Here is a 144,179-nt window from a genome sequence, read left to right as displayed (position 1 = left end):
TTAGTGAGACACAGCAGTTCCATTTTGTAGGTGTTCAGATAGATAGTAAGCTGTTGTGGAAAGCCCACATTCAGTATCTTGTTCAAAGAGTTAATGCTGCCATAGTTTGCTTATTTTCATTCGCTTATGTTGTATGGTATTATATTTTGGGTTAACTCTTCCTATTCTAAAAAGATATTTTTGGCTTAGAAACGTGTGGTTCGGGCAATAAGTAGTGCAAGTTCACGAACCTCTTGTCGACCCCTGTTCACGAGTCTGGGTATTTTGTCATTGGCCTCTCAATATATATATTTGTTACTGTCATTTCTTGTTAACAATATTAGCTTATTCCTTAAAGTAAGCAGCTTTCACTCGGTTAATACTCGGCAGAAATCAAAGCTGCATTTGGATCGGACTTCCTTAAGTCTTGTGCAGACAGGTGTGCAATATACTGATACATCCATTTTCAGTAAGCTACCACTCGAATTCAAAAATCTTAGCAGTAATCCACGCGCTTTCAAATCGAAAGTGAAGAGTTTCCTCATGGGTGACTCCTTCTATTTTGTCGAGGAGTTCCTTGAAAAATTAAGCTTGCTTTTGTTCTATGACTGCGTTTACTTACACTTATGGACTGACTTTTTTAGGGTTCATGAGCATTTATTTTTATCTGTTATTACTTTTCAGTTGTAATTTCATGTACTGACACGTTCCATGGCCTTGGAGATTTGCTCCTCAATTTGGGCCTACAGAACTTGACGTGTAAATAAATAAATAAATAAATTCACAAGATATCTCAGTACTTAACAGTGACATGTTGGACAATTGCCGTATCAGAGAAAGGAAAAAAGCTCTTAAGGTCGCCTTGGGTCTGAAGTAATTACAGACGTATAAATTTCCCGCCGAATAGTTGGCACTGCGGTGGAAATCTGTCTTGATATTGTTTTTAAAAACTACTAGTACATTCTCTTGATATTATTAACACAAGAAACAGCAAATACGGAGCGAGAGAAATACAACCGTGTTCCCACTGACATATAGAGTCCTGATAATGCGTAGACTCGATAAAAACACAGAATGACAGTGCCCAGTAACGAGAAATGTTTAAGTCCGTCAGAATCGAAGTGAAAGTGTAGTACTGCTAGGGTTGGTTGCCGTATCGTAAGAGAAAAACCAGACTTTTATACTACGAATATGGATGTCCATTGTAGTAAAAAAACAGGAACTGGCAGAAAATAAGGAAAGATACACTAGTTTTTTTAAATGAAATCGCCCTTTCTTGCTGCGACTTAATTTATTTTTCCCAGACACTTTTAGCCTTTTTCCTGCTCTAAGGCATCTTCAGTGGACTAGTTTGCTGTCATCTGCGTTGCCTCTCATCTGGTCTGGAGGTCGCACTATCCCTTCATTTGGGAAACATCAGCACAATTTGGTATTCCGAACTTTTTCACACTTTTCACCATGGTCCTCCTTTTTTGTGGTGTACTATTGTTTTTTGAAACTAGATATAACTAGTTGTTCGAACACCGTGATTTTACCAGCGTAAATATTGTGGCTCATTACGTATCTCCTACTTTGTGGTTTTAAGGGAAGATAGTAGCAACATCAGTAAAAGCAGGAGAGCGTCTATGAAGTTAGAAAAATAGTTGCGAGGTACTGGAATACGTAGAGATGTGAGGGCGCGTCATTAGTCTTGCCTGGTGGCTCAGTTGATGAGAGCCCGGCCTGTTAAAGCAAGCTACCGGCTTCGAGCTCCGGTCCCGAACATAAATTTAATCTGCCAGGAAGTCCATAAGCAGGAGAGTTAATTCTATGAAGAGAAAAATATGCTTAAAACTATAAATTTCTGACATAACTGTCGGTATTATATCTGCATGTAGATGCATGCTCCGTAAGTCGCTTTATGGGACGTGGTGTAGCACTTACAACCTACGTCATCCAATCATTTGCTGGATGTATTCCAATCTTTGTCTTTCTCTACAGTTTTTGAGCTCTACAGCTCCCTCTAGTACCATGGAAGTCAGTCCCTGATGTCTTAACAGATGTCCTATCATCCTGTCCCTTCTCCTTATTAGTGTTTTCCACATATTCCTTTCCTCTCCGATTCTGCGCAGAACATCCTCATTCCTTACCTTATCAGTCCACCTAATTTTCAAAATTCGTCTGTAGCGCCACATCGCAAATGCTTCGATTCTCTTCTGTTCCGGTTTTCCCACAGTCCATGTTTCACTACCATACTATGCTGTACTCCAGACGTAAATTCTCAGAATTTTTTTTCCTTAAATGAAGGCCGATATTTGACATTAGTAGACTTCTCTTGGCCAGGAATGCCCTTTTCGCCATTGCTAGTCTGCTTTTGATGTCCTCCTTGCTCCGTCAGTCATTGGTTATTTTACTGCCTAGGTAGCAGAATTCCTACTTCGTGACCATCAATCCTGATCTTAAATTTCTCGCTGTTCTCATTTCTACTACTTCTCATTACCTTGATCTTTCTTCGATTTACTCTCTGTCTATACACTGTACTCATTAGACTGTTCATTCCGTTCAGCAGATCATGTAATTCTGCTCCACTTTCACTCAGGATAGCAAAACGTATCACTGATATCGTTGCACCTTGAATTTTAATTCCAGTCCTGAGCCTTTACTATATTTCCATCATTGCTTCCTCGATGTACAGATTGAACAGTAGGGGTGAAAGGCTATCCTTGTCTTTCACCCTTTTTAATACGAGCACTTCGTTCTTGGTCGCCCACTGTTATTATTTCCTCTTTGCTGTTGTACATATTGTATATGGCACTTCTCTCCCTATAGCCTCCGTAGGCGCCCTAATTTCTCTTATATTCGTGGTCCTTACAAGAAATGTTCTTTGGCAGCAGCAGAATATTTCTGCAGTCAGCTGCAAATGCTTGTTTTCTAGATTTTCTCAATACTGTTCGATGAAAGAACATTGTCTTCTCCAAGAATTCCCACTTGTGTACACGGAGAATCTCCGTAATACTCGCGTGTTGTTCTAAGCTACTGGTAACGAGTTTAGCAGCCTGCCTTTGAATTCCATATCCTCCTTAAATTCGATCTGGTGGGAACGCCAAACAGGTGTTCTACACGTGATCTCTTTCACAGACGAACCACACATTCCTAAAATTCTCCCAATAACACGAAGTCGACTATCCCCCTTCCATTTCACACCGCTTTATGAAGTTACATCTAGATATTTAATTGATTAGACTGTGTTACGCAGTACACTACAAATGAAAGAAATATGTTATCCAATCGCTCACCCAAAGCGGAAAATCCGATTCGAGTTCCAGTGATACACAAATTTTTTGTTGTCACCAATACATCGTGCCGCTGGAATCTCCCACAATCCGCAGTTGGAAATACATTTCAGCTGTCGACCGCAGCAGTGTCTGTTCTTTCAGACATGCATTCATGTCTGAAGGACATTGCACAGTACATAGTAAAAATACAGGAGCTACAGTATAGTGTAACCCTACAAATGCTGTATTCGAACATTAACGGGACTGTTTCTGTTACTCTTCTGTATTAACTTACACTTTTCTTCATTTAGAGCTAACTGCCATCTATCACAGCAACTAGAAATTTTGCCTCAGTCATCTTCTATCCTCGTACAGTTATTTAACGGTGGCCCTTTCGTACACTACAGCATCAGCAGCAAACAGCCGCAGATGGCTGCTCACTCTCTCCGTCAGATCATTTTGTGTATGCACGTTTGTGGCACTCCTGACGATACACTTGTCTCTGATGAATACTTGTGTCGTGGACAATGTACAGGGCTATTACAAATGATTGAAGCGATTTCATAAATTCACTGTAGCTCCACGACACACTACAGATGCGTAGAAAAACTCATAAAGTTCTGTTCGGCTGAAGCCGCACTTCAGGTTTCTGCCGACAGAGCGCTCGGGAGAGCAGTGAGACAAAATGGCGGCAGGAGCCGAGAAAGCGTATGTCGTGCTTGAAATGCACTCACATCAGTCAGTCATAACAGTGCAACGACACTTCAGGACGAAGTTAAACAAAGATCCAGCAACTGCTAACTCCATTCGGCGGTGGTAAGCGCAGTTTAAAGCTTCTGGATGCCTCTGTAAGGGGAAATCAACGGGTCGGCCTGCAGTGAGCGAAGAAACGGTTGAACGCGTGCTGGCAAGTTTCACGCGTAGCCCACGGAAGTCGACGAATAAAGCAAGCAGGGAGCTAAACGTACCACAGCCGACGGTTTGGAAAATCTTACGGAAAAGGCTAAAGCAGAAGCCTTACCGTTTACAATTGCTACAAGCCCTGACACCCGATGACAAAGTCAAACGCTTTGAATTTTCGGCGCGGTTGCAACAGCTCATGGAAGAGGATGCGTTCAGTGCGAAACTTGTTTTCAGTGATGAAGCAACATTTTTTCTTAATGGTGAAGACACAATGTGCGAATCTGGGCGGTAGAGAATCCTCACGCATTCGTGCAGCAAATTCGCAATTCACCAAAAGTTAATGCGTTTTGTGCAATCTCACGGTTTAAAGTTTATGTCCCCTTTTTCTTCTGCGAAAAGAACGTTACAGGACACATGTATCTGGACATGCTGGAAAATTGGCTCGTGCCACAACTGTAGACCGACAGCGCCGACTTCATCTTTCAACAGGATGGTGCTCCACCACACTTCCATCAATGATGTTCGGCATTTCTTAAACAGGAGATTGGAAAACCGATGGATCGGTCGTGGTGGAGATCATGATCAGCAATTCATGTCATGGCTTCCACGCTCTCTCGACTTAATACCATGCGATTTGTTTCTGTGGGGTTATGTGAAAGATTCAGTGTTTAAACCTCCTCTACCAAGAAACGTGCCAGAACTGCAAGCTCGCATCAACGATGCTTTCGAACTCATTGATGGGGACATGCTGCACCGAGTGTGGGAGGAACTTGATTATTGGCTTGATGTCTGCCGAATCACTAGAGGGGCACATATCGAACATTTGTGAATGCCTAAAAAAACTTTTTGTGTTTTTGTATGTGTGTGCAAAGCACTGTGAAAATATCTCAAATAATAAAGTTATTTTAGAGCTGTGAAATCGCTTCAATCATTTGTAATAACCCTGTACTTCTTTCTTTTCTTTCTTTTGCTACTGCCTTTATCCCGCATTGTGCGCAGGGTCAGCAGTGTTAAGTATGGAATTGGCATGGTTCATTTTAAGGGGTGGCCGGATGGCCTTCCTGCCACCACCACATACCCCCCGGGATGGAAGTAGTGTACCTCGGCTGTCTGCGTTTAGTGGAAATCGTGGAAGAGTGTGAATGTGTTTAAGATGTCTGCGAGTCGTGTAACTGAGGCGGGACGGGGGGACAAGCCCAGAATTCACCTAGTAGGATGTGGAAAATCGCCTAAAAACCACATCCAGGCTTGCCGGCACACCGGCCGACGTCGTTAATCCGCCGGGAGGATTCGATCCGGGGCCGGCGCACCTACCTGAGTCCAGGAAGCAGTGCTTTAGCGCTCTCGGCTACCCTGGCAGGTTCGTGGACAACGTACTGGCTTCTATTATTTAAGAGGTCTTCGAGCCACTCACATATCCAGGAATCTATTCCGTATACCTGTACCTTCACTAACAGTTTTTAGGCGGGCACCGCATTAAATGCATTCCGGAAATCTAGGAATATGGAGTCTGCCCGTTTCCTTTGATCCAGGGTTCGCCGTGGTATCATTTGAGGGAAGGGAAGGTTGAGTGATGCTACAGTGGGCAATGGTTTAGCAGTTACAGAAATAGGAGAGACATGTGGGAACAGCACCAAGTGGCGATGGAAGATCGTCATTCTCAGTAAAGGGCCGTTGGTGTGACAGTACTTGCTATATTTCTGAACTAGATCACTGTAAAATTATCAAGCAAATGTGGGAAGTACCAGGTTCATTCATGAGATCAGCGACAAACTGGAAATTTCTTTGGATTTCTCGTAAACAGTTGGTGCTGATGTCTTACTACAACCTATGGATGTTGTTAGGATGTGGATCAATCTTACATGTTATTGGACGGAGCACTGTTTTCCTGCGTTTATGTGGATGGGTACGAAAAGAAAAGGATGGAGGAGGATGAAACAAGTTGGCAGCACTTGGTTTACCCCTGTCAGAAGGCACCAGAACTTAGGTCTCCTGTTTGATGTACAGAGAATCAGTAGCAGATTCCTAAGTTCTCATTAGATTTGACTATGCGGAAATTCAAGAGCGAAGATATTGTTGCAAAATATGGCAATCATGAACTGTCCCCACCATATCTCGTCCCTAGTAACCTAAAAATGATGCCGCTGACGGTTCCTTCCATGGGCGAGTACTGAACTGGTTTACCTGTAGATACAGCTCCACCACATCAGCACGATTTTCTGACCTTGGCTACATTTATGGGTAAGAAAAACCGTGGCTAATTTCGTGTTTCTATACTCTCACACACCACGTCATGAGGCAAAGCTAACCTAAATTTTGTATGTAATAATGTTGTGTGAATAGGTATTGTAGTCAAGCATGATTTTCAAAAAACACAATGATAGCTATAAAATCGAATTAGAAACTTCTACGATGCTGATTGTCTGACAGGGACCGAAGCAGCCGAGGCACCAGCAAGAGCAACGGTAGTGGCACGTGGACGGAACGACGTAAATCAGATGTGAATAGCGTACAGCTTAACAGTACTTTCAAAGCACGCTTTGGTTTATTTTTCCATCTCACTTTACTGTGGACAGCATGGACATTTTGGATTCGTTAGGTTTTTCATTGCACAGTTCCAGAAAATTCTGTGCTAAATGAAATTGCATCCGATCCACATACATGGTAAGTCAGGTACACCATCTCAAACATTTTCTGAATTGAGATGTCGTAATTCGGTTTTCACTTACATGAGTTGTGAGAAAGTCGCCACTAAATGACTTATAGTCTTTTCCATAGTTATATCAGTCACAAAGATTTCGGCATCAGCTTCGATTTTTGAAATAGACCTATAGTAATTTCTGTTGCCAGTACCGTATTTAAGAATGTAACCCGTAGTTTCGGAGAAATTACAGTATTTATAACGTAGAAATTATGTGATTTGAGAATGAAACCTATTGCTGTCTTGTAGTGAGTTCGATGAATTCATACCCAGCTAAATAAATACGTCACGCCAGATAATGAGGAAATAGGGTGTTCCACCGCCGCGATACTGGTACAACGTGGCGCAGAGAAAATATAACTTTCATTTTTCCTGTGTCTTTCACGTGTATCGAGTGCTGGTAAGTTGAAAAAAATAAATGTCCTTTACAAAAACTAACAAGGAAATATCATCAACGTAACATCATATTTTAAGGTGAAAAACCGTACACTTGCAAGATATCAGCCCAGCAATCGATCTCGCGTGATAATTTGTTCCATAATTGAGATAGCACGCAGCTGTGACCTGAATGTTCAGCTTGCAAACTTCGCGCGCACCGGTTGTTTGTCAGTCGCTCCGCCCCAGTGCAGGCGCTTAATGCCCGAGACCAAAGTACTGTGCACTGGCGTGTGTAAGAGTCTTTCTTTCACGATGTCGGTGAACCAAGCCAGAGTGCGGAACCTGCAGGAGGGTACAGAAAGATAGTCACACTGCAACGTTTAAATCTCAAAGAAAGAGAGATCCTAAACACTGTCACTGTTGAGCATTATTATACGCGGCTATTTGACTAAATTTTGTACATGACAAACGAAAGTGTTCGGGGCTTTCTTTGGGCTGTTATTTATTTCTTTCAGTTTCGTTGTAGCAATCATAGACAACTTCACGAATCAGACTAATCAAGAAGTGCTAGATATAAAGCAAGATAGTGGACGGAGGTTCGACGCTTCTTCACGTGACGATGACAATGACGATATAGATAATGTGGCTGCCGTTTCACCACAGTCACGTTCATTGAACAGCTTCTTTGATACAACGGGGCAGGGATGTAAACACGGGGAAGTAAGTTATAATGATGCCTGCTGTGAAGATGTAATATAATCGGATACCAGTTTTCCACTGTAACAGAGGGGTATATGACATAAACTATCGCCTTTCGGGAAGTGGAAGGAGGGGAAATCCGTCATACCAAAGAATATCCAGTGAAATATTTTAATGATATTAGTAACGTGCTTTGTTAACTGTGTCACAGTGAGAGGTTTCTAATGTGAAGTTGGTGGTAGAGACCTGTTTGCTTTGAACATTTTTATATATAGCTATTCACAAATGCATCATAAATGTCATTAGACAAATAGCTTAGCACTATTTAACTAACGCCATTGTGAGTTATTTTCATTGGAGTGTAAAGCTGACGTTGTTTAACGGTTAATTTGTAAATCGAAAATCATTGGCTCCATTTCACAATAACTCTTCAGTTGTTTATGGTTATAAATTCAACTGAAGAATTATTATCAAATGAATGATTTTCTATTTACTATTTAAAAATGTCGATCAAGCTGAAGACTACCTCAACTCCTGCATATATATATATATATATATATATATATATATATATATATATATATATATATGAGGCGATTGTAGAATACCAATACGAGAATACTGTTAAAATAATACTGAATGTAAGTGCTCATGAAGCTGACATATTACGAACGCTATTCTTGTAGAATAACGTAAGTTCTCGAACAAGATTGCCAGAAACGTTGGGCAGATGTGACCCCTCCCCCTCTTCCCTCGCCTTCAAAATCTCGCGAATAGCAGGGCTCTGGTTGTCATTCCGCTGTGGAGTAATTGGCGCACAAGCATTAGGTAGCACCACGTGAAATTTATAACCTGTGCATTCAGAAAGTCATAATAACATACTTCCACAATTATGCTCCAAATTATCGCCAGGGGTTGATTACTGGGGGCTGATATCTTGCAAGTGTGCTTTTTTTCTCTCGAAATATGAGCTCAGATTAGTGATGTTTCCTTGCAAGGGAAACTAGATATTTTCCTTTCTTACGGGGAACGCAGAAGGAATGCGAAGAGAATAGTTGCGTTGTACGCACAAAGATATCCCTACAGATGATATCCAACAAGAATGACAGTGCAGCGAATGTGCAAAATATTGTTAGTCTAAGGGCGCTGAAACATTACGGAGCGAAGCGACGAGGCAAAATGTTTTTCTTCATTTGTTGCTCATGACTCACACGTTAGGTCGTGACAAATTGTGAATGGCTCTGTTCTAGTATGTTAAACACAAACTCACAAAGTTACCGGTTTATTTACATTTACATTTCATGTGTTCTCTTTACAAATACGAGTGCGTGCTGAAAAGTAACGCGTCCGAATTTTTTATTCTGTTCTCAGTGTTAGTTGAGGTATTAAAAAGTCATCCACATTACTCGGTCGACTTCTCCTCTTCGGTGACGCCAAGTTTCAACAATCTGCCGCTAGAGGCCTTCGAATTATTGCGTGTTACATAGCTATGCGTAACATAACTATATCGGTGTTTGAGAAAACAGCGTCCTGTAACCGAGTTTATAACCGCAGAAAACGTGCCTCTAATTGAAATCCATCGAAAAATCAAATCAGTCCACGATAATGATTGCACCGACATCAGTAATGAGCGTTGTTGTTGGGTTGATAACGGTAACGGTTGTGGTAAGCTCATCGTGGGTGACAGAGCTCGAAGTGGATGACCATGTACGGCAACCAACAAGACTCATGAGAATCGAGTTGTAGAACTCAGTCGGCCGGAGTGGCCGAGCGGTTCTAGGCGCTAAAGTCTGAAACTGCGCGACCGCTACGGTCGCAGGTTCGAATCCTGCCTCGGGAATGGATGTGTGTGATGTCCTTAGGTTTAAGTAGTTCTAAGTTCTACGGGACTGATGACCTCAGAAGTTAAGTCCCATTGTGCTCAGAGCCATTTGAACCTTTTTTTTTTTTATATCATCAGAGAAAATCGTTGGATAACACAGACACAACTCTCAGGTAAGTATGGCATATCACGATAAGGTGTACAGGTCATCGTTACAGAACTGCCATACAGAAATGCCTCGAATGCTGTGTGTACCTCGAATGCTCACTCCTGACATGAAACAGAGGTGACTGGATATCTGTCAACGATTTCTTTTGCGTTTTGAGCTTGAGCATGATGAGATCCTCAACAGCATTGTGACAGGTGATGATAGCCGGATTTGCCATTTTCACCTCAAAAAAAGGAGAGCGTCTGTTTCCAATGCTTAAAGAACATCTCCGAGAACTTTACTTTGACGGTATTGAACTGGTGCAAGCAGAGATGGGGTTATGGCTCCATCAACAAAGTAAAAAATTCTACGGTGACGGTATCAACAAACAGGTCTCTTCTTGGGAGAAATGTGTTCCTGGCCATGATGACTATGTTGAGAAATAAATATGTAGACATGAAGAACAAAGATGTAGAATGTTAACAACATTTGTTTCACTTAAAAAGCCTTTACAGTTTCGCATAAAAATTCGGAGGCACTACTTTTCAGCACACCCACATATGTATTGTGGTGTCACCGCCAGACACCACACTTGCTAGGTGGTAGCTAGCACTCGCCCCAGTTGTACAGCCGACTTAGCCAAAGATGGATCACTGACAACTACGCTCTCATTTGCCGAGACGATAGTTAGCATAGCCTTCAGCTACGTCATTTGCTACGACCTAGCAAGGCGCCATAGCATTTGATATTGAGATTATAACATGTACCGTCAAGGGCGATGTACACCAATTGTGGATTAAACTTAAGTATTATATCAACTACGTACTTTATTTGCCACTATTAATTCCCTTAACTGTTCCAGACCTCACGCCAGTCAGCGTGTAATTAAACGCGTGCATTTCGGTCTCCTCTAGCAACACAGTGTTGGCTCTTCTGCCAACACTTCATGTATAGTACGTTTATTTTGGGTAGTTTAAAAACTGTGCACTATAGCAGTTGTTTGTAGTCCTGCAGTACTCTCAGTAATAGAGTAAGGGGTCTGCGAATGACCGCTTCCGTATCACTGCTCGTCAGTGATCTCCAACGCCTGCTGGACAGTGATGTGGAAATAACCTGTAGACCACGTTGTTTTAGCGGATTCCACCTCAGCAGAGGTCGCCACTGCACATACACTATGTGATCGAAAGTATCTGGACACCCCCAAAATCTCATGTTTTTCATATTAGGTGCACTGTGCTGCCACCTACTGCCAGGTACTCCATATCAGCGACCTTAGGAGACATTAGAAATCGTCAGAGAGCAGAATGGGATGCTTCGTAGAACTCACGGACTTCGAACGTGGTCAAGTGATGGGGTGTGACTGATGTCATACGTCCTAAACATCCCTATGGACACTGTTTCCGATGTGATAGTGAAGAGGAAACATGAAGGAGCACGTACAGCACAAAAGGTCATCTGTTGACTTACAGAAGCCGCCGACAGTTGATTGTGTAATAGGCAGACATGTATCCGGACCATCACACAGGAATTCCAAACTTCATCATGATCCACTGTAAGTACTATGACAGTTAGGCTGAAGGTGAGAAAACTTGGATTTCATGGTCGAGCGGCTGCTCATAAGCCACACATCACGCCGATAAATGCCAAACGGTACCTCGCTTGGTGTAAGGAGCGTAATCATTTGACGATTGATCAGTGGAAAAACGTGTGGAGTGACGAATCACTGTACACAATGTGTCGATCCGATGGCAGGGTGTGGGTATGGCGAATGCCGATGAACGTCATCTGACAGCGTGTGTAGTGCCAACAGTAAAATTTGGAGGCGGTGGTGTTATGGTGTGGTCGTGTTTTTCATGGAAGGGGCTTGCACCCCTTGTTATGCGTGGCACTATCACACCACAGGCCTTGATGTTTTAAGCACCTTCTTGCTTCGCACTGTTGAAGAGCAATTCGGGGATGGCGACTGGATCTTTCAACACGTTAGATCACCTGTTCATAATGCATGGCCTGTGGCGGACTGGTTACACGACAATAAGATCCCTGTAATGGACTGACCTGCACAGAGTCCTGATCTGAATCCTATCATTCCCCAAGAAACCTTCCATCACCTGATTGAACGCATACATGCCAGAGTGGAAGCTGTCATCAAGGCTAGGGGCGGGCCAACACCATATTGAATTCCAGCATTACCGGTGGAGGGCGCCATGAACCTGTAAGTCATTTTCAGCTAGGTGTCCGGATACTTTTGATCAAAGAGTGTAGGTGTCATGAGGAATCCCTCTGATGGACGAGTGTTTGTTAAGTCGAGAGTGCAGTGGACAACACCAGTCCCAGAACAGTTACGATTCACCGTCGAGCATTCCACGGTATAGTGCCCCTGAACTTGGCAGAGCACTCTCGCGCAGCAAAGAAACAAGGAGAGGGTGCTGCAACTATGCCTCTTCATACAATGACAACTTTAGACGGCGTCTCCTATGATGACACGATATTTGAATTAGATTAGATTAGTTCAACATTATTCTTTCATTGCCGAGACATAGGCGATTCTTTAACAGGAATGACAAACACTGCAAAAGCATAAGATCAGTTCCGACTGAACTGTCACAGGTTTCGGTTTTGGGACCAGTGCTGTATTCGATTTACACAAACGACAAACCGAAGTAGGGTGTAAGGAGAAATAGCTCTATATGGAAACGTTGTGCTATTCAAGCGTTGCCACAACGTAATTTTATTGTAAGGCCTGAGACGTTTGGAGAAAATCAGAATTTGAAAATAAATTTGGAATGTGAAAATAAAAGCTAAAGAAAGCCAAGAAATTATGTTCACTTTTAAGCTGAAGCACCCAAAGTACGAACTCACAATTGGCAACACGAACTGGAAAAATGGTTGAAATGGCTAAGCACTATGGGACTTAACATCTGAGGTCATCAGTCACGTAGACTTAGAACTACTTAAACCTAAATAACCTAAGGACATGTCACACATCCATGCCCGAGGCAGGATTCGAACCTGCGACTGTAGCAGCAGCGCAGTTCCAGGCTGAAACGCCTAGAACCACTCGACCATAGCGGCCGGCCACGAACTGGAGTTGGTGCGACTCTGGAAAATGTATATATTTATTATACTAAATGAGACAATGACGCAGAGGTTGCACATAATTAGTGTGGTCACATATATTATCAACTGCAGCCCCTCTTGAAAAATGATAGACCATCGAAAGGCTCAGAAATGACCGTCGGGTGTGATGATACACCCGATCAACCTTTATGATTGAAAGTGTGGTCAGTGGAGTCTGAGTGTAATTGAAAACGTGTCCACACTCCTCTATAAAAAAAGTATTTCGAATTCTCACCAACGCTCCTCGCCATTCTATCAGAACACATAAAGGGAACACTCAAGGCAACTACCACAATATTCAACAAAAACCCATTACATTTTATGTCAAAACAAATTTTCGTTACAATCCCAAACATTCATTAAGACAAGAATCCTGAACTTCTCTTCATAAAAGATTCAACATGATCCAAACGCAACACTACAAGTACAAGCACATATGTAAAGAGTATACAAACAGAGGCACTGGACAAAAATAGGGATACACCAAAATCACATTACTGTGAGCAATACGTTGTAAGAAACCTATTTGAATTCAAAAACGGCTTCCAGTCGCCTTAGAATCTAAAAATAAGGCCCTGTATGGTTTTAAAGAGAATCGTATACCATTCTTCCTGCAAAACAGTGGCAAACTCAGGAAACGATAATGGAGATGGACAGCGATCACACACCCTACTTTCCAAAGTAAAGAACAACAAAAATATTGTGAGCTGGTGACTGTTATGGTCATTGGAGATGCAGCAATTGATCCTCGTGCTCCAAAAATCAGCACTGAACGATGTAAGCAGTGTGAAGAAGTGCCCTGTCGTCTTCAAGCAGATCACCATTGGGGAACAAAAATCCTACACCTGGAAGGACATAATTAGCCAAAATGGTCGCATAATCCATGGCAGTAATGTGACCTACTTTTCCGGACTGGGAAGGAGTGCCTGGTCCCCGGCACGAATCCGCCCGGCAGACTTGTGTCGAGATCCGGTAAGCCGGCCAGTATTTGGATGGCTTTTAGGCGGTTTTCCATCTGCCTCGGCGAATGCGGGCTGGTTCCCCTTATTCCGCGTCAGCTACACTATATCGGCGATTGCTGCGCAAACAAGTTCTCCATGTACGCGTACACCACCATTACTCTACCACGCAAACATAGGGGTACACTCGTCCGGTGTGAGACGTTCCCTGGGAAGGGGGGGAGGGGGGGGGGGTTCCACCGGCGCAATAACCCTGAAAGACTGGTTCGCTGTGTGGTGAAGGAGATGTGAAGTAGACTGCGATAGTCGTCGTGGGGTTGTGGACCACTGCGGCTGCGGCGGGGACGGAGCCTCTCCGTCCTTTCTAGGCCCACGGTTAACATACAATACAATGTGACCTCACAGTGTAACTGTGAGCCACAAGGAATACCACGATATAGTTGACCAAATCATCACCGAACGTCCGTCTTGTTCCACTCTTAGGACGTAAACTTGGCCATTAGTTGGAAAAAATCTGCAACAAAAATCATCCAACCAAATCACTCTTTCCCATTACTCCACACTCCAAATTTTAAGGCTTCGGCAACACGCTCGCCTGAAGTGCATATGCATAAATGATGAATGGTTTTGGAATTCCAGATCTTCGTGCAATTTACAGCTTGTGGATCTCACTTCGTGTTGTTTTGTTGCTGACACGGTTCACGAGTGTGACACTCAGTTCTGCAGCGACTTTTGCGGCTGTCGTTCTCTTATTTTTCGTTACAACCCTCTTCAGTGATGGTTTGTGACGGTCGCTCATTGCACCCATTCGGCCGCGTAGTGATTTGGCCGATGATGTTTTTCTGTTTTCCCTATACGCGGTATAAATCTTAGATACGGTGCCTCTGGTAACACCAAACACTTCAGCCACCTTCTACGTCTACATATACATCTATATCGTTGGCCTGCAAGTCACACTTACATGCCTAGCAAAGATTTCATCAAACGACCTTCACACTAATTACCTATTATTCCACCTTCGAATGGCGAGCCGAAAAAATGACCACTTATATATTTCTGAGCGAGCTTCGACTTCTCTTGTTTTATTATGATGATCGTTTCTCTTTTTGTAGGTCGGCATCGGTAAAATATTTTCGCATTAGGAGGAGAAAGTTGGTGACTGAAATTTCGTGAGAAGATCCCGTCGCAACGAGAAATGCCTTTGTTTTAATGATGTCCATCCAAAAACCTGTATCATGTCTGTGACACTCTTTCCCTTATTTCTCGATAACACAAAACGTGATGCCCTTCTCTGAACTTTCTCGATGTACGCCGATAATTCTATCTGGTAAAGATACCATACAACCTAGCAGTACTCCAAAAGACGTCCTCCGTTAGTCTCATCTGATACAGATTACAAAAAATGGTTCAAATGGCTCTGAGCACTATGGGACTTAACATCCATAGTCATCAGTCCCCTAGAACTTAGAACTACTTAAACCTAACTAACCTAAGGACAGCACAGAACACCCAGTCATCACGAGGCAAAGAAAATCCCTGACCCCGCCGGGAATCGAACCCCGGAACCCGGGCGTGGGAAGCGAGAACGCTACCGCATAACCACGAGCTGCGGACAACAGATTACACAAGGCACAGCAGTATTCCAGAAGAGGGCGGACAAGGCTAGTGTAGGCAGTCTCTTTAGTAGATCCGTTGCATATTCTAAGATTTCTGCCAATAGAACGCTGTCTTTGGTACCCATCCCTCACAACATTTTGTGTTTCTTCTTTCCAATTTAAGTTTCTTCTAATTGTAACTCCTAGGTATTTAGTAGAATTTACGGCCTTTATATTTGCTTGATTTACTGTCTAACGCAAGTTTAACGGATTCGTCTGAGCATTCGTGTGGATTTAGAGTCAATTGTCAATTTTCGTACCATAATGTATCTTATCTAAATCGTTTTGCAGTTGTTTCTGATCTTGTGATGACTTTACTAGATGATAAACGGTATCGTACGCAAACAAATTAAGACGGCAGCTCAGATTGTCTCCTAAATCCTTTATATAGATAAGGAACAGCAAATGGACTTTAACACCACCTTGAGGAACGCCACAAATCACTTATGTTTTACTCCATGACTTTCCGTCGTTTACAGGATGAGATTTTCATTCTGTAGCAGTTACTACGAACTGTGTTCTCTCTCTGACACGAAATCACGATTCCAGTGGCATAACTGAGACGATATTCCATAAACACACAATCTGATTACAAGCCACTTGTGAGGTACAGTGTTAAAAGCCTTCTGGAAATCTGGAGATACAGAATCGATTTTAAATCCCTTGTCAATAGCACTTAATACTTCGTGTGAGGAAAGAGCTAGTTGTTTTTCACAAGAACGATGTTTTCTAAATCTTTCTTGACTGTGTGTGAACAGAACGTCCTCTTCGCAGTAATTCATAATGTTCGAACGCAATGTATGCTCCAAAAGCCATCTGCATACCGAAGTTAATGATAAGGGTCTGTAATTTAGTCGATTATTACTATTGCCTTTTTGAATACTGGTGTGAACTGTTCAGCATTCTAGTCTTTGGGTACGCGTGTTTCGCGAGCGAACTGTTGTACATGATTGTTAAGTATGGAGACATTGTATCAGCATACTCTGAAAGGAACCTAATTGGTATGCAATCTGTACCGGAAGACTTGCTTTTATTAAGTGATTTAAGTTGATTCCCTACTCCGAGGATATATACATCTCAGTTGCTCATGTCGGCAGTTTTTCTCAATTCGATTTCTGGTGTATTTACTTCGTCTTCTTTAGTGAAGGACTTTCGAAAATATGTCTTTACTAACTCTGCTCTGATTTAATAGCACTGTCGTCGATAATATTTCCATTGGTATAGCGCAGAGAAGGCATTTATTGTGTCTTGGCACTAGCATGCTTTATATACGACCAGAATCTCGTTGTATTTTCTGCGGGATTTAAGACGAAGTTTCGTTGTGAAAACTATTATAAGCATCCTGCACTGAAGTACGCGCTAAATTTCCAGCTCCTATAAAAGGTCGTCAGTCTTGGGGATTTTGCGTTCATTTAATTTTACCGTGCTTTTTCGTTGTTTCTGCAACAGTGTTCTGACCTGTTTTGTACGCCATGGGGGATAATTTCCGTCGTTTGTTAATTTATTTGGTATAAATCTCTCAATTGCTGTCGATACTATTTCTCTGAATTCAAGTCACATCTGCTCAGCACTTATATTGTTAATTTAAAAGGAGTGTAGTTTGTCTCTCTGGAAGGCATCAAGCGACTTCTTATCCTTTTTTTGTATACATGTATTTTTCTTTTAGTTTTGGTGGGTTTGGGAATTATAATATTCGGTCTCGCTACGAAAACCCTATGTTCACTAATCCCTGTATAAGTTTTGATGCTCGTTATTAGCTCAGCATTATTTGTTGCTAAGAGGTTACAGACGCACCCACCATACGTTCACAAATAATTTGTCCACATTCTAATTCAATTAGCTCCGATATATGGCACTGCCAACTACTCAGAAAACTGTTCTGACCACGTCTGACAGATGCAACGTATTGAGGACACTGCACAGGTGCTGATAGTGGTCAATAATATAACTAACTGCAGGTTTGGCTAGCATTTGTGTTCAAGTACGCATTTCTCGTGGTGTTTCCATATTTTTTCAACCCTAGTTTGTTCAGTAACACACATTTTTCTTGCAGTACAGCCCGACCTGCCAGGTTTCCTGTTGGCTTTTTTCCGAACCTCAGTTACAGAAGTGACTTCCCTAAAAGAGGTATACACACGATAGACAAGTCCGTTCACAGAGACATGTCTCCGTTCTGTCTGTTTAATGAAATGTAAGACCAGCAGAGCCCTAAAGCTGACTGACCTCTTCCCAGCGACTCCAATCTGTAATTCTGGCCGCGTTCGTCCGTGACTTCTTCTCACTGACCCCAACGTCTGGAGGACGTCTTTTCTTGTAACTAGTAGACTCTAGTCTGTCAGTCCTAGAGTTTTGTCTGTGTTACTTCTTCAACACCTCCTGTCCATGACATGACGTGATGCCGATGATGTCCTCATAGCCTTATCGATTGCCCTGGTGCGTTGTTTTTCGGTTACTCTTCAGTGACTAAATGGAGAGGGTAGGCAGCTCGTCCGTATATGGTCTCAAAATATGTCCTAAGTCCTTCACTGGCTTAGCATGAAGCAGTGTGTCCCTCACCACGAACCTTCTCTCTTTCTCTACCGCAGCTCCTGTCTCAATGCTCACCTCTTTTTTGTCTAACGGCGTTTCTTCATCATTTCTGTCACGCTACTTGTTTGCTCATGCCAAACTCTGTCTTAATTTTACTTCAGTGTTGCTTCCAGGACTTTATTTTTTGTTCTGCGCAACAGATTGTTTGTCATTGGTGTACGACAGTTTAGCCTAAATACAACAGTGCCGATATGACGCAACCGGGTTCAGTTTTTTGTGTTATGAAAGAAAATGGAGTCACTAGAAAGACTAGGACTACGGCTTGCAGGAAGATCAATAATAGTCTTCCCTCTAGTGTCACAGACCACTTGTTCTTCAAATTTTGTATTTGTCCTTCATCTCAGAATGACGCAAACAGGTTCACTTGTTTGTGATGGATAAAGTAGGATTACGGCTTGCAAGATGATTGATAAAAGTTTTTGCTATATTTTCTCAGACCTTGTACTTCGTCTCAGAATGGTAAATGGTGTTCGGGACAACATTACGCCGTACTATAGCGTGACGCTCAAGAGAGAGCGAACAGGTGTTGGAAATGGGGCAACCACGTTCAGCCACCACACGCAACTCTCGTTCGCTTTGCTTCTGATGACACGGCAGCTACGGGACAACGATGTAACGGAAAATATCTTCCTAGGAACGCGAATGTAAACAGCTGATGTTTATTGGTAGATGTCATAGTGCGATTCTTACGTAAATGCGGTGTCTGTCACATGTTCGCCCATACCGGAGAACAGAAGACTCCGTAATTGTATCGCGTAGACGACAGTAGTGGCTGTCCTTGCTTTTACCAGTACTAGCTTATTGTGAGTCTTCTAATATGAATCTCGCGACCCATTTCATGGACTTAACGTGTAACATACGTTAACACTGCATAAATTGTCAAGAATGTATCTATGCTTTGTACGTGACTTGGGAAAAGAATAGCAAAGGAAAGATAATTCAATGTCTGTTCGATGTCCAGATCACTATATTGTTGCAGCATGTGCAAAGATATCGAAGAAGTATCATCAATCTGTGCAGACGTCCCTGCACCAGCGACTGAAAACTTATATTGCAGCAGGCGGTGGACATGTAGTAAACTCGGTGACACAAACTGAATTCCAAGAAAGCGTTTATGAACACATTCTTTTGTAATGTCCTTTTTGTTGCTCTTATTTATGTAAGTTTGGAATGTAAGTGTGGAAAGCAAAGGTAGTTCACTGTAGAGACACTGTACAGGTAATTGGAGACAATTGTGATGAGTACTTGTGCAGTGTAATGTTGCGACTATTCAAATGCAAAAAGCCAACGCACATTTTGATCAACAGAACATACGACGTATTTAACGTAGCAGGATAAAGTAGAAGATCGAGTAAACACGGTAAAATCGCAAAATGCTTAGTATTTTCCTCATTAAACAAGCAATGTTTTACGAGATTGAGTGTAGAAAGTGAGACGGTAACTGCCCGTCGTCGTTAACTTTGAATGACGACAATTTCTTTGTTATATTTATTTTCCTGATGACAGTCTGCTTTTGCTGTGTCCACTCGTGATGAGACAATCTACTTGTTATACTCCCGCCATGCAAGGGAAAGTGCAGATATGACACTGAAAATCACGAGGTCAAATGTCAGCAGAATGTGCTGAGAACGAAAACACGTTGTACTTGTCACATTCTTGCCGAAGAAAATAAGTTGAAAAAGGAGGAAAAGGAAGTGGAAAGAACCGAAAGGATCTAAAAGTTAAAATAACTATATTTTTCCAACAATAAAGAAATTGCACTGGATGTATGGGTCATTAATCACTCATGAAATGCAAGTGATTGCAGAGGCGTTAAAAAAGTGGATAAAAAGCTAGAAACGAACAACCTAATCAAAAATTAGGCATCGAGGATTTATTGAAGGGTAGAGATGTGTATTAGATTAAATCAGCGATTACACAGACCTAAAAGAAAGGGTAAATTATTTAAAGAACGTATTACCTAATGACTGCTTACTTAGTTCCCTAAGACCTGTAAACAGTGTCTTCTTAGGCAGTCGATGACATTGTAATGGTACTTGAATTACGTAACCATTGCGGCACCTCACCTCAACCTCTCGATACCAGTAATATTCTACTGTGTTTCTAAGACCTGTAAACAGTGTCTTCTTAGGCAGTCGATGACATTGTAATGGTACTTGAATTATGTAACCATTGCGGCACCTCACCTCAACCGCTCGATACCAGCAATATTCAACTGTGTTTCTGTAGAATAGTTAACACTTTTTTGTGACAACATTCAGATTTGATTTCATTAATGTAGAGGTACTATGATAAATCGATATATTTATATTGTAATGATATTATTCTTATGTGTATTCTTTCTTTTGTCACTATGATCTTCGTCGTACTTGTAACTCTGATTTTTGGGCGCGTAAGCGGTTATTAGAAAGAGTCGTCTTGGTCGTCATGTTGAAAAGACGCAAAATTGTAGTCAGTTGATAAAATGTGAACTTTAACAGTCAGGAAGATATTTTCAAGTATGATTTATATTGTGAAGTGATGTTTTGTGAGTTACGTGGTATTGCAACAAAAGTAATAAAAAAAGTGTAACATAAATTCGGAGTGCTGATTACTTTTTTACATCACCATTGTGCTAACTTGCAAAAGTTTAATCTTCAAGAATGGTTTATGAAACACATCTATAAAAGTTTTGAATATCGCAGAATAACATGAAGGCCTCTTTGCACCCGAGCTTGGAATCATCACGACCTAGATTTTCGACGATTGAGCCATGAGTTCACAACGACACCAGCGTGGGAAACACAAAAAGATGAGTGCCTAGTTTATCCATTATTTCATGAAATGACTTTATTAACTGTGCTCTAATGACACCTGCCACATAATATAACGTTGTTGTTGCCCGAAAATGCAATATTTAGTAGCGTGTGCAACACCACAATCATAATTAATTTTTGACCTTTGTTGTGGTAGGGTTGTTAGAACATTCATCTTCTGAAATTTTCTCGTTTCTTTTTCTTAACCTTATATAAACGTGCGACATTTTTCTAGAGACGTTTTGCAGAGGAGTTTGCTGAATAACTCTGTAGAATTTCCGTTCTGCATGGAGACGGAATACGTGGACCACAAAGCGTCTCTTTGAGCTTCAGCAAAATACGCAGTTATCAAGCGATGAGGAACGGTGATAAGCTCAAATTCGAGATGACTGAGCTAAATTTACCGTCCAGCAATGCAGATTCGATTTTTCCTTGATTTCCTTTAATTTTCCTTGGCTTTCTACGTTCCTATTATAAATGTCTGAAAACTGTCACCCATCGTCTGTTTACATACGTCTTGATGTTATGAATAAAAGGAAGATACAGATGGTTACTGGGACCTATCTGTCTCGATGTTTCATACCTGTTTCATACCTAGTGCCAGCTTCTATAGAGTGGCCAATTACTCCTTGTCTGGAAAACTAGCTGTTTATATTACATTGTCACGAAGGGTCCAAAAAACTATCCCGGAATGTTCTAGTTTGGTCGTGCTGCAGCAGTTAAGTATTCCTTCTCCGGTCGTTCTCAGCATGATTCGCGGAACCTGTCTCGTTTCCTTTTTACTTGCTCCGATGCACTGCGTGCATTAAGCAATGGTCGTCTCTAACAGTTGTTGTTTGTGACTTTCGACTACTGTTCAATAACATTCAGTAAATCCATATTCGTGGAATTAAATTTTCGGACATAGAATTTGCAATATTACGCTGTGACTGAGTAGCTTCTGTCGCCCTCATGGTTGGTCATACCACAGATTCCAACATACGTTCCATATCTATTGAACCAATATTATCTTCATTCGTATCGAACTAAACAGTACTGCTGAACATCGAGGATTCGTGGGGTGCCAGTACTTGAAAGATACTGCTTCTTCAGTCACTTCTCTTGTTTAAACATTAGCACATTAGCAGTGGTCCGTTTCCTCTTCATATGGTGATAGACAGATGTTCGAGACACAACTGTTTTCACAAAATGGGCAAATATAACTTGCAGTATCCCGTTACTTATATAAGCAGAACAGTTAAAGCCGGAGAGGCCATCAGCAAAGGCTGAAGTGAACAAACTCATAGCTAATTGACGGATTTCTACGGAAGAAGTAAATACAAGGAAACAAACGATAAGATTGAAAACGTATACAATACCTCGTTCACTGAAATGTGTACAACCTGGAAAGTTATCTTTTGTTTTCAGACATTCCTTTCGTTTGGTTCCGACTTCAATCAGTATTTTTAATGATGAATCCGACAGTTCACGTTTCAGTTGTAAGTAGATCTGTGGTAGTTGGCAGTTGCGAATCAACGCGTCACATCCCAAATGTCTCAAATGGCTCTGAGCACTATGGGACTTAACATCTGAGGTCATCAGTCCCCTAGAACTTAGAACTACTTAAACATAACTAACCTAAGGACATCACAAACATCCATGCCAGAGTCAGGGTTCGAACCTGCGACGTAGCGGTCGCGCGGCTCCAGACTGAAGGGCCTAGAACCACTCGGCTCGTAACATCCCATCCACATCAAATCTTTTGATGGCGTCTTAGAAGGCGAGCCCGTCATAGGTCACGCCCTCTGACACAGTCGAAACTTGGCAGATAGTGGAAGGATGAAAATGAAGGGGCACTTGTTTTTGGTTAGGGACCAGCAATCTATAGCTTCCGAAGAAATGAGTGACTTCATCAGGCTACTTGCGTGACATAAAACCAAGTGCATAGGTTGCGCAGAGGCTAAAGAGCACAGTTTCTAAATTTTTCGCTCAGTGTTCAAACCGATTCTAACGTTTATTTTCATTTGTTGCCGCGGAAGTATGTGTTATCAACATTTTTTGTCACTTCATGGCAAAAGAAATAAAGATTTCAGATTGTATTATGATAAAATCTTAACAACTAACTCGGCTTGACACCTTCCAGGAAACTGATACTAACTGTTTTCGTTTGTCTCCAAGAAGTTAGCGACAAATTTGGTCCTCGAATCCAACAACACATAAACCAGTTAATGGAAAGACATCAGAATGTGCATACGACAAACACAAAAAGTGAAAATTTCACAAAAGATACCATCAGTTTCCCAAGAAAGTACTGCGACCTTACTTAAAAACTGAGATGTTCACGTACATCATTGACTCGTGAGGTGGGTAAAATGATCGATCCCGACGGGTTGTTTGTCGATGAAATCGGAGTACCGACATGTTCACGCCTTGATCCACAATGCTGGTTTCGAGAAAATGTTTCCACAACGGTGGCTTACCAGTATATTATCGCCGGCTCGCGAATTTATTTTCCTAACAATATCTATACAAAAAAATGTACTGTTCTATACGTGCCTTTGCAAGTTACTCGTGGTGTTCCAAACTTTCATGTTTTGAGTGTTTTTATGAGTCCACTAGTTCTCTAGAAGTTACAAAAGTAAAATCCAAAACGAGAACTGGAACGCTAGAATTTTTATATTTTAAATTTTCGGTTACTGTTGTCCGAACAGCCCTTGGAAGGCCCAACGGGGCCGACCTGCCTCCGTGTCGTCGTCAGCCCACAGGCGTCACTGGACGCGGATAGGAAGGGGCATGTGGTCAGCACACTGCTCTCCCGGCCGTATGTCAGTTTACGATACCGGAGCCGCTACTTCTCAATCAAGTAGCTCCTCAGCTTGCCTCACAAGAGCTGAGTGCACCCCACTTGCCAACAGCGTTCGGCAGACCGGATGGTCACCCACCCAAGTGCTAGCCCCGCCCGACAGCGCTTAACGTCGGTGATCTCATGGGAACCGGTGTTACCACTGCTACAAGGCCGTTGACTTCAGTTACGGTTAATTATACAAAATTATATAAGATTTGTGATGCAACAATCTATTTTCGATAAGATCTGAGACGACTATTTCTTTTGTCAAAAATTGCTCTGTATTGTACATCACATAAATATTGATGTGACTTTATGCTGCGACAACAAAAGAAAGACGAAACAATGCTCCATTTGACTCCAGAGCGCATAATTTCAGAACTCTGTCCTTGGTCACTGCGCTACCAGCTCATTCGGTCTTACGATGAGCGAGTGGACGGACGATGTCGCATAGAAAGTTTGACCGAAGTTACCTTGAAAATTACTGAGTTTTGGCACCTGAGCCGAAACAACTATCCCGTTATTATTTTCACCCTTCTTTCACAACACTAAGTTTTTATTGTTCCAGAGAGCGACCTATAGGTTGTTCTCCTTGTTAATATGACACTAAACTATGCAAGTCATTGCCGCCATCCACGCAGCGTGTGGATGCCAGGATCAGCGCTTAGCCGAGAATCGAAGTCGCAATAAAGAAGGAGCCTTACGACAACAAGTGACGGGGGTCCGGGGCACTATCGGTGAACGAAAGCCGGAACTGTTATAGAATAACGCATACTCCGAAATAGTTGCAAAATTAGGGTCCAGTTCCAGAAAACGAGTCAGTTGTTGTATCTGTAAGCTGACGTAACTATAGCTCCAAAAATGAAAAGTGCTCCGCTGGATCTATTTTTTTTGTTGTTGTCGATACTTCTTGCACTCTAACTAGTTTGGTCTTGGTTCAAATGGCTCTGAGCTCTACGCGACTTAACTTCTGAGGTCATCAGTCGCCTAGAACTTAGAACTAATTAAACCTGACTAACCTAAGGACATCACACATATCCATGCCCGAGGCATGATTTGAACCTGCGACCGTAGCGGTCGCTCGGCTCCAGACTGTAGCGCCTAGAACGGCACGGCCACTCCGGCCGGCTAGTTTGGTGTATTCGAGTTCTTGTCCCTTATGGAGACAGGGTGTTTTCAGTGATATACCAGACGAGATAGTATTGGGGAAGAGGGGGTCGTAATTTGGAGTATTCGGCGGGGATTTCCAGTTATGTGTCTTGCAACGAATGGGTATCCTCGCGAAACAGAATAGAGGTGTGGGACGTATTGATGGTTTAATTCTTTGGACAGGCGTACCATAAAAAAAAATTGAAAGCCTAGTGTATTTGATTACGTAAACATTCTAAAACAAAATAAAAAAAAGAAAGGATGCACCACGTAGGCTATATGCAACTGCAGACCAGTGTCACCGCGTTTGAGCTGGTCAGTCCTGTTTCCTGCATCAGCTGAACAACGACTAAGAAGGGCTACCACTCCTCTGCCAGGGAGGATTAGGGAGAACGTCTCCCACGCCACTGTAACATATTCCCCACAGTTACGCACCTATAAACGATAAATTCCCAGCACAGAATTGACAATGATGCTGTATTGTAAATGAAAAACAAGGCCAGCTCTACTTCTAATGATTCAAAAATGTATGTAATGTTGCCTAATCCTGTTGACAATGAGAAAAACGAATGGTCACATATAATGATGTATGTCATGTTGCATAATTCTGCAGACAGTTCGGAACGAATGTGATAAACGGAACCAGTGATCCGATGGCACCACAGATGTTGCAAACAGAAAATTTTATAGTCCCTCAGGACAGGTTTTGTGAAATTTTTCCAGAGGGATGGGAAGTGTTGCGAAATGCACTATGAGCCGGCCGGAGTGGCCGAGCGGTTCTAGGCGCTACAGTCTAGAACCGTGCAACCGCTACGGTCGCTGGTTCGAATCCTGCCTCTGGCATGGATGTTTGTGATGTCCTTAGGTTAGTTAGGTTTAAGTAGTTCTAAGTTCCAGGGGATTGATGACCTCAGAAGTTAAGTCCCATAATGCTCAGAGGCATTTGAACCAAGCCAAATGCACTATGAACGGATGTATACGGCACTAAATTCAAAGTTGTAAGCAAGAGGCTGCTTGAGAAGACGACGGAGGAGTTGACACAATCGGGTATTCAAACAGCGACAGATTGGTGACGGTCGGTGCAAATTCTATGTACAAATGGAAACAGCCTCTGATAAGCCAGCGTGTGAATGAGGTCCCGTATAGCAGCTCGTGACACTGACACAAGTGCCTCGTGAGTTTCCCATACATGGTAATGGACACTCCTCGTTGGTGATGCGCGTCAGAAGGAATGTTCTAGAAACTCGACTAGCGTTATAAAAAGGGGACTCGCCCCAAGCAAAAGAGGGAGCACACTTGCTAGTCGTCTGGGACGCTACCCCTGTGCCGGGCGCCTCCACGCCGAGAACTTAGAACAGGTAGAGTCTCGTCGGTGTCGAGATAACACTGAGAAGATGGTCTCAGGTCCGCGAAATAGAAGGCAGCTGACAGTTAGTTACGTGAAGACGTATATCGTTATATTGTGCATTGAACAGAAGAAGCTCAAGTCAGTAGTAGCAGAAGTGAACTTCCAATTAACTTTATTAGTCTGAGTTTGATTAGACCTGAGTTTCCTTTCATTGGACATCGAGGTCTGTGCCCCTGAACACCCTCTTTAGCTTGCACATTCTTTACAGGGCCGAGTTCAGCAAGCTGCCTACGCGAAATCTGCCCACCGATTACATCTCACTCCCTCTCGGGACACGACATGCTGGCTGCAATTTGGCGCGTTTCGTTGCTTAGAAGGGAAAAAGCTTACTGACCGGAAATTAATCTCTCAGAAGGAAAGGAGGGGCGAAATAAAACCTCTCGTTTTGTGAGGTGATGTGACTTTTATTTCAGTGATTATAAAATGAAGTGAAACGAACAGTGACGTTAGCAGTACGACCACACTGTTGGTGTCAGTATGACGTTGCAGTACCTGCGGCCTGAAATGAAAAAATGGTTCAAATGGCTCTGAGTACTATGGGACTTAACATCTGAGGTCATCAGTCCCCTAGAACTTAGAACTGCTTAAACCTAACTAACCTAAGGACAGCACACACATCCATGCCCGAGGCAGGATTCGAACCTGTGACCGTAGCAGCAGCGCGGTTCCAGACTGAAGCGCCTAGAACCGCTCGGCCACAGCGGCCGGCAGCCTGAAATGACGCAGAGCCAGTTTAGGGCAGCAATATACAGAACTTCAAGCCACGGCTCTATTTTATTCTGCAATTCGTAATCATTGCTTTCTCATGAAATTACTGTTGCGATATAGTTGTAGTTTTCCGGTGAAAAATGGCATTAGTAAACAGTCTTTCCTACATCAGTTTAGTTAAACTGGTGCTCCACAGAGTTAGAATCTCTCGTTGGCAATTACGTGTACGGCCTCCGAGTAGGACGTGGGTCTAGCAACGTTGAAATATATTCCTACATTGTTGAAGTGGATGTTACAGTTAGACTAATTCCCCGAAACTGCCAACTTGTACCACGCAGAATGATTTTACTGCAACGGTAAACAGCTGATCTTCTGCAATATTTTCTTCCTTGTTCTACTATGCGACCAACTCATCTGAAGAGAATAATAGTGACATTTAACAGAAGGCGTTAACATCCTCTGGCTATGAAAGTGGCGTTTACCACCAGTTTTAGCCGTTTACAATCGTTGTTGCTAAACGCCAGTAAATGAAGTAATAGAAAGATATTTTTGCTCTGAAGTAGCGTCTCCACCAGTTAATTTGGTTTTAATGTGATCTATCAATTACTGGAGACATCCGATATGTCTGATAAACAAAGTAAGAGCCTACGGAATATCAGACCAGGTGTGTGGCTGGATTGAAGAGTTTTTAGCAAACAGAACACAGCATGTTCTTCACAATGGAGAGACGTCTACAGACGTTAAACTAATCTCTGGCGTGCCACAGGGGAGTGTTATGGGACCATTGCTTTTCAGAATATATATAAATGACCTAGTAGATAATGTCGGAAGTTCCATGCGGCTTTTAGTGGATGATGCTGTAGTATACAGAGAAGTTGCAGCTTTAGAAAATTGCAGCGAAATGCAGGAAGCGGATAGGCACTTGGTGCAGGGAGTGGAAACTGACCCTTAACATAGACAAATGTAATGTATTACGTATACATACAAAAAAGGGTCCTTTATTATATGATTATATGATAGCAGAACAAACACCGGTAGCAGTTACTTCTGTGAAATATCTAGGAGTATCCGAACAGAACGATTTGGAGTGGAATGATCATATGAAATTAATTGTTGGAAAGGCGGGTGCCAGGTTGAGATTCATTGGGAGAGTCCTTAGAAAATGTAGTCCATCAACAAAGGAGGTGGCTTACAAAACACTCGTTCGACCTATACTTGAGTATTGCTCATCAGCGTGGGATCCGTACCAGGTCGGGTTGACAGAGGAGATAGAGAAGATCCAAAGAAGAACGGTGCGTTGCGTCACAGGGTTATTTGGTAAGCGTGATAGCGTTACGGAGATGTTTAGCAAACTCGAGTGGCAGACTTTACAAGAGAGGCGCTCTGCATCGCATTGTAGCTTGCTGTCCAAGTTTCGAGAGGGTGCGTTTCTCGATGAGGTATCGAATATATTGCTTCCCCTACTTATACCTCCCGAGGAGATCACGAATGTAAAATTAGGTTCGAACGCGCACGGAGGTTTCCCGGCAATCGTTCTTCCCGCGAACCATACGCGACTGGAACAGGAAAGGGAGGAAATGACAGTGGCACGTAAAGTGCCCTCCGCCACACACCGTTGGTTGGCTTGCGGAGTATAAATGTAGATGTAGATGTAGATATTAACTTGAAAAGTATCTCCTAGACATAGAAGGAACTAAATAGTTACTCGTTACCATCCCACTGCCGTAGAAGTCGAAGCCATTTGTAACGAATTAAATAGTTACCGTTTTTGGGCAACTGCTTCTAGAAATGACCAGGAAGCATTAAATGCTTCCATCAGGCAAGCACATAGCAAGAACAGAAAAAGAAGTTAATAGCGATAATGGCACTAATAATCGAAATATTTGATAACTTCACACTCTGCAACGGTATTTCTCGAGCTAAGAAATTTCTTGAAGTACCGAAAGCATCAAAATGGCTTCGAATCGAGACTATGATGGCTAAAAGTGTCTTTGCATCCCGCTAACGTGAGACTAGCATGATTTCCGTTTCAGAAGCCTGCTGATAATTAACCAGTAAATGGAGAATCGAATTTTTTTCACCGTGTCTAATTTGCAAGAAAAGCGCGTTGTACATTATGACACAATCATAAAAATAGCACATGTGGGCTTCCGTGGTCTGGTAGATAGGTCCTGCTTTCTTAATTGTGAGGTATGTGTTCGATTCCCACTTCCGACGCATGTTTTAAAGACACACGGACAGACTCCTTCATCTCTAACAATGCCAGATGAAGAACGTGAGGTTACACCCTAATTCAGAATCCACATTATAAATATCATATCCCTTCGCTACCACCTGGAGCAGAGCCGAATTAGGTTGAGCCATAGCAAAGCGGAAAGTTGCGACAGACAAAAACTCTAAAACTCTGTCACCAGTGAGCTTCCTTACACAAGGAACTTTATTTTATTTAATGAGTCAATGCTCAAATAAGGTCACAGGGTTCTTACTTTATCTGACCTGGAGACTTTGAAAAATTTGGTGCTCGACTAGGATTCGAACATGGATCTCCTCTTTCGCGGTATCTGGCCCATACAGGACGATATAGTTCGATCATTTCGTTTTTTTCCCCAAGGCAGCTAACTCCTTTAGATCTGCACGAAAGGAACATATGTGGGTTCGAATGTTCATGGTTTCATTTCAGGTAGCGTATGAACACTGAACTTCTAGTGTTAAATAATCTTCGTTCTTAATGATTCTCCATGTGTTGTCAACAGCACCGATAGGGTGGCATTGTTTCGTGTCAAACAAGCACATATCTCACTGATGGTGAGCATACAATGCGTGAACAGAAACCAACGGCAGTAAGGGCCGGGTTCGATTCCCGGTCACGCAAAAAGCTGTATCCTCATTTCAGAATCAAACACCTGGCTGCTCGTGAAAAAATTCTGTGTCTAATATCTGATTCTACTTAGTTAACAATCCGATCACGTGCTGGGTTCGAGTCCGCATCACAAAACCTTACACCACTACAATTCGTTTTTAACAGGTTCAAACGTCGTTATCTGAAACTATATTAAACATTTTTCGTGGGTAATTAATAGTGAGATTAGGGTGTTGACAGGGTTCCAGGCAGGGTATAAAAATTTTCAAGTTCAAGTTTGCTAACTTACATTGGTGAAAATTTCGATATTTTACAACTGCTTATGCCTAATCACGAATGGCGGACGATGATGTGATCGGGTCTTTGTCAGGCACGAAAGCTTTTGTTTGTTCCAATAGCTATAGATACTTGGTTTCACTCCAGATCCAAAACAGAAAAGTTCGTCATATTGCTTAGAGTTAATAAATGAGCACAAACAATTGTCAATTATGAGTACAGAGAATAATTGTGACACGATATACAATTTCGAGGTTTCCAGAGAGCGCTTGCCGCTGTTAATGGCGTTACTTTTAACTAGTTAATTCAACATCTTGTCTACGACCAACGACTGGCATCAGGAACGACGTTTGACAGGAAAACGTTTTAAAGAGCTAAAATACCTCAAATTGTGATATAACTTTAAAATTACAGATATTGTCTCAATATCACTTGTTAATAAAAATATTTAATTTTGTCTATAGACCCCTGGAATGACTTACTTGATGGAGTTAGTTTACTTAAATTGTAATGCGTGTGGTACTGATTTTGAAATGTCACTTACCATAATAAAATTGAGTTTAGAAGTGATAAGGACTATCTCATCTCTAATGACGTGTTTCCTAGTAACTGAGATATTGTGGTGTTGATTTACATCTGGACTGATTCCATTAAAGAACGGAGTTCTCTAGTGATCTCTTGTGGTATGCATTTTTAACAGTCGATGACTGTACTAAAGAGCTTAGAGGACCTGCAAGACAGTTATGTTATGTGGGATGCATCCAAAGCAAGTGAAACGCAATTCATACAATCCGGATACTTTTGGGTGTGATAGTTTTCTTTTTTCTTAGAGCGTACATGGTATAAAATCTGTGGTTTACCCGACCAATTGCTACCAACCGCAAGCGATGTGATCGAAGGCAGTCGATGCTGTGATGTGGCATGCAGTTATTTAGGGGCAGTATGGCAACAACCAAATCGCTGCTCTTTGATTACGCAGTTTTAAAATTTCATATAAAACAATTTAAGAGGTTAAAACAGGTGGTTGTGTTTACGTCCACATGATGATATGTGTCCAAGGTGTCCTAGGTGACGAGACGATGTGGGAACTTTATGCAGTGATACTGGTTGCAAGCAGGACAAGGGAGTCGGATATGGAAATAAGTGTCGTTCCATTATCTGGAGAGCTTAAACTTGATGGAACAGATGTCTATCCTGCACTAGGAAGGGTGAAGGTGGGGTAGATGACGATTTTATATGCCTGGGTGATATTTCGTGGAATTCAATACCCAGATTTGGCCGGTTAGAAGCTTTAGTGATTTTACTCGACTCTCCTCGACTGTCACTGAAAGATATTTAGTGTTATATTTAGATGGAATTGATGGTTATGAATTGGCAAGTAAAGATCTTTGATGCAGAATGCTCAGGTAGTATTTGTCATAATTATTGCCTTAATTATTGCAAAATTGATGGAAAGGTAACTATGGTTACTGCTGGAGGTGAAGTTCTCGATTTGAATTTAGAAGGATCGTTCAGTTGTAAGGACTCAGTAGCGGATTTACACATTTGCCGCCAGTAGGCTATTTTTTCGCTGCCCCTACTGACCTCTTGAATTTGACACTCTACTTCACAGTCGTATTAATTACAATTCTTTTCTAATTCAAATTGCAACTTGGCGATTTGTGCACTGTCATCCTCATTACGCCACCTTTCTGCCATAATTATTGTGAACTGGGGATCGATGTGTCAGTTCCTAGATTAGAATTGGTGAATTTTGGACAAAGAACTGTCCAATGAGCTAATAACAGCTCAATCGTGTACTGCTAATAAGGCGGAGTAAGGTATGCCTTAATACACAATAATTTACCCTCAGTAAACGTAATTAAATAACTTTTCTTGCGCTCTCTTACAGTTTAAAAACAATATATTAAATTATGTGGCAATATCCAAGCTGACGATGACGATGAAATTCAATTAAATTAAATAAGTTATCAAGGTCCTACAATACCTTTTTGTACGACTTTCTATTAGCAAAAACTTCAGTTATATTGTAGTATGAAATCTTCTTCATTAGTTCTGACTCAATTCACAAAAGAGCTAAGGATTTTAACTTTTCTTGGCTTAAGGCAGATTTTAGATAATTTTTCACCCATTTTAAGAAACCAAAGCTTCTCTCACCCAAGCAATTTGTTACTAGTGTTCATAGAGCCATGAGTTGTTACGAGAGTTTGCCGGAGCAAGTCTTATCTCAGCGTGTACTCGTATACGTGGGTGCGACGAGATTGCTTTTTGAACGCTAAAGATTTGCGATTTACTACGACGCACTGAGCTTGTAAGAAGTAAATCAGTAACTTCAAATAGGATATCATGTAGAATCCAGATAGTGAAAGATTCGAAAGTGTCTTAAACTGAATATTTTCAATGAAAGAGTGGACATTGTCCAAAGTTAGAAACTATTATTGATGGACCGATATAGAGACTAAACTTTGAAACCGAATTGGGAGAAAAGAATTAACTTTCGTTAAAATTAGTTAATGGACTCTGGAACTTGCATAATATCTTGGACTAAAGTATACGTCATTAATTCCACCTACATAGGAAAAGCTACTTCTTACGGCAATGTTAGGATGTGAAAATAATGCAATAGACCAGCATTCAGTGTTATTACTGCGTTAATAACTTCTTTCAATCCATTCAATATTGTGTACTCAGTAAATAATTATCTGTGCGACGACATTGATTGTCCAAGGAACGCGGCGTGCATAAGTACTCTTCGCCGCATTAAGAAATTACCACTCTGTTATGAACTATTAGGCTCAAGTAAACTGAAAAACGTTAGTGCAAATATTGGTGTTGTGTACGTACTGAAGCTATGACTAATATCGGAATAGTAACTGATATATCCCTATGTGTAGCTGTGTTTAAATACACCGAGGGGACGTAATTGCTTGACCTGATCGAGACAAATAATACGCACTAGGTGGGATTTCAGCGCATCCCAAATGGATTTTTTATATAACGTAAATATATACAGCTCTACCGCTAGTTAGCCAGACTGCGACGTTACAGCCTGCAGTTGAATGGCAGCATGGTGAGTGGTTGTTGATTGTTACACAAGAAGGATGGTTAGTCACAAAGGACGCAGTTAGGTGGATGTAACTGATTTGAAGTACGTACGAGGAGAACATGTTTCCATACACTGTAGTAGGCTTTTCGATGTGTAGGGAGAAGATGAAAGAGGGACGGCGTTTGATGTTTTGTTGGAATAGGAGGTGAACTAGGTGCAAGAGCTGACTATCGACATAAGTTAGGAGAGAGCTCACACTGTTTGCCACCTTGTGTTATAAACCGTTCAAGATGCTTGTCGGTGCATTTTCAGAGGATGGATTCATGGACCTTGTCGAAGACTTGAGGTCAGTCTAATGGGACTGTGGGAAGAAGTTACAGTGTGAGGTTTGTTGGGTTTTAGGAAGAGTAGAATCTCTCTGTCCGCCTACCACACCGGGTACACGGCTGATCACCATTCCAATGTCATGTATTAGCCACGAACACCATGCTTGCGTCTGCCGAAGGCGGACCTATGGGCCGCACAAATGAGGTTCTCTGCACTCTCTGAGTCCGTCCCCTTTTTGCTGGAGGCGTATTAGACTTGTTATTTCAAAATGCTGAGTTCATCCAACATCCTCAAGCATCGGTTTGACATACTTATTATTTATCTACCTCCATAGTTTGTCTTCTATTTTTCACAGATACGAATTCCTGGATGGCGAAGAAAGCTTCCCATGGACCCATCCTTTATTGTCGGAAGGAGATCCCATACACATTACTTGCCTAGTGTTACTAATACCGTTTCATCTGGAATTTTGTGCAGAATTCTTTTTTTAAATCCTTCTGTAGTACTACGTTTCAAATACTCGTAGACTCTTCCACCCCAGATTTCTTATGTCTGTGTTTCACTTCTATGTAATTTCTGCTTCCTGTAACACACTTCAAAATGTTAAACCACTGAGGACATTTTCTTGAAGTAGGATTTATTCGCCAGCACCAATCTAATTCTGATATTTACCTTGCTTTGGACATCCCTTGAAAACTTGTTTCCTGTTCAAGAGGGTTCTTTTATTTCTTCACGTACGTATCTTCGACAGTTACGATGTTAACGAAGCTACTGTTTGCTAGGCTACCATATCTCAACACTTTCGACTTAGCTTAGTTTATTTTTAATTCGTGCTCATTACAAGGTATGATGAATATTATATACGAAATTTCGTCTGACTCTACTTTCCTTTCTACCAGAAGACCTAAGTCAAATGCGAATCTGAGCGTTGGTATGTACCCCTTATATTTTCACGTGTTTTATATTTTTTATTTTCTTACTTCATTATTTCTTTTGCATACAAGTTCATTGACAGCAGCGATGAGCTGCAAAAATGTTTTGCACTGTCTAAGATATTTCTTAATTTCATGGATTATTTTGAAATTATCTGACTGTACAGAATTTTCTTCCTTTCTTTGTAAATATGAAACAAATCACAGTTCAAATGACGACACCAGGGAGATACAAAGCAAACCTCCTTTGCCTGCTGAAATACGAAACTAACTCGAAAGAACCGGTATATTGGTGAAAGACTGACTGAAGTGATTGTTGTTACGCAATCGAGTTCACAGCACCACTCAGTACTTCAACTGCGGCCTGTTACACTATACGGCCTTGGGAGCTGTGACCTGGAAGGCAGAGGCTAGAATATTAAGCTCGTAAAGAGAAATGACCAATTTTGTAAAAGTTGTCAATTAAGTTAACATTACGCCGAAAAGAATTCAATTAGCGACTATTCTAATTTACGTATTGCAGATTTCACTTTTTCAAATGCATTTTTCGAGAAAAGATAACGTTTCTTAAGCGTCGGTTTTCCCATATTAGAGACGGGTTTGCACAAACTTAAGACGTTTACGTAAGTATTAAATGCAGAATTTAGTTTGTTTTGGTTGTACTTAAATGTAGTAGAGGCCCATCTACTCGGGGAATTAATATTTAAAGTTCTACCTTTTATTTGTTTTAAAAACGAATGAAGTCTGTAGGGCGCTTACGCGATTTTGGGCCTTTTCTTCGGGTGTACAAGGTTAACGTTTTTAACGAAATGTCAAGTGCATTACGTTGCTATATTAGTAGTACATACAATATACTGTATTACTGTCCTATATGACTTTATTGTCTCCTATTATCTGTAGTTAATAATATATTATCGTTAATATTTAGATACATTTCGTAAATACATTTGTTAACAACCGTCAGTGCGAAGAGTTTGAGCTGCTGGAGGAAAGTTGTAACGGTTTCATTGTGGGAAAAGTAGTGGAAATGGGGCTGTGAAAGTAAATGATACTCTTCCATGGTATTGCAAAATATGGTCAAGTGGCAGGAAAACAGTTGAACAGGAAGGGACGATTGTAGTTCTTAATGCTGCGTGGGGTAATGGCAGGGAGGAACTGATGAGATTAATGAGGAAGGATTCTAAGGGCAAGTGGGATGTGATAGCAGAGAACTGGGGTCACAGAAAAACAACAGTATCTGATAGTTTAATGACCGGCATCAAAAATAGATATGCCTTGCTACCTCAGTTAAGGAAGGAAGAAATTTAAATAGTCGTAGGTGTAGTTAATACCCAAGAGACTTTCATCAGGAAACCAGCTGTTTCATAAACAAAAGAAAGTTTTGTTTCTAGGAAGTTTCCATGCGAGAGGTGTGGGCCAGATCTTGTAGGAAAAAATTAGCGGACAGGTATCAGATTCCAAAATTCTCAAGTTTAGTGCATGTTTTAACCTAGAGGATGTAGGATTCTTGTGCAATGGCAGGATTATCTTATGGTAGAGGGTGGAGCAGTAAACAGTATTGATAAAAGTCAGGGCTATATATTGAGAGTTATCTGGTACAAATAGAAAAATAGCTTCTGTGAGGAACCATACAAATGCGGAGTTGGCGCCTTCTTTCATTCAGTATGATTGGCCACAATTGGACAGCCCTTATAAAGAGGATCAACATGGAGTTAGACTAGCTGCTTTGGGTGACTACTGGGTCAGACGTGGGTTTCGTTTTTTTCGATGAAATTGGTAGCTGAGGTTTCACTTGGTATGGCCTGCATCTTAGTAGGAAAGGGAATGGTAAATTATCTGGGTTAATAGCGAAAACCTTAAGGGGAGGCACTGAAACTCATAGGAATATATCTTTTTCAGACTAAGATCAGCGTCCAGTGACACAACACTGGTGGAAATAAGCTTAATGAGAATATCAGACAGTCAGATACTAAAGATGCTGAAATAGTGCAAGGTTCTTATAAAAGTAAAGTGAAACATAATTTTAGTACTTTGCATTAGAATATCAGGAGGTTTAAAAACAAAGTTAATGAGCTTCTTGTTTGTTTGAAAGATTAATAAACTGCAGCTCGAACAGATGAACTATATCTGTCTTAACGCCATGTAGTTACACATATGAAAAAGGTAAATATAGAAGATTATAAGCTTTCAGCACAAGTAAGCAGAAACAACAGGGGAGAAAACGTTGCCATACTTGTTAAAGTTAATCACTGGTTGAAAAATTTGGAAACTAAAATAGTTCTGTTTAGTGCTACATACAGAAGTATGTGCCTGTAAGCTTAAAACTAAATAACGGTATTTTTTTATTGTAACTGTGTACAGGTCCCCAATGGCCCATTTTCAGCTATTTCTGAAAAGTTTGGATTCTTTGTTGAGCTTCCTGTCAAACAGAGGCAAAAAAATTAGTGTATGTGGGGACTTCACAGTAGAGATTCTGAAAAACTCTGATAGTAAGAATGACCTTGAAGTATTACTCATTTCTATGAATTTAACATCAGTAATTGCTTTTCCTAGTCAAAAAATGCAGGAATGCTGTACACTGATCAATAATATTTTCTTAGACCAAGATAAATTTAAGCAAATAAACATATATCCTGTTAAGATGATACATGGCTAGTTACAGTATATGACATAGCTCTATACAGTAAAGCAAAACAGTCCTTCAAAGTGGCGTGTTCAATTAACGATTTAACATATGCAAATATTAGGGAAAGCTTGTAGCAGTTAGAGTGGGATGAGGTATATCAGGAACCTGATTTAAAATACAACTTATTTAATGATGTGTTTGTGAATATATTTGAAAACCGTTTGCCCAAGAAAACAGTTACATATAATTGTAAGAAACGTGGTTTACTAAAGGAATAAAAATATCTTGTAATCAGAGAAGGAAAATATATCTACTACCAAGAAAGATTAATGATGCAGAAACGGTAAAATATTGTAATAACTGTGATAAGATATTAAGGAAAAATCTAGAAGTATGTATATTATATCTGAGATTAGTATCTCTGATAGTAAAATTAAAACAATTTGCAATATTGTTGAAAGGGAAAGAGGGTAACCAAGAGCGCAGAACGACTGTATTACCATCAACCTGAACGAAAGGTTTGTAACGAAAATTCAGAAGATGAAAATATTTTTAACAAGCACTTTTTTAAATATTGAGTAGAAAATAGAATCCAGATGTTTATTAGAAAAGGCAAAGCTATATCTAGAATAATGAAATACCTATGAATTTTGATAAAATTGAAATTCCACTCACCTCTCCTTCTGAAATTAGAAAAATAGTTAACTCACTCAAAAGTAAAAGCTCACAAGGAATTGATGACATTTTCAAGAGAGTACTTAAAGAGTGTTCCCAGCAGATAAGTAGGATTCTCAGCCACATGTGTAACAGATCACTGAAGCAGATCATTTTTCCCAATAGAGTGAAATAACTTCATCCAAAATTCTTGAAAATGTAATGCATTCAAGAACAGCTTCATGTACTTGTAAAAATAAAACACTAACGAAATTTCAGTTTGGTCTCTGTTGGTCCATCATGGACAGGGGTCATAAGGTGGTCAAGTAATTATCAATGAAATTCGCCAACAGACAAGTAATTGAGATGTTATTTTATTTTGTTTTAACTACTAGTTTTGGCATTCCACTATGCTGTCTTCAGGTGCCACATGTATCTCTCAGAAATAAACGATGTTGTCATACAGTGCCATATGTTCATGACATCCAGAAACATATGGCAAAGATAACAAAAAATGTCAATTCGATATTCAGAAATGCTTTCCAACAGAAAATGCTATATATGCTTTCACTGACCAAATATAAAATGCTTTGAATAACGGAAAATCACCCTTTGATATTTTGTGTGATCTCTCAAATGATTTTGTCCATGTAAATCATAGAATTCTTCTAGATAAGCTTAAGTACTGGTACTGTGAAATGAGTGGGAATGTGTACAAATGGTTTAATTCATATTTAACTGGAAGAGTGCAGAAGGCTGAAATAAAGGGTTCACATAACTAAGAAAAATCAGGAGCTTCCACAAACTGGGGAGGTATCAAGAATGGGGGCCCACAGGGTTCGATATTGTGCCCTTTATTGTTCTTAATATATATTAATGACTTGTCACTCTGTATTTACAAGGATGCAAAGATATTCTTTTTCTGATGATATGTGTATAGTAATCACACCAAATACACCAGAATTAGCCGAGAAAAGTGTAAATAATGTTATTCAGGAAATTATTAAGTTGTTCTTTGCAAATGGACTCTCATTAAAATTTAATGAAACGCAATATATACTGTTCTATGTGGTAAATGGCATAACACCATTAATAAAAATGTGTAGCTTATGTGGACATTGCAATTTTTTGGATGTGTAGGTTGATGAGAAATTGAATTAGAAGAAACCGACTAATCATCTACTGAAATGTTTGAGGTAAACTGCTTATGCTATTATGGTTATTGCAAATTTTGCTGATAAACACTTCAGTAAATTAGCTTAGTATGACTGTTTTCATTTACTGCTTTTGTTTGGCAACAAATGTTTGGGTAATCTATCATTAAGCCAAAAGTATTCATAAGTGTGTGATCATAATACTAGCTGGAGCCCACCCAAGATCATCTTGCAGGCGTTTATTAAAGAAACTAGGGATATTCGTAGTAGCTTTACAATATATATATATATATATATATATATATATATATATATATATATATACCCCATCCCAGTTCAAAAAGTAATAGCAGTGTGCATAGCTACAACACTAGGAGATATGCTGATTTTTGCTATTCTATGTTAAATCTACCTATGGCACTCAAAAGGCATGGATAGGGTAAATTATGCTCCCCCAAAAGTCTTTGGTCACTTGCATCAAAACTGTTACAGTTGGCCAACCAGCATTTCAGAAAAATTAAAAATTTCTGAATGACAACTCCTTCGACTCAATAGACGAATTTTTAGATATGAAATGGTAATCACACAAGTTTTTAAAATATAGTTGAATTATGATGTGTAAAGAGACTTTTTTGTTAACTGATCAGTTTCATGTCATTACGATGTGTTGTATTCATGATGTATGGAACAAGTATTAATCTAATCCAATCCGATTAGCATTTCATTTCATTGCTAACCTAGGTATTTAAGTGACTAGTTTTCCATCTGACACAGTATTGAAATTTCTGCATCTTTCCCCATTTTATGATCATATCCTTTTCTCAATTCAGAATCTTCTATATCTTGTTCCCATAGATTTACCTCAACGAACCAGATATTTCATCGGTTCCTAATGCGATGAAACTGTGTATATCAACATTAATTTAGGAAAACTGCACAAAATGTAAGAGTTTCCACTCTCAAGACATCATAACCATTTCTGTTACTATATGATGACTCTCCAACCACAGAGTTCAAGTAGGTATGCAATTTCTTTTTTAATAAGGAACAGTCTTGAGCAATGTTCAAGTTGTTAACTTTCCGATCTTCTGCAGACCTTTATCCCATAGATCTGGCGGTGTTTCTCGTGGTTGCTCTCTGTCTCTTGGATTCTACTTCAATAACGCTTTTGTCCATCGATCATTATTCTTCTGGTGACATGGCTGGCCCATAGCCGTTTTGCAGTGTCTGATCTCTCCAAGATGTCTTTGACGTCAGTAATTTATCTCATGTCTTATGTCCTATTTTTTATACTTCCTTGTAAATCCAAACTTAGGTCTTCCCATGACTCACTAAGCAATTCTAAATGTTCGTCTTGTATATTCATGAAGTGTCCAGGTCTCACAGTTGTAAGACAACACGGATAGCACACACTGATCAAAAACTGCTTTTTCTTCTGTTTTACTGCCGCAAGGTCTTTCTCAGGAAAGCTCACGGCACCTGTAACCTATGTTTGTTATGTCTGTGATGTTCGATTTTTTGATCACATTTCACCATTATATGCACTGTATCCTGGTTGGGTGTAGACAAGCACCGAGATCTCCATGCCATCTTTCTTACCAACGTACACTGTTCCTCAGTTCTCTCCTCGGGTTTAATGCTCTTGTCTGAACAGCTTGGCAGAAACACCCGTTCCCATGCGAGCAAAATCCTTTTTGTCCTATTCCACTGTTCAGCCACTTTCTCAAAGTCCTTCTAAGTAGCAGGAAACCGACGCTAGAATAACTTAGAGAAACAAACAACATCTCCATCTTCAGAAGACAGTTAATCTCATATTTACTAAAGAAACAATAATGATTACCAGTGTCACTATAAACACTCGTTACCTTGTACATCCTTGTTGCCAACTTAATCTTCCTCGTTTCCCATTATTGTTAACTGGTGGTCTCCTTAAATTTTCTTTCTTCAAAATTCGCTATATCAGAAAATATATACTTTTTCACCTACAACTTCTTTATATTTCTGTCATTATTATTATTATTATTATTACTACTACTACTACTACTACTACTATTAGTGGCAGCAGCACCAGGAGTACAAGAACTGCCGGTAGTACCTTTATCAGTTCGTAGTCAGTATTATCACATTGACCCAATAAACACTCCAAACATTTTAAGACTCTTTGCCATATTGAAATTGTTATTTCTTTGGTGCATGTGATGTAAAAATGTACTGTATGTCTATTGAAACCCTGGTCTGCTATAAGAGAGGACATAATGGTCCTAATCTGATCTAGTTAAATAAATAAATATTTGGCATGAAGATACTTAAATTGGGTTCAAACGATTCCTGACATGGCATTGCATTAATTCTTATAAAAAAGATAATTTTATTTCATACATTTCATTCAAAACAACAACACCTACAATAAATACTACAATAAATATATTTACAATAAAAATAACTATGCACGTGTATTTGAAATAGATCTGTTGCAGCAACGCTAACGAAAGTTTCATCTGTCTGCTATGATGACGTGATAATTCTCACATTTAGAAAGACGGTGTAGCATGTAAACAGCTACCACGAATGGTGGGAACTGCTTTTCTAGTGGAACAATACATTTAAAATCATACAATACTGGAAGAAAATAAGAGACGTAGATCCTCTTCAGAAGTGAAGCATATGCTTCCAAAACATTCACTATCACTAAAAAAATTTAAACCCTTTGGACGATGTACTTGTGCACGAAATGCGTTATAGATTCGGTTTACGGTCATTTGAAACTTTTATGGACTTGACAGTCGGAAAGGCGAGGCGCTGCGGTACGAAATGTATTGCACCGCCATTCTCTTTAAATAAACCAAGAAAAAAAACTGATTACAACTAGACCGTGGTCTTCAGGAAAAAGACCTAATTATAATATTTCTCCAAGTAGACCATGGTCTTCGAACCTAAACAGTCAGATCACAGATTGAAAGATGTAGTCCAAAGCGTAGCAACGCTATCTTTGTAGACAGACGTTCCCTATAGCCTTTCGGAATACATATGGGCTATTTTCCTCAAGGGAGTCATAAGATTGGCCAGTTCATGCAGTGAATCCAGGTCGCTGGCACGGCGTGAAGCGGCCGCGAGCTCAGTAGACGCTGGGACAGTTCCTCTGGTCGGTCCGGATGAAGAACGCCCTGGAGACGCCGTGGCGGTCCACGGCAGAGTAGGCGCGCTCCATCACCTCCAGCGTCGGGAAGCGGTCGCGAGTCAGGATCCAAGCGTTACCTGCCGACAGGGGATTTGCCGTTAGCTACACAAACAGTGAACGACTAACTCGCAGGTAGCCTGAGCCCTATTAGCGGACACTAATATGAGGTGTGTACACTTTTCGCCTTTATGAGGGCGTGAAGTTTCCTGAAAACATCTGAAGAGGGGGTCTCTGACGGTCTTTGGAGGACTGGCAGGCCATGCTACCTCAAAAGCAGAAATCAAAGAAGGTAGTGATGGCAGACACTGGTATCTGCAGCGAAGTCGAGGATCTAACTCACTCCAAGGGCATTCCGTTGGATTCAAGCTGGGAATCTGAACAGGGGTAAAATACAGGTAGCGAAAGGTTATCTACAGTTTGTACAGAAAAAAGGGAAGCACTGCTTGAGAAGGAAGGGAGACGGGGCCGAAGCCAATCTCCCATGTTATTCAATCTGTACATGGAGGAGGCAGTAAAGGAAAAGGGAAGGGAAGCACTGGTTGAGAAGGAAGGGAGTCGGGGCCGAAGCCAATCTCTGTACACGGAGGAAGCAGTAAAGGAAACCGAAGAAAAGTGGGAATTAAACTGCTGGTAGAAGAAATAAAAATTTTGAGGTATGCCGATGACATTTTAATTCTGTCACAGACAGCAAAGAACTTGGAAGAGCATTTGAACGGAATGGACAGTGTCTTGAAAGGAGGATATAAGGTGAACATCAACAAAAGCAGAATAAGGATAATGCAACGAAGTAGAATTAAATAAGGTGATACTGACGTAATTAGATTAGGAAATAAGACACTTAAAATAGTAGATGAGTTTTGCTATTTGGGCAACAAAGTAACTGACGATGGCCGAAGTAGAGACAGGACATAAAATGTAGACCGGCAATGTCAAGAAAAGCATTTATAAAGAAGAGAAATTTGTCAACATCGAATGGTACTTAATTGTTAGGAAGTATTCTTTGAAGGATTTTGTCTGGAGTGTAGCCATGTATTGAAATGAGACATGGAAGAGAAACCATTTAGACACGAACAGAGTAGTTCTTGTTTATGTGGTCTTCAGTCCAGAGACTCGTTTGATGCAACTCTCCATGCTACTCTATCCTGTGAAAGCTTCTTCATCTCCTAGTACCTGCTGCAACGTACATCTTTCTGAATATGTTTAGTGTATTCATCTCTTGGTCTCCATCTACGATTTTTACCCTCCATGCTGCCCTCCAATACTAAATTGGTAATCCCTTGATGCCTCAGAATATGTCCTACCAACCGATCCCTTCTTCTAGTCAAGATGTGCCACAAATTTCTCTTCTCCCCAATTCTAGTCAATACCTCCTCATTAGTTATGTGATCTACCCATCTAATCTTCAGCATTCTTCTGTAGCACCACATTTCGGAAGCTTCTAGTCTCTTCTTGTCTAAGCTATTTATCGTCCACGTTTCACTTCCATACAGGGCTACACTCCATACAAATACTTTCAGAAAAAACTTCCTGACACTTAAATCTATACTCGATGTCAAAAAATTTCTCTTCTTCAGAAACGCTTTCCTTGCCATTGCCAGTCTACATTTTATATCCTCTCTACTTCGACCATCATCAGTTACTTCGCTCCCCAAATAGCAAAACTCATTTACTACTTTAAGCGTCTCATTTCCTAATCTACTACCATCAGCATCACCCGATTTAATTCGACTACATTCCATTTTCCTTGTTTTGCTTTTGTTGATGTTCATCTTTTATCCTCCTTTCAAGACACTGCCCATTCCGTTCAGCTGCTCTTCCAGGTCTTTTGCTGTCTCTGACAGAATTACAATGTCATCGGCAAACCTCAAAGTTTTTATTTCTACTCCATGGATTATAATTCCTACTCCGAATATTTGCCGGCCGTTGTGGCCGAGCGGTTCTAGGCGCTTCAGTCCGGAACCGCGCGACTGCTACGGTCTCAGGTTCGAATCCTGCCTCGGGCATGGATGTGTGTGACGTCCTTAGGTTAGTTAGGTTTAAGTATCTTTACGTTCTAGGGGACTGATGACCTCAGAAGTACATCCGAATATTTTCTTTTGTTTCCTTTACTGCTTGCTCAATATACAGATTGAATAACATCGGGGGTAGGCTACAACCCCGTCTCACTCCCTTCCCAACCACTGCCTCCCTTTCATGCCCCTCGACCCTTAGAACTGCCATCTGGTTTCTGTACAAATTGTAAATAGCCTTGCGTTCCCTGTATTTTACCCCTGTCACCTTAAGAATTGGAAAGAGAGTATTCTCATCAACATTGTCAAAAGCTTTCTCTAAGTCTACAAATGCTAGAAACGTAGGTTTGCCTTTCCTTAATCTTTCTTCTAAGATAAGTCGTAGGATTAGTACTGCCTCACGTGTTCCAACATTTCTACGGAATCCAAACTGATCTTCCCCGAGGTCGGCTTCTACCAGTTTTTTTCATTCGTCTGTAAAGAATTCGTGTTAGTATTTTGCAGCCGTGGCTTATTAAACTGATAGTTCGGTAATTTTCACATCTGTCAACACCTGCTTTCTTTGGGATTGGAATTATTATATTCTTCTTGAAGTCTGAGGGTATTTCGCCTGTCTCATACATCTTGCTCACCAGTTGGTAGAGTTTTGTCAAGGCTGGCTCTCCCAAGGCTATCAGTAGTTCTAATGGAATGTTGTCTACTCCCGGGGCCTTGTTTCGGCTTAGGTCTTTTGAAATGTGGTGCTGTAGAACTATGCTGAAGATTAGGTGGATACATAACATAACTAACGAGGAGGTACTGAATAGAATTGGGGAGACAAGATGGTATCGGTTGATAGGACACATTCTAAGACATGTAGGTGATAAGAGTAAAATTATGATGTCAATGTAATGTCATTTTAGTGTGGACGTAACTTTTCTAACACTTAACAAGTGAAATTCTAATCGGGAATATTGTACCTGTAGGGAAATTTATCTGTGGACTAGTGAAGTGTTAGTCGAGAAAATATACGTACTTGATAAACGCTTCGCCATACAGCCCGAACTACTTTTCTTTCAACACGAAAGTCATAAAGTGAATAATTGTAGCCTTCCTACAAAGAAAGCCGTAGACTCTATTCCAATTGGAGGAATGTTGTCCACTTATTATAACGAATGTTCAAGACTTATTTTGGGAAAGACTGGTGTCTCTTTTTCCGCGGGCTTCCCATTCGCTTGACATATCACTTACACCTCAATCTTAGAAGGCTGCAAATAACAGAAAATTATTTTATAATATTAGTGAAAAAGACTTCAGGAGTTCAGAGCAGCGTCAACTGGTTAGTGTCTCGTGTAGCATAACAGTGAAATTTCTAGAAATCACTTAACAGAAGAAGGAGAAAATTTTATATTTAATTTTTGGTTCGATGACAGAAATAAAGCGTGAAGGACGGGCGATGTTTAGAACTAATAACATAGTAGAAGCCTTTAAGGGTCGTTTCAGTATCATGTTGACTATGACAAATACTTACGTATGCTGAAGAGCCCGAAGTTGGTGCACGACCACACGACGGCGAAGCTGTCGTAGTCTGTGTCGAGGATCCAGTACGGCGCCGTGAACGTGACTGCAACAAAGGCAACACGTGTCTCTACACACTCGGCGGCGCATGCGCGACACAATTGGTGTCATGTGACACAGAGCAGATAGCCGAGTTTATTAAGTGCAGTTAGCCTAATTACTCCGAAATTCCTAATATTAATGCAATGCTTATTATTTTTACATACGACCAGGTGAAACATTGTACTGTTATTTTTAGAAGAACCGAGCGAGTGGTTAAGCTCTCTGTATTCACATTCGGAAGAACGGAATTTTAACTCAGCATCTGGTCATCCTAATTTAGGCTTTCCGTCATTTTTTTCTAAATTGCTCCAAGTAAATGCCGGGATGGCACCTTAAAAGGGCAAGGCCGATTTCCTTCCTCATCCTTAAAACATTCCGAATTTGTGCTGCATCTCTATTGATTTTGATGTCGACGGATTGTTAAACCCTAATCTTCCTTCTTTCCTTTTTACTGTTCATAGAATTACAGGTCTTTGGTGATAGTCCGTTTTTGTTGTATGTAAACCTTTTAGTTTACCACTTCCGTAGAAGAAGAAAGAAAAAATTACATCATGGCTTGTCGGGATTGCGTCCGATATCAGATCATTCATTCAAGATATTTAGAGAACGCGACTCGTTGTGATCTACCTGGAAAAATAGTTTGACAGGAAGTATTAGTTTTCTGACGATTTCTTAACAACGCTTGTAAAATGTTTTGTTATAAATGACATCTGTTTATGTCCCCAATGTCCGGCTTTTACAGAAAATAAGTGTTTACCTTTTATGACTTTTGCTTAATCTAGAACAAGTACCGAATAACATCAACATTACAAAAAGTTAATTAATGATCAAAGGCTTGTAGTTAATCAGCTGTTAACATTCTATTGCCTCAAAACTCATCGTTCATAGAGTTTTATCTCTGAGCACGATCATACGTCTTAACGTTTCAAAAATATGTACGCAAATTATTTAATATTCTTACTACTGTTGAAGTTGCTTTCACACATCTTTTGATGCACAAGATTCCATCATTGTAATGAGGAAAACTTTATCTTAAGTACTACACTGAAGGTAAAAACAAACTGAACAGTGCTCAAGAAGGCATCTACAAAATGCATGCTACCACTAGCGACCGCAGCAGCTTCCGGACAGAAGCGCCTAGAACCGCTCGGCCAGCGTGGCCGGCTCTCTCTCTCTCTCTCTCTCTCTCTCTCACACACACTCACACACACACACACACACACACACACAACACGTGCATGCGGGCACGCGCAGTGTAGTCAAGGTGCTGTCACTACGGTGTCTCTGCTGTCACGCGACCACAGACGAGCCACTGGAAATGACGGCGCTCAGTTACGTTAAAGGAGTCCCACTGGACAGGTCACGGATATTACTGTGCAATGGCCGGCACTCGAATCGCACCTACAGTCGTAACGGAAGCAATAAACTAATAGTGACATGAGACGATTTGTTATTAAATAATCCAACCAGGACAAATGCACAGAGAAAAATGTGAGATAACAATTTAACTCTCACTTTTTTTCCTTATTTGGAGCTGTTACTTATTTCTATGGAAATAATATCGAAAGTGAACGATCAACTTCCAACTTCATTCTAGTAATAAACTACGCTGTGTCGCAAAAATAAAGTAAGAAATCATTGTCAGTTTTTCTTTCAGAGATGTAATAGTTCAGGGAAGGCAGCTAACTGAAGCATAGAGCTTTCTGTTAAGCAAAGTTAGCGTCTAGCGTCTAGCGTGTTCCCATACATGGGAACGCACATAGTTTGTTAAGTGTGTGAACTGTGCGATAAATGGCGACAAAACTAAGATGCTTACGTGTTAAGTATAGTGGCCGGTTTCAAACAGAGAAAGAAGTAGATCGGAATTAGCATAATGTCACCCCTGTTGTGCATTTGTTCAACAAAGCTGTGACACATAAAGATGCAAAAGTTTTTAGACAACCGTAGTGTAGAAGATGCAATTGAGTGACCGGAAACCACCATGCAATGAAAGGCGCTTACAAATTCAGCACTATGGAACAAAAAGCACTTTCAATAATAACATACATTAAACAAAAATTAAGCTCCGATCAACTGAATAATTTTAAAATAAAATTAATTCTAATAGCGTTATAACTCGGGGGCAGCAAAATCCTTGATAACAAAAAAGGTGTTACGACAGATAAAAATTTACATTATGCGTGTTAGATCGACGGCAATTTTAAGGAATATCTTCAAATCAGTAATAAACAATAGAATCAGATTATTTCACATAGTATAATAACGCATACACAACGTCCTACGTACCTGGCAGGGATGGAAATCGGACGTTGAGCTTGGAGTCATCCGTGCGGCCCAGGATCCGAACCTCGCCCTCAATCGTTGATCGTATACCAGTTCTGAAAATTTGTTCCATTTAGAAATTTACAGTGATACCTGAGTATTTGCGTTGGCGATTTTATTGAATGTACTTCATCAGTTATAACGTCGCAAGGGTTTAGAGCATATACAGAATCGTACTACTTGATTAAATTACAGCTAGCTGAACGTACAGGTGTGAAACTGTATTTTCACTTTACCCGTTAAGCAAGGACTGCAAGAGACATTTACATAATATACGTGTCACTAGTTTCTTCCGATTTAAATGATAAGGTACTTATGTGATTACATGGTAACATACACATTGTCTCATTTATCGTGACCATCCCAAATAACTTTTCCTCCAGAAGAATGACAAAAATATTCCAGACAAACGTTATTTAGGTACCAGGGGGACATTAACTAGCATAACAGCTTTTTTTGTACCTTTATTCTTTGTGAATATATAATTACTAGTACTGCTTTTTTAACAGCACAGCTCTTTTATTCGATTATCCACTTGCTCTCCTCAAGAACTACTCAAAAACGCACCATAGTGCACCATTCACACAAATGCTAACTTGTATTCTCCACAGACGTTTCTGTCGTTTCCCACAAACGTTTCTATCTTTTCTTTGTTGATGTACACTATATTCAGACAAAACTTGAATTGAAGACGGTCGACAGAATGACATTTTGCTTGTGTTTCTATTTGTTTACTCTCAAGTCCAGCAAGTGGGCTAGCTACGTTACTCCGTGTACCTGCGCTGTCTGCTAGCATAGGACAGTGAAAATCAATTTTGTGTCTCTTTTCTAACAAGGTCATGTTGCGTACATGGCACAATGTGGTAAGGTTTTGAACTGGTCTTGAGGAAAGAAAGTCTTCCTGGCATATTAAATGCAGTGATAACATGAATACATTTACGTACTAAGGAGGCAAATTTCTCATTCCAAAATATGAACCGTACATACATATGCAAGAACATCTTTCTTTTTCGAACTATTTACGAATGAACGTTTTATGAAGTTCACAAGTAAGAAACTCTGTTTAATGTTTTGAATGTCCTCCCCTTGCTTCTAAACACGATGCGTTTTGCATGCTTGGACTCTCTGAAAACTTTACACTTGGTCTAGCGTAATAAATCTAGGAAAAAAATTAAATTTTGAACATTGTGTTTATAAAACTTAAGATTATTTTAAATATTCGCAGAGACCTTGCTGCTCCTTAAAAAAATAATTAATTCAATCATTAGGAAACAAATAAACAACGAGAAGACAAATAAATGCATTTTCCACAGCAACTTGAAATTTATCTTTTGCATTTGCACTATACCGATAGCACAGAACGTAGTTATCTTTGGGTCAGCTTGTAAGGTATTCAGGAACTGATCTTCGAGTTCTGGATGAGCCGATCTCACTGGGACTGCTGGGTCGCGAGTGTGACTAAGCGCCTTTCTGCCCTGGAATGCTTGGAGAAAGAGATTTTTTGGAGTCTGGTGCTGCGTGCTGCTACCTATTGAACGGTGTAGTGGAAAGATGTAGGATTTATTTGTGCAGGAAGAACATACTTGCTATACGACTTTGTTAATCATTCACAGGTAACGGTTGGTTCATGCGTAATTATTTTCTTGATTAACATTGCGAATTTATTGAAATTTTCATGGTCTGAATGTGTGCCTCACTCGTGAGACCGGTCTTTGTGACGACAGTATGTTTCGAGAGTCGGTACAGAATCTGTTTGCTATTAATGCATCCGAATAGTAGAACAGTCAGTTTCATTACATTACCTACCAGCGAACTTTTGCCAGTGTTTTGCAACTTTTATAGAATTTACCTTGTTTGAATTTTCTTAAGTGTTGGAGCTCCGTGTGCCACGTATTTTCACAGCGTTAATATTACACGTACAATTATGATTTTATCATTTTTGAGAGTCAGTTATATGCATTTACATTTCCTTACCAGTACGTCTTATGTTTAGACGGTCTTATGGCGTTTACCTACGATCATTCAGTGCGGAACATACCACTTACCATCAGCATCAGCAATTCGAAAACTAGTGTCAGTTACTGTACCGTGTTCCGTGTTTTTTGCATTACTTTTCAGCAGAAAAAGTACGTGGTGTTGCTGACACAGCAGGCGCAGCTGTAGTGACACATGCTACATAAAGGGTGATTATCTGATGTCTTGTAATTGTGAGCTATTATAATAGACTGGGTCCACATGCTCACAGTAATGCACCTGTCTGTAAGTCACATTGCTTTACATCAGAGGCGTCCAAGAATTGTACTTCATCTCCAGTGATTTCACTGTCGGCTGATGGTTCATCATTGATCTTACTTCCTTATTTGTATAAAGAAAGATCAGTTTCCCGGTTATACTCGTAAACATCTTCATAGGATGGAGGTGAAGCTACTGCTCCGCTACTGAAAGTGGTGTAAAACCATGATAAAGGACGGGGTGAGGATTACGTAGCGGGGGCTGGAGAGGGGGGTGGGGGAGGGGGAGCAGGGAGGAGGATGGGTGAGGATAGAGGAATCGAAAGCCAAATTTTACCATTGACGTTCTTCTCTAGGCACCAGGAATGTACAGAGCTTTCTCCGCTTTCATTGGTTACAGTGTTGAACCTGAATGAAGTATGTGCATATTCTTCTACTCATAAATAATATAAATGGTGCTCTAGTTTTCGAAATTGATGAATATTTTAAAAATGCACAAATAACGAATGAGAGACGACAAATGGTGAATGATGCCCTGGAGAACCATTGTTGTACAGGATATCGAACAAAATGCTGCAAACTCAAGGGTCTGTGTATTGCATTTGGTTTGTTTGCATTGCTGAAGGCCAACGAGATGCTTTCATTATAATGACATAGGATGGGGAGCAATGCAGTAGCTCACTGGTGAAGAGAATTGTAATCGAAATTACATAGTGACCTGTTACCGTAAACTATTTTGGATATAACTGAACCATATTCTTATAAGACCGATACCTGTGTACTGTAAATCCAAGGGAACTGCTTGCCGAAGCTACCGAAGGGATAAAAGTAACCGTAGAAAACAGGTCGTAGAAATGTCACTGCCACCCCCAATTCTACCATTAGTGCATCACAGTCATCATCATCATCATCATCATCATCATCATCATCATTATAATCACTACCGCCGCCACTACCACCATCACCATCACCACCGCCATCAGCATCTTATCTCTCATTTTACAATCTTATTTAGAGTAGTTTGCATTTGACGGCTAGGGGACTGAGCTGCCTCCGCCAGCAAAATACCAGTGGCAACACACTTTTGTACTGTCAGCTGCCACTGCGTTGCCGCTTCCTTTGCACAAATCGCTGTGCCTGATAATTCTCAATTCAGAAACTTTTCCGGACGTGAAAATTCTGCCGATTCTAAGAGTCGTTTAACTCTGGCGCTAATTCAAATTAATAATATATTTTTACATGTGTGTAGAGTAAAAACACTGTTAAGTTCTATACCACATGCAAATTTCAGAACTTTTTATTTGATTATTGTAAGAGGTACTTCTCACAAATTAAATATTGATAAAAAAGCAAAATCCTCCGTTCAACCATGCAGCAAACACAATGCTATAGGCAATTCTGGAAAGGTCCACTTCCGAGCCATGCACGGTATTTTGTTAATGAGCTAAAAAATATATTTCAGGCGTTCAGTGGCATTCTGAATATGACGTGATAAGTTTGAAGTTGTTCCCAGACGGGAAACTTTCACCCGTATCAAAACTGATAACATTACTTTGGAGCTAATTAAAATTAAGAATATAATTTGACGTGCCTGAAGATACTACAGAGATGTATATTATAAGTGACTTTCACATTTTTACGTCATTTCTTCGGAAGACAGAGTAATTTTCTATTATCGCAGAGAGTGGGGCATCATGACGACTGCCTGTAAACCAGAGCCGTGTTTAGAATCAACATACCCATACCTTGAAACTGTGCCAAGTTCCCCAGCAAGGGATATTTTGCAGCAAGTGATCCGTAAGGATAAGCATTGTAGAGCAGTTTTCTAAAAGAAGCATTTAAGGTTTATTATTTAACTGCATAAAATTCTCCTATATAATTTATGATTTAACGAAATGAAGAGATATGAGAATTTAAATCGCTAAGATGTTCAACATTATTTATTCATATCGCTGTTGTAATGGAGCTGTTCAGTAGACATCGTTTTTCGTCAATAATAGGAGACCCGATACACTATAAATCAGAACACGATCCAAACAGATTGAAACTGCGAATTGTGTAGTTCTATAATTTCGATATAAATGTACAATGTGAAGCATAATGCTGTTATAAGATTGGCCGTTTTTGAGAAGCATAATTATTTTTGTATTTCTCAAATACTTCACAGTTTTGTTCATTTGTGAAGCCGAGTACTTGGATTTAGTACTGTGTTTATACTTATTGTTTTCCATTATTGTTCAAAAAGGTAAAATGAACAGAAGAATGTAGTTATTTTCACTTTCATGAAAGAGTAATTATTTGTGATTCTTTCGTCAAGGATATCGATTACATCCAAAATGTGAACTTATCTTTGTACTGAAACTGTCATGCTGATGTTCTTTTTCTCTTAGAGTGTGTTACGTTTTGGCTCGCGGCAGTTTTAAAGCGGCGCTTATTGTGAGATTAACAGCTGGAAGCTAGTAGATCTTGTTAAGATGTTTGTTAAACTGTGGAAATAGGAAAATGTAAAATAAATTAATTTTCAGAAGAGTAAATACGTTCCTGCTTTATGCTATTACTGAAATGAGGTATGCATAAACCAAACCCGGACACATCTTTGCAGGTTTTGCGTGAAGCAGTCGTTAACCAACGAGTACAGAGCTAAGAAGAAGAAGAACCGACAATGAACGACAAGAAATAAGTTAAGTGCAAAATACGTTTTGCTCTGGTTTTATATTTTATGCTTTAAATAGCTGCAATACGTCAGCAGTTATTGCGTAAAACTGGACCAATTAAGAACACTGCAATTACATTTGGGTATTTTTTATGATTCTAAAGACAGTAGAGGAGTCAGATTATGAACAACTAGATATCTTTTTTTTTTTTAGCAGAGCACGAAGTTGAAAGTCATGTCAATGCAAATATCGTTGCTTAAATTTCAAAAATTATATATCCTTACTACATGGAAACATGTATTTTAGACAAATCTCAGATGAAGAAAAAAATGTTTGAACTTATTGAACCCGGCTACAATACTTAACCGCAATAGCTCGCAAAATAATATAGTTACCTCGTTTCAACAGCTCAAGAAGTAAAACTTTTTCCGGTTTCTAGTCTAGATGAATTATGACAAAAATCGGCTTTTTGTGCCATCGAATTTACTTCAAACTGCTGAATTTTGTTGACCAAACTTATACGTGTCAGCGGTTTTGTCAGCTGAGCGGCCACGCAGATGCCGATTCACCGCTGTGAACCCGAACGGCGGAGCGGCGGGTTTGAGAGCTAAATGGTAACTTGTTTCGTATCATATGGTCCCTATAAAACACAGTCGAATAAGACCATAATGCATACGGGATGTGTCACAATTCACGTTACAGCCTTCTAGAGGTTGTGTAGTGGACTTAGTGGATCATATATTAAGTGGAAACCCATGCCGGGAAATGTCATCCAAAGACGCTACATAGCGTCAAAGTTATAAATGCCCGGGATTGTAAAGCGTGTATAGAATGAGTCTAAAGTTATAAGCCAAAACCGTTCTGATACCCCTGACAGTAGAAAGCATGTGCTGGTACTGTTGTTGAGAAGATGGTAAGGTAGGCAACAGTCAGTGGTGGTAGTATGGACCAAAAACAAGAAAGATTGTCCAATAAATATGCCATCTAAATCGTATAGCTGAGGAGATTTAAGCACTTGTTCATCTTTCCTACTGGGAAAGACATCTCTTCAATTGAGCAAATGCCCACATATCTTAAGGCATGGATTTTAGAGGCTGTGTTTTCTGGACTACCGTTCTCTTTTTTGGTCAGAACAACCTCCTCCCAAAATATGGAAAGCAAAAGGTTCGCTGTAGAAGACATACAGAGGCGTCGGCGTCTATAACTTTGACGCTCTGTAGCGTCGTTGAATTACGTTTACGGACATGGATTCCTGTTCAAAATGAAATGTATTCACTCCCCCCTACAAGTCCCAGAAGACTTTAAAGGGAATTTCCGAACACCGAGTGCATTTGCTGAATTTTTCTGTCTGCATGTGAAAGCTAATTTCTAAAATTACTGTAGTGATTTTTACACTGCTTCCACTGACAGATAGACTGATTGACGGGGAAGATTCGAGTGAGCAGTATTCACATCACAAAAAGTTTCACAACCCCCCGGTTCCCGGAACTCCTAAAATAGACGTTGACTGTGGATATTGTATCACAAACACAGTCCCATTGACTGTTCAGAGAGGTCACTAAACTCTCCCAAAGATGTAAACAACTATGCATGAGCATCGCCTGTCAGACGGAGGGTTTCCGACAGCCGGACAGTTTCAGTCATTCCACCAGGAAGGAGGTACACAGCTCGTGTTGTCTGTAGTTCAACCATGCCTAGCCGGTCAATACCGTGGTTAGATCGCGTGCGCATTGTTACTTTGTGCCAGGAAGGGCTGTCAGCAAGGGAAGTGTCCAAGCGTCTCGGAGTGAACCAAAGGGATGTTGTTCGAACATGTCGATGACATGCCTTGCAGAGGCCGCGCAAGGGCTACAACTGCAGTAGATGACTGCTAGATACACATTATGGCTCGGAGGAACGCTGACAACAACGGCACCATCTTGAATAATGCTTCGCTTTCCGTGCAGCCACAGGACGTCGTGTTACGACTCAAACTGTGTGCAGTATGCTGCATAATACGCAACTTCACTCTCGACGTCCATGGCTAGGTCCATCTTTGCAACCACGACACCATGCAACGCGGTACAGATGGGCCCAACAACATGCCGAATGAACCGCTCAGGATTGGCATCACGTTCTCTTCACGGATAAGTGTCGCATATGCCTTCAACCAGACGATCGTCGGAGACATGTTTGGAGGCAACCTGTAAGGCGGAACGCCTTAGACACAATTTCCAGCGAGTGCAGCAAGGTGGAGGTTCCCTCCTGTTTTGGGGGGAATTGGGGGGGGGGGGGGGCATTATATGGGGCCAACGTACGCCGCTGGTGGTCATGGAAGGTGCCGTATCAGCTGTACGATATGTGAATGCCATCATCCGACCGATAGTGAACCATATCGGCAGGATATTGGCGCGGAATTCGTGGGTCAGATCGAAAAGGGCTGTTCATGGACGACATTACCCACCAGCCACTCTGAGGGATCTACGCCGAATCGCCGTTGAGGAGTGGGACAGTCTGTACCAACAGTGCCTTGATGAACTTGTGGATAATATATCCTCGACGAAAACAGGCATGCATCAATGCAAGAGGACACGCTACTAGGCATTAGAGGTACCGGTGTGTACAGCAATCTGGGCCAGCACCTCTGAAGGTCTCGCTGTACGGTGGTACAACATGCAATGTGTGGTTTTCATAAACAATAAAAAGGGCGGAAATGATGTTTATGTTAATCTCTATTCCAGTTTTCTATACAGGTTCGGAAACACTCGGAACCGAGATGATGAAAACCTTTTTTGGATGTGTGTATATTACCGCTAAGCCAGACAAGTCGTCGGGTGACAGGTACTTAGTGCTACCCATCAAAGCCCGAGTGGGTCGCTAGTACAAAATAATTACGTCTGCGTATTTTACTATAACAAGAGGATTCCCAGTACAATATTAAAACAAATATTTTTAGTTTTTGTGTTGTAGACCCCTGCGCTGCAGCCTAGATACCCTGTGGCCCTGCTGCAGGCAATGTCCCGCCTCTTGAACATAAATGACAGATGCCAACTAATAAAGATCTCACTATAAAGAAAGGCCGCAGCAGAGCTGTACTCTGGGTTAGCTTAGCTTAGGTTGAGCTGGCCAGGTACTGACATGGAGCTGGTCTGCCTGTTGACGATGGCGACGCGGCCCTCGCCGGAGTCGGTGTAGTTGGCGCTGACGCACTTGCCGCCAAACTCGAACAGCGCGAAGTAGCGCTCCGCCTCGTACCACCGGCCCATGTACTGTGGACACAGAGCAGGGGTTTAAACGACGCAGTTCTCCTGTTCGCACCGTTCAAAGAACAAGCTACAAAACAATAATTTTTATGTGAGAAAAGGAGGTATGTTCAGATCAATAGATTTTACAGAACAATTTCAAAAAATAGAACGTAATAAGTCATACGCCGATATTCTATTTCTGAAAGATCCTTTCATTTTCAGTAGTACTTGCTTATGTGAGTAGTTGTGCCTTCTTGACTGTTATATGACGGTTCTAATAATTGATATAAAACACAATGGAAACAAGTGTCATAGAGTCCTTCCTAGATGCAAAGGAGATAATACAAAATTATATGTACAACCCTTGTTCGTTCTGGAGTTTTAAATATTTACAACATGAAAATAATTACATTTCTCGACTAGCTGTACCCGGCTACCCTTGTCTGTGGTTCAGTCTCCTTAAATAGAAAAGAAAGAAAAGATAAACCTCACGTTTCTAACATGTATGGCAACTGGATATTCGTCCCAGTCTCCTTCTCTCCCCTGTCTTTGTCCATCTCCCCCTCCACCTTTCTTTGTCTGTCTCCTCCTTCTTCCCCTCTCTCAGTCCATCACCTCCACCCCACCTTTCCATCCATCTTCTCATCCTTCCCCTCTTTCTCTCCGTAACCTCCTAGTCCTCACTCTCTCAGTTCATCAGCTCCCATCCTTTCTCTGTCCATGTATTCCCGCCATCCTCTCTCCACCTCTTCTAGCCCCTTCTCTCTGACTTTGTGCGTTATTTATTGTTTTTATAAATTCAGATTATGTAGTAGTATTGTAATCACAGACAAATAATCCATGAATACAACTTTCCTGTTTGCTAAGTACGTCTATAACGTGTATGGCAACTGGATATACGTCCCAATCTCCGTCTCTCCCCTGTCTCTCTCCCTCTCCCAACCCCTTGCAGAAGAAAAATTTCAACAATAAAATCTAATAAAATTTAACTATTATACGAGTATATATATATATATATATATATATATATATATATATATATATATGTTTGTTACAGTAACTCGCGTTAAAATTTGAAGAAATTCGGATGGTATCTTTTTATATTTCTCGTAACAATGTTTTCCATTTATATATTACTTATATATATTTATATATTATATGTATTAAAATATGCATATATTAAACAGTTACATGTCTAAAAACTCGCCCGTACTAGAAAATTTTAAACCAGTCGGTCAAGAACTTTCGAAGATGAGCAGTTTTGAACGAACTGCCATTTACATTTTTGTAACTGTTCCACAGATAAGCAAAAGCACGTGATTATTGGAATGCAATGTTGTATCAAAATTTCAAAGCAGTCCGTGAAGAAATTTTGGAGGCTGAAATTTTGACGAAACAAACTACTACGTTTGCACTTATACAGAAACTGTTAATGTTTCTAATCGCAAATCTCCAAAAGTTTTTGACCGAATGCTTTAAAATTTTGACAAACTTTGCATTGGAATACGCGTGTTTTTAATATACTTATTTTTTAATGTAGGTAAAACATATTTTTTTTTATAAGTTTAACAATGGAGAAACGTTCTTAGAAATTTTTTTAAAAATGTACACACATACATTTAATGTGTATTATATGGAACTGAAGTCCGTGATTCTTGACACAGCGTAGTGGAAAGATGTGGGAAACCCGCATCACCTTACTAGGCAAGATCCTAATGGAGGAGGTTTGCCGTTGCCTTCCTCCGACCGTAATGGGGATGAATGATTATGACGAAGACGACACAACAACACCCAGTCATTTCGGGGCAGGTGAAAATCTCTCACTCCGCCGGTAATCGAACCCGGCACCCGTGCTCGGGAGGCGAGAACGCTACCGCGAGAACAAGAGCGGCGTACGTGCATTATATAAAATGCATTAAAGAAATAGGTACGTAAAAGCATGACTGTGTTAGAATACAGCGTTGTGTCAGAATTTCAAAGTAATCGATCAAGAACGTTCGGAGATACTGTACACGATTTTGAACAAACTAACATTTACGTCTTCCTTTATATAGTTTATCGTAAATTATTAACAATCTTTTAATGTTATGTTGCAGTAGGACACCACTAATCTTCAAGCAAAATATTATGACCGTCTGCTTAGTAGCGTCTTGACTCACTTTTCAAACGCAGTACAGCATCGATACAGCGTGACAAGGACTTGAAAAATACTCGATAGGTCTCCGAAGGTAAGTGGTGGTAGACATCTTCGCACACGTCGCGCAGTTCAATTAAATTACGACCTAATAGCTTGCCGGCGCGAAGCCAGCGTCTGATATTGTCCAAGATATGCGCCATCACGTTCAGATTAAGTGAATCTGATGATTAATACATCAATGACACATCTCTATCAGGCTCCTCAAACCACTTTAGCATGCTTCTAGTATTGTGGCACGAACAGTATTCCTGCTGGAATGCCATCGTCATCGGGAAAGACATCAAGCATGAGGGGATGCAAGTGTCCCATAAAAATGTCCACTTAGTCCACATCTGTCACAGTCTCGTACATCATTATCACAGGTCACATGGCAGTCCAGGTGAATACCCGAGATATCATAATACTGACCTCACCAGCTGTGCTTGTGATGCTGTACATGTTTCGAAAAGCCGTTCGCCTGGATGACGCTGTATCCGGACTTGACAATCAATCTGTTGGAATACAAAACAAGATGCAGCCAATCACGCGAAATGTTTCCATTTATCCGCAATCCAGTCTCGATGATCCCCTGCCCAATAATAGTAATTGACAAGCACCTCGAGTTGACGAGCGAACATGTAGGGGTCGTCTAGCTGCGGAGAGCCATGTTCGACAATGTATGCTGACAGTGTGCTCGGAAATAATTGTGCCTGAACCAACATCGTACTCTGCCGTCAGATCGATGTCTACCGTCTTTTACAGAGATGGCAAGCCTCCGACCTCTGCGCTTTGAGATGAAGCGTGGACGTCCAACACCTTGCTGCCTACTCGTGGTTTCACCAGCCTTCAACCATTTTCCATAGATGCTGACGATAGTACCATGCGAACAGCTGGCCACGTTCGCTGTTTCCGAGATGCTCCTTCAAAGACACTGAGCCATAACAATCTGCCTTTTGTCAAATTTGTTTATGCTAGTGTACTTCCTCTCTTGTAGTCGCTATCACCACTACAATCACACCGCACTCGTCTCTGCTCCGTTTATATACTCTCCTCACCGTGTCACGTTCTCTCAACATTAACTGGCTAAACTCGCCATGGGCAGTTTCCGCAATGTTACGGCTCATTGGTGTATGTGGATTTGAGCCGTGTCTGTCTCGTTTCTTATTCGATTTACTGGTGTCAATAAGTTGCTGGCTTGCCTGTCCGTGAGTGGTAGCAGCAGCGCTTCTCTATAAGAGCACTGTTGTACTATCTTTGGAGTGACCGCTAGTAATTCTGCGTCGTCGTGTGTCGGGAGTTCTGTGGGGACAGAGCAGCAGTGAGGTCCGGAGAACCATGACTTGCCCGACTGTTGCCGGCGCACATGACTTCAATGGAGATGACTTCGGTTGTTCGTTCAATCGGTCGTCTCATTGAACGACGTGTATTTGGTCGCCGACCGCTTCCAGGTCCTCTGTGTGTGTCGACTTGCGATCCCTCCTAGTTGTTCCACAGTTACTGGCGTTAGTAATGTTCGAGTTGTTTGCGGTGTTTCGCGGAACCGTGTGTAGCTTGCATGGTTTTGACTGAGCAGTTATTTTACTGCTGTCTGCGTGCTGGATTGAGTCAGTCGGAACCGTGTATAGCTTGCGTGGTTTTGACTGAGCAGTTATTTTACTGCTGTCTGCGTGCTGGATTGAGTCAGTCGGTTGGGACGGAGCAGCCGGGAAGTCTCCGCAGCGAGAGGCCAGGCCGGGACCGCTGGCGGCGTGACGCGCAGTCGGATCGTGAGGTGCTAGCTGCGAGAGCGACAAAATTCGTTGCCCACCGAACCTGCACTCTGAAGTTGACTGATCAGTTAAACTGTTATGAAACCTCAACTATTGTAACATCTCTTCGTTCACTTGTGGGTTGCTGCTCACTGGGCCGTTCTGGCTAGCAGCAACTTGTGTTGGAATCGACGAAATCTTGCAGCCGTCTTCCTATATTGTGAATAATTATTAAACTGACTGTTACTTGCCAGTGAAGTGCACCAGCGGTATTTTCTGCCCTGTGGCCGTTATCGCCCCAGTTACCTGCCCTGGTCGTTATCGTAGTTTTCCGGCAGTGTGCCATTCCTCGTTGTGTTGACGTTGTCCGGCACAGCGTGTAGTTCGATAACCTTTTAAGTTGTTTGGTTCATATTTTGCTTAGAGTGGTTATTGTTCTCTTGGCTGCTTTTAGACGCCAATTTCTGAAGACGTAGTGCTGTTTGTATCCTCGGCCTTGGCTGATATTGTCCATCATTGTGCCATTGGTCGGACAGAAGGGAATTGTTTAAATTGTTGGTCGTTCCTTGGGTCGTCCCTAGTTTGGGTTGCCATCTGATTATTTAACTTCAGCTCTTTGCTGCGTGTGTCAACTCACCTTACATTTGAGATACCTTCTCAGGCCGACCCTTGGAACACTTCTGAGCACCACTTGTTCTGTTTGTTTTAGATTGTGATTTTCATTTCAGTTTGAAGTATTGTGCAAGGCCTTCAGCAGTGTATTAATCCAGTTCTTTTTAAATTTTACATAAAGGCCTTCAGCCATGTTAAATTAAAATTTTGAAGATTGATGTTATTTTTTAAAAAAATTTACTTAAAATTTGTTCTATCTGAAATTGTTTGTGATCCAGGCTCTAAGCCTTAGTTGTTCGATGTGTTACGCGTGGCCTTCAGCCAAAGATTTCCGTGAACCCCTTTTAATAAGGCCTTCCGCCGTGTGTATTCTTGAAAGGAAAATTTTTTATAAGAAGGAAGGGGTTTATTTTAAATTGTTTGTTTGACTTATTGTTCATACCTTCAGCCATTGTTTCAAATTTGTTTGTGGCCTTCAGTCGTCCAATAAGTTAATATTTCTTTAATTAGGGTTTTGGCAATTCTGTTGTAAGTTAAAAATGAAATTTCTTGGTTAAAAATTGTTTATTAATGTGTTTTAATTATAATTGTCCTTCAAACATGTAGTGTAGGCCTTCAGCCGCTAATTGTTTTCAATTGCATGGTTTTTTTATTTTACCTTCTATTTTTAATTACTTTTGATTTGTAAGCCAGGCCTTCAGCGGTTCTCGTTTTTGATGTGGCTTTGGGTCTTCAGCCCAAAAAGCACCTCAAGTTTTCTTTAAGTAGGCCTTCAGCCGTATTGTCTAGTTCTGATCTTTTAAAGCAATGTGTAAATAAGTGGTTCTTAGAAAAATAAAGTTGTGTGTTTGATTGTGCAACTCACAGTAACTGTTTACGGCCCCATCCACAATTGTAACCTTATCCTGTGCGTTCTCTGAGTACCTACCAATCAGGTTCGAGTATCATCAAAGTGATGAGGAGTAGTCGTGAGGTTAAAGACAGGAAATGAATGTAAATCTACAAACAACTCTTAAGATGCTTATACGAAATCTAGAAACAATACTATTCTCTGTAGAGCCAATTAAAATATGTCTGACAGTTGAAGAATTTCATTTTTCTACACCTCATCCTTACCTGGAAAAATGGTTTGAGAAAGCGTTTTTGGTTGGCATTAAATAATTTACGCAGGTTCAAATATACGGTTCAAACACAAAGCAACTGAGAGCGGTGTTTAAGGTTGCGGTGGAAGTGGAGAATAAAACAACTATCTTTTTAACCAGTTGCGTATTGATGAACTCAAAATAAAAATAAATTCACTATTAGTACGACGCGGCGTGAATTTTACAGATATAAGTAACCCTTTGTTCCCCTAGTATGCACAGGGTTTTCCTTCTTTTTCCCCTGTGCATGTGCAGGGCGACACAATAAAACGGGAACTTTTTAAACAGCCAATAAAAATTTTAAAAATGCACCAAGAATATGTTGACAGCGATTGAATCACTAAAATTTGCGCCGGCCTCGGCGGCTGAGCGGTTCTAGGCGGTTCAGTCTGGAACCGCACGACTGCTACGGTTGCAGGTTCGAATCCTGCCTCGGACATGGGTGTGTGTGATGTCCTTAGGTTAGTTAAGTTTAAGTAGTTCTAAGTACTAGGGGACTGATGACCTCACACGTTAAGTCCCATAGTGCTCAGAGCCATTTGAATCTGAGGACTCCACGTTACATGGAGAATAACTCTGTCTGAGATTCCTGACATTAAACCAGTACCTTCGAAAAGTTATAGGTTCGAATTGGGATGCTAAGCCGCAACTGGTAAAAACAACAGCACAAAAAGTTTGCTATTCCGCTGGTGAATGCGCCTGCCTCGTCAGGTGCAAATTCGTCCACTCTAAACGAATTTGCCGCACACTGCATGAGATCTAAAGACTCGTCACCGACTTCCTGAAACTCGCTCCCGCAAATAAGATGTACCACCTGGTTAGACTATTCCACCGACCTTTCGATGGGAGGTAACTGCCTACATAGAGAGAATGGACTCCTCCACATCTGTACTGCAGCCCCTGTCAGGCCTTTGAGCGGCTGCCCGAAAGCTGAAATGAAGGAATAGCTTTCTCTGAGCGGCTGAGGACTGCGAACACTAAACTCAGCCTAAAATGGAGATGAACGTGACTGAAAAAGACCATCGCTGGATGGAACCATAAAAATAGCTAGCCCCCGAACATCACGTAACTTGGTAAGTCAGGAAATATTTGAAAAGACAGCGGGCAGGGACAAGAAGATCCAAATCAGATCTCACAAAAGGAGAACACCCAGTCCGCAGATGCAATCATTACGCTGCCGCAGCTGTCTTTCTCACGTAGGGGTCATGAAAATAAGAGAGGAGGGATCATAGTTCAAACTGAGTCGTATAAATAATATTTGCTCACCCATTACTGCACATGAATAGACTAGAAAACTGACAATACTAGTACAATGTGAAACTTGCTCGCAGATTAAAACTGTGTACCGGGCCGAGACACGAACTCGGGACCTTTGCCTTTTGCGGGCCAGTGATCTACCAACTGAGCTAACGAAGCACGACTCACGCCCCGTCCTCACAGCCTTAATTCCACCAGTACCTCGTCTCCTACCTTCCAAACTCTACAGAAGCTCTCCTGCGAACCTTGCAGAACTAGCACTCCTGGAAGAAAGGATATTGCGGAGACATGGCTTAGCCACAGCCTGGGGGATGTTTCTAGAAATTTTCATTCTACAGCGGAGAGTCTCAGCCCGGCACACAGTTTTAATCTGCCAGGAAGTTTCATATCAGCACACACTCCGCTGTAGAGTGAAAATTTCATACCAGTACAATGCGTCCACCGCCTTGAGGTGTTAAGAGGCTTGCGGAGTATACATGTAGGTGTGGTGTGGTCAAGACGCGTAACACATGTGTTCTTGCCTTAACTGCCCCACTCAGTGCAGTTTCGCGGACCACATGTGCTTCCTTCTTTCCTTTCAATTTGTAATCTGATGCTTGTGACACGAATTAAAAAAGTGTGTTGGTCAGTTTCTCCAAAAGGAAACAAGTTGTTTCACGAGATACCACTGTCGACGCTACTATGAGGTGAGAGAAAATTAAAAGATCTTACTCACCCTGGCCATGTCGAAGCCGGGCACCGTCTGCATGTCTGGACAGGCCCCCAGCGCTGGCACCTGGCCCTCCACGGCTGACAGCATCGCCATCACCACCAGCAAAGGTGCCAACACCCCAAAAGCTCCGCAGCCTCTCATCTGCCAAGAGAGAAAGAGTTAGCCTGTAGGTTCACCGGCTCCTTTGGTAGCGCCGCGTAATGGTGACACTGCAGACACGTCTTGCCGCTGCTCTACAATGTTGCACCGTGAGAGTGAGAAAAAAAGTTAGGAATGCAGAGGTTACATTGATTTTTAAAGGGACAGGATCAGTTATAGGACAATAAATTAAGTCTGAATTTGGTAAGTTATTTACTTGAATGAGATTTTCACTCTGCAGCGGATTGTGCGCTGATATGAAACTACCTGATAGATTAAAACTGTGTGCCGGACCGAGACTCGAACACGGGACCTTCGCCTTCCGCGGACAAATTGAAAATCTGATTGAAAATCTGATTGAAAATCTGATTCTAGAAACATCCCCTAGGCTGTGGCTAAGCCCTGTCTTCACAATATCCTTTCCTCCAGGAGTGCTAGTTCTGCAAGGTTCGCAAAAGAGCTTCTGTGAAGTTTGGAAGGTAGGAGACGAGGTACTGGCAGAACTGAAGCTGTGAAGACGGGTCGTGAGTCGTGCTTGGGTAACTCAGTTGGTAGAGCACTTGCCCGCGAAAGGCAAAGGTCCCGAGTTCGAGTATCGGTCAGGCATAGAGTTTTCATTTGTCAGGAAGCTTCAGTTATTTCCTTGCTCTAAGATCTCGACTCATACTATGCAAAAATGACCGAGAAAAGTCTGCAATGAAATCGGCATAAAGTTTCGTAACGTTGACTGACAGACCGCTCCAACACAATGGACATAAAGCCACCTAAAATACTGAAGCACAAGCCTCTCTAGAAGCCCATTTAATTATGAATGTCCCGCTAACACTACATTTAATTATGAATGTCCCGCGAACACTACATTTAATTATGAATGTCCCGCTAACACTGTAGGGAGGTACCTAATCTACGTGGAAGACTGCTTGGGAAACGCAAAAGTCCTAATCTGTGCCCTTCGCAAATGCTAAATGCCATGGTCCATGAAACGAAATAATTAATCAGGCAACACAAGTTGCACGGGAAATCCCGCAAATTGTGAGCTGCTCAGAAAAAGAGCAGCACTAATGCGACATGCGACACTCACTCAAATCGTGGCAAATGTGAGCCCCAATTGGCGCCAGGGCCAGAAGCAGCAGGACGGCTAGTGCCAGAAACGGCTACCCCACGAGAAGTGTCTAAAATTCTCTTCCTCTAAAACTAGGTCCCGACGTCTTAGATTCAAATGGCTCTGAGCACTATGGGACTTAACTTCTGAGGTCATCAGTCCCCTAGAACTTGGAACTACTCGAACCTAACTAACCTAAGGACATCACACACATCCATGCCCGAGGCAGGATTCGAACCTGCGACCGTAGCGGTCGCGCGGTTTCAGACTCTAGCGCCTAGAACCGCTCGGCCACTCCGGCCGGCGACGAGGTCTTCACAAACTCCACATGGAGGGGAAGACACCCCACCATTACTGCAGCGACCAGCGAGAATTTCGCTTTTTATCTTCGTCACTACATGGGAACCCTGCAGAAATTTCCGATACTTGGCTTACAGAACATATCTTAACATGCAAGAGGTTGGTATCGGCTGCTAACCATGCTACACTCATTGGTAGAGGCCTTCACGCTTAATGACAGTGGCAGGAAGGACTCAGTTGACTGGATAACAAGATGTGAAGGGAAAGGCAAGGAATTTTCTTACGAAGCCCAAGCAGCACCGTGGTAGACTGTGCTTAAATCTGTATACAAGGAGGTGAGTTCATCACGCACAGTTATATTCTAGGGTTATACAGTGGCTTTGTTGGTACCCGTGGTCTAGGGGTAGCGTCTTCGGCCCCGGGTTCGATCCCCGCCACTGCCTAAATTTCGATAAATAATCAGCATTGGCGGCCGAAGACTTCCGGCATAAGAAGTCAGCCTCATTCTGCCAACGGTCTTGTCAAAGAGGGCGAAGGAGCGGATAGAGGTTCAGGACACTCTCTTGTCCTAGGGGTGGGAAATTACCCCTAAAGGCGGAAGAATCAGCAATGATCAACGACATGAGGATGCAGAAGGCAATGGAAACCACTGCACTAAAGACACGTAACGTGTATCCACAGGACATGTGGCCTGTATTTGAAGAAGTGTCATGATGATCTCTTCATTGGCAAAAGATTCCGGAATAGTTCCCCATTCGGATCTCCGGGAGGGGACTGCCAAGGGGGAGGTTACCATGAGAAAAAGATTGAATAATCAACGAAAGGATAACGTTCTACGAGTCGGGGCGTGGAATGTCAGAAGCTTGAACGTGGTAGGGAAACTAGAAAATCTGAAAAGGGAAATGCAAAGGCTCAATCTAGATATAGTAGGGGTCAGTGAAGTGAAGTGGAAGGAAGACAAGGATTTCTGGTCAGATGAGTATCGGGTAATATCAACAGCAGCAGAAAATGGTATACCAGGTGTAGGATTCGTTATGAATAGGAAGGTAGGGCAGAGGGTGTGTTACTGTGAACAGTTCAGTGACCGGGTTGTTCTAATCAGAATCGACAGCAGACCAACACCGACAACGATAATTCAGGTGTACATGCCGACGTCGCAAACTGAAGATGAACAGATAGAGAAAGTGAATGAGGATATTGAAAGGGTAATGCATTATGTAAAGGGGGACTAAAATCTAATAGTCATGGGCGACTGGAATGCAGTTGTAGGGGATGGAGTAAAAGAAAACGTTACAGGAGAATATGGGCTTGGGACAAGGAATGAAAGAGGAGAAAGACTAATTGAGTTCTGTAACAAATTTCAGCTAGTAATAGCGAATACCCTGTTCAAGAATCACAAGAGGAGGAGATTTCAATTAGATTACATCATGGTCAGACACAGATTCCGAAATCAGATACTGGATTGTAAGGTGTACCTAGGAGCAGATATAGACTCAGATCACAATATAGTAGTGAGTAGGCTGAAGTTCAAGACATTAGTCAGGAAGAATCAAAAACGCAAAGAAGTGGGATATGGAAGTACTAAGGAATGGCGAGATACGTTTGAAGTTCTCTAACGCTATAGATACAGCAATAAGGAATAGCGCAGTAGGCAGTGCAGTTGAAGAGGAATGGACATCTCTAAAAAAGGCTATCACAGAAGTTGGGAAGGAAAACATAGATACAAAGAAGGTAGCTGCGAAGAAACCATGGGTAACAGAAGAAATACTTCAGTTGATTGATGAAGGGAGGAAGTACAAACATGTTCCGCGAAAATCAGGAATACAGAAATACAAGTCGCTGAGGAATGAAATAAATAGGCTAGTGCAGGGAAGCTAAGACGAAATGGCTGCAGGAAAAATGTGAAGACATCGAAAGAGATATGCTTGTCGGAAGGATAGACTCAGCATACAGGAAAGTCAAAACAACCTTTGGTGACATTAAGAGCAACGGTGGTGACATTAAGAGTGCAACGGGAATTCCACTGTTAAATGCAGAGGAGAGAGCAGATAGGTGGAAAGAATACATTGAAAGCCTCTATGAGGGTGAAGATTTGTCTGATGTGATAGAAGAAGAAACAGGAGTCGACTTAGAAGAGATAGGGGATCCAGTATTAGAATCGGAATTTAAAAGAGCTTTGGAGGACTTACGGTCAAATAAGGCAGAAGGGATAGATAACATTCCATCAGAATTTCTAAAATCACTGGGGGAAGTGGCAACAAAACGACTATTCACGTTGGTGTGTAGAATATATGAGTCTGGCGATATACCATCTGACTTTCGGAAAAGCATCATCCACACAATTCCGAAGACGGCAAGAGCTGACAAGTGCGAGAATTATCGCAGAATCAGCTTAACAGCTCATGCATCGAAGCTGCTTACAAGAATAATATACAGAAGAGTGGAAAAGAAAATTGAGAATGCGCTAGGTGGCGATCAGTTTGGCCTTAGGAAAAGTAAAGGGTCAAGAGAGGCAATTCTGACGTTACGGCTAATAATGGAAGCAAGGCTAAAGAAAAATCAAGACACTTTCATAGGATTTGTCGACTTGGAAAAAGCGTCCGACAATATAAAATGGTGCAAGCTGTTCGAGATTCTGAAAAAAGTAGGGGTAAGCTATAGGGAGAGACAGGTCATATACAATATGTACTGTACAACAACCAAGAGGGAATACTAAGAGTGGACGATCAAGAACGAAGTGCTCGTATTAAGAAGGGTGTAAGACAAGGCTGTAGCCTTTCGCCCCTACTCTTCAATCTGTACATCGAGGAAGCAATGATGGAAGTAAAAGAAAGGTTCAGGAGTGGAATTAAAATACAAGGTGAAAGGATATCAATGATACGATTTGCTGATGACATTGCTATCCTGAGTGAAAGTGAAGAAGAATTAAATGATCTGCTGAACGGAATGAACAGTCTAATGAGTACACAGTATGGTTTGAGAGTAAATCGGAGAAAGACGAAGGTAATGAGAAGTAGTAGAAATGAGAACAGCGAGAAACTTAACATCAGGATTGATGGTCACGAAGTCAATGAAGTTAAAGAATTCTGCTACCTAGGCAGTAAAATAACCAATGACGGACGGAGCAAGGAGGACATCAAAAGCGGACTCGCTATGGTAAAAAAGGCATTCCGGTCCAAGAGAAGTCTACTAATATCAAATACCGGCCTTAATTTGAGGAAGGAATTTCTGAGGATGTACGTCTGGAGTACAGCATTGTATGGTTGTGAAACATGGACTGTGGGAAAACCGGAACAGAAGAGAATCGAAGCATTTGAGATGTGGTGCTATAGACGAATGTTGAAAATTAGGTAGACTAATAAGGTAAGGAATGAGGAGGTTCTACGCAGAATCGGAGAGGAAAGGAATATGTGGAAAACACTGATAAGGAGAAGGGACAGGACGATAGGACATCTGCTAAGACATGAGGGAATGACTTCCATGGTACTAGAGGGAGCTGTAGAGGGCAAAAACTGTAGAGGACGACAGAGATTGGAATACGTCAAGCAAATAATTGAGGACGTAGGTTGCAAGTGCTACTCTGAGATGATGAGGTTAGCACAGGAAAGGAATTCGTGGCGGGCCGCATCAAACCAGTCAGTAGAAAGATGACAAAAAAAAAACAGTGACTTAGAGGCTTCTAGCCTTCAAAGGAAAAAAGTGTAAAAAGTGTATTGGTCGCCAAATGGTGGAGCAGGGGATAATTACAACCGCTTCCGCGAACTGTGGTGCTCCAGGAACCCACTTCCCTCCCCTAGACTCCTTGTGACTGACCTCCTGTCGTCAAACCAGACCATAGGATGAACACCCGGTTCCGCTTGATCCTTAACAAGGTAATCTGAAGCCTTCTTCTTAAATCAGCAAGCTTTGTACTCTCCTCAAAAGTAATAAAGAAACGAATACAAGAAGAATCAAATATCTCTCAACTATACATCGAGGTGACAAACGTCATGAGCTACCTCCTAAAACAGTATCAGACCTCATTTTGACCAGCGTTGTGTAGCAACTCTGTACGCCGCGGACTCAGGAAATCGTTGGAAGTCCCCTGTAGAAATATTGATCTATGCTGCATCTACACTCGTCATAATTGCGAAAGCGTTGCCGGTGCAGGAATTTGTGCACGAATTGACCTCTCGATTGTCTCATAAATGCTCTTTGGGATTCATGTCGGGTCATCTCGTGGCCATACCATTCGCTCGAACTACCAAGAATGTTCTTCAAACACATCAAGAATAATTGCGGCGCGGTGAAATGGCGCACTTACATCCACAACAATTCTGTCGTTTGGTAACATGAGGTCCAAGAGTGGCTGCAAATGGTCTCCAAGTAGCATAGCCATTTCCAGTCACTGTGTAATAGGCAGACATCTATCCAGACCATCATACAGGAATTCCAAACTGCATCACGATCCACTGCAAGTACTAGGACAGTTAGGCGGGCGCTGCTCATATGACGTGAATCCTGTGGAACACCTTTGGCATGTTTTGGAACGCCGACTCCGTGCCACGCCTCACCGACCGACAACGATACGTGTTCTCAGTGCAGCAATCCGTGAGGAATGGGCTGCCATATCCCAAGAAACATTCCAGCACCTGATTGAATGTACGCCTGCGAGAGTGGAAGAGGGTGGGCCAACACTATACTGAATCCCAGAATACCGATGGAGGGAGCCGCGAACCTGTGAGCCATTTTCAGCCAGATGACCGCATACTTGTGATCACTTAGTGTAGCTACAATAAACATGTGTGTATGGACATATTGCACTTCCCCTTGTGGTGTGCCTCACAACATTGGTAAATTTGATACGAATATTTTCTCTATACGTTTTTCAATGATACATGACATAAGTAATGATAACTATCTAAATATATTTTTATTTTATATGTAAGTGTATATGAAATATATTTTTATTTCATATGTAAGTGTATATGAAATTTCCCCCCATGAACCATGGACCTTGCCGCTGGTGAGGAGGCTTGCGTGCCTCAGCGATACAGATGACTGGAATTCGAGTGTAGGAAAAGGGAGAGAAGGAAACATAGTAGGTGAATATGGATTGGGGGTAAGAAATGAAAGAGGAAGCCGCTTCGCAGAATTTTGCGCAGTGCATAACTTAATCATAGCTAACACTTCAAGAATCATAAAAGAAGGTTGTATACATGGAATAATCCCGGAGATACTAAAAGGTATCAGATAGGTTATATAATGGTAAGACAGAGATTTAGGAACCAGGTTTTAAATTGTAAGACATTTACAGGGGCAGATGTGGACTCTGACCACACTCTAATGGTTATGAACTGCAGATTAAAATTGAAGAAACTGCAAAAAGGAGGGAATTTAAGGAAATGGGACCTGGATAAACTGAAAGAACCAGAGGTTGTGCAGAGTTTAAGGAGGAGCATAAGAGAACAATTGACAGCAGTAGGGGAAAGAAGTGCAGTAGAAGAAGAATGGGTAGCTCTGAGGGATGAAGTAGTGAAGGCAGCAGAGGATCAAGTAGGTAAAAATACGAGGGCTAGTAGAAATCCTTGGGTAACAGAAGAAATATTGAATTTAATTGATGAAAGGAGGAAACATAAAAACGCAGTAAAAAAAGCAGGCAAAAAGGAATACAAACATCTCAAAAATGAGATCGACAGGAAGTGCAAAATGGCTAAGCAGGGATGGCTAGAGGACAAATGTAAGGATGTAAAGGCTTATCTCACTAGGGGTAAGGTAGATACTGCCTACAGGAAAATTAAAGAGACCTTTGGAGAAAAGAGAACCACTTGTATGAATATCAAGAGCTCAGATGGAAACCCAGTCCTAACCAAAGAAGGGAAAGTAGATGTACTTGAGGACAATATTACAGAAATGGAAGAGAATGTAGATGAAGATGAAATGGGAGATACGATACAGCGTGAAGAGTTTGACAGAGCACTGAAAGACCTGAGCCGAAACAAGGCCCCTGGAGTAGATAACATTCCATTAGAACTACTGACGGCCTTGGGAGAGCCAGTCCTGACAAAACTCTACCATCTGGTGAGCAAGATGTATGAGACAGGCGAAGTACCCTCAGACTTCAAGAAGAATATAATAATTCCAATCCCAAAGAAAGCAGGTGTTGACAGATGTGAAAATTACCGAACAATCAGTCACAGCTGCAAAATACTAACGCGAATTCTTTACAGACGAATGGAAAAACTGGTAGAAGCCGACCTCGGGGAAGATCAGTTTGGATTTCGTAGAAATATTGGAACACGTGAGGCAATACTGACCTTACCACTTATCTTAGAAGAAAGATTAAGGAAAGGCAAACCTACGTTTCTAGCATTTGTAGACTTAGAGAAAGCTTTTGACAATGTTGACTGGAATACTCTCTTTCAAATTCTAAAGGTGGCAGGGATAAAATACAGGGAACGCAAGGCTATTTACAATTTGTACAGAAACCAGATGGCAGTTATAATAGTCGAGGGGCATGAAAGGGAAGCAGTGGTTGGGAAGGGAGTGAGACAGGATTGTAGCCTCTCCCCAATGTAAGTCAATCTGTATATTGAGCAAGCAGTAAAGGAAACAAAAGAAAAATTCGGAGTAGGTATTAAAATCCATTGATAAGAAATAAAAACTTTGAGGTTCGCCGATGACATTGTAATTCTGTCAGAGACAGCAAAGGACTTGGAAGAGCAGTTGAACGGAATGGACAGTGTCTTGAAAGGAGGATATAAGACGAAAATAAACAAAAGCAAAACGGGGATAATGGAATGTAGTCGAATTAAGTCGGGTGATGCTGAGGGAATTAGATTAGGAAATGAGACACTTAAAGTAGTAAAGGAGTTTTGCTATTTGAGGAGCAAATTAACTGATGATGGTCGAAGTAGAGAAGATATAAAATGTAGACTGCCAATGGCAAGGAAATCGTTTCTGAAGAAGAGAAATTTGTTAACATCGAGTATAGATTTCAGTGTCAGGAAGTCGTTTCTGAAAGTATTTCTATGGAGTGTAGCCATGTATGGAAGTGAAACATGGACAATAAATAGTTTGGACAGGAAGAGAATAGAAGCTTTCTAAATGTGGTGCTACAGAAGAATGCTGAAGATTAGATGGGTAGATCACATAACTAATGATGAAGTATTGAATAGAATTGGGGAGAAGAGGAGTTTGTGGCACAACTTGACAAGAAGAGGGGACCGGTTGGTAGGACATGTTCTGAGGCATCAAGGGATCACAAATTTAGAATTGGAGGGCAGCGTGGAGGGTAAAAATCGTAGAGGGAGATCAAGAGATGAATACAATAAGCAGATTCAGAAGGATGTAGGTGGCAGTAGGTACTGGGAGATGAAGAAACTTGCACAGGATAGGGTAGCATGGAGAGCTGCATCAAACCAGTCTCAGGACTGAAGATCACAACGACACATATGAAATTTAATGTACTCTACAAATTCTGTGTGAATTCGTACGCAGTTCGTATGTAAAGAAAACTGTGTGGCTCAGTAGGAAAAGTTGATGTTAGAAATGTTAAGTAAGGCAGGTTTTCCCCCTAAAGTTCCCACTTTTCAACGTTTTCCACAGGAAACATTGTTGAGCTATTGTCACAAAGTGGTGTACTCCTGCAAATCCCAAATGTGACCCTCCAATGGTCCTTTCGACATTCTCTTCCTTAGTACGCAATTAAAACTGCTCGCTCTTTACATTTAAACCGAAATTGCATCCTTCTCTCCGGACGGCATTCTCGCCTTCAAAATAAGTTTAATATAACGTCTTTTTGCTTCTTGGTGAGTAAACAATCCATGTGTATATTAACTGGCTTCCGACTCTCAAACGAACTTTCTTCTTGGCGCTGCACCATCCTTATCTTAACTATACTTCTCTGCTTACTGTTGCCTTCCGACCAGACCTTCCGTTACTGTAATTTGCACCGTCACTGGTAGAAAATTTTTCATTCTCTTGGAAAACCTTACGATGGATAGGTGAGGCTAAAATTGGCAGGAGACTTGTACGAGCACTGCGTCTCTTTGCTTTAGAGCAATTAGCAACATCGTTATTGCTGACGTAACCTTAAAGTGTCCTCACCAACCAGTCACCATAGACACTAGCAGCTTGAACAATTAAATTATTACCCTGCTGTGGCGTTTGTCGTTCCTTATGCAGCCTATACACAACTCATATGGGTTAAAATTTGCTATCGTAGAAATGAATAACAAAAGGAGACAATTTTGTATGCAGACAGTCCATCTACTCCGGAAATCTAGAACCTCGGCTATTTTTGCTCTTATCGACATTGATACTAGCAAGATGTCGGTTCCAAAGATTCCAAGATTTTCGAGAATTTTTTAATGCCAAATGTGACGTCGAATAACAAAAGACAAAAAATATTTTTTTCGTTTGATGTAACGACAAATTAACAATTTTCGAATTTTTTCTGTTGCTTGCACTGTAAAACTCATTTCTTGCCAAATTTCATGATTGTAGATCAACAGGAAATACTGTGTAGTTTTGATGAGTGAGTTTGCGAATATCAAAATACGTGACATAAATAGCCTATGTTATGAATGCACTGACATAGAAACTTCGATTTTTTACACCGGCAATGTCCCATAGGCCTTAGTGTGTGATGTAATTTTCAAACTGATAGGTCAGCTCGTTAACAGTTGGACAGACAGACAGACGGACAACAAAGTGATTGTGGAAGGGTTCCATTTTTACCGACTGTGGCGCGATACCCTAAGGGTAGGAGACGATTCTTCACAAAGGCGAACATGGTGTGCGAATTGCGGGTTGTAAACAGTTGCAGCACACGTCGAGCACAGACAGGTGCCGTGTCGGTAGCAGCACAGCAGGCAGGGAGGTCAGCGAGGAGGTCGTCAACCGGTTTCGAGGTCGGCGCGCCCGCAGCAGAATGCTCGCCGTCTGGAGAGGCGCGAAAGGTTCGCGGAAGTGTGCGACTGGAGTAGCGAGGCCGCCGACGCGGCATTGGCCGTGACAGCGACTCACTGACCGCGCTCCGCAACACGTGACTGGCTTCTTTTGTGCCCAGTGCTCTCTCTCTCTCTCTCCCTCTCTCTCTCTTAACGGCTGTGTTCGTGTCCACTCAAGAGGTACACAACGGTTCTTTGTGCCGTTCGGAGGAATCATCCTGCGCGAAATCTGCGAGGGGACTGCTCCAGTTTTACAGTAAAATGCCTCTAAGACCAAATGCCTCTTCCACCAGTACTACCAAATGGTAAAATCTATAACTACTGGCCGGCGTAAACAGAGGAAAAGTGATGGAAAAAAAAGAATAATTAGCCAGGTGCGATTAAGACTGACACACTGAGGATTCCGTACAAACTCAATTATGTAAACAGACAGTTCGTCTATCCAGAAATCGAGGATCTCGACGATTTTTGCGTGTTATCAACAGTGATACTGGCACGATATCGGTCCTTGGGATTGTAAGACTGTCGAGAATGTTTCACTTTCAAGTTTTCAAGTCGGACAACAAACAACAAAAGAAACATTTTTTCGTTTGAGAAAATTGCAAATAAACAATATTCTGATTCTTTTCCTTTACATGTTCTACGAAACCTTTCTTCTTGCCAGATTTCATCATTCCAGATCAAGTGTAAGTACCATATGTCTGAAATCAGCAACTCTGATAATAAAATTAAAACAATTTGGAATATTATTAAAAGAGAAACAGGTCAACCAAGAGCAGAGGAAGACAGTATTACCATCAAATTGAATGAAAGCTTTACGAACAAAAAGTCAGAAGTTGAAAATATTTTTAATAATCATTTTCTAAATGTTGTGGATATAGTAGGATCCAGGTGTTCATTAGAAGATGCTAGGCTGTTAATGGAAGAGGCCAAACCTATGCAATTTGATACAATTGAAATCTCACCCACTTCTCCCTCTGAAATTAAGAAAATAATAAACTTGCTTAAAAGCAAAAACTCACATGGAATTGATGGCATTTCCAGCAAAATACTAAAAGCTTGTTCTCAACAGATAAGTAAGATTCTCAGCCACCTGTGTAATAGCTCTCTGGAACAGGGCATTTTCCCTGATAGACTGAAATATGCTATTGTTATACCTTTGCATAAAAAGGGGGATAGATCTGATGTCAACAATTACCGTCCAATCTCCCTTCTAACAGCTTTATCCAAAATTTTTGAGAAAGTAATGTATTCAAGAGTAGCTTCACATATCTGTAAAAATGAAGTACTAACAAAATGTCAGTTTGGTTTCCAGAAAGGTTTTTCAACAGAAAATGCCATATATGCTTTCACCAGTCAAATTTTGAATGATCTGAATAACCGAAAACCACCCATTGGGATTTTTTGTGATCTCTCAAAGGCTTTTGATTGTGTAAATCATGAAATTCTGCTAGACAAGCTCAAGTATTGTGGCATGAGTGGGACAGTGCACAAATGGTTTAATTCGTACCTAACTGGAAGAGTGCAGAAAGTTGAAATAAGTAGTTCTCGTAACATGCAAAGATCAGCACATTCCTCAAACTGGGGAACTATCAAGAATGGGGTTCCACAAGGGTCAGTCTTGGGTCCTTTATTGTTCTTATTATATATTAATGACTTGCCATTCTATATTCATGAAGAGGCAAAGTTAGTTCTCTTTGCTGATGATACAAGTATAGTAATCACACCTGAGAAACAAGAATTATCTGATGAAATTGTCAATACTGTCTTTCAGAAAATTACTAAGTGGTTCCTTGTAAACGGACTCTCACTGAATTTTGATAAGACACAGTACATACAGTTCCGTACAGTGAATGGTATGACGACATTAATAAATATAGACCTTAATCAGAAGCATATAGCTAAGGTAGAATATTCCAAATTTTTAGGTATGTCCATTGATGAGAGATTAAACTGGAAGAAACACATTGATGATCTGCTGAAACGTTTGAGTTCAGCTACTTATGCAATAAGGGTCATTGCAAATTTTGGTGATAAACATCTTAGTAAATTAGCTTACTACGCCTATTTTCACTCATTGCTTTCATATGGCATCATATTTTGGGGTAATTCATCACTGAGGAATAAAGTATTTATTGCACAAAAGCGTGTAATCAGAATAATAGCTGGAGTCCACCCAAGATCATCCTGCAGACATTTATTTAAGGATCTAGGGATATTCACAGTAGCTTCTCAGTATATATACTCTCTTATGAAATTTGTGATTAACAACCAAACCCAATTCAAAAGTAATAGCAGTGTGCATAACTACAATACTAGGAGAAAGGACGATCTTCACTATTCAAGATTAAATCTAACTTTGGCACAGAAAGGGGTGAATTATACTGGCACTAAAGTCTTCGGTCACTTACCAAATAGTATCAAAAGTCTGACAGATAACCAACAAGTATTTAAGAAGAAATTAAAAGAATTTCTGAATGACAACTCCTTCTACTCCATAGAGGAATTTTTAGATATAAATTAAGAAAAAAAAATATTAAAAAATAAAAAAAATAAAAAAAATATATAAAAGAAAATAAAAATAAAAAAATAAAAATAAAAAATAAAGAAAAATAAAAAAAACACAAAAGAATAAAGTTGTTATATTAACTTAAGTATGTTGTTAAATTAACCTAATTATGTCATGTATTGGAAAATTCGACTCGTTCCACATCATTACGAAATATCGTATTCATGATCCATGGAACTAGGATTAATCTAATCTAATCTAATCTAATCAGTGACTGACTTTGCGAATATCAAATGTTTCAAATAGCTCTGAGCACTATGGGACTTAACATCTGAGGTCATCAGTCCCCTAGAACTTAAAGCTATTTAAACCTAACTAACCTAAATGGTTCAAATGGCTCTGAGCACTATGGGACTTAACATCTGTGGTCATCAGTCCCCTAGAACTTAGAACTACTTAAACCTAACTAACATAAGGACATCACACACATCCATGCCCGAGGCAGGATTCGAACCTGCGACCGTAGCAGTCGCACGGTTCCGGACTGAAGCGCCTAGAACCGCTCGGTCACCACGGTCGGCCAAGTATCAAAATATGTGACACATACTATGTGATCAAAAGTATCAGGACACCCCCAAAAATATACGTATTTCATATAAGGTGCATTGTGCTGCCACCTACTGCCAGGTACTCCATATCAGGGACCTCAGTAGTCATTCGACTTCGTGAGAGAGTAGAATGAGGTGCTCCGCGGAACTCATGGACTTGGAACGTGGTCAGGCGTTTGGGTGTCACTTGTGTCATACGTCTGTACGCGAGATTTCCACACACCTAAACATCCGTACGTCCACTGATTCCAATGTGATAGTGAAGCGTAAATGTGAAGGGACATGGACAGCACAAAAGCGTACAGGCCGACCCCGTCTGTTGACTGACACAGACCGCCGAGAGTTGAAGACAGTAGTAAAGTGTAATAGGCAGACATCTATCAGGCCCATCACACTGGAATTCCAAACTGCATCAGGATCCACTGCAAGTACTATGACAGTTAGGCGGGAGCTGATACAACTTGGATATCATGGTAGAGCGGCTGCTCATAAGCCACACATCAAGCCGGTAAATGCCAAACGACCCCTCGCTTGGTGTAAGGAGCCTAAACATTGGTCGATTGAACAGTGGAAAAACGTTGTGTGGAGTGACGAATCACAGTACACAATGTGGTGATCCGATGGCAGGGTATGCATATGGCAACTGCCCGGTGAACGTCATCTGCCAACGTGTGTAGTGTCAACAGTAAAATTCGGAGGCGGTGGTGTTATGGTGTGGTCGTATTTTTCATGGAGTAGGCTACCCCTTATTTTTTTGTGTGGAACTATCACCGCATAGGCCTACACTGATGTTTTAAGCACCTTCTTGCTTCCCACTGTTGAAGAGTGTGCTTTTAGTGGTCGTGACAGACCGCCATTGAAGAGGACTGTGACAAAAAATACGAGGATGACAGCTGCAAAAGTCACTGCAGAAAGCGATGTTACTCGCGAACCGAGTCAGCACCTAAACAACCGAAGGGAGCTACAGAAGCAGGGAACTGTCCGGCGAGCTGGAATTACAAAACCGCTCGTCAGTGATGCAAACGCCCGTAACATGAAAACGTGCCGAAGCTATAAAACGTGGACTGTGGCGCAGCGGAAGAATGCAGTTTGCTCGGATGAATCTTGTTTTACACCGTTTCCAACTTCTGGAGGAGTTTACGTCCCAGTAGTGAAACATGGCGGGTGTTCGGTGATGATTTGGGTAACCATATCATGGAATTCCAGGAGCTATATGATTACTCTGCAAGGTCGCATTATTGCGAAGGATTATGTGACCACTGTTGTTGATCAGATCCATCTCACGGTAAGTTTGTACCTAACATCACTGAGGCGAAGTTATTCGTATTCAGCTAATTTATTTCGAGTTAATTTCGAAAGGCTGGTATCGTCATCAACGTCCGCTCATGCAGACATTCAAGTAAATGGCACCATGTCTGGTGAAGTGCTCTGTTTGTAGTGTTTCGATATATTTGTACACCACTTATATATTAAGTCACATCTGTAATGAACCTTGCCTCAAAAGCGAAGTTTTGAGTCTTCATACAATGGAAGATGACATGGTAAAGAATTACTAACCCAAATCATTGTTATCAACGCTCAGAATGTATTGGTAAGATCATGTGGAAACGAATTTACAGCCAGCCGGAATGACCGAGTGGTTCTAGGCGCTACAGTCTGGAGCCGCGCGACCGCTACGGTCGCAGGTTAAAATCCTGCCTCGGGCATGGATGTGTGTGGTGTCCTTAGGTTAGGTTTAAGTAGTTCTAAGTCCTATGGGACTGATGACCTCAGCAGTTAAGCCCCATAGTGCTCAGAGCCATTTGATCCATTTCAACGAATTTACAAATTTGTAGTACAGAAAGACATTCTCACTGCAAGCAGTTGGAAACTGAAAAAGAATACGGACAGAACAAGCCGTCTTCTATTCACCCTAACGGACGATATTAGGATCTATCTTGTTGCTTTACAGCAGAAATATCTCGTCGGTAGCAGAATCCACTAGTAATGAACATCACCCGCTCACCTTTATGTAAATTTTGTTCTACGTGTGTAAAGCTGCATTAATGAGTGTGGCAATCAGCTCCATAATCTTTGAAAGAATTGAAAGGCCGGCCGCGGTGGTCTAGCGGTTCTAGGCGCGCAGTCCGGAACCGCGCGACTCCTACGGTCGCAGGTTCGAATCCTGCGTCGGGCATGGATGTGTGTGATGTCCTTAGGTTAGTTAGGTTTAAGTAGTTCTAAGTTCTAGGGGACCGATGACCACAGATGTTAAGTCCCATAGTGCTCAGAGCCAATTGAAAGGATTATAAATGAGATGTGGATGAAATAGTTCTGGTTCCATGTGTGTTGCAACGAGTATGGAAGAAATATACTGCCAGAACTCACGGTGAGCCGGTGTGGACGTATTCAGTAACTTGAGAAAAAGAAAATGTGACCAGCAAAGAATAGGAACTACAAAACACAAACGATGGGCTGGAACTATCTGTTGTTCCCCTTGCCTATGAGATGTAGGCTCTACTGCATAACGATACGTCAAAGGAGAAATTTGAATTGACTCGGTCTTCATTGAAACAAAGAAAATATCTCCAACAGAGAGACTATTGGATTCAGTCAGAGAGTCCTGGTGCACCGTTAACATGCAAAGCATTTTACTGTCGTAAGGTAGAGCCAGTGTCTGGTCTTGAACTTACTTCGAGCTCGTTGTTGTCTACGCTTCCCGGGGACCTAACGTATTGCTGGACCTGCACTATAATGCTTCAGTTTTTGAATCTGTGGTTTTCTCACACTCTATACATCGGACACAGTGGTGCAGAAGTATTTGGGAGCCTTTTCATTCAAAACAGTTAAGTATCGGGACAATGGTCTTTTAAATAACTCTATACAGTAAAAAATTAGAAATAAAATTTTAAAAAGTGGAAGACCAAGAACGAGTTGCTAGGATTTAGAAAGGGGTAAGATGGTGATGCAATCATTCACCCCTACTGTTCAATCTATACAGTGAAGAAGCAATGACGGAAATAAAGCAAGTTTCAGAAGTGGGATTAGAATTCAGGGTGAAATGGCATCAATGATCAGATTCACTGACCACGTGGCTGTTCTTGGTGAAAGTTAAGAAGAATTGAAGAAGTTATTGAATAAACAAAACAGGCTAATGGAAACGTAATATGGACTGAGAGTTAACCGAAAAAAGACAAAATTAATGAGCAGTAGCAGAAATGAGATTAGCGACACTCTCAATATGAAAAATTGTGACCATGAAATAGATGAAGGGAACGAGTTCTGCTACTTTTCAAGAAAAATAACGCATGACGGATGGAGCAAGGAGCGCATACAAAGCACTAGCGCAGGAAAAAAAGGATGCTCCTGGCCAAAAGAAGTTTACTAGTATCTAACATCGACATTAATGTGAGGTACAAATTTCTGAAACTGTGCGTTTGCAGCTGAATATCGTGTGGTAGTGAATCATGGACTGTGGAAATCGAAGCATTTGAGATGTGATTCTACAGACGAGAGTTGAAAATTTGGTGGACTGATAAGATAAGAAATGAGTAGGGTCTCAACAGAATCGGTGAGCAAATGACCATACATAGTAAACTGACAAGTAAAACAAACAGGGTGATCGCACATGCATTAAGACGTCAGGGAACAACTTCCCTGGTACTATACAGAGAGTTGTAGAGAGCGAAAAAGGCAGAGGAAGACAGAGATTAAAATATATACAACGAATAATTCATTACTTTGAGTGCAAGTGCTACTCAGAGATGAAGGGGTTGGTCCCGATCCTTGCCTGACTTAGGTAGGCCACAATCACTACTGAGTTGGCGACTTGTCTCAACCAGCTTTCAATATTTTCCGACATGTGATGTTTTGTATGAAGGTACCTTTTCTATTGCTTACTCTTCGGCAATACGGTATTCAAGCAAGCATCTCTTTTCGAAAGGTAACTACAGACGTCCTGGTATCAGGCTTCGCTATGAAGACGATACTAGTTTCCGCTTCAAATAGCAAATGGATGGAATGAAAACCTAAATAAATGAATGAATGTGCCGCATGATTCTGCTGACATACTGCTTTTCGCCAAAGATCTTCGAGAATGGAAAACTACAGTTTACGGCTCACACAGTCCTGCTGTTACCATTGTACCGGCGTGCGTCGAGAATTGTCAGAGAAAGTCTGACAGGAGATATTTTTATTGTGTTCGTCATAAACATCCGCTTTGAGCAGTCTTCACTGCCGTGTGCGAAGTAGAGCGTCCGTTATCGTCCGAATCTGTGTAGGAGTATAACAACGGAATGGGAAGAAAATGTTTGGAGAAACTGTTTGCGTGCAGCCGCTCACGGAATCAGTGTTGGAAAGTGCAGTTCCTTGCAACCTGGAGGGACAGGTTACACTCGAGGAGTAGAAAATTGGTCATTATTCCGTGGTAACTGCTTCGTTACCTAATCGTCTTCATTCAGGTAACTACAAAGGTAATGTTTAGGTTTTATTACACTTCCTTCAGTTGCTGTTAACTGTTTCGAATAGTGGTGTACAGTACGCCTCATATGCAGAATGAATCCAGTCTCAGAGATCGATAAAATATTGTTAGAATTGCCTCACTCAAAAATCGACCGAGGGGAAATTTGAGCGATCAGACGGACAGATAGGAGATTAACATTTTGGGAGCACACTAACAGAGTACGCTACTTCATGTATCCGCTCCTGAGGACTTTGGGCTATCGGTGGACATTAATTTCGGAAAACAGATTATGTTTGTAAAATTGTGCAATGTAAGGTGTCGTTCATGTGAGAGCGGAAAAACTTTCACAAATTTCTATCACCGCTAAATAGTATACTGTACGCACTAGCCCGCAGAGCGAGTTTGTATAGTGGTTAGCACACTGTACTCGCATTCGGGAGGACGGTGGTTCAAATCCGCTTCCGGCCACAGTTTCCTTAAATCGCTCCAGGCAAATGCCCAGATGGTTCCTTTGAAACGGCACAGCCGATTTCCTTTCCCATCCTCAAGACGTTACTCGATGTCAACGAGACATTAAACCCCAATTTTCTTACCTTCCTCCCTTAGCACTAACCTACTCTGACCAATGGACAATAAAGACAAATAGTAGTGAAAGAACAAGAAGGAAGTGCTCCTATTAAAGAGAGTGTAAGCAGGGATGTGCTCTTTCGCCTCACTGTTCAGCCTATACACAGAAGCAGCAATGACGGAAATAGAAGGAAGTGTCAAGAATAGAACTAAAACTCAAGGTGAAAGGATATCAGTGATAAGACTCACTGGTGAGATTGCCATACTCAGTAGTGAAAATGAAGAAGACTTACTGGACCTGCTGAATGTAATTAACAGCCTGATGAGTACAGAATATCGACAGAGAGAAAATCTAAGAAAGACGACAGTAATGGGAAGTAGTAGGAATGATACCAGTGAGAGACTTAACATCAGGATTGGTGATCGCGAAGCAGATGAAGTTAAGGAATTCTGCTATTTAGGCAGTAAAACACTCTATGGTGGACGGAATAAAGAGGACTTAAAAGCAGACTAGCACAGACGAAAAAAGCATTCCTGGGCAAGAGAAGTGTACTAGTAACAAACATAGGCCTCAGTTTGAGGAAGAAATTCCTGAGAATGTGCGTTTGGAGTACAGCACTGCATGTTAGTGACACACGGACTGTGGGAAAACCGGAGCAGAAGAGAATCTAAGTGTTTGAGAGGTGGTGCTACATTAGAATATTGAAACTTAAGAGTACTGGTAAGGTAGGGAATGACGAGGTGCTCCGCAGAATAGGTAAGGAACGGAATATAAGGGAAACTGACAAGAAGGATAGACAGTATGATAGGGTATCTGTTAAGACTTCAGGGAATAACTTCCATCGTACTAGAGGGAGTTGTAGAGCGTAAAAACTGTATACGAGGACAGAGACTGGAATATATCCTGCAGATAAACGAGGACGTAGATTGCAAGTACTACTTTCAGGGCTGGCATAGGAGAGGAATTCGTGGCGGGCCGCATCAAACCAGTCAGAAGCCTGATGACTCAAAGGAAAAAAATTGCAACCAAATTAGCTTGAACCGTACCATATGCTTAGATATGCAAATGTTGATTATTTCAGTATTTCAGCCCAAGCACACGAAGTAGATTGGGTTAACACATACAGCGGATTTCTCGTTTAGATATGATATTTGAATGTGTGTGAAAAGGTCGTTTTAGGAACGTCTACCACACATGTCAGAATTCGACTGCGGCAGGATCAAGACTTACGAGATATCGGTTTATCGCTCCTCGATATTGTTGCTTGCAATTTTCGGGATCATTCGCGTATAGAATCGATGGGGCCAAGAGGGCCGTACTGGACATCATGCAGAAACTCAACGGACGCATGCGACTAGCGCACGAGGGGTAGACATACATCTTGATCGGCCATGCTGGTCGTACAGCCATATCACTTACTTTGGGGATATGGGGACTTGTATACACGAAAAAAGTATCCACAAGGACATTGAGACTTTGTCTGGAGCTACACGGAATCTCGGCTTCTCTTGAGGCAGCAGCAGAGAGAGGCGAGCCGACGATGATACGTCCAACGACAGCAGTGGACAGTAGAGAGGCGCCACGCCGTCTTTCCAGAAGAGTCGCGACTGTGCATAGAGCGTTCCCATGGACTTGTGGAAACGGCCGAGCAGAATGAGCGTTGCGAGATGGCATTTGTCACCGTCAAGTGGGTCAAGCGCTTGGCGAGATGCCATTGATAATGGGTGCCGTTGGGTACGCAACGAAAACATCTCTGGTTCCCATAGCTGATAATTTGGACAGCAGCGTTCTTGACATGTTACGGTTAATTCCCTATCTATATCTATGTGTACATCTACATGATTACTCCACGATTCACAATTTAGTGTCTCGCAGAATGTTCATCGTACCACCTTGAGCTATTTCTCTATCGTTACACTCTCGCACAACGCCCGGAAAAAATGAAAACTTAAATCTTCCCGCGCTAGCTCTGATCTCTCTTATTTCATTATGATGATCATTCCTTCCTATATAGGTGGGCGCAACAAAATATTTTCGCACTCTGAGGAAAAACTTGGTGAAAAGAGCCTGCCGCATCGAATACCGCCTTTGTTTTAACGATTATAACTTCAATTCGCGTATCATATTCGTAGTGCTCTCGCCCCTATTTCGCGAAAGTACAAAATGGTCTCCGTCGATCCTGTCTAATGGAGATCCCACACCGCACAACAGTACTCCAGAAGAGAAGGTACAAGCGTAGTGTGCACAGTCCCTTTAGGAGACATATTGCATTTCTCAGTGTTCTGCCAATAAACAGTAGTTTTTGATTTGCTGTACTCACGACATTATCCTCGTGATCGTTCCAAGTTAAATTATCCGTAATTGTAATCCCTAACTATTTATTTGAATTTACACCATTTATATTTGTTTGACTGATCGTGTAACTGTAGCTTGACAAATTCCTTTTGGTGCTCACGAGGCTGACTTCACACTTTTCATTATTTAGAGGCAGTTACCACTTTTCTCATCATACAGATATTTTATCTAATTGTTTTGCAATTTGTTTCGATCATCTGATGACTTTATAAGACGATAAAAAACAGCACCATTTCCAAAAAAAATCTGAGAGTGCTACTCAGATTGTCTCCTGAATCCTTTATGTAGCTCGGGTACGGCAGAGGAACTATAACTCTTCCTGGGGGATTTGCATCTGCTTTACTCGATGACTTCCCATCGGTTACTACAAAGTGTGGCTTGTCTGAGAGGAAATTGCAAATCCCATTCTTCTAAATCTCCGTGATGTGATGTTTCAACAAGATAAGGCGAGACATGTTGCCCGTATTGTGCTGACCGAAGCCGACACGGAGGATATTCGACTGTTTCCCTCGCCAGCGAAATCATTGGATCCCTCACCAATTGAAAACAACTGATCATAGATTGCCGATAGACTGACACTCCACCACGCCGTAATCTCAGATATTGATTAACTTTAAACCTGTCATCCACTATAAGCATGACTCAATGCCCAATCGGGTTCGACACGTAATTGCAGCTAAAGGAAGAAACTTTGTATAGCGCCAAACCACCTACAACAAACCATGCACAAGCATACCTGTTACCACAGTTTTGATGTTCAGCAGAATACGATATACAAACAGTTAACATACGATAACACAGAATAGAGCTTTATACAGTTCATAGGCAGTTCACGCCATCGGCTTCTTTCCGTTAGGACAATTGACGGCTGTGGCAGGTTCGAATCCTGCCTCGGGCATGGATGTGTGTGATGTGCTTAGGTTAGTTAGTTTTAAGTAGTTCTAAGTTCTACGGGACTGATGACCACAGATGGTAAATCCCATAGTGCTCAGAGCCATTTGAACAGGCTGAATTTGTCTGTTGACTGACGGAGACTGCCGACAGTTTAAGAGGGTCGTAATGTGTAATAGGCAGACATTTATCCAGACCATCACACAGGAATTCCAAACTGCATTAGGCCCACTGCAAGTACTATGACACTTAGGAGGGAGTCGAGAAAACTTGGATTTCATGGTCGAGCGGCTTCTCATAAGCCACACATCACACCGGTAAATACCAAACGACGCCTCGCGTGGTGTAAGGAGCTTAAACATTGGACTATTGAACAGTGGCAAAACGTTGTGTGGAGTGACGAACCACGGTACACAATGTGGCGATCCGATGGCAGGGCGTGGGTATGGCGAATGCCCGGTGAACGTCATCTACCAGCGTAAAATTCGGAGGCGGCGGTGTTATGGTGTGGTCATGTTTTTCACGAAGGTGGCTTGCACCCTTTGTTGTTTTGCGTGGAACTATCACAACACAGGCCTACATTGATGTTTTAAGTAACTTCTTCCTTCCTACTGTTGAAGAGCAATTCGGGGATGGTGATTGCATCTTTCAACACGATCGAGCACCTGTTCATAATACACAGCGTGTGGCGGAGTGGTCACACGACAATAACATCCCTGTAATGGACTGGCCTGCACAGAGTCCTGATTTAAATCCTATAGAACATCTATGGGTTGTTTTGGAACGCCGACTTCGTGCCAGTTCTCACCGACCAATATCGATACTTCTCCTCAGTGCAGCACTTACTTTACATAGCGAGCAACGTGGAGCTCGGGGGAGTTCCACATTCTGTGACGATGCATGGATGTCTAACACCTTGGCTCTTACTCGCGATTTCAGCGTTCTTCAACCACTTTCCGTAGAGTTCCTGGTAATCCATCAAGGCAAGTGGGACTGCAGCCGGATACGATGTACTTGAATAATGATAACAAAACCAGCGGCTGTATTTGAATCTTCGTCGTTTTCTTCCTCTTAACACATGTTACCAGTTTCTACACTAAATGGTGTCATCTTCGTGCCCCAAGCATAACCTGCCATCCACAACCGTTTCCATGTGCAATGAACAGAGTCGTATGCAGCGGGCCAAAATTAACTGGACTGTGTACCTTCTGTGGTAACAATAACAACTCTGTGTGTCGTCTGACCACGGTGGGCTTATTGTTGCCACGGAAGGTACAAAAAAAGCACTTCGTCTTCAGGTCACAAGTGGCCCATCGGGACCATCCGACCGCCGTGTCACGCTCACTATGTATGCGGATAGGAGTGGCGTGTGGCCAGCACACCGCTCTCCCGGTCGTTACGATGGTTTTCTTTGACCGGAGCCGCTACTATTCGGTCGAGTAGCTCCTCAATTGACATCATGAGGCTGAGTGCACCCCGAAAAATGTCAACAGCGCATGGCAGCCCGGATGGTCACCCATCCAAGTGCCGGCCACGCCCAACAGCGCTTAATTTCGGTGATCTGACGGGAACTGGTGTATCCACTACGGCAAGGCCGTTGCCCCACGGAAGGTACACAGTCCAGTTAATTGTGGCCCACTGCATACGATTCCGTTCACTGCATATGAAAACGGTTGTGGATGGCACATTATGCTTGGGACCTGAAGATGACAAAATTTGGTATCGAAACTGGTAACATGTATTGAAAAGAATAAAAGACGAATATTCAAATACAGCCGCTGGTTTTGTTATCATTATTCAAGTACTTTCCACAGTTTCTAACGAGTAGCATGCATACGGCCAATCATCTTCGACGCATTCGAGATGCTTGCTCCTAGGCAACGGATCTCTATGTCAAAATCGCTTATATCAGTCGTTTTCCCCATTTGCGACCCGTATTGTCTCTCTAACGATCCATCTTTTGTGTCTGTTTTACTTACATTCTTTTCTTACAGTGTCACGTGCCGACGAAATCACAAGGTAATATTAATCTCGTGATGGGTTGTGTTTATAATGCTTCGGCTCCTTCGTATACATAGGAGAGAGAGATAAACCCAGAATAGGAAAATCCGTTCAAATTTTCCCTGCAATTATTCCTTCAGGAAATGGAAGAAAATGGAGAAAATAAACAGTATATTCCGGAATTTTCGTGAAGGTAATTAGGGAAACGATGGAAAATCAAAATCACTGTGGCTGGAAGGGTACCTGAAAATCATTTAATCAGAAAACTAGTCCACTGTTTGAACCACTTACTCTGTCACCCAATGCGCCATCTTGAAATCTTATTCTAGAGTGGTACTAAATGCCTACCAAAAGGTATTGTATTATAACATCGAGGAAAAGCTAGAGCTGATTAATGGATATGTGTCTAGTATGGATGAGACTATGTCATGAGTATATTCAATGATTTACAAAGTACAGGACGCACAAAAATAAACTGCCCTCAGCTGAATACCTAGAGCCAAACTTTCGAGTGATACCATACGAGCTGCCTATATTATGTTCATTTTATTTTTTCAATCACAAACATGCATTCAGCAGTAAGTGGGCTTAGGTACACTAATATCGGTACACGCGGAACTGTGGTACTGGAAATCAGACGTAGCTGAGAACGTAGTTATTGAGAGCACTATCTGTGGCATTTTGAAGACGACTGGTCCTTTACTTATTTATACTCAAGGTTGAAATGTTTCGTTCAGTAATTCGGTAACACCGCAGAAATACGAAAGGAAAACAGTGGCCGCGTGGAGTGGCCTATGTCACGGACTGCGAGGCCCGTCCCGTAGGAGGTTCGAGTCCCCCCTTGGGAATGGGTGTGTGTGCTGTTCTTAGCATAAGTTAGTTTAAGGTAGTGTAAGTAGTGTGGAAGTCTAGGGACTGATGACCTCAGCAGTTTGGTGCCTTAGGAATACACACACATTTGAACATTTCGAAAACAGTATGTTGGAAGTGGTGGATGTTCGTGAGATGAAAAAGGAATGTATTCTTTTAAGCTTTACATCCGTGATGACTGGAGAACTCCACAGCTCTTGGCAATTATAATGATAACAATAAAACGGCAATCAACAGGAACTTTGTTTAGTAAACGACTTGCAGGGTGAGAAGTATTGAACTACATGAAAAAAATATAAATTAGTTGCAAACTACGGCGTGCACATACTTTATTTAACATGTAAACGGCACTACTAATATTCGGATTTAGGTTATGACATGTTCAATATGCCTGCTATCATTGGTGATAATGTAGCGCAGATGAATAGCGAGATGCTACAAGACCCGCTGGAGTGTCGGAACATCGATGCCCTCGATGACCTGAGTGTTTTCATCTCAGCAATGGCTTTGGGGTTATTGCTGTACACCTTGTCTTTAATACAGCTGCACATAAAGAAGTCACATATGTTCAGACCCGGAGAATGTGGCGGCCAATCGAGGCCGATGCCAACGGCCTCTGGGTACCTCAGAGCCAGAATGTGATCACCAAAGTGCTCCTCCCATACAGCAAACACTCTCCTGCTTCGATGGGGCTGAGCTCCGTCTCGCATGAACCACATATTGTCCGAATCAGGGTCACTTTGGATAATGGGGATGAAATCATCTTTCAAGACCTTCACGTACCGGTCAGAAGGCACCGTGACAACAAGGAATATCGCATCGATTATTCCATGCCTGGACACTGCACACCACACAGTCACGGTTGAGGGTGAAGAGACTTCTCGATCGCGAAATGCGGATTGTCAGCCCCCAATCGCGCCAATTTGTCTTTTTGGCGAACCCATCCCAATGAAAGTGGGCTTCGTCGCTAATGTGAATGTGCTTACTAAATCCCATCAAACTCCGAGGCCAACCGTGCAGTATGAACGTCCTAACTCAAACCGTTCGGAAATTATGACAATTTTATTTCGTATAGTTCAATAATTGCCACCCTGAATTCACTGGTATTTAGTTTCGCAGCACCTATTTTCAGAGAGCGACATACATTTATTTTTCGGAATTACCTTCTGAGACTGTCCGCAAGTTATTGTGGAGTTTGGAAAGCTTTTTGTATCTGTTGTTGTTGTGGTCTTCAGTCCTGAGACTGGTTTGATGCAGCTCTCCATGCTACTCTATCCTGTGCAAGCTTCTTCATCTCCAAGTACCTACTGCAACCTACATCCTTCTGAATCTGCTTAGTGTATTCATCTTTTGGTCTCCCCCTACGATTTTTACCCTCCACGCTGCCCTCCAATACTAAATTGGTGATCCCTTGATGCCTCAGAACATGTCCAACCAACCGATCCCTTCTTCTGGTCAAGTTGTGCCACAAACTTCTCTTCTCCCCAATCCTATTCAATACTTCCTCATTAGTTATGTGATCTACCCATCTAATCTTCAGCATTCTTCTGTAGCACCACATTTCGAAAGCTTCTATTCTCTTCCTGTCCAAACTATTTACCGTCCATGTTTCACTTCCATACATGGCTACACTCCATACAAATACTTTCAGAAATGACTTCCTGACACTTAAATCTATACTCGATGTTAACAAATTTCTCTTCTTCAGAAACGCTTTCCTTGCCATTGCCAGTCTACATTTTATATCCTCTCTACTTCGACCATCATCAGTTATTTTGCTCCCCAAATAGCAAAACTCCTTTACTACTTTAAGTGTCTCATTTCCTAATCTAATACCCTCAACATCACCCGACTTAATTCGACTACATTCCATTATCCTCATTTTGCTTTTGTTGATGTTCATCTTATATCCTCCCTTCAAGACACCATCCATTCCGTTCAACTGCTCTTCCAAGTCCTTTGCTGTCTCTGACAGAATTACAATGTCATCGGCGAACCTCAAAGTTTTTATTTCTTCTCCATGGATTTTAATACCTACTCTGAATTTTTCTTTTGTTTCCTTTACTGCTTGCTCAATATACAGATTGAATAACATCGGGGAGAGGCTACACCCCTGTCTTACTCCCTTCCCAACCACTGCTTCCCTTTCATGTCCTTCCACTCTTATAACTGCCATCTGGTTTCTGTACAAATTGTAAACAGCTTTTTGTATCTATAAAATAATATTTTCACAGCCTTAGTAAAGTGTATTTTCCAATATTTCCTGACAGCGTGCGTTTCGGCAGGATTTCGCTATCATCAGGCGCCTTATTGTTATTTATGCATGGGCTGCAACAATTACTGTTACTTAAACTTCAGTTGTAACAGGTACCTGACGATCATAGCATGCTGCCGAAACGCGTCATGACAATAAATATTGGACAATGTACGTGACTGAAACTGAAAAAGTGTTTAAGTTTCGGAATACTGTCAGAGATCTCTAAGGATTCCATGAAACATAGAAAAATTAAGGATTTCTGTATTGTTTTAGGAAACGCATGATTTATCCCCATGTAAAGTACGTAATTTGCAAAGAAATGTGTGCGTCGTTTGAAGTTCAGCTCAGATCTGAAATGAACCATTCATTAGACGGAATTGTGACGTACTGCAGAATTTATTTCTATTTTTTCAGAATCACGCAGTAATTACATGACAGCGACGACGAGGTAAAGTGTAGTTAAATCACATCTAGCAACAAAATGCAAAATATGGTACATAGTGCCTTAAAATACCGTGGAATGGAACTGAAAACTCAAGGGAAAACAAGACATTGGTTTCCAAAGTTTAAAAGAAACATAAAAGGAAACGAATGCATTCATTATTACTTCCCACACTGAACAGGTCGCAAGCTGATAAGACGAATAGCCGTGGTATTGTTTTAGGAGATGCACAGTTTCTCTTGATGAGGAAAAAATACGTAAGGTGCACAAGACATGTATGTCTCTACCTGAAGAAGAGCCCAGGTCTGAAATCAACGGTAGCATTGTGATCTATTACAGTATTTATTACATTTGTGAATAGTCATGATGTGCACAATAACTGTACGACCAGTTTCGATCAAACAAGAAAACATCCTCAAGTGTCGATCCAGAACAACGTGTACGTAAAACCTCCGAGTGCAGGAAAGCAACCGTCTCACACATAAAGTGTGTAATATGTTGATGGCGCGAAGTACATGTCTGTTCGTTCCGTTTCAAGCTAATTAGACGACAGTAACGATGAAGCAGTACTGAAGTAACGACTTACCTTAGGAGAGAGGTTAAAAAAGACAAATCTACGTTTATAGCCATAGTAAACATAGCGAAAGCTCCTGACAGTGTTCGATTACATTCTATGAACTTCTGAAGCTACCAGGGTAAAATTAAGGGAGAAAAAGTTATAATAAAGGGAAAAATGATTATTTGGAACTTGAACAGTAACCAAGCTGCCCTTATAAGTGTCGAAGTACATGAAAGCGAAGTCATGTTTCAGAAGACAGTGAGACAGAGCTATGGCCTATGTCCGATGTTATTTAATCTTCATGCTGGGCATGTAGTAAGGAAACTAGGGAGAAATTTGGAGAGAGAGCTGAGGTTCAGAGAGAAGAAATGAAAACTCTGAGGTTTTCCGATGACATTGTAATTCTGTTCTAGGGGAGGGGGGGACTGATGACCTCAGAAGTTAAGTCCCATAGTGCTGAGAGCCATTTGAACCATTTTTTTTGTAATTCTGTGACGGAGCGTAAAGGGCTTAGAAGAGCAGCTGAACGGAACGGATTGTCTCCTGAAAAGAGGTTACAAGATGTACATCAATAAAAATAAAACATTAGAAATGGAATGTAGTAGAATTAAATTAGACTATGCCGAAGTTGTTGGATTTAGGAATGAGATACAAACGAGTAGTTGATGAGTTTTGCTATTTGGGCAACAAAATAACTGATGATGGCCGAAGTAGAGGGGGTGTAACACACCGAGTGGCAATAGTAAGAAAAGCACTTCCGAAAAAGAGGAATTTGGTGATATCGACTACAGATTTAAGAGTTAGGAAGTCTTTTCTCAAGTGGAGTGTGGTTTTTTACGGAAACGAAATTTGGACGATAAGCGATTCAGACACGAAAAAAACAAAGGTTATGAAATGTGGTCCTGCGGAAGAATTTTACAAATTAGGTACTTAGCTCGAATAACTAATGAGAAGATCGAGGAAAAAAGAAATTTGTTCCACAACTTGATTAAACGTAGGGATCGGATGTCAGGACACATCTTGAGACATCAAGAAATCATCGATCTGGTAAAGGAAGAAAGAGAGGGAAATGTATATTGGAGAGGGAGAGCAAGGTATGAATACAGTAAACAGATTCAAATTTAAGTAGGTTTCAGTAGTTATGTAGAGATGAAGAGGCTAGCACAATAAATACTAGCGAAGAGAGCTACGTAAAATCAGTATTCAGACTAAAGTCCACAGCAACACTGACAATGACAAGAAAAAGTCTGTTAAAGTCATATCGGGCAATAATACACAAACCTGTTTTCACAGTGTCTTAAAATATACTGGAGTACTAATGAAAAATCAATGAAAAGTAGCAGACAGGTTTCCGACGTTTCAAACTGTGATAAAAGAGAACAAGTCTGTTATTTTTATCCTTCCGCCACACTGAAGATACCAGCAGTACCGATGAGAGGAATAGCACATGTCCACAATTAGCAAGGTGATATGTCCTGACAGATTAAATGCATGTGCCGGACCGAGATTAGAACCCGTGACCTTTACCTTTCTTGGTTAAGTGCTCTACCAACTGAGCTACCCTCGATCCATGATCCGTCCTCACAGCTTAACTTCCGGCAGTACCTCTTTCCTATCTTCCGAACGTCACAGAAGTTCTCCTGCGAAATTAACGGGACTAGCAACTTGTCTTCACAATATCCTTCCTCCACGAGTGCTAATGTTGCAAGTTTCTGAGGAGAACCTCTGAGAAATATTGAGAGTAGGAGATGAGGTACTGGTCGAAGCACCGCTGTGCGATGTGCTTCGGTAGCTCAGTTCATAGAGCACTCAACACGCGAAAAGCAAATGTCCCATGTTGGAGTCCTGGTCCGCCACATAACTTTGACAATATATACTGGATAATGGCAGCATCAGTCGTAAAGATTAAAATCGTTTATTTTACAGACCGATTTCGGTCACTGTGCGACCATCTTCAGTGCTAAAAATCTTTTGTAATTTTAATACGGAAGCTGGTCGCACAGTGACCGAAATCGATCTTTAAGATAAACGATTTCAATATTTACTACCGATGCTGCCATTTATCCAAAATACATGTCTATTGGCAATACGACAACGTAATTTTGATCTTGCCAGTAAGTTTCGTATCAGCGCACATTCCTCTGCAGACTGAAAAATTCATTCTGAAAATTAGCAAGCTCTTCGCGTGTATTCCTGAAAAGCCGTCATTACCTTACTTCTGTATAGTGGAGTAAGTTGCAGCTAACGGCCGCACAGCAGGCGAGTTCTGGCGGTCGCTCCAAACTGGAAGGAGATGCGGCGCTCTTTGACGTCGTAACTGTACTCCCGAGCGGCGGCGCGCACAGTACCGGTGACAGGAGGCGGGGTGGCGCAGCTGCTCAGTCACATCCGTGGAAGGCGTCAGCGGTGCGCGGCGCCGTTGTGCTGTCTCCGGAGGAGTGCCGCGGCGGCGCGGGTGAGCGGCCGAGGCCGCAGCTTTCTGGGTCAGCCCTTCCCCCTCCCCCCCCCCCCCCCCCACCACCATCTACGCCCTGAGGGCAGATCCGCCTCTGCCGTATCAGGGGCGCCTCCGCGGCGGTCACGGCCGCCTCCGGGAATACCCTGCCTGTCACCGTGACGTGCGCCCTTTCAGATGAATGATACGCACGCAAGCTTTTAGCTACATTAGTTATAATGACATCACACAAAAACTGCGTTCCACATTTGTTCAGATTACTGGCCATCAACACACACGACTTTCCATTCTTCGGAACTACTTGACGAGTTCCTCGAACATTTGAACTTTAATTAAGGCCCCTGGTAACTATCAAACTTGTTTGTCAAATGCGCTGTTTCCTACACATGGTTTTGTCAACAAACTCCCAGACGTACCTGTAAAGTTCGTCAAATTTAACCTCATTTTTGATCAGCTATCGTTCTATTGGGAATGGCTACCAATGCAGACAAAGCGTTTCTTGCATTGACTTTTGAACTATGTATAAAGAAGACAGATAACAAGACGCTGATCCAGTGAATGGTTGGATCTGGGAGATAAGATATACAGTACCAAAGAAAATCTAAACAATTTTCATTAAAACATCACAGCGTGGGATCGTAGTGTCACATCGTCCATAGAAGAAGCAGAGAGCTTCGTATTCTTCATTTTATTGCGGTCCCGCTTGTATGGTGTGCGTAGAATATTCATTTTCTTCTTAACCTCTTCCATCGTAATATGTGATTGGGAAAGATGCGACACCTTTACTACTTCGATAGTTGCTACTGCTGTGTTGTTTTACCCTTGACCATAGTTTCCACAACTACGGAAACTCGAGGCACAGTGACACACACTGTTAAAGAAACCTCTTTCTCACTAAACATGCGTGGAGAAACATCAACACAGACAACGCCCGCTATCTTGTCGAACTGATCGTCAACCAAAATTTCTCTCAGATACATTTTGTGTTTGAGAGACAAGTGAAAAGAAATCCGCACAATGCCAAATAAAATACAAAACTGGTCAATATTGACAAATTGTCCGACATTTTATAGGGGTATTAAGAAGTACAGATGGATCCCCACGCCATTGCGAGTATAGAAAACGCACGCATACTGCCCTTATAACTATATCGGTATTTCTTTTTTACTTTTTTTTGTTCCTTACTGATGTTCTCTCTCTACTTCGGACGGAGCCAAAACTGTATCCAAAACCCTCATATGAGACTCCAGTTTGTACACCACATTGGACACCTACATTATGTGATGAAAAGTATACGGGCACCCCCCAAAACATACGTTTTTCATATTAGGTGCATTGTGGTGCCACCTACCGCCAGGTACTCCCTATCAGCGGCGTCATTATGAGAGAGCAGAATGGGGGTTTTCCGCGGAACTCACGGACTTTGAACGTGGTCAGGTGATTGGGTTTCACTTGTGTCATACGTCTGTACGCGAGATTTCCACACTCCTAAACATCCTTAGGTCCAATGTTTCCGATGTAATAGTGAAGTGGAAACGTGAAGGGACACGTACAGAACAAAAGCGTACAGGCCGACTCGTCTGTTTACTGATAGAGAACGCCGACAGACCATCACACAGGAATTCCAGACTGCATCATGATCCACTACAAGTACTATGACAGTTAGGTGGCAGTTGAGAAAACTTGGATTTCATGGTAGAGCAGCTGCTCATAATCCACACATCTCGCCGGTAAATGTCAATCGACTCCTCGCTTGTTCTAAGGAGCGTAAAAATTAGACGCTTGAACAGTGGAAAAACGTTGTGTGGAGTGACGAATCACGGTACACAATGTGGCGATCCGATGGCAGCGTGTGGGTATGGCGAATGTCCGGTGAACGTTACCTGCCAGCATGTGTAGTACCAACAGTAAAATTCTTGGGCGTGGTGTTGTTGTGTGGTAGTCTTTTTCATGGAGGGGGCTTGCACCCGTTGTTGTTTCGCGTGGCGCTATCACAGCACGGGCCTATATTGATATTTTAAGCACCTTCTAGCTGTTGAAGAGCAATTCGGGGATGGCGATTGCATCTTTCAACACAATCGAGCACCTGTTCATTATGCACGGTCTGTGGTGGAGTGGTTACATGACAATAACATCCCTGTAATGGACTGGCCTGCACACTGACTTGAATCCTACAGAACACCTCTGGGTTGTTTTGGAACGCCGACTTCGTGCCAGGCCTCACCGACCGACACCGGTACCTCTCCTCATTATAGCACTCCGTGAAGATTGGGCTGCCATTTCCCGAGAAACCTTCCAGCACCTGAGTGAATGTATGCCTACGAGAGTGGAAGTTGTCACCAGCGCTAAGGGTGGGCCAACACCATATTGTATTCCATTATTACCGATGAAGGGCGCCAAGAACTTGTAAGTCATTTTCAGCCACGTGTCTGGATACTTTTGATCACATAGTGTATACACTTTACTAAATATGAGAGTTTCTTTTGAATAAAGTTGTAAAATTGCTTGACGTTAGATGGTTAAATATTGGTTCCAATGTTATGAATTATCAGTGTAACTTTTCAAAAAACACCTCTGGTCCAGTACAAGCCCAAATAACTGTGTTGTTACTTTTGCCTGCCAGGTTGTTTCAAAATAAATAATTTTATTATTCCGTGAGATTTCGGGCTTGAAGCCAGATTTCGACATATTTCAGTTCACAAACATACAGACATCATTAGGTGAATGTTTCACTCCGTAGGCTCCAGGAGCAAGTCGCTAAACAGTTTCGTAGGCGCATGCATACAGGTTACCGCTATACGAGCGCCATCTGTAGAGTGTAGCGTACTCTTTGAATATTGCTCTATCTGCTACGCACAGACGCATTCGTGATGGCCGTTGTTCATGCTCGTTCTCTCATATCACGGGCCAACGGAGTTAAAATTCTGGTCTCACCAACTAAAATTAACTATCACTAGAGATGTCGTTGAGGGTAAAATATTTACTTTCTGAAGACATTAAATAAATCACATACCCAGCAGAAAGTCTCCATTGCAATTAATAACATCTACCGTCAAATGAATTTCCACACTTACTTCGATAACTGAATCCCAGAAGAAGTTCGTTGTGGGCAGCATTTCCTTAGCAGCAGCATAGAATATCTTGTGGAGGTACAGTGTTTGGCTATGGTTGAGTACTCTGCTGCGGAGAGCGACTGTGACAATTATGTTTCATATGCCATTCACGTACTCTGAAAGTGGCCTGACTTATGTAGGCTTTGGCAAATTGGTAAGGTATTTTGCGGATTCCAGCCTTCTGTAAACTCATGTCATCCTTTATGGAACCGAGAAAGATCTTTGTAGGTGGCCGGAATATTACTTAACATAATGTTTTCATAGGATTCTGCCTAATTTCGACGATATAGAGCCAATATATGGCAGGACTGCACTGCATTTGCACAACTCCTTCTACACTTGATCTTGTGAATGATCACATTTCTTCTTCCTTGTAGCTATGTTAGTCTGACGTGGAGAAAATCCGTTGTCTTTCAACATGGATTGTAAATGTCTCACTTTCTTTGCAAGGCTATCTTTGTCAGACACAACATGTGAAAGATGGCGGTGCCTTCCAGACAGGCCACTGCTGTGTTAATACCTGTCAAACGCCTCTCCTTTCATTTTGTTTTAGTGATTGTCATACAATTTCATTCGCCTTTGGTCTATCTAAATTTTCCCTGATTGATGTTAATTTGATGGACCATTAGGGTTGTCGTAAACCACTGACTGATGTCAAGGTACTTGCATGACTTGAGTAGCAGTAGTAGAATTAAACTCGGCTCTAGAGACAGATTTTATGATGTTGGGGGTGACCATTGCATTAGGGGCAGCTTCAGAACTTTCCCCGAAAGCAAGCCAGTTTACGGACTCCTTTGGAGTCACCAAAACAGGCTGTGGGCCTAACAGGGCAGTGGTTTATGGGCTGCCATTCTGGCGGCCTGCCTTGTTCCGCTAGCGGCCAAGCAAGAGGGTGGGAACGCTGTGGCTGAAAGCGAAACGACACCTCTTTAGAAACTGGCGGCGCCTGGCTTCCTGGCGCCGGCCTAACTGCTTTATTAGCAAGTGGACGTGGTGTGGGAGTCTGGTCACCTTATTCTGTGTGCGGGTCCAAGTAAAGGAGCGTTTGGGTGGCGCCCGGCTAATGCGTTTATTACAAGAACATCGTACTTCCAGATGTCGCGTTTCTTAGATGCCGCTGCGCTCAGCCGAAACGGCGGCCACTGAATCATTTTATGGACGACATGGAGCTTGTTTTCACTAAGAAGCGTCCCTCATCTTGTGAAATGCGCCAGTGTTTGGCTGCAGGACTTCCAGGCATCGTGTGCTGTTTTTCCGGAGAACAGAATGTGTACTTCACTGCAGTGATTGGTTGAGGAAGATCAGGTCAGTAAAAGTCTACTAATACCAATATTACTGGTCCCTGTTTTGATCACAACCGAGGTAGATTCTTCTTACACATCGGTCATGGGCCTGAAAATTACGTAGTAAAACGCTGAAACTGGTTGCCAAATAAAATAAGGTTGGAAATTTGACGGCTGATAGGTGTTTCATTTGACATCCTCTGACTTCCAGTTGGTGTGGTGAATGGAATCTAGCACTAAATGTGGAAAAATGTAAGTTAATGCGGATGAGTAGGAAGATCAAACCTGTGATGTTCGAATAAAGTATTACTAGTGCCCTACTTGACACAGTCAAGTCGTTTAAACGTCTGGGCATAACGTTGCAAGGTGGTATGAGGTGGAAAGATCATGTGAGAACTGTGACAGGAAAGGCAAATGGTGGACTTCGGTTATTGGGAGAATTTTAGAAGAGAGTGGTTCACTTTTAAAGGAGACCACATATAGGACGCTGGTGCGAGCTATTCTTGAGTACTACTCGAGAGTTTGGGATACGTACCAGGTCGGATTGAAGGAAGACATCGAAGCAATTGAGAGGTGGGCTGCTACATTTGTTATAGATAGGTTCGAACAACACTTAATTTTTACGGAGATGCTTCGGGATCTCAAACGGGAATTCCGGAGGGAAGACAACGTTCTTTCCGAGAAACACTATCGAGAAAATTTAGAGAGCCGATATTTGAAGCTGACTGCCAAAGGATTCTACTGCCGCCAAGATACATTTCGCGTAGGGACTATGAAGATAAGACACGACAAATTAGGGTTCATTTGCGAGTGGAACAGGAAAGTAAATGATAAGAAGTGGTACGGGGTCACGCCGTCTCGCACCGTCTTGTGTTTTGGGGAGAATCGATGTAAATGTAGACGTGATTTCTGACTTAAATCAAACGTGTTTTCTGAAAAGTACACAAAAAACTCCGAGCAATACATGAAGGAATGTTAAGGTGGGAGTAATATTTTCAATTTACTATCATCGGTTTCAGTCATTTTTGACCGCAACGTCCAATATATAAACGTCGGGGCGCCATCCTTTATTAAACAAAAAAGACATAAGGCAATCAGATGTGCTATGCCCTAATAAAAAGTATTGCCTCGTAACTTATCACTCCTCATGGTAATTAAGCAAAAAGCCACTTTGTCCTTCATTTACAGCTCGCAAATCTGCTCCTCTATGCCGAGACATCGCTTGCAGCATGTCAACATTAATCACTTGAACAGCATCTTCAATACTCCACTTCATACATCTATTTTACTGCTAGTCCTTCAATCGTTTAAATCCTCATTTTCATAATTCAGTGTCCAGAAAAATCTCGTTACTCCGTCTCTCTCTCTCTCTCTCTCTCTCTCTCTCTCTCTCTCTCTCTCTCTGTCTCCCTCCCTCTACTTACTGTTTTTCAACTGTTCTTTCCTTTCATTTAACACAGTTATTAATCTCTCTTGGTATAGCACTGAACAACACAAATAACACGTTTACAACATTTACATACAAACATACAGTTTCACATATTTCAGGTAACAAAGCTAATATACTCTGACGATCCAAAACATTTCGATCACTGCCCAGCGCAAGGTTGAATGCCTCATGGCGGTGTTGCGGGCACGTGACGCAGTAAGGAACGAATGTAAGCGGAAGAGAAACGAATGGACAGTCATTATAGTGAAGATATGGGCTGCAAATGCGGAGAGTCACTGATAAAGGCGGTTTTGACAAAGGACACAATGTTGTAGTGCTGCGCCTGGAAAAGAGAATCTCTGAAACGGCGAATTGACGTTCTACTGTCATAAGTACGTATGAAATGTGGCTGAAGGATAACGAGTAGGCCGTGTGGTATGCACGACCACATCTCATCACAAAACGCAGAGGTCGGACGATCCCTCACTGTGTAATTCAGGGTAGGCAGTGATCTCTGGTAGATCCGGCGACGGAGTACAGTGCTGGTGGGGATCAATAGAAACGTGTCACCTGTCGAATGAATCTCAATTTCTTGTTACACCAGGTCGATTGCTGTTCCTTACTCGCCATCAAACAAGCGAATGCTGCACGAAACATGCATCGCGCCACAGATGCAGGCCAGTGACGGCAGAATTATGCTATGTGGTGCACTGAGTTGGGCTACCATGGGCTCTGTGGTGGTAATCGGAGGCGACATGACAACAATGAACTACGTGAAAATTTTTGGGTACCACCAGCATCGCTTTATGCTTGGTCTCCCCCTGAGGCGATGACATCTTCCAGCGTCATTTTGTAAGGTCAGAAGAGCAACAGTGGTTTCAGGGGCATTATGCTGAACTTGTATTGATGTCTTGGACAAGAAATCTGCCTGATTTATAGACACCGTAACACGTAACGGACGTTATCTGTTTGCCCGTAAACCACCATCCAGTAATTTCCAGGAATTGCTTGACCTGTGGGTAGACATCTGGTGTAACATACTTCTTGACCCTGTGAAGGACTTGTAGAATCCATACCAAACAGAATCACTGCTGTTCTGTGTTTGCATAGTGGACCAATATCCTATTAAACAGATGGTCATAATGTTTTGACTCATGGATGTATAAGGAAGACTTTATATCACCGAATACGGGACCGAGATAATGGAGGAGGAGGAGGAGATTAGTGTTTAACGTCCCGTCGACAACGAGGTCATTAGAGACGGAGCGCAAGTTCGGCTGAGGGAAGGATGGGCAAGGAAATCGGCCGTGCCCTTTCAAAGGAACCATCCCGGCATTTGCCTGAAGCGATTTAGGGAAATCACGGAAAACCTAAATCAGGATGGCCGGAGACGGGATTGAACCGTCGTCCTCCCGAGATAATGGACTAATAAACCTGCAGCGCTCCAGGTTTCCTGGCAGCGAACCTAGGTCGTGGTTTCGGAAGCCTCTATTTGAGTTTCACCTGCAAGGTTAACAGTGTGGTTGGAGTCCAGCCAGATAGTGCGCGTAACACAGCTCGCAACACCTGAAGAAGATCGCTGAATCACGCTTCGAAATAAAGTGTGCAAAAATGAAACCTATGTCTCGGATTTACGGCCGAAAGTACACCATTCGCCGACAAAAGGCCTTATTCTACACTTCTTGCGAAGCATCTCTCTATGCCCATACATGCTCCACAGTCTTCGTACTAGCGAGATGTTCCTTTTAGATCATTTCGTTGATCTTAATAGACGAAGGATGTTAGGTCAGGTTGATACATTTCTCACCATTTTGTTGTTGTCCTGTTCCTTAGTCCGAAGACGGGTTTGTTGCAGCCATTCACGAAAGTTATCACTATGCAAGCCTCTTCATATCTGCATAACTACAGCAACCTTCATGGTCTTGAACCTGTTTGCTGTAGTCAAAAGTCTTCTCTCCCTCTCCATCCCCCCCCCCTCCACGACTCCCCAGCAGACACGCGCGCGCACAGACACACACACACACACACACACACACACACACACACACACTCAGACACTTCCGTCCCTTTCCAAACTGACGACTCCTTGATATCTCTGGATGAGTCACATCAATCACTTCCCTTACTTCATCAAAGTTGCGCCATAAATTTATTTTCTCCGCAGAGCGATTCACTATCTCTTCATAAGTTATTAAAGCTACCCACCTAATCTTCACTTTTAACCCGTAGCACTAAATTTCGAAAGGCACTAAGGTCCATGTTTTAACTGGTGTAAAAGGCTACATCCAGGCCAATATATGGCCACGAGAAATAATTCATTCGTGTTCAAAATTCTATATTTTGCAAAGTATTACGTTTGCAAATATGATTGATACACGAATACAATCGTAAACTCACTGAGTTTGCTTTGTGCATACCTGTAGGCGTTACGACAACGTAAGGGAAGAGCTTTTGTGTGCAGTAATATGCTAGATTTTATGGTACAACAATGCAGCATGCATTCGAAAGGAATTATGGAAATGAACAGAACACTTTGTGTGGGTATCGACAATGTAGGGACACTGATTGTATTTGTAATCCGAACTATACCGGTCGACCAAGAGTTCCATATGCAACCGTGGAGAGGGTGAGGGATGATTCGTGCGCAGTCCAAAGAATTCAGTGACCTGACAACCCAAGTACCTAGAATACTGCAGCAAACTGTGTGGAAGATCCTGCGACGATGATTACATTTCAAACCGTATCGTCTCGAACTTGTGCAATATTTAAAACCCTAAGATTATGGTCGGCACATTCAATTTTGCATCATAATGTCTGGAGCTTTTGAGGATAAACATTTCGTCTTCAAGCTGATATTCAGCGACGAAGAACCTTCTGCTTACCTGGAAAGGGTACTCGCCAGAATGTGAGGGTGTGGAGCTCTGAACATACTCATTAAATTGTGGCCCCTCAACGAATGGTTCAAATGGCTCTAGGCACTATGAGACTTAATATCTGAGATCATCAGTCCGCTAGACTTAGAACTACTTAAACCTAACTAACCTAAGGACATCACACACTTCCATGCCCAAGGTAGGATTCGAACCTGCGACCGTAGCAGCAGCGCGGTTCCGGACTGAAGCGCCTAGAACCGCTCGGCCACAGCGGCTGGCGTGCCTCAACGAAATTCGTCGAAGGTTGGTGCCTTCTGTACCGTCTCGCAGACGAAGCTGTATGGGCCATGTTCCTTCTGTGAGAAGTCAGTAACGGATATCTCTTACCTTGATATGTTGCGGTTGTGGTTGTTTCCACAAGAGAGTGCTGATTCCGAGAATTTCATCTCACAACAAGACGGGATACCCCTTATTGGAGCATCGATCATCCTCGCTATTTAAACCTAGATTGGGTGTAGTGGCGAAGATGTTGTGGCTCTGTTCCCTTGGCACCCCAAGTCGCCTTACCTAACGCCCTGTGACTTTTTCCTTTGAGAGTGCATAAACCATCGTGTTTACTTACCGGCATTGCCGGGAACCCTGGAACACCTCAGAGAATTCATCAGTGCTGCTGAGATATCTACGGACACGATTTTCCTGCACAGGGTATTGATCGAACCTGACTATCGCTTTGACGTTTGTCGAGTAACAAGAGGGGCACTCAAACAATATTTCCAGAGTGCGAAACGTAAATTCATTGCCTTTACGGTCCTGTTCAGGTGTCAATCATATTTGTGTATATGATAATTTACTGCGGAAGATATACAGCTCTGAGAACTTTATCTGAAGAGGTTTCCCTGTTATTAACGTCTTATATCGGCTCTTCAGTAGTTCTGCTACTGTCAGTTATTTTGCTGTCAAGTAGTTAAATCCATCTAGCACTATTAGTGACTCAATTCGTAATGTGATTACCTTGGCATCAGCTGAATTTTTTCGACTGTATTCTGTCGCTTGTGATATTCATCTTGCGACATGTTCTCGAGAAATTATTCATTCGTTTCATCTTCTGAGACGTTTGATGTCTTTACAGAATCATAGTGTCATCGGCAAACCTCAAAGTTCTAATTTCTTCTCCCTGAAATTTAATTCTTTTTCCTGAACTGGTCGTCCGTTTCCTTTACTGCTTGCTCAGTATATTATTGTTGTGGCCTCCAGTCGAAAGACTGGTCTTATGCAGCTCTCCATGCTGCTCTATCCTATGCAAGCTTTTTCATCTCCGAGTAACTACTGTAACTAATGAATCTACTTACTGTATTCATATCTTAGTCTCTCTCTACGCTTCCCTTCAGTACTAAACTGGTGATCTCTTGATGCCTCAGAACGTGTCCTACCAACTGATCAACTTCCTTTAATCAGGTTGTACGACAAATTTCTCTTCTCCCCAATTCTATTCAGTACCTGTTCATTAGTTACGTGATCTAACTATCTAATCTTCAGCATTCTTTTGTAGCACGACTTTTCAAAAGCTTTTATTCTCTTCTTATCTGATCTATTTATCGTCCATGTTTCACTTCTGTCCCTGGCAACACTCCATATAAAATTCTTTCAAAAAGGACTTAATGACGCATACATTACATTCAATGCTAAAAAATTTCTCTTCATCAGAAATGCTTTTCTTGCCACTGCATATCAACATTTTATTTCCTCCCTACTTCGACCATCATCAGTTATTTTGCTTCCCAAATATCAAAAATAGAAAAACTCATTTACTATTTAAAGTGCCTCATTTCCTAATCTTATTCCCTCAGCATCATCTGATTTAATTCGACTACATCTAATTATCCTCTTTGTTCTTTTGTTAACGTTCATCTTATATCCTTTGTATGGGTGACGAACGACTAACTCCTCTGCTTCTGTCAAAGAAACATTTATACAGGCATATTTCTTTAATGTCTTTTAAATAGCTGTATGCATAGTTTGTTCCTAACGTGGGGGTACTCCAGCTAATTCATACAACGTAGAAACTGAGAAGTAGTAGGACAAAGCCATTTCTGGTGCCCTTTTATTATCAAAGTAATATCAAATTAATTATGAAAATTAATTACATTGATAAATTAATTACGTCAACCTCCTCCTGATGACGTCAAGGGTTTGTCCCAGCCAGCATATGAGTCCCTTCGCCCACATCTTTAAGGATATCCCTTCACCTTACCCCTCGCTATGTGCCTCCACCACTACCCGCATCCTCTGCAATGGTAGCAAACTCGCTCATTCTGTGTTGAGCTGCTGGACTATTAGGATCAATACAGTATTTATTTAAGCAGTTTCACCCTGTTTATTTATGTATTTAAACGATTAGGGATACCACCACAAGACGACACCCCACTTGTCGTCCCTTCCCTCCTCACCCTTCCCAGAACGAAATGGCGGAAAAATTCATTCAGTCTGTGTTCGACTGTTGGACTGAGAGGACCACACGACAGTAGGCTAACATATCGTCAATCAAACTTCCTGGTAGATTGTGTGCCAGACCGAGATTCCAATTCGGGATCTTTGTCTTCCGCAGGTAAGTGCTCAACCATATGAGCTACCCAAGCATGACTCACAACCTGTCCTCACGGCTTTAATTCCTCCAGTACCTCGTCTCCTACATTCCAAACTTCGCAGAAGCTCTTCTGCAAAACTTTCACAACTAGCACTCCAGGAAGAAAGGATATTGTGGAGACATGGCTTAGCCACAGCCTGGGGGATGTTTCCAAAATGAGATTCATTCATCTGGTCAATCACATTGCATTAACAATTTAAGGCATTGGTATTTGCAGGAGAAAAGGCAGTGCAAAATAACGTTTATCTAACCATGTTGCAGCCGGCCGCGGTGGTCTAGCGGTTCTAGGCGCGCAGTCTGGAACCGCGCGACTGCTACGGTCGCAGGTTCGAATCCTGCCTCGGCATGGATGTGTGTGATGTCCTTAGGTTAGTTAGGTTTAAGTAGTTCTAAGTTCTAGGGGACTGATGACCACAGATGTTAAGTCCCACAGTGCTCAGAGCCATTTTTTTAACCATCTTGCAGGGATGGATTTCACACAGTTTTTTTATTTATTTCCAAAGATCCCAATACAGCTTGAAACTGATGACTTCACACAAATGGTGTTTAAAAAATCACAGTGCAACTAGAAACTAATAACAGGCAGACTCAAACTCTACATAGAGCGCTCCCTCCGTCTACAGCTCGAAATAAATACACTCCTGGAAATTGAAATAAGAACACCGTGAATTCATTGTCCCAGGAAGGGGAAACTTTATTGACACATTCCTGGGGTCAGATACATCACATGATCACACTGACAGAACCACAGGCACATAGACACAGGCAACAGAGCATGCACAATGTCGGCACTAGTACAGTGTATATCCACCTTTCGCAGCAATGCAGGCTGCTATTCTCCCATGGAGACGATCGTAGAGATGCTGGATGTAGTCCTGTGGAACGGCTTGCCATGCCATTTCCACCTGGCGCCTCAGTTGGACCAGCGTTCGTGCTGAACGTGCAGACCGCGTGAGACGACGCTTCATCCAGTCCCAAACATGCTCAATGGGGGACAGATCCGGAGATCTTGCTGTCCAGGGTAGTTGACTTACACCTTCTAGAGCACGTTGGGTGGCACGGGATACATGCGGACGTGCATTGTCCTGTTGGAACAGCAAGTTCCCTTGCCGGTCTAGGAATGGTAGAACGATGGGTTCGATGACGGTTTGGATGTACCGTGCACTATTCAGTGTCCCCTCGACGATCACCAGTGGTGTACGGCCAGTGTAGGAGATCGCTCCCCACACCATGATGTCGGGTGTTGGCCCTGTGTGCCTCGGTCGTATGCAGTCCTGATTGTGGCGCTCACCTGCACGGCGCCAAACACGCATACGACCATCATTGGCACCAAGGCAGAAGCGACTCTCATCGCTGAAGACGACACGTCTCCATTCGTCCCTCCATTCACGCCTGTCGCGACACCACTGGAGGCGGGCTGCACGATGTTGGGGCGTGAGCGGAAGACGGCCTAACGGTGTGCGGGACCGTAGCCCAGCTTCATGGAGACGGTTGCGAATGGTCCTCGCCGATACCCCAGGAGCAACAGTGTCCCTAATTTGCTGGGAAGTGGCGGTGCGGTCCCCTACGGCACTGCGTAGGATCCTACGGTCTTGGCGCGCATCCGTGCGTCGCTGCGGTCCGGTCCCAGGTCGACGGGCACGTGCACCTTCCGCCGACCACTGGCGACAACATCGATGTACTGTGGAGACCTCACGCCCCACGTGTTGAGCAATTCGGCGGTACGTCCACCCGGCCTCCCGCATGCCCACTATACGCCCTCGCTCAAAGTCCGTCAACTGCACATACGGTTCACGTCCACGCTGTCGCGGCATGCTACCAGTGTTAAAGACTGCGATGGAGCTCCGTATGCCACGGCAAACTGGCTGACACTGACGGCGGCGGTGCACAAATGCTGCGCAGCTAGCGCCATTCGACGGCCAACACCGCGGTTCCTGGTGTGTCCGCTGTGCCGTGCGTGTGATCATTGCTTGTACAGCCCTCTCGCAGTGTCCGGAGCAAGTATGGTGGGTCTGACACACCGGTGTCAATGTGTTCTTTTTTCCATTTCCAGGAGTGTAGGTAAATATCTCTGTAACCCTAAATAGGTTGCTCAACAGTATTTCGAGTTTTAGATACTTGTTTGAAAGCATTGTCAGAGACAGAAAATTTCTTGATTCCTACAGGTGCTCTGGTCTTCATCGCGTTTCTTAAACGCTGAGTGGGCTTCATTTATATTTGCTGCTGGAGTCAGGGATGTTAAGGCTTTTATTTTTTATTTTCCTCACTCTGGTGTTTAAGCACAGACAGAAAAATCACAACAATAACATATCTAAAAGTTCATGACATATTTCGAAACCCATAACAGGCCTTGAAAAATAAAACCCACAGAAACACAGTAGATCGGATGTCTAGAAGATTCCCCTAGAATTTGAAGCACTTTCCCACAGACGAGGAAAATGTGCTACATCTGCTGGTATGGAGGTGCTCTAAGACCACAGTGGCAGGTGGGGGCAGCATCTCATCTTTCCACATCAGGAGAGGCTGGTCTGCCTGGAATTGTCTCTGAACATTCAAACAAAAGCCGGCCGCTGTGGCCGAGCGGTTCTAAGCGCTACAGTCTGGAACCGCGCGACCGCTACGGTCGCAGGTTCGAATCCTGCCTCGGGCATGGATGTGTGTGATGTCCGTAGGTTAGAAACGTTTAAGTAGTTCTAAGTTCTAGCGGACTGATGACCTCAGCAGTTAAGTCCGATAGTGCTCAGAGCCATTCGAACAAAGAAGACATCACGTGACTCACTGACGTCACAAAACTTTCCATAGATACCTTGTTCTGCCCCTTTCTTGTTCGAACCAGTCTGTAGAGAGTCCTATCGCCCGCACAGATGATGTCTTGTGACTCTCTGATGCCATGGAACTTCCTGTGCATCTAGCATTGTCATTGGTTGTTATTGAATTTATCTGCCAAAATGCTGCTGTCCACCACTTTCTACAGACGGACAAATTACGAGAATTTCAGCAGAAAACTATTTTGTACAGATCGTCAAACAAGCAGCACGTTATATTGCACTGACAGTTAAACCCTACAATAGTGGTCTACAGACTATGAAATACAGAAGATTGTACCACCGTACCATATCGTTGCAGTAAACAATTCTAATCCTGCACCATACAAAATCATCACTTCTGCATCCTGCATGTAGCTATCGACCAGCAGACACTAATACATATACTGTAAAGACGCACAAATCCCAAAAACATAAGCACATGCACCATATATATGAGGTAGTTGTAGCATTAAATATTCCCTACGAGGTTGGTCAGTCATCCACCATGACCAACGATCACGAGGCAACTGCCCCCCACCCAGGCTGGTTTAATGCGTAATGAGCTTGGCCTCTGTGGACAGCAATCATTCTCCAAACTGGTGTACAAAGGCTGGGCTGGTTCCCTCAGCACAGAAGCGTTCGCCAACAGTACTGTTTCTGGTCTGTCCTGCTTGCTGCTGTGGTTTCTGCAATGAGTTGCGATCTTTTCTAGACTCTGGAATTACAAGAACATTTGCCTTCTGAGCTTTTTCGATAAGAAATGTTTTGTCACTCGCGGATTAAGTATGGATCTCGAAGCTGATATCAGCTACAATATCCTATTTTGCACGCGAACAACACAGCATTTTTGTGGCAGCTTTGTGTTGAAATCATCGAGTAGCATATGAAAATTTCCGAGATTTCGTATATTTTCACATGATTTTTCAGAATATCATACCGTTTACGCTACTGTTCTCGATAGCAGCCACGTACCATTGTGCTATGATCGCTTGCGCAGAATAATTCCGAAGATAAAGAGTGGAAATTGTATCCCTAGGAAGCTGAAACTTTACTGAAGCCATTATGTGGGATGTGCTGCAAACCACTGAGTACATCTACATCTACATTTATACTCCGCAAGCCACCCAACGGTGTGTGGTGGAGGGCACTTTACGTGCCACTGTCATTACCTCCCTGTTCTGTTCCAGTCGCGTATGGTTCGCGGGAAGAACGACTGTCTGAAAGCCTCCGTGTACACTCGAATCTCTATAATTTTACATTCGTGATCTCCTCGGGAGGTATAAGTAGGGGGAAGCAATATATTCGATACCTCATCCAGAAACGAACCCTCTCGAAACCTGGCGAGCAAGCTACACCGCGATGCAGAGCGCATCTCTTGCAGAGTCTGCCACTTGAGTCTGCTAAACATCTCCGTAATGCTATCACGATTACCAAATAACCCTGTGACGAAACGCGCCGCTCTTCTTTGAATCTTCTCTATCTCCTCCGTCAACCCGATCTGGTACATATCCCACACTGATGAGCAATACTCAAGTATAGGTCGAACGAGTGTTCTGTAAGCCACCTCCTTTGTTGATGGACTACATTTTCTAAGGACTCACCCAATGAATCTCAACCTGGTACCCGCCTTACCAACAATTAATTTTATATGATCATTCCACTTCAAATCGTTCCGCATGGATACTCCCAGATATTTTACAGAAGTAAATGCTACCAGTAATTGTTCCGTTATCATACAATCTGAAACGTCCCCTTAGAAAAATTTATACATGACTGTGCTTAAACTGAGACAATATTTTTAGCGCAACGCAATCTGACTTTCAAAAATCCCTACAAAAGAATGGCCCTAACTAACATTAACCTATACGTTTCACAAATCACTTACCTCACCAAAAATCTTCCTTACTCGAACTACTGCAATACAGCGAGCGCCACTACTGCCAGTTAAATAAAAGATTCAAACTACGGAAGGCACTAACTACTGATAGGGATAGTTAGCAAATGAAAGATTTTAATAGAGAACAAACAATGTATTTACCTTAATAGTGTTGAAAAAGCATAATGTACATAGCAGTTCATAATATCCATTCTGTACTCAAAAATCCGCCATCTCATTTCCCACATCCACCACTGCTGGCGGCTCACCTCCAACTGCGCAACGCTACGCGCTGTTCAGATCCAGCTGCCGCTGCCCAACACTACAATGGCAGACAACAAAGCAAACTAGCCACAGACTGCACACAGCACAGCCAGTGATTTTCATATAGAGCGCTACGTAACGTTGCCAATAAGAAAACATAAACAGCCTACTTACATAGCCCCCATGCTCCCCACAAAAAATTTTACAAATTCTTTGGGCAGTGACCAATAATGATTTGATAAAATTTTTCTAAATTACAATAACAAAGATATCCAATGCACACACTTATTGATAAAATGTTGATCAAAAGCCAAAATTTTCTCACAGTCCATAAAGACAGTCCAGATTGGTCATCACAGTAAAATTGCAGTGTTTTTCCCAAAGTCTGAGCAGTAAAAGAAAATGCACACGGAAGTAGTGGATTTCCATGCAGTCTTGAAGAAGTAGTGTTGTCATTCCAACAGAAAGACAATGCTGACTCTTGACATGCTAACAGGTAATGGGCTACAACAGAGCAAGCCCACAGCAGAGTCATTCGACGTTTTGAAGAATATTGGTAACTAGGTCATCACAGAGCAGACCCACTTTAGTCCTGGTAGAGATTACGGTATTGGTGGGCCACCAGAGGTGCAGACCCACTGCAGTCCTTGTAGAGATAATGGTATTGGTGAGCCATCAAAGGTGTAGACCCACTGTAGTCCTTGTAGAGATAGCCAGTAGCCATCTGTTGCGACTGTGCAGGTGCACAATCACCATCGAAGAGTCTTACGGAGAATATAGCAAGTCCATAAACCACCACTTGTGCACTCACAAAAATTTTGGAATTGTCCTTAGAACCAGCAATGCTGTTATCCAGTCCCTTGCTGAATTATTAACACACTTGCAAACACTAACAGTCCCTACTTCTCACATATTGTCCATATACTATGACCAACAGAAACGTGTGCAGTGAAATGTAACTTACAAGTTACATAATTTGATGAACTGCTGTCAATTACAATATTATAACATGAGAATACAATTACAAAGGTACAAAATACATCATTAAAAACATAACAATACAGATAAAATTTGTAGTAATACAGGCTTTACAAAATAATAGAAATAAACATATACATCAGTGGTACAGGAATTATGAGATAAGTAAATACATAAAAGATCAGAATAACTTTTGAAACATCAACTTTACACATGAGCATTAAAATAAAACAGAATAAATAATGTCTAAGCATATTTACAAGGTAAATAACATATTATTAATGCCAATTATATTTGAGGATAACAGTATTCCTCATCATAGTGAATGTAGCTTAGTATTAGAAAAATTCTACAACATAAGTCTTATCAGATAAACATATAAAGACAGGAAGAACATAAATACACAAGGGTACCCAAAAGTCAAATTCAGTAACATTATGCCTGGCAAACAGCAGCAGCAAAAGCTATAACTTATACCTAAACATGACATAGCTCAAGCAGAAAAAATATTACACTAAAGACAATAATGCAGACAAGGGAAATGTATATTCACATCTTAATGTCTATATAATTAAAGTGGTGCACCACATCTTATTCTACAAAATAAATTACCAAGTACTTGAAAAGAAAATTATATATGCAGTTATTGTTATCAGTCCCTTCTTATTGTTCTTTCCATTCCAAGAGCTCCTTTTTCGAAGAATGTGGATCATAAAATAATTATTTAACAGATCTGTTGACAGAAAGTGTTCACATTAGCAAATGCATCTAAGTTTATTTTATAAAGCAAATGCTGCAACACAGCTGGAAACCAGATATTAAACAAAATGAGCAATCTCTCAACTACAAAGACAATAGATGTAAAATGTTTCTCATCATTTCATTAGGCATTTTAGTAAATATCCTAAATTACAAGCTCCACAGTATGCTTTCAACAAGGAATTGTCAATAGCGAGGACAATGGCCTCCCCTTTCTTTTTTTCTACCTGTGCCTCTGACGAGGCACTCACTAATGACTTGTTCTCTCGGCATCTGACACAGCTGGGTGCCCACAATGCATTACGTGCAGGTGGTCACTTAACTTTCTTACGGAAATATTTATGACAGAAGTTTCCGCTACAGTGACAGTCTCATATACAAAATTTCACGGGTCGAGAATTTGCGTTGCAAATGTGTAGAAACAACATCTTATGAATATAACAGTGTCCAAATTATTTTTGCCGGCATTGTGATACATTCACGCATTTACACACATTTCATAACTCTGAAAGTACGATTCTTGGTTTCCAACATCCTTTTTCACAAACCAGAGTCCCTAACCACTACTCATTATTCATATACATTTAAACACGTAATCACATTCCTCATATACGGTAGCATCAACTTATTGATCATAAACATACCGCAACAGCATAATACACATAGTCATCGTAATAATAACATCATAACACTTCAGTCAACTCTCAAAATCGTCGTAGCTTCCTCCAATAATTTCAAAACAAAACAAAAATTCTCTGCTCATCTCAAAAGTGTCATCTACCTCAAACGTACTTTAAAAATCGTGATCCCATACCAAATATATTATTCAAAGCTCTCATAATATCACAATGGTTCTGAAAAAATATGAACAGTTCACAAAGTACAAACAAAATACAATTTCGTAAGTGTGAAGTTATACAACGGTGTAATTATGTAAACATCTGTCACTGCCGTAGTAAAAAAGTTTGTCTCTGTCAGTTAAATGATCAGACAGCTGTGTAATTATGTGTTAAAGAAATATGGTACCGATGTGTAAAGTTGTATAAGCAAATACCATATTAGCTAGGGCTCCTTGTGCTTGCCAAACACATAATACACAAAGTAAGCGTTTACCTCCCTGAGGATTAATGTAATTATACCTTCAGGTGTTACAGGTTACAGCAATGGAATGAAATGTACCACGGAAAACCTTTGTACCATTGTACTTCAAATATCTTTAAAAATAAATGTTTTAAGTACAAAATTAATCACTCAAATACGTGTACTGTAGCGCTAAACTGTGCATCTTGTTGTAAGATAATCTCTGTGGAAGTGTCGTAGTTATCGTCCTCCGAAAGCTAAGTTCTGCAGAAGTCAATGTACTTACCTCATGATACACAAAAGTGAAAAGCTTTGCGTATAAATATCTTAGTTATTACGCTTATTGTTGTGATGAAGAAATTACTGTGCTGTAACGTATTGTTGTGCTATGGAAAAGGCTGTCTCATTGTAGCTATACCACAAAAGTTACTACTAAAACATGGTTTACTTTCCAGAATAATACAGAAAAACAGTGCAGATATAAAACAGATACACCGCAGAAGCAACATTGTAACTTGTCACTCATTAGCTGCATCGTGATAAAATCGTGTAGCTGTCACACAAACCAACCACTGTGTCATCTGGCATTTCACAGAAAGCACCCCAAATCCAGAATCCACTCTCAAGCAAACCAAAATGTTGCATGAAAATTTCATTAGCAGTACCTGTATATGTTCTAAGTATATGAGCCCTATAGTCGTTACGCGATCGTGCAACTAACAAGCAAGAATGTACACACACAATAACACTGTGACGTCTGTTCACTATAACAATGCATTCGTAATTTCTGTTTAAATAAGTTCTCTTTGTTCTTGATTGGATTTTAACTTCAAACATTGTTGCATGGTAACAGTTTCTAAGTTTGACAATGCATAGTAGAAATGTGAAGTGAAGAGTTTTATGGCAAAGACAAAGTTAAAAAGCAGATTATCTTTCAATAAACGGTTTTACATGTGAAATGTGGTGTAACCCTTTGCTCTTCTCAGTACGCAGAGTTTCAACTTGAATGCAATTATCATGCGGTATTTGTCCATAAAGAATACTGGAATTTTGCTCAAGGTTAGCGTCAATGTTATTTTTCCCTGAGCCAGTGGGTGCAAGTGGCTGCCTGCGATGTGAGTCATTGTCTGTTTCTTTGTTGATGCGCATCGTTACTGGGATTAGGAGGCCTAACTTCTACAAATTCGCCTTGCCGAGAGGGCACAGCTCTGTTTGAAGCTCGCCAGTTCTGATGGAATTCAGATCTGTCGTTACGATCATATCGTCTGTCGTCATGTCGGTAGTTCCTGTACTTTCTTTCTTGTCGGTTAAGTGGTGGAGAATTTCTCCCTGAATTATCACTGCACGGTGGACTGTTGCATCTGAAGTTATTCTGTCTCCCATGATAATAATAGTTCTGGTTGCCATATTGTCTGTTTCTCTGATTGTCTCTGTGATAGTCATTACCGCGGAGAGGTGATCTTTCCCTGTAATTATTACTACTCTGCCAACGGTTGTCATACGGGTGGTGTCTGTTTTGGTCACGATTTACATCGAAAGAATAACCTTGTCGTATATTATTTCTGTCATCGCGGAATTGTGACGGATGTGATCTGTAATTGTTTTGCTCCTGTTTTCGCGTTCCGCAATGTCAGTGTCAATTTCCAGTTCTTGTAACAGTCCCTGAAAAGCTTCAATGTCGTCTTTGCAACGTCCTACTAAAATAATATGTCTCAAATGTTCAGGCAGTTTGATTAAACAAATGCGGATGAGTTCTGAGGGGCTGTATGAGTTTGACAGGTACTGATTCTTGTGCAACATGTCTTCAAAATATTTGACAAGACTGGAAAATTCAGATTGTTCAAAGTGTTTCATCATTATGATGCTATGCTTTACTCGGTCTTGTGTAGCTTGAGACCAATATGCTGAGAGGAAGGCATGATAAAATTCTCCTTCACTGTGACAATCGTGAATGACCGATCGCATTCTTACAGCTGGTTCATTCTCCAAGTAGCCACACATAAATTCTAACCTGTGCTCCAATGACCAGTTGGGAGGAAAACAATGACAAAATTGATGAAGCCATGCTTGTGGATGAATGTCGTTGCCAGAATTCTTAAATGTTTTGAATTTACGTGTAGTAATGAACAGCTTATAGTCGAAGTCCTCGTGTCGGCAAGTCGCACATCGCTCATTGTTACTTCGTTTCGGCGGTTCCATCTCAAAATCCAATGCGCCTTGCCAATTTCTTTCATAATTTCCGAAGTGTCCTGTGTTACTATTTTGTGGTTGTTCCGTATTTCTATGTCCCTCTTCCCGTACTGGAGCGCGAGTGTCCTCTGAAATATGTAATTCTTGTATTACCTGCGTCAACTGATCTTGTACTTCCCGGATTTCTCTTTTGTACTGTGTATTGATTTGATTTTGATTTTGTTTGAATTTTCTAATTTGTTCATACTCTTCTGTGTCAGTAAAGACTACCGGTTTTGTGTCATTCAGATTATCATCTACCTTCGTAGATAAATTATTTAGCTGATCCGAAAGTTCAACTACTTTCTCTGATAATGAACTAATTTCCTACATGTGTCTTTCTGAACCAAATTTCAGAGCATCTACTGTGTCCTTTAAGTTTTCTTGAGTTTTTGAAAGTTGCGTAACCAAATCGGTAGATGCATCTGAGTCAATTTTAGCTTGCAAGGTCTCATGATTTTCATGAACAATAGTTTGCAGTTCTTTTATGGCTGCTTCATGATTCTGTAATGCATTTCCATGCCGCGAAAAAATAGGTTGAAATTGCTCACAAATTTGTGTTTTTACGTCATTACAGACTTTTTGACATTTCTATTCAATGTTATGTAACTCAGTAGTTAAATCTTCACGTGTTTGTTCAATTGTGGTGTCCAACTTTTGAAGCTTTTGCTGTGTTTGTATCTGATTTTGTTCCATTGTGTCTAACTGTTGCTGTGTTTGTCTCTGATTTTGTTCCATTGTGTTTAACTTTTGAAGATTTTGTTCCATTGTGTCTAACTTTTGAAGATTTTGTCCCATTTGTTGCATTAATTGTAATAACAATGCATTAGTGTCTGGAATCTGTTCCTCTATGCTTTTCGGCAGTGCATTTGCACCAGCAACATTCACATTTTGACAATCAGAAAATGTATCTTGACTTATTTGAGAAAACGGTGAGGACACAAAACCTGAATCTACAGTATTTGCAAAATTGTGTCCTATCATTTCGGATTCCTGAGGCGAGCTGTTGCCGAGCGATCGATCGATAATGCTTCCCTGTTCACTAATTGTTTCACTGCCTACGCCATTGTTTGCCGCCCGCTCCATTTCCCTATGCACAGTTACCAAATTACTATGTTGAACATTAGTTAATTCATTACATGGTGGCGCTAACACACTACTTTCGTCTTCACTGTCATTTCTCAGTTTACTTTGGAGCCTAGTATTACGTTTTTCACACGGCATTATTGTCACAATATTTCACACAACAACACAGAAAAACACAATTTGAAGAGCAAAAATAAGAGAACACATTAACATAGCACTGAAAATGATATCTAATTAATTGCAAGCGCAGCTGCGAAATACTTGGTGCAAATCTACATGCATGCCACAACTGTTTTACTGTACAACAATGAAAGACTGCAACTACAAAGGAGATTTTCAATACAATTACGCACTAGCAATAAACAAAATCTATACTAATTACACAAACTACAAGAAAAAATCAGGAGATTCCAGTGAGGTATCCTCGGCTAAGGGTCGACATATGAAACGTCCCCTTAGAAAAATTTATACATGACTGTGCTTAAACTGAGACAATATTTTTAGCGCAACGCAATCTGACTTTCAAAAATCCCTACAAAAGAATGGCCCTGACTAACATTAACCTATACGTTTCACAAATCACTTACCTCACCAAAAATCTTCCTTACTCGAACTACTGCAATACAGCGAGCGCCACTACTGCCAGTTAAATAAAAGATTCAAACTACGGAAGGCACTAACTACTGATAGGGATAGTTAGCAAATGAAAGATTTTAATAGAGAACAAACAATGTATTTACCTTAATAGTGTTGAAAAAGCATAATGTACATAGCAGTTCATAATATCCATTCTGTACTCAAAAATCCGCCATCTCATTTCCCACATCCACCACTGCTGGCGGCTCACCTCCAACTGCGCAACGCTACGCGCTGTTCAGATCCAGCTGCCGCTGCCCAACACTACAATGGCAGACAACAATGCAAACTAGCCACAGACTGCACACAGCACAGCCAGTAATTTTCATATAGAGCGCTACGTAACGTTGCCAATAAGAAAACATAAACAGCCTACTTACAAATCATACAATAAAATCTCCTTCTTTCTATGTATTCGCAATACATTACATTTGTCTATGTTAAGTGTCAGTTGCCACTCCCTGCACCAAGTGCCTATCCGCTGCAGATCTTCCTGCATTTCGCTACAATTTTCTAATGCTGCAACTTCTCTGTATACTACAGCATCATCCGCGAAAAGCCGCACGGAACTACCGACACTATCTACTAGGTCATTTATATATAGTGTGAAAAGCAATGGTCCCATAACACTCCCCTGTGGCACGCCAGAGGTTACTTTAACGTCTGTAGACGTCTCTCCATTGATAACAACATGCTGTGTTCTGTTTGCTATAAACTCTTCGATCCAGCCACACTGCTGGTCTGATATTCCGTAGGCTCTTACTTTGTTTATCAGGCGACAGTGCGGAACTGTATCGAACGCCTTCCGGAAGTCAAGGAAAATAGCATCTATCTGGGAGCCTGTATCTAATATTTTCTGGGTCTCATAAACAAATAAAGCGAGTTGAGTCTTAGATGATTGCTGTTTCCGGAATCCATGTTGATTCCTACAGAGTAGATTATGAGTTTCCAAAAACGACATTGTGACGCCGGAAATGCGTATCCTCCTATTTCCATCTATTGTACTATAAATTTGTTTTCCTTATTTTTGTTACCTGAATATATGACATTTCTGTGTCTTTACATATTGTAAGTGTTTTACTATTAGTATATATATATTTATGCATTTATGTCGATGTATAATTGGTTTGTTTCGTAAATATTATTTGTATTTTTACGCTGGGTCTGGCCTAGGGAAACTATGCTATTGAACGATTACATCGATAGGTCGTGTGGAGAACGAAAGTGTTTAGGACTTTGGTAGTGTTAACTCTGCCGCGTGGAGCGCGGGCAGTGCGGAGTTTGGCTGGGGTGGTGCAGTGGAGCAGGTGTGTTGTGTGACGCTCCCGCGAGTTGCCGCGCTTTCGGGGTTGGGCAGCACGTAATTGCGCTCGATTTGCTACGATAGTTGCTCACACGGTGTCGCGGACGGGAAGCATTAGCTGGCGCACATCAAGAGCCCGTTTCGCCTGGTGCCCGTGTCGAGAAGAAGGCGCGCCAACATCCAGATTCTGCAACAGCGATGGCCGACAATGAGTGACTGTCGCCACCTCCTCGATCGACGGCTTCAAACCTTCAATCAACCAACAAGGAAGACTGGAGGCACGTAAAGTTTTAGAACTGTATGGCAGACCTCAGCTTTTCAAACTGATCCATTTTCATAACTAAATGACAGCAATGTAGCATGAACCTTTGTTGCTCATTGTCCCAATTGCATTACCAAGCAGGTTCCCTTCCTTTTCCGGAATGAACCCGAGGGTCGTTGAAATTCAAACACCAGCATCATTCGATTTCACTGCTTTAATTACAAAGTTCAGTTAAGGTATTCATAGCTGGCTACAATATTTAGATTACACAGTCACAAATTAAGAGTGCGAGTTTTGTTACCGTATTTTAGCTTACCTGTGACTGCAGCTCAGCTTGGTACGTACTAAATTTTACTATTGTTAATTGTTCAGAATCATTTAATTCAAGATCAAAGTTAAATCTCTTATTTCTAAATTGCGTAGATTCAAGTACCTTTTGAAATGATTGTTGAGGTAGCCCAAGACTAACCGTATTTTACTGAATTTCGATATGCTTCAGAAACAAAGCTCACTATTAATTTCAGTCACTAAATTAACTTTCAATTATCCGGTTTTATTAATTCTTTTGCTAAATTAAGTCAGAGTGTAGCGAAATTTATTACTTCTGACAAACTTTCAGTTTTCACACTACACGTGTCAACCTTCAGTTGCCACGCTTCTAGTGCTAATTATATGTGTAATAACCTTTCTATTTCAGTTTCTATAGTAATTGTCCTTAGGACTGGCGACCGTAATTTTCCCCAAATCTCAAATATCTAATTACCGCTAGTTAATTGTTAACGTAACGGCCGCACATTTACTTTCTTTATTAACTTTACCCCTTTTCAAAATTAATTTCCACCAGTTTCATTGGCATTTTTTCTTTCATTTAGATATAGCCCTTTCCTCCCTCTTTACCGACAGATTAACTTCGGTGACGATTGCTTTTCCCAAATTTCCATTAGGTACACGCGGTTTAATTTTTCACTGTCATTAAGGTCGATAAGTCAGGGGGAGGTTACAACATGATATTCGAGCAAAAAACATGTTCTAAAATTCTACAACAGATCGACGTCAGAGATATAGGTCTATAGTTTTGCGCATCTGCTCGACGACCCTTCTTGAAGACTGGGACTACCTGTGCTCTGTTCCAATCATTTGGAACCTTCCGTTCCTCTAGAGACTTGCGGTACACGGCTGTTAGACGGGGGGCAAGTTCTTCCGCGTACTCTGTGTAGAATCGAATTGGTATCCCGTCAGGTCCAGTGGACTTTCCTCTGTTGAGTGATTCCAATTGCTTTTCTATTCCTTGGACACTTATTTCGATGTCAGCCATTTTTTCGTTTGCGCGAGGATTTAGAGAAGGAACTGCAGTGCGGTCTTCCTCTGTGAAACAGCTTTGGAAAAAGGTGTTTAGTATTTCAGCTTTACGTGTGTCATTCTCTGTTTCAATGCCACCATCATCCCGGAGTGTCTGGATATGCTGTTTCGAGCCACTTACTGATTTAACGTAAGACCAGAACTTCCTAGGATTTTCTGTCAAGTCGGTACATAGAATTTTACTTTCGAATTCACTGAACGCTTCACGCATAGCCCTCCTTACGCTAACTTTGACATCGTTTAGCTTCTGTTTGTCTGAGAGGTTTTGGCTGCGTTTAAACTTGGAGTGAAGCTCTCTTTGGTTTCGCAGTAGTTTCCTAACTTTGTTGTTGAACCACGGTGGGTTTTTCCCGTCCCTCACAGTTTTACTCGGCACGTACCGGTCTACAACGCATTTCACGATTGCCTTGAACTTTTTCCATAAACACTCAACATTGTCAGTGTCGGAACAGAAATTTTCGTTTTGATCTGTTAGGTAGTCTGAAATCTGCCTTCTATTACTCTTGCTAAACAGATAAACCTTCCTCCCTTTTTTTATATTCCTATTAACTTCCATATTCAGGGATGCTGCAACGGCTTATGATCACTGATTCCCTGTTCTGCACTTACAGAGTCGAAAAGTTCGGGTCTGTTTCTTATTAGTAGGTCCAAGATGTTATCCCCACGAGTCGGTTCTCTGTTTAATTGCTCGAGGTAATTTTCGGATAGTGCACACAGTATAATGTCACTCGATGCTCTGCCCCTACCACCCGTCCTAAACATCTGAGTGTCCCAGTCTATATCTGGTAAACTTAAATCTCCAGCTAAGACTATAACATGCTGAGAAAATTTATGTGAGATGTATTCCAAATTATCTCTCAGTTGTTCTGCCACTAATGCTGCTGAGTCGGGAGGTCGGTAAAAGGAGCCAATTATTAACCTAGCTCGGTTGTTGAGTGTAACCTCCACCCATAATAATTCACAGGAAATATCCACTTCTACTTCACTACAGGATGAACTACTACTAACAGCGACAATCACGCCACCACCAGCTGCATGCAATCTATCCTTTATAAACACCGTCTGTGCCTTTGTAAAAGCTTCGGCAGAATTTATCTCTGACTTCAGCCAGCTTTCTGTACCTATAACGATTTCAGCTTCGGTGCTTTCTATCAGCGCTTGAAGTTCCGGTACTTTACCAATGCAGCTTCGACAGTTTACAATTACAATACCGATTGCTGCTTGGTCCCCACATGTCCTGACTTTGCCCCGCACCCTTTGAGGCTGTTGCCCTTTCTGTACTTGCCCGAGGCCATCTAACCTCAAAAACCGCCCAGTCCACGCCACACAACCCCTGTTACCCGTGTAGCCGCTTGCTGCGTGTAGTGGACTTCTGACCTATCCAGCGGAACTCGAAACCCCACCACCCTATTGCGCAAGTCGAGGAATCTGCAGCCCACACGGTCGCAGAACCCTCCACTCGGCTCTGTACCAAAGGTCCGCAGTCAGTCCTGTCGACGATGCTGCAGATGGTGAGCTCTGCTTTCATCCCGCTAGCGAGACGGCCAGTCTTCACCAAATCAGATAGCCGCCGGAAGCCAGAGACGATTTCCTCCGATCCATAGCGACACACATCATTGCTGCCGACATGAACGACCACCTGCAGATGGGTGCACCCTGTACCCTTCATGGCATCCGGAAGGACCCTTGCCACATCTGGAATGACTCCCCCCGGTATGCACACGGAGTGCACATTGGTTTTCTTCCCCTCCCTTGCTGCCATATCCCTAAGGGGCCCCATTACGCGCCTGACGTTGGAGCTCCCAACTACCAGTAAGCCCACCCTCTGCGACCGCCCGGATCTTGCAGGCTGAGGGGCAACCTCTGGAACAGGACAAGCAACCATGTCCGGCCGAAGATCAGTATCATCCTGAGACAGAGCCTGAAACCGGTTCGTCAGACAAACTGGAGAGGCCTTCCGTTCAGCCCTCCGGAATGTCTTTCACCCCCTGCCACATCTCGAGACGACCTCCCACTCTACCACAGGTAAGGGATCAGCCTCAATGAGGGCAGTATCCAGGGCAGCCAAAGTCGTAGTCCGATCGGGGGATGCGTGGGACGAGCTGGCCGTCCCCGACAAACCCCCATCCGGACCCCCACAGTGATGCCCATTGGCAACAGCCTCAAGCTGTGTGACCGAAGCCAACACTGCCCGAAGCTGGGAGCGAAGGGATGCCAACTCAGCCTGCATCCAAACACAGCAGTTGCAGTCCCTATACATGCTAAAAACTGTTGTGCAAAGAACATCTGAACTAATCTACAGAGAGCACAAACAATTCGACACAAAATTTAAACGGTTATTAAAATACAAGATTGCCTAGTAGCTGGAAACTTATCTCGTCTGTGAAGATTTTTACCCGAAAATTCGAAAATAGAGGAAACTGGTCATTCCAAGCTTATTTTTAATGAATATCAATGTCAGTGATATAACAGATTCCAAATTGTCTTTGTACCTTACATAGTTAACTAAGGTACTAATACTCATAACTGTGTGTGTTTCTCACTTCTAGAGAAACAGCAAATTTCTCTTCCACCTGTTTCTCAACATCTAGATGCAAACAACACATTACAATCGATGTTTTCTCAACCAAATAAAGATGGGGAAATGTATAGAATAGCAGTACAAGTAGTAATCCGGTCTATTACATGGACGGAATATCGGTCCAGTGCAACAACTTGCCATATTGAATCTTTGAAATTTCCACATCAAAACCAGAGAATATTCCTAACACACAGGTTCGCAAACGCTGCCCAACACATACAGAGTATTAGTTCACTATTCACCAGCCCAGAATGGCGGCACGTCTAGGTCAGTTGCACGCTTCTACCCTTCGTGTCCAGTTTGTATGGCTCAGTGACTGCTCGTGCCTCAAACCGGAAATGCCCATTAGTTCTGGTCACCTGCTACCTACGCCATGTGGCCGCATGCCAGGTACAGTCGTCCTATGACACCATTCACATTTTACCATTGTAATTATAATTCAATATTACAATCGTAGGGCCAGTGTGATGACATCTGACAATGAGCAAAGTGTCGGGAATACCCCCTCCTGACGACTGCGGGTGTGGAAAAATCTGTTTCCCCCATAAATCTATACCCTTCTGAGGACTGGACATATTTTCCTGCGTAATATATGTTTCGGCGTAACGTCTTGTGCCGTCACGACAATGAAGAACGGAAGAGCAGATAGGGCTGTGAAACGACGTTAGCCAGTAGTACGCTGACAGACCCTTGTCTAGGACGACACAGGAGTGGCATCTAGACCAAAATAATATAAGCGGCGCTTCACCTGGCCACGGCCCGAGCTGAAAACGAGCCGTCCTGCGAACGCTACTGCAGTGACTTATGACCTGTACTGCTTTGCTTGCATTGGAATTGTATATACCGAAAGACATTGATCATTTTCATGTCGCCATTTGCTTGCAACACACCTGTGTGAATACGCAAAGTTAAGTATTATCTTATTGTAATAAAATCCATTAATGCGATTTGCTTGAATTCTTGTCTAGCGATCCGAGAAAGCAGCTTTCCTAGGCACCCTATATTAGACGAGTGGGCAGAACGCAACATTGGCGATGAGGTGTACCACAGACCAAGAGCCGACAGCCACCACTGCTTCCCTGTTTTGACTCTCCATGGGCTATTGATTTGCTGGACCTTTAATTCTCTCTTGTCTTTCCCTTTCAGGGGTGTTTACTTGCTTTGTCTCTTATTGTGTTTCTGCTAATCAGTGTTTCCAGGTGGGCGTTGCAGAAATTTTATTTGCTTTTGTACTTATCTTTCTTGCTTGCCTTGTCTGTTTATTGCATTTGTCTCTTCCAACATGCCCACCCCCCTCTCCCACCCCCTGCTCAGAATCGTCAGCTGCAAGAATCAGATGCAATGTAAGCATATGTTTCAGTTCCAGACCCAGCAAATATCTACGGTGCTAAACACAGTGCAGCAGCTATTGGCCGACGCTGCACACCCAACAGTCTAGCACCTACGGTAGCTCCAAGTGCTATACCACCATTTCGCGAGTTCCATGAACAAGAAGAGGAATGACTCGAGTGGTTGCAACCGTTTGAAGCCCACGTACTTGCTCACAACGTACCAGGTGCTGTGAAATTGCCTTATTTATTGTCTACGGTAGCAAGTGCAGTGTTCCGCCTCATTCAAAAATTCTTTCCTAACGCCATCCCAAAAGAACTTTCTCATAATCAGGTTATGGATTCGCTAACTGACTATTAAGACCAACAAGTGAGTGTGTTAGCGGCCAGGTACCAATTTTTTAATTCAAGAAAAGGTCAGAACAAACTTATCGTGAGTGGGAAACAGATTTGCCCTGTATGATGAGGGAATGCAAATTCAAATGTGCTTGTGGTGTCTTATATTCAGCTGTTATGTTGCGTCGTGCTATCGTGCACAATGTATCTTAGACTGGGTTCTCAGGATGGGGCAGGATAAGGTTACCATTGTGGATACGACCGTAATCAGTTACTCTCGGTTGTGCAACAAATACGTAAACTTTATTTAGGGAAATTAAAATTTTAAAACAATCTCTTAAAAAACACAATTGGCTATATGACGGCTGAAGGCCTTATCAAAAAGAAGATTCCACAATTTTAGAGCCGAAGGCCACCAACAATAACCTCAAACAACAAACGGCTTAAGGTCTGAATTAGAAGTCAGAAGAACAATTCCAAATAGTACGCATTTCAACAAATACTTTGCTTTTAAAACAAGTTTGCTTTAAAAAAGGCCTTATTACAAAAGGAGTGATATTATTACTCGGCTGAAGTCCACAAACAATTTCAAATAACAAACGGCTGAAAGCCTAAATTAGAAGTCAGGAAAACAATTCCAAATAGCACATTTAAAATAAATCCCTTGCTTTTAAAACAAGTTTTCTTGAAAAAAACTTAATGTAAGACGGCTCAAGGCCTTATCACCAAAGAAGTGAAATTATTTCTCACCTGTAAGGCCACACCACCACACCAACAATAATTAGAAAATGACGAATATCCTTAAAACAAACATCAGTATCTAAGGAATCAGGACAAGTGGTTCTCAGCAAGTGTTCCAAGGGTCGCCATGGGAAAGTAACTCAAAGATAAGGTAAGGCGAGAGAGGCAGCCAAGAGTTGTACTCACGTAACAGGATGGCAACTCAAACTAGGAACAGCTTAAGCGCCGACCGACGACTAACCAATGTGCCGATCACCGGTACAACGATGGAATATTTTTAGCCAAGGGCAAAGAGACAGACCTCACTACGTCTTCAGAAAACACCCAAGGCTGAAGAAAACACTAGAACCAAGGTAGACCTCCCAGAAAATATGCACAGTACAATACAAGAGGCTATCGAACTACACGCCGTGTCAGACAGCATCAACATGACGAGGAAAGGTACACTGCCTGGAAAGTACGCTAACCTCCAGGGCAAGTAACTGGGGCGTTAGCGGCCACAAGGCAGAAAATACCGCTAGTTGCACTTCACTAATAAGAATAATATTAAATTCAATGACGAATAACAAATAGAGAAAGACGACTGCAATATTTCACCTCCTTGAAACGCTACATTTGTTGTCGACAAGCTCAGCGGCCCTGGGAGCAACAACCCGCCCACAAAAGGCGAGATCTCAGAATAATCGAGGTAGCATTAGCAGTTAACTCTTCAGTCAGCTTAAAAGTCCAGGGATCAGTGTGCAACGAAGTTGTAGCTCTCGCAGCTGCCCCTCATCGATCCGGCAGTGGCAGCACGCTGCCAGCGGCCCCAGCTTGCCCACACGCAGCACGGGCCTGCTCGCTGCTGCGCCCCCTACCGACCTGATGTCCGTTAGCAACCTCCTCACCAAATCCCGTACGCAGACAGTATTAAAATAACTGCTCATTCAAAACCACAAGACACACACATGGATCCGGGAAAACAGTTCCACCAACAACTCATAATACTAAAACCAGTCACTGTGTAATAATACGGACGAATTATAAGTCGGCACAAACACAGAGAAGCCAGAAGCGGTCGGAAGACCAAATGCATGTCGTCTGCTGTGACGACCGACCGAACAACCAACCAACGGTCGTCCCCACTCAAGTAAGGCACCAGAAATACCCTAGTATAAATCGTCGACTGACAACTTATTGCATGGAGGCACTTCGTCGAAAGCACACACACACACAGGTGAAAGTCCCACTACTCGAATATCACAGTCCATTCAACTGAAACTCACTGAATACGGTCCTTGACGTGGTCGTGCACTCTCGCGACCACATCCTTCCGTCGGACAGTGCATGTGTGTCGCCAGCGGTCGAGCGAGTACTAGCTCGCTGGACCTCACTGCTGCTCCATCCCAACTCAACTCACTCGACACACGACGACCCCGAAATACTAGAGGCCGCTCCAGAGATGGTACCACAGTACGCGCAATCGATAAGCGCTGCTGCTGCCACTCATGGACAGACAAGGCGAATAAACGTAGTGGCGTCAGTGAACACACTAAGAAAACGAGACACCACTATCGCAATTACAAGATGCCAAGCTATGAACGCCATCAACGGGAGCCGCAACTCAGAGAACAGATTTGGAAACAGTGCACCCATCATTTCAGCAAGTAGTGCAAATACACACATCAAAATAAGTTTTGCAACACCCTGGTCCCAGAACTCTTGAAGATAGACCTTGACTTTGGATATTGTATCAGAGACACAGTCTCTTTGACTGTTCAGGGATGTCACTAAACCCGCTCAAAGATATAAACAACCGTGCCTATTCGACAGAGGGGGTCCGACACCCGATCAGTTCCAATCATTCCATCAGGAAGGAGGTACACGGCTCGTGTTGTCTGTAGTTCAACCATGCCTAGACGGTCAATACCAGAGTTCGATCGCGTCTACATTGTTACTTTGCGGCAGGAAAGGCTCTCAAGAAGGGAAGTGTCCAGGCATCTCTGAGTGAACCAAAGCGATGTTGTTCGGATATAGAGGAGATATAGAAAGACAAGAACTGTCGATGACATGCCTCGCTCAGGCCGCCCAAGGGCTATTACTGCAGGATGACTGATATCTACGAATTATGTCTCGGAGGAACCCCGACAGCAACGCCACCATGTTGAATAATGCTTTTCGTGCAGCCACAGGACGTCGTGTTAGAACTCAAACTGTGCGCAGCTGGTTGCTTGATGCTGACGTCCATGGCGAGGTCCATCTTTGCAACCACAACACCATGCAGTGCGGTACAGATGGGCCCAACAACATGCCAAATGGACCGCTCAGGATTGGCATCACATTCTCTTCACCGATAAGTGTCCCATATGCCTTCAACGCGACAATCGACAGAGACATGTTTGGAGGCAACCCCGTCAGGCAGAACGCCTTAGACTCACTGTCCAGCGAGTGCAGCAAGTTGGAGGTTCCCTGCTGTTTTGGGGTGGCATTATGTGGGGCCGACGTACGCCGCTGGTGGTCATGGAAGGCACCGTAATGGTACAATTTGGACCAATAGGGCATTGATGAAATTGTGGATAGTATGTCACGACGAATACAGGCATGCAACAATGCAAGAGGACGAGATGCTGGGTATTAGCGGTACCGGTGTGTACAACAATCTGGACCACCACCTCTGAAAGTCTCGCTGTATGGTAATACAACATATAATGTGTGGTTGTCATGAGCAATAAGAAGAGCGGAGATGATGTTTATGTTGATCTCTAATCCAATTTTCTATACAGGTTCCGGAACTCTCGGAACCAAGGCGGTGCAAAACGTTTTTTGATATGTGTACTAGATCAGTACGATTCAGGTGACCTGTTAGCCGACAAATTTGAGCAGCCAGCAATTTGTCAGGTTTGGTCGTATCTTGTTAGAGTCTGGCCCAAAGGCAGACGAACAGAATTAAGCCATGCTCTCGGTGTTATTCAAGGCACAAACGCCAAGACTGCCCCTGCCGACATGGTGTTACGCTTATGGTAAGAAAGGACATGTACAACCCGTTTGCAACGGAACAAACATAATAATTCGGCACACTCACAAAAATCTAGTCACAAGGCCCACGTAATTAATGCAGTGTATTGAAAGCCTGCAGCTGGCGCTAGCAAAACTAACACGCGAACAGTTTTGTCAGTGCTACCTACGCCAGTCCAACAAACTTTTTGTTCATTTGCTTCTTTATGGAAAATGACTGAAATTTCTGTTATATTGCTAAATCGTCACACATATGAACTGTTAGGTTCTCTGTCTCAAAGTAGCACGTGCATGACAGCCGACAATAGACAAGACATTCCCGTTCTCGGAAAATGTACTTTGACTGGCATCTATCACTCAGATACACGAACTGTAACTTTCAGTGTGTTACAATCATTTGATAGTGAGAACACATTTGGCTTTGATTCTTTTGATGTGTTTGGCTTCAGCATTCAGGACAACATCTTGTCAGTGTCTGTATTCAATGCAAAAGACAGTGCTAAATGCATTCCCGGAACTCTTTTCTGAAGGTTTGGGCAAGGCTAACAATTTTATTGCACATGATACTGTAAAAGACAATGCTCACCCGAAATTTTGCCCGGCCAGAAATGTTCCCATTGCATTACGGGATAAAGTCGCTGCCGAACGTAAAGAATTGCAAGATAGTGGAGCTGTTACACCCATACAAGCCAGGCAATGGGAAAGTCCACTGGTTTTGCTCACCAAACCTTCAGGTCGCACTCGCCTCCGCGTTGACTTTAAGTCTACGGTCAACCCACAAACTGTGATTGATACTTACCCATTGCCACGCGGAGAGGGTCTCATGGACAGATTAGGCGCTGGTCGCTACATTTCAAAAATTGATTTGTGCGACCGTATCTTCATATACCGCTTGATTAAGAATCTCAAAAAATATGTCTAGTGAATACTAATTTGGGCTTGTTTAAATATTTGCGTTTGCCTTTTGGCAGTGCTTCTGCACCCGCCATTTACCAACGGTATTTGGAACGGCTAACTGCTCAAGTACCAAAATGTTCAAACTATTTGGGCAACTTTGTCGTAGCAGGTCGTACACCTGAAGATCACACTGCAAATTTGCGTGCTTTGTTTCGTGTGTTATATGATGCAGGACAGAAGTGTGATTTTTATTAAACCTGAGTTGTGGTATCTTGGTCATGTCATAAGCGGTCTAGGTGTACACTCTCTTCAGTCGCATTTGTTAGCCATACGAGATCTGCCAGTTCCTCGCAATGTCAGAGAATTGCAGTCAGTTTTAGGGAAAATGAACTATTTTATTCGGTTCATACCAAATTCTGGACAAATCGCAGCTCCATTGGATCGCTTGCTTCGCAAGAATGGCCCCTTTGTTTGGACAGATGAGTGCCAGGTAGCTTTTCAAAAATTTAAGAAGCACTGCTCAGTGATCGATGTTTGGTTCACTTTGATGCTGACAAACCTGTTGTATTGCAAGTTCACGCTTCGTCTTACGGAACCGACGCAGTGCTTTCGCACAGAATTGGCAATAAAGACAGACCTATTGCTTTAACGTAATGGTTGTCCAAATATCAGTGAAATTTTTCACAAATAGAGAAGGAGGCATTGACTGTTGTGCATGGTGTCACCAAATTCCACCAATATTTGTATGACTGAAAATTCTACTCAGTAGGCCGGCCGGAGTGGCCGAGCGGTTCTAGGAGCTACAGTCTGGAACCGCGCGACCGCTACGGTTGCAGGTTCGAATCCTGCCTCGGGCATGGATGTGTGTGATGTCCTTATGTTAGTTAGGTTTAAGTAGTTCTAAGTTCTAGGGGACTGATGACCTTAGAAGTTAAGTCCCGTAGTCCTCAGAGCCATTTGAACCATTTTTTCTACTCAGTAACAGCTCACAAGGCTTTGCAGTCCTTGTTTCATCCGACGAAGCCGATTCCTCTACGAACTGCCCAAAAATTGGAAAGATGGGCTTTGTTTTTGTCTCGTTATCATTACGAGATTGTGTATCATCCGACGGCTAACCACGGTAATGCGGGCCCACTTTCGCGTCTTCCAATTGGCCATGACACTGACTTTGACGCTTCTGCTGGATCTTGTTGTCACATCGATGTTCAGGATTCTGAATTGCTTCAATCTCTTCAGCTGAACTATAGTTAAATTGCACAGATCAGGGAAGCTGATTCAGATATGAACATTTTGCTCAATTACATTCGCACATCTTGGTCTCGTTCCTTGCATAACATAAAGAACTCTGCATTGCGCCGACACTTGCACGTCGGCGTAGCCTCGTTATACAAAAAGGTGTTATCCTTGCTCAAAATTACAGTGGACAGTCACGTGTGTTGCTTCCTAAAGCTTTGCAAAACGAAGTGTTGCAGTTACCTCACCAAGGACACTGTGTGTTTCTTCGTACGAAACAGCGCGTCGGCACTGTGTAGGGTATGGACGACCAAATAGAACAGATGACGTCACTGAGTTACGCATGTGCGGAAAATCAGTCCTCTCCGCCACAAACATTCGTTGCTTGGACTAAGTCGCAATCACCATGGCAACGTTTGCACACAGACATTGTGGGACCTTTTCGGAACACTCGTTGGTTGATTGCGATTGACTCGTATAGCACGTTTCCTATTGCTGTGGCAATGAACTTGACTACGTCACGTAGCACTGTTCAGGCATTGTCCTCTATTTTTTGAGTCGAAAGTTTAGTGTAGTATCAGACAACGGCCTTCAGTTCACGTCAAATGAATTTGAAACATTCTGTGAACGCAATGGCAGACAGCATCTAAGTAGTGCACCGTTCCAATCACAATCAAACGGCGAAGCGAAACATTTTGTCAGAACCTCGCGTCCACGCGTTTTTAAGTTTCAAATGCCTTTTCAAATTCCTTCCAGTTGGGTTTTTGGGTATGTAGTCACGAGCGCTGATTTCATGCCTGTATGTTGTCTGTGCAGTAGTTGCCAGCCGATCAATACCGATTTATGTGAGGTCACTTCGGATGTCTACTAGCGAACGTCCTGTCGCTTATGTAAATTTCTTGGTCAAGCGAGAGTCGTCCACTCGTGCTAGATGGCCATAGAACTTCATATGCCATTTCCGCGCAGGTGAAATAAAACGCTATCAGCGAACACAGTACTTGTGAGCTTCTGCGAATCGTCTTGAATTTTGGACCCAAATATATTTCTCAATATTTTCTCGATATCTTTGATGTTAGTAGATAATGACGTCTCCATTGCGTAGCGTTCTCTTGTAACAACGACAATGTGGTAGTAACAATGTTTTGGCTTTGATGGACAGCGATTTCTTGTTGTACACGTAATTGTGCAGGCTTTAAGCAATTTTTCTGCACCTGTTTTGCTAGCTACTCTTTCGTTGCTTGTGTTTTCAATAGTTTCAGTTAGATACTTTAAGTATTTAAGTCGTGTTATGTGCCATACTTGGCTGCAAGTAATGCCAGGTTTGGGCTCCTGGAGTTCCTTCGTAAAATATTTGGTTGGAATTCGTTATTGATGGCGGTCTCACGAAGCTCCTGGTTGCGAGAATGGGTAATTACTGATAGGTCTTCAGCATAAGCAAGACACTTAATGTTCATTCGTTTCTTTGGTTTCCATACTTAGTGCATTTATGCCCCCCCCCCCCGCCCTCTCCCCAAGAACTGCTCCAGGCGGAGCTGGTTACGCCCTTCATAAGAATGTTTTCACTGTTTCTGTGTTTAAGTAATTTCATTTACATATTTTTCAGCTCTTACAGTTACACATAAGCCGTGCCCAGAATTGCAAAGATTTTAAGAGACGAATAATAATGCGCCTTATTTCAAAGAGAGGCGAATAAAAAAAAAAGCATTTCTGTCGAGGGAAGACGTCATTTTATGTGTTTCACATTAAGGAACGCTCGGCAGACCATTACTGGATACTGTAGGGGCGGTGAACGCCAACAGATGTGCTGAGAGCCCCTCCCGCTTCCTCCTCCTCCTCCTCCTCCTCCTCCGCAATTTGCTGCTGCGCAGCACAGAGCGCAGCCAGCGTCATGCTCGGCCAGGCTACCAGCCGCAAGCAGGAGGCGCCAGGGAGCCAAGCGCCGGCTCGTAGGCAGCGGCCGACCGGCGCCACCTCCCCGCAGCTGCTGCTACCCTGGGCGGCAGCGCAGATGACGTGGCACGAAACACGTCACTCATAGCGGTCCAGTGGGGTGGGGGAGATGCGAATGCGGTGTCATATTTCATCTTAAAAAGGCGGCTTCACATGTCGGAGGTTGATGATCCGCGTGGTTCGCTCAGGAGGAGGAGGAGGAGATTGGTGTTTAACGTCCCGTCGACAACGAGGTCATTAGAGACGGAGCGCAAGCTCGGGTGAGGGAAGGATGGGGAACGAAAGCGGCCGTGCCCTTTCAAAGGAACCATCCCCGGCATTTGCCTGAAGCGATTTAGGGAAATCACGGAAAACCTAAATCAGGATGGCCGGAGACGGGATTGAACCGTCGTCCTCCACACACCGTCGTCGTCCACACACCGTTGGGTGGCTTGCGGAGTATAAATGTAGATGAATGTAGATGTAGAATGCGAGTCCAGGTTCGCTCAGGACGTGAAGTTGCAGCATGGATGGTTGGTTCTTCTGGCGCGCAGTTGTACTACCATCTCTTCTTTCAACCACGATTTCTCTTCGTCTTCCAACAGATGTTGTTTTCGCTTGTGTTTTCCCATCGTAACAAGTGTTATCTTTCGCCTCGTATAATGTATCCTAGAAAATGAGTTCTCCTTTGTTTTATAGTGAGCAAGAGTTCTTTATACTTTTTCATCCGATGAAGGACTCCTTTGAAATATTCAGCATCCAAGGTAAGCAAGCATAAGAGACGGCTATACACATACATCGAAAAAGCATCAGTTGTTTTTTTTTTTCTCTAGATGAAGGGTATCCAATTCGCGGGCCGAAGAAAGTGTCAGTGCGGCCCAGGAAGTGAGAATCGATCGGTTGTAAAAAATTCCATAAAATTCCATTAATTGAAAATTTGATATTTTCAATTCGAAACTATGCTATTCTCTCATTGGTCCATCCCATTCTTAAATAAATTGCCGTCCGTTGAAACGTCCCCTTTGAAAAAATTATACATTACTGTGCTTAAACTGACACACAATATTTTTAGCGCAACGCAATCTGACTTTCAAAAATCCCTACAAAAGAATGGCCCTGACTAACATTAACCTATACCTTTCACAAATCACTTACCTCACAAAAATCTTCATTACTCGAACTACTGCAATACAGCGAGCGCCACTACTGCCAGGTAAATAAAAGATTCAAACTACGGAAGGCACTAACTACTGATAGGGATAGTTAGCAAATGAAAGATTTTAATAGAGAACAAGCAATGTATTTACCTTAATAGTCATAATATATATATCAGTTCATGACATCCAGTCTTACAAATTTCAAAACTCCGCCTTCTCTCACCCCACATCCACCACTGCTGGCGGCTCACCTCCAACTGCGCAACGCTACGCGCTGTTAACAGCCAACAGCCCAACACTACAATGGCAGACAACAATGCAAACTAGCCACAGACTGCACACAGCACAGCCAGTGATTTTCATACAGAGCGCTACGTAACGTTGCCAATAAGAAAACATAAACAGCCTACTTACACCGTGCTATACTTAAATCCTCAGTCCCGGTCTTATAATCTGTTATCTGTACTTCAATTGCAACTGCGAAACTAGAGTTTAGAGCAGTATAATGAAAGTAATTTACGGAAATACAGAGAAATTCTGTGTTATTTCTGTAGAACTGTGATAATGAACCTTTTCCACTGTAGTACTGAATTTATTAAAGAACACGCTTAGAAAGTGTAACAGATACAATTAGCTCTGACAAGGAAAGAATATTTCTATAATCAGTTTGCCTCGTCGATTTATAATCAGAAGAAATGATGAATTGCGAATGTTGCAGTTCTTAAGAAATGTACTAAAACGGGTTTGAAACGTAAACTTTGTATTTTAGAGTTAATCATAAGAAATGTACTAAAACGGGTTTGAAACGTAAACTTTGTATTTTAGAGTTAATCGTTGACCATAGATGGAAGTTGTAACACGACAGCCTATTGTAAAGGGAAGAGACACTTTATTCAATCACAAACACAGCGCACACGTCCAGAGGCGGCGAAGGTCAGGTCATATTCGCTGTGACTGCTGAAATCAGCTTGACTGGAACAGTGGAAGGACAGTTTCACATTATGCTCCACAGATAGGGTTGTCTCTGGACTTCAACCGGCCGCTAAGGTGATCGTGTGGCCGAGGAAACCCGTCTGTTGGGCAGCACAATAGGTGCTCGTTTCTCATGGCCGCTTTTCGCGTCCAGTACAAAATTAAAGTTTATCCAAAAAGTAATAAATATTGAACCATTTGTGTCACTGCAGAGCCAGGAGTCTCATTTCAAGCGGAAATGATGGACGATTACGAGTGTGAAGATGCGCCTTCGATATCCACATTATTTTGAAAGTTATTGTAAATTAAATGTTATAAATAATTTCTCAACTGTAAAAGTGAATACCTCGGCAATGCATTATGTGATTGCTACAAGTGAGGTGTCTATGGCTACGTCTCGGAAAATTGTATCGGGCTGAGATAGCCGATTCACGGAAATTAATCACGCATTTAAATGAAAGGCCGAAAAGTGGATTTCGGGCAATTAAAAACAGTTTTTCTTACTAAATAAATAGAGAAACATTAAAAGTAGCGGCAGTACCGTAAACTTGATATAGGAAACGATGTGATGTGTAATTTAAATTGATTGTTGGTATTTATACTTCTAAATCCGAAAACAGAGAAAACCGTAGAAATTATTGTTTATAAATAATCTATGATAGATGAAGAAAACTGATTACACCATGAAGTTGTCGGAAAATTTCCATGTGGTCTGATGCATCATATGTGAATAAAAGGTTAAAACTAAGAATTTCAGCAATTTTCACGTTCAGTAGTTTTACTTCAGTGGCGCCCGACTGAGATTTCCTATGTGAACACGTGCAATTTGTAGGGCAGTGTAGTCTCGGATGCCGTTGAAGGCGGTCAGACTGTGTTGGTATGTGTGAGGAGAAAATTTTATCTGATGAGCAGTGAAATCGCCGCTAGTTAGCGTGTGTGAATTATTCGATTTTGCACTTTCTGACATAAATATTTTTCGGCATCTGATGAACTTGATCCTTTTAGGGTTGAGTGTGATAGAAGCCACACTTACAAGGTTTCTGTGTGTAGTAACTGTGAAATTATAGCTTGATATACAGTGGAACTTTAACGGTTTTCTAAAGATAACTCAAGCAGTTAATCGTGGTTTATTCAACCACCTCGAAGAGCCTAAGAAACTCGGTCACGCTCTGAAATTAATTTATTGTGAACTGTGGCCTTCGAATTTTCCGTGTTCTTATTAGAAATAAAGTCGAATTTGTGAAACGCTAAAAAAAAAAAAACGTGCCTATATTTTTGTTAAATACTTTTGTGTAACTGGGTACACTGCGACAAATGTGACTTGGCTCCTCATAGACGAAACGTACCCATCTCGTAAGTCCAACCACATTTATGATGGCCCATTGAAGTTTTCGTGCTGTGTAATGTGTGGGTAAATCTTTTCGTGCAGAAGCACCTGGAGGCGCAGAACTGATGTAGAACTTGCGAATCTTTTAAATAGTCCAGCGGAATGTTTAGATTTGAAACAATTGCCCATCCTGTCTCTGCAACATCCTTTCTTCGGTTTCGAGTCCTTCCAGAAAGTTTCATATTAATCAAAGTCACAAACACACATAGTAAAACCAACAATTCGTGACAACTGTTAGGTGGTTGAGGTTGGCAGCAATCTGAGTCAGACCACAGTTGGCATGTAGATATAGTGATCCAAATGTTACCAACGTCTAACGGTCAGTAATTGGGGACCGGCGGCCAACGGATTGCGCCCATACTGTAGCTTTTCTGCTGGAGGCTCCTAATATACTAATTGAGTATGTTACCAGTCAATGTTATGATTGGTGCCGTCTCGTAATGTCAGTACTGTCTCATGAGGACCAATGTTTGGCGACCACTGATCTAAATGATCCAGTGGATAACATCCGAAATTCTACGAGGATTTTAATAGTAGGTGGTTCTGTTTATAGAAAAGCAGCAGTGGCAGAAGACTCTACTGAAATGCAGGGGGACGTGCAGAGGGTAGATGACAGGGGCAGGGGATGGCGGCACACCCTGATCGTAATTAATGCAACATGCTGTGCATAAATAGGCGAAGGCTTCTACACTGCTAGAATAAATTATTGGTGATAAATAACTGGTAACAGTAAGAACCCACAAAATACCTCGCTGTAACCGTTCGGCGCAACTTGAAGTGGAAGGACCAAACAAAACAAACTCTAGGAAAGACAGATGCCAGGCTGAGATTCATATAAATAATCTTAAGAAAATGTCATTCACCCCGGAAAGGAGTAGCTTACAAAACACTTGTTCGACCCATTCTTAAATATTGTTCGACGGTCTGGGGCCCTTGCTAAATCAGATTAACAGAAGAGAGTAAAAACCGAACGAAGAACGACGCGTTTCGTCACGGGATCATTTAATTAGTGCAAGGGCGTTACGGAGATGGTCAACAATCTGCAATGGCAGATGCTACAAGAGAGGTGTTGTACATCACAGAGAAGGTAACTGCTGAAAGTGGACAGCGTACGTTTGATGAAGAGAGGGGCAGCAATTACTTCCTCCCATCCACGTCTCGCGAAAGGACAATGACGAAAGAGTGAGACAAATAAGAGATCGTAAGTAATTTTATCTACACTCGTTCCTCCCACGCACCATTCTCAAATAGCGCAGGGAAGAGCGTACTTTATAGTGGTACCAAAGGTAGCCTCCATCATACACCTTAAAATCGCTTGCGAAGTACATAGGTGTAAACGTAAACGGAGATGTATAAGGGTCATCCAAAAAGAAATGCCTCCAATTCTTTTTTAATTTATCAAGAATTTCAAATGCAGCCACATAGGTCGAATACCACAACATCGAAGATTAACTTAAGACTTTTCAATATAATCTTCGTCGGTTTCCACAGTTCTGATCTATATTTTAACGAGGGAGTATTCTGCTGTGGTAAAACGCACGGTCCTGCTTCCCAAGCCATTGACGCACGAAAGTTTTCACGGCCTGCTCATCTTCGAAGTGAATCCCACATGGGTTTCTTTTAGCAGACCAAATAGATGTAAGTCTGATAGTGCCTGGTCTGGGTTGTGTGGGGGATCAGGCAAGACTCCCCGTCGAGTTTTCACACTCACTTTAGTGGTGTGACTACTGGTGTGTGGTCTTGTATTGTCATGCAAAAGAAGAACATCCGCCATAGATTTTGTTGGGCGATCACGCTGAACACGTGCTTTAAGGGGAGCCGGAGGTGGTCAAATCCAAAAAATTACGATTTTTTTTGTTGCTACCGTAAATTAATTGGAACATTCCTCTTTAATGTAAACTTTGAATTATTGTTCTACTCGCCCTAGAAGTGGAGTTATTACCATTTTCCCCCACGCCTGCAGAGGAAATGGGCGGCCGCTGAATGCATCTAACAGCCTCTCGTGACTTCCTGGCGAACTGCTTGGGATTTTCTCGGCCTGTTACGCATACAGCGCCTTATGTTACCCTTACAGCGAGTGTACAAGGGTTGGCTACATTGTTTTCCGTGACAAATATTTCCCTTATTTCCTTACAGCTTACTCCTATTTTCCTCAGAATTTCGAACATCTTGCTCCATTTAATATTGTCGTACACTTTTGTTCTGGTTACGATGCCACGTTTTAGTAACCGTGTATAAAAGAAGAGGAAGAACGTAGGGAAAAGAAAATTAACACTAGTACCAAATTGTGATATTACAATGAATAAGAGCGCGGAACATCGTCTCTTTGCTGTTTACCGTTTCGAATTAGTTCAGTGTTGCGCCTGTTGTTGGTAGTATTATACTTCTTGTGTAAAGCGGGTAATATGCAGTATGTACAAGAATCAGGAGGGAACAATAAAACCAATTTTTCATGACTTACCACAGCCAGAATTGTTACACAAATGTCTACACGGAAAGACGCAGAATTCTAATGAGAGCGTAAACAATTTGATTTGGAAAGTGATTCCTAAAAGGGTGTTTGTAAGCATAAAAACACTGAACTTTGATATTTATGATGCAATAGCAACCTACAACCAAGGGACAGTGTGAAGTGAGAAGTTCTGAAGGCATTAGAATTTACAGCTGGGGTGAACACTGTACGAGCACTAAGAAATATTGACAGAGAAAGTGTAAGAGGAGCAGAAAGAAGAGAAAGGCATATGAAGTATGATGGAACAACAGGCCAGAAAAGAAGACAGAGGAGGAAGCTATTGGAGGATGAAGAAGAAGACCCTGATAATCCATCCTATAGTGCATGAATGTATTGAGAAACTTTGATAGCCATTTCCCGTAAATTAGAATTTTTCGAATATAAGGAACATTTTCACAAAATCCACTAAAGCTAGAGAGATGAAATTTTTATACAGCACTCCTAGTGGTCAAACTGACATTCTAACACAGCCATTTGGCAATATGTTCAGTAGTTTCATTTCAGTTTAATTATAAAGCAATTATTTGTAAAAAAATTTGGGTCATTAATAAAAAAAATAATTGGAAGGAAACTAGAAAAGATACTCCAAAATCCCTCTGTCATAACTGCAATACTAAACCACTCTATATGTAAAAAAAGTTCAAGTTTTACTATTTGGTAATTTATTCATAAATTTTCCTCAAACTTTGTGATTTTAACATGGGCAGCATAGGCACCTCCGGCTCCCCTTAAGCAGTTTGATGATTCTGACGTATTGGACAAAATTTAATGCGCATAACTGCACCAGAAATCAAACATAATCGCACCTCTGCATCCCAGAATACTGAACCCATAACTTTCACTCCCGATCGCACAGTTTCTTAGGTGAGTTTCTGTGATGCCATTCCATTGAGTGCCTCGTTGATTCTGGTTCAAAGAAATGAACCCACGTTGTCGCCTCCACTCACAGTTTCTTCCAGGAACTTCTCTCACTCCGAAAGGAAGCTCCGCAAGAGGTGGGAAGCAATTGTTTTTTTGGTCGGTTGACGTTCTTGATACCCAAGTTGCACAAATTTTCGAGCATCCCGGTCGAATAATTGTCATCACACTGCCTTTGCTGAAGGAGGTAATGTGACACAAATGATCTACAGCCATCTGGTGGTCACCACGAGTGATGTCATCGATTCACTGCCTGTTGTGCGGGGTCAGTGCAGCCACGGGCCCGCCGCTCCGCGTTTCGTCAGCTGGAGGTGGTTGCCATTGAGTTCGTCACTGCCACTAACAAATCGTCTAACAGTGCTGATAACCACTGCTCCATACCCGTACACATTTTTCAGTCTTTCATGAATGCGAATGGTCGTCTCACCTTCCGCTTTCAAGAATTCTACCACAGAACGCTGTAGACAGCGAATACGAACATCGATATCGGCCATTTTGCAGGCGACTGCAGTACTGGCATCTGTTGACGCAGAAAGCTATTTCTGTAGTGGATTGGAGAAGAAGCTTTTTGCGGAAAAGCGTCAAATTCTAATTTTTCACTTAACAAACTTTATTCAAGGAGAAGGAGAAAAGGAGGCAGTACTTTGTCACTGATCCTCGTAGATGTTGGTTGATAATTAACGCATAGCTCGAAGCATTCTTCCCACCAAAACTTTTTGCGTTCTTTCTCCGGCAGTCTGTTACCTTTGTCCTATCTAACCTCTGTTCACTTCCTGTTCATCATGCAAGCCTTTAACGGTATCGATCACTGGCCTATAACTTGTCCAGACTGAAATGTCTCCTCGATTTAATGGAGCACATTCAGCATTACTTCTCACCTCACTAAATCACTTGTCGGGAACCTCGTCTGATGGAAATCATAACATAAATCTATTTAGCCAGCCTCTTCTCGTCGAACCTGAATGAATATCCATAAAATTTTCGTCTTCTTTTTCCAACTGAATCAATTAAATCTTCATTTTCTTGGTCTAGTTGATTTCTTCCTCACATTCTGTATTGTCCACCCACCATGTTCGGAGCGATTATCTTGTATAGGATTATTATCTAGAATTTCTCGACCTCTCTTAGTCCTGTCATTTCCGCTATCCAGAGGCATTCGATAGGATACAAGATTCTCTAGTTTACAAGCAGTGTTATAGGTTCTTGGTTAAGCTCCCCTTGAGATCGCTTTTCCCACGTGTAGGCTTGTGTCGTGCGTGAAACATTGACCACGTTTTCCCGCCTGGTATTGTTGGTGTCTCTCTCACTGTACTTCGATAGAAATTACTTTGTGATTGACGTTTCAGCGAGTCGAGTAGTAGGGGCAGGCCGACGGCTAATTGTAGTTCTTTCTTTATAGCCACGTGTTCGCTGTATTACTTTACTGTAGGCACATGCAGCGTCTTGGGTAGCGTGGTTGGCCAAACGCCAGCAACACTGCACCCACCACTCCAATCTGTAAGCCATAAATTAATTTTAATTGGAGTATAGTTTCCATTTGCACATTTAAAGCTGTTATTACTTTCTATCTTACCATGTTCCACGTCCAATAAAGACAGCCGGTTTTGTTGTTTGTCATATATTTTCCTTTTTCAAAGGTAATTTGTATAGTAACCGTAATACGACACGACCGGGAAAAGTTGCCCGACCTGCCGAGGGCGTCGAACAGTAAGTTGCCGCAAACCTCCAAGGACAACAACAAGACAGCTCGACAGAACGACAAGTCCAGAGTGTAAACCAAATCTTAGCAATATGTGAAGCCAAGCAAAACTGCGTACAAGAATCGATAAATTAGTGCAGTCGGAACACAACTGAAGTTTGGGTACCTTCTCTTTTTTCTTTATTGTAACTTCATTCCCCAGCCCCATATGGGCAGGGGAGGACTGGCAGTGGCACAATCCGCCGCTCTTCTACCGAATGACATTATAGGCATAAAAATAAAGACACATATATAAAATGAGATAAAAAGGGGAACACACATAGTAAGGGGAGAGACAATGAGAGTTAGAAAATATGCTTACACACAGACTTTCATTGGGAGACACAGTTACAAAAGGCCACATAGAGATAAAAACACAGTTTTCAACAAGCGTAGAACGTAAAATACACCGAAGTCACAAGCATAAGATAAAACTTGCCCACAGTACTAAAAATTCACACCAGAACGACGGAACTATTAAAACTACTGCATGAGACGGAGCACGGGGCACACACGATGGCAGAGCAAAGTCTGCCAGGAGGTACATGCCGAGGGAGGGGAGGGGAGACCTGAGAGGAGAGCAGAGAGAAGGGGGCACCATGTAGGGGGGCTGGAGAGGGTGGGATGAAAAGAAAGGGATAAGATACTACGATATTGCAGTGCCGGTATTATTCTCATGAGGATGCACTGCGGCAACCACAACCGTTACTAAGCCCATCAGGTGATTACCAATCATTGCCAGATGTCGTCACCAGTGGCTCTGGCCGTGAATCGTGCATAGATAGCCAAATGGTAAGGTGACCACTCGTGATAAGTGGGAAATCTGGTCCAGCACAAATTTTTATTGTCGTCATTCCATTCTACACCTGATGGTAATCATTATTCGCAATTCCGAATTCATCTAATGTGAAAAGAAAGAGGATTGGGGGCCACACCAAGGGGCGGATGACGGGCGGAGAGGGAGAGGGAAAGCAAGCCAGGAGGGATCACAGAGATGTGGAAGGGATGCGCTGGAGAGGAATTGGGCTTAGTAGAGAGGAGAAAACCACTCAGGGGAAGAGGAAAGGAAGAGAGAGGAGCCTTGAGGGGGTGGGGAAAGGTGGGGCTAGGATTTGTGGGAGGGGTAGATATTAGGGCGGAGCTCATCATCCAGGAGGCGTAGGCGCTGGAAGGTTCATTAGTAATGGAGGTGGAAGGTGTGGAGAGGGCAGGACACAATGGTAAAGGCGCAGCTATGGGCCAGGGCTAGAGGCGATAGGAGACATCAGAGGATGGGGAGGATCGAGTATACGGATGATGTAGGCCTACAGGGTGCAGATGTGTTCCGAAAAAGGAGAAGATATGGGAAGATGGGGGCGGGAGACGGATATGGGAAGTGAGGCAGAGTGCGTGGCGTTCGAGGATTTGTAGGGCTTTATAGAATCTGGGTGGGGAGGAAATCTGGGCGACACTGGCATAGCTAAGGATGGGACAGATCAAGAATTTGTAGATGTGAAGGATATTTCAAGGATGCAGTCCCCATATCCAGCTGGCCAGGAGTTTCAGGAGTCATATTGTGGGCTTTGTGTTAGATGTAAGGAGATGGTGAGTCCAGGTTACGTGATGGTCGAGGGTGAGGATAAGATATTTCAGGGTAGGAGTGAGGTGGATAGGACGACCATAAATGTAAAAATGCCATGTTGGACCACAATCTTCATGAACGGATAATATGCTACGTGGATGACATTTTGGTAGGAGAACGCAATTGGAGTAGGCACAACGGAGTATTTGGTGCACTGTTAGACAAGATGAGAGCACATGGGGTGACTGTTAATATCACAAAGTCCAGTATAGGGGTCAATCAGGTACTTTTCTTGCGGCATATAATTTCATGTGATGGAATATCACCAGACCCAGAAATGTTGGCGGAGATAGCCGAATTCGGCATACCCTAGAATAGAAAAGAGCTCCGTCGATTTTAGGGAGTGGTCATTTATGTAGAACAATCAGCCACCCCAAAACGGTGTTCCATGACCGAAATCGCCATTTGTCTGGGACGAGATGGTGGACCGAGAATTTCACAGTTTAAAAGCAGCTTTGGTCGTGACCCCGATCTTGTCACACCCGAACCTGTCGGAAGACTTCTGCATGGCCACAGACAGCTCTCTAACAGGTATCAGTGTTGTCATCTTTCAGGAATGGAGTATGGGAGGATAACACAGAAAACCGTCGCCTGCGGAAGCGGAGTGCTCTCGAAGTGCAATCGAAACTATTCTGTAACAGAATTGGAAGCTCTGGCAGTGGTCTGGGCATTCCAGAAATATAGATATTTCTTATTTGGTCGAAAGACCCGAATGTACACAGACCATAAGGCACTCGAGTTTCTTATGACGGCAAAGTTGACAACAGAAAGGCTAGAACTGTGGATTTCGGTACTCCAGGAGTATGACATCATACCGATCTACTTACCAGGCCCCACAAACATCATCGCTGACGCACTGTCTTGGTCTCCCATCGGAGCCACAAATCGAAAGGGTAGAGATGCTGAGGATGAACCCTTCTCGATTTACTATGTCAAAAAGGTGGCAATCGTAAACTTTATAACATCAATGAGGAATATACAGGCGGAACAAGATAAGGACCCTCATCTGCTCAGTATGAAAGTAAAATATAGAGATAGGACACAGACGCAACTAACTGGCTCTGAGCACTATGGGACTTAATCAGTCCCCTAGAACTTAGAACTACTTACACCTAACCAACCTAAGGACGTCACACACATCCATGCCCGAGGCAGGATTCGAACCTGCGACCGTAGCGGTCGCGCAGTTCCAGACTTAAGCGCCTGGAACAGCTCGGCCACCCCGGCCGGCGACACAGACGCAGTGCTGGCATCATTACCTTCTCAGGAAAGGACTGCTTTTCTATAGGCGTAAGGTGAATAGCACCGTCTGGGTAGTGTGTGTGCCAGATAACGTTGTAAACAAAGTAATCTGGTATATGCACCTCAGTGGTGCTCACTTTGGCCCGAAGAAATGCTTCTTAAAATTGAAGAAACTGTGTCATTTCCTAAACATGGAAGGGAAAAACTGCAAAGTACTGGGCGTTTGTAAACACTGTCAAAGACCCTAAACACTTACGGTACGGAAGCAGGCACCAATGCACCCGATTGTTCCCTCCAAATTGCGGAAAACAGCAGCGTCAGATCTCATGGGACTCCTGCCTAGAACATCAAGAGGG

General features: G+C 42.1%; 1 protein-coding gene and 1 pseudogene across 1 annotated transcript; both read right to left on the bottom strand.

Annotated features, from left to right (window-relative positions):
* Window positions 1-42,078: 42,078 nt before the first annotated feature.
* On the bottom strand, window positions 42,079-132,237 carry LOC126175035 (apolipoprotein D-like). Its single transcript, XM_049921579.1, has 6 exons — window positions 132,145-132,237; window positions 63,831-63,968; window positions 56,074-56,204; window positions 48,036-48,127; window positions 45,661-45,753; window positions 42,079-42,218 (listed from the first exon to the last, which is right to left on the bottom strand). The coding sequence occupies exons 1-6, from the start codon at window positions 132,235-132,237 to the stop codon at window positions 42,079-42,081; spliced, it is 687 nt and encodes a 228-aa protein (XP_049777536.1).
* LOC126100004 (5S ribosomal RNA) lies at window positions 87,157-87,274 on the bottom strand (annotated as a pseudogene).
* Window positions 132,238-144,179: the final 11,942 nt, after the last annotated feature.

The sequence above is a fragment of the Schistocerca cancellata genome, chromosome 1, assembly GCF_023864275.1.
Source record: "Schistocerca cancellata isolate TAMUIC-IGC-003103 chromosome 1, iqSchCanc2.1, whole genome shotgun sequence".
Lineage (NCBI taxonomy): Eukaryota > Metazoa > Arthropoda > Insecta > Orthoptera > Acrididae > Schistocerca > Schistocerca cancellata.
This window is presented reverse-complemented; position numbering and strand designations above follow the sequence as displayed.

Coding starts and splice junctions, on each gene's coding strand:
- LOC126175035 (XM_049921579.1), bottom strand. CDS start 132,237: ATGACGCTGGCTGCGCTCTGTGCTGCGCAGCAGCAAATTGCGGAGGAG. Junction 48,128..56,073: donor AACAGGCAGACCAGCTCCAT/GTCAGTACCTGG, acceptor ACAAATTTTCAG/AACTGGTATACGATCAACGA. Junction 42,219..45,660: donor CTTCGGGCTCTTCAGCATAC/GTAAGTATTTGT, acceptor CCCTGTCGGCAG/GTAACGCTTGGATCCTGACT.